Source organism: Dermacentor andersoni, chromosome 10, assembly GCF_023375885.2.
Source record: "Dermacentor andersoni chromosome 10, qqDerAnde1_hic_scaffold, whole genome shotgun sequence".
Lineage (NCBI taxonomy): Eukaryota > Metazoa > Arthropoda > Arachnida > Ixodida > Ixodidae > Dermacentor > Dermacentor andersoni.
Genome location: NC_092823.1, coordinates 64,997,739 through 65,112,467, shown reverse-complemented (window position 1 = coordinate 65,112,467; position 114,729 = coordinate 64,997,739). Strand labels below are relative to the sequence as shown.

The window sequence follows — 114,729 nt, the reverse complement described above, 5'->3', positions numbered from 1 at the left end:
AACATATTTATTGTCCTGGTCGGTGGTCAACGTGACGATAGGTATGCTCATACACTGTTGCATCATGCCTGTTATTAAATGCGTCCGTAACGTAAAACGATGAATGGCTCGTACCCCCTTAAGCCATGCTTCATAACACCGTATAAAGAAAAAAAGAACGCGGTTTCTTCCTTACGACGACAGAAGAGAAACGGAATTCAACGCTGGAATGATGAGCGGCAACGGAGCCAGCCGTGGAAGGAGATGACGACGACGAACGCCTGAGAAGTGGCGCCTACTATCTAGTTCGCGGGTTGTTCTGGGACGACGGTAATGTCGTCCCAATTTTTTAATGCGCTAGCAATATACATCTTCGTTGTAATAAACTCTGCCCTGCTGACCTCCAGTGTCATGCTTATTTGGTTCTTACAAGGCATCGCGATGAAAAATAAGAAAATGTCTTGTATAATACCAAGTCTCGTGCATAATCTTTTCTAAATTATTAGTATTTGTAATTCCTTCGCATTCCCTATCTATTAGCCTGCATGAAGGAATTTTTGTCATTGATATGTTAACTTCAAGGGAAAGTGTGAGTTCGTGAAATTCTGTAGGCCTACGAGTCCTTTCTGCGTCTGATTGAATGAGTCCGAGTGAATCCGGCCGAGTAGAATTTTGCTGACTTTGAGTTCAAACCATCCCTGAAGCGACGTGGAACCACCTGAAGAGTTGCGTCTCTTCAGGTGGATTCCACGTCGAGTCGCTGGCGTTTTGCCGCGCTCTCCCGGTTGCGAACCTCGGGATCAGCGCGGCCACGACGTCTGGCTTTCGTCTCGTTGATGCGCACGCTCGAATCGTATTGTCGACGGATACGCGTGGCTTCAACATGCCGTTGCCGATACACGCGATCGGCCTTACGGGCACGATCGCGCTCGCGCTTACTTTCGCCTACGGCAGCCTCTTCTTCTGCCGTGCGCTACACCCACGGCCTGCCTACCCACGGTGACGGCCGGGAATGCAATGGAGGTATATACAGTTCGCCTAGGTAGAGTGGCGCTTTCCCATTGGTCGAGAGCATGACGTTGTTACCATTGTTCTTATCGGTACAACTGCGAATGTCAACTGTATTGTTCTGCGCTGATGTGTAAGTTGGCTTTCCTGCAATGCGTTTTTGGCGCGCACGGACGAATCGGCGAGACATAGAAAGCTGCACTTTGAAACATCTGTACCATACTTGATTAAGCAGGCTAGGTGACTATCTTTCATCCCCCCGTTTCGAAGGGCATGTCAATAAATCATCATCAGCAGCAGCGTAAATGCATTTTTTAGAGCAAAAGCCAATATGGCCGCTTTTTACCGGTAGCGAACGCTGGTACGCGCAGTGCTCGCCCTGCTGGCTATGCGGCATGTCTCGGTGCCTTGGCTGCCACCTATAGCTGGCGCGTTCTAATTGGCAGGAGACCGAAGAGCCTCTACTGACGCCCATACAAACAACCCACAAGTGGGCGAACAGGACGTGCGACTTTATTGGCGCAAGACAAGCAGTGCAACTGGTCATACAAGAGTACGAATAAAATTTGCATGTCGAGACACGCGGAGAGCATTGATGTGGGCTCGTAAACTGCTCACATTCGTCGTTGCACATAGCGGCTTGGTAACGAGCGACAACCAGCAGCGACGCAAGCAGATTGGACAGAGTGTCCCCCCTGTTTGCACCGACAGACGCCGCTAAAGATGGGCAATTTGCATTGAGAAGCAATCGGGTGACGCCGGTATCTCTTGCAGCAGCCAACACAGCGACACGGACTACCCGGCATTTCAGCGTTAACTCCTTTCCAACCTGCCCGCACCTTTCTGTTCCTTTGGGGGCCGCTAATGTGTCGCTCACACTTGCTGCCCCACCTGCTCTCAATACGGACATGGTCGGTTTTGGGGGCATCACCTTAGGCAGCCACTTTTGCGGGCCTCTCCACCCACGTGGCTATCAACTTCATACACTTCTGACCGTGTAAGCACCTATGGTGCGTTGCGCCAAAATCGAGGCCGAGGAAGGCCACAGGCACATTTTGCCCACTATTGCAGCAGTAAAGGACGAACGGGGAGCACTAATTACGATGAATATATACAGGCATATTATGTCGCTGTGCGGACAGCAGGAGGGGGTGCTTACTTCGAGAAACTGCTTCTCAATGCAACTTGCCCCGCCGCCACATCCCAGAAATATAACACGGTGACCATGACCATGTGAGACAACATTTAGACGAGGCTCTGCAATCAAAACAATTCAGTGTACCTGGCAGAAGCCCCGGCTATCGATCAAGGAGATCAATCCTGAATGAGACTAGGTATTAAACATGGGAATGAGAAAGCTTTTTAATTCAATAAGAAGCCACTGCGATCTGCAGGCACTGAAGGCCAAGAACAAGGAAGTCAAATGCTACATAGCACATGGTGCAAAGGTCGATGCCCGAGACACATGTCGATGCCGAATCAGCTATTTTAGGGAAGGAATTGCACATGGCAACTTACACTAGAAAATACTGCTACATATATGTTGCCCTGCTACAAGACAGTCAATGGAATTAAGAAATATATGAAGCTATTCAGTCGCCAACGACCACGGCTACAATATGAAAAATGTGGCGCGCGTTCCGATATCTCCTTTTTTTTTTCAGGAATGTGTGCGTGTGTATAACGACGGGCTGCGGCGAATGTGCGGTGTTTCTCACAGTCACTGTCGTTCAGAATGTCCCTAATGGGGAGAAACAGCGCAAGAAGAAGGGAAGACAGGGATTAGAGGCAACTAAAGCCAACTTGCAGCTAAAGGGCTAAAGGTTCATTTCTACTCTCCGTGGTTGCTTACAGGCCATGGTGTTGGGCTGCTAAGTGCGAGATCGAAGCCCGCGCACGGCGGCCGCATTTCGATGAGTGCGAAATGCGAAAACACCCGTGTACTTAGATTTAGGTGCACGTTAAAGAACCGCAGGTGGTCTAAATTTCTGGTGTCCCCCACTACGGCGTGCCTCGTGATCAGAAAGTGGTTTTGGCACATAAAACCCCATATCTTAAAGGTTCGTTTTGGAAACAGCAAAGGAGGGTCCTAAGAGCTTGTATCGGCACGTGTAGTAGTTTATCGGGTGACCACGTTTCACTGCCTGACAAATGTTATCGCTCAGCGCAGGACACGCCTGCATGCATCGGAAGTTTCTCGAATGTTATGGATGGTTCTGTCCACTGTCTGTTGTCACCGAAGCCTGTGTAATCTGATTGCATGTATGCGCGACGCGAATTGTGTAGTACTTTCTAGAAGACACGCGGGCACCAGTGGCTACTCTGGAACCTTCGATGACTCATGCATAAAAGCCGGCGCGCTTGATCCGCTGAATAACTTTTCAGCGGCGACTGTGTTCGCCGCTGTGGTTGTGCCTTGAGTGTAGCCTGTTTTTCTGGGCACAGATTCGCCACAAAACGAGTTAGTTTCGCCATTCACAGTTTCGCTACTGTGTTCTTGACCGTCTCTAACACGCGACAATATGCAATTTCAGGATCTAGTTGTTAACTTGTCTCCGCCTGTAAGCTCACGAGATGAATATCATATAACGATTCAGGCAGCCATATTAAACAAATTACCGGTATTGCCGTCCTCAGTCGCAGTAGCACCCGGTTTCCGTTTCGATGCAGGCATGTTCCGCATGGTTGACAACCGAAACGTAGCTTTCGGGCTTACATCTCCACTCGTAAACACGTCACTTCACCCCAATTTAAGCAACGCAAGATAACGAAGTGCCACAAACTGGTTTTAGCACAAAATAGGCAACCAGCATAAGTTTATGAACCGATGAATCCGTGCCGCCATGCACGCGAAGATATCGGTGAAAATTTAAATCCAGGCCAGAGGCCACGTGGGTGGTCGATGATGGTGAACGCTATTTCGCGTTACCAATAAAAAAAAAAGTGGTGTACTATGCTTGTTTTATTAACAGCGCTTCGCGGTCGATTTTCTCGCGCTCCGTGGCAACTTTTTGAACTTGAGAGTGGGCGGGGCCTGAAGGTTACCAGCGAACGAGCGGCCCGCTCCATAAGAACGCTGGCCGACCCAGCGTACTGCACATACGCAGTAGCGTGTGCGCTTGCCCGTAACCCACCCAGCCATACTGTTCGTTTTAAGCATGTATGTGACCTTCAAGTGACCTTGAGCCACAGGTCACGGCCGTTGTGCTTAGAAAAAGTTTAATTCGACAAGAGACGATACTAACACTGAGTCACAATCACGGCACAATTCCATCAGGACGATAACATAACCAACGAAACACAGCACGTTTTCAAAGTAAGCAATGTCCATAAACAAATATAGCCACGGAATGACACAGTAGCGCAAACTAAATTCCAGAGCCGTTAGCCGGGCTGTCAAATAGAATATCCGCGAAAGTTGCGAGAACAAAACAAGATCATCCGGGCTGCCATTCAAGACCGCTTTACACACGCCAGTTACTTCCCAAACAAGTTACGAAAAATATTGCTTCAAAGTTTTTCCAAATGTTTGTTCACCAATGTCGATCAAGCTGCAACTTCTAGTACGTTGAAGTTTTATTTGTCATTTCCAATAGCGACGCTCAAAAGGCACATACAGGGCACTTGATTGTCATCTTTTTGGCGCTGAGACAGAGTTGCCTGCGCTCTTTTCAACGCCAACGGTCCATGAGGTCCACGGCGCGTCCGGCGCTCCGGCAGCGTCCGGCGCATCGCAGATGGCTGTTTGACCGAGACGAGACTTGCAATGAGGTTCTGTCCGTGACAGAAAATTACTGTGTCTATATGGACCACTATGGAGTATGACGTGGTGCGGTGTGATGGGACGTAACGTTGCGAACATGACTACACCTATTTTATGATTGTGGCTAGTATAATCTCGGGGAACCAGTCTGCTTTCATCATCATCATCATCATCAGCCTGGTTACGCCCACTGCAGGGCAAAGGCCTCTCCCATACTTCTCCAACTGCCCCGGTCATGTGCTAATTGTGGCCATGTTGACCCTCCAAACTTCCTAATCTCATCTGCCCACCTAACTTTCTGTCGCCCCCTGCTACGCTTCCCTTCCCTCGGAATCCAGTCCGTAACCCTTAATGACCATCGGTTATCTTCCCTCCTCATTACATGTCCTGCCCATGCCCATTTCTTTTTCTTGATTTCAACTAAGATGTCATTAACGCGCGTTTGTTCCCTCACCCAATCTGCTCTTTTCTTATCCCTTAATGTTACACCTATCATTCTTCTTTCCATAGCCCGTTGCGTCGTCCTCAATTTAAGTAGAACCCTTTTCGTAAGCCTCCAGGTTTCTGCCCCGTACGTGAGTACTGGTAAGACACAGCTGTTATAAACTTTTCTCTTGAGGGATAATGGCAACCTGCTGTTCATGATCTCAGAATGCCTGCCAAACGCGCCCCAGCCCATTCTTATTCTTCTGATTATTTCACTCTCATGATCCGGATCAGCAGTCACTACCTGTCCTAAGTAGATATATTCCCTTACCACTTCCAGTGCCTCGCTACCTATCGTAAACTGCTGTTCCCTTCCGAGACTGTTAAACATTACTTTAGTTTTCTGCAGATTAATTTTTAGTCCCACCCTTCTGCTCTGCCTCTCCAGGTCAGTGAGCATACATTGCAGTTGGTCCCCTGAGTTACTAAGCAAGGCAATATCATCAGCGAAGCGCAAGTTACTAAGGTATTCTCCATTTACTCTTATCCCCAATTCTTCCCAATCCAGGTCTCTGAATACCTCCTGTAAACATGCTGTGAATAGCATTGGAGAGATCGTATCTCCCTGCCTGACGCCTTTCTTTATAGGGATTTTGTTGCTTTCTTTATGGAGGACTACAGTGGCTGTGGAGCCGCTATAGATATCTTCCAGTATCTTTACATATGGCTCGTCTACACCCTGATTCCGCAATGCCTCCATGACTGCTGAGGTTTCGACTGAATCAAACGCTTTCTCATAATCAATGAAAGCTACATAAAGTGGTTGGTTATATTCCGCACATTTCTCTATCACCTGATTGATAGTGTGAATATGATCTATTGTTGAGTAGCCTTTACGGAATCCTGCCTGGTCCTTTGGTTGACGGAAGTCTAAGGTGTTCCTGATTCTATTTGCAATTACCTTAGTAAATACTTTGTAGGCAACGGACAGTAAGCTGATCGGTCTATAATTTTTCAAGTCTTTGGCGTCCCCTTTCTTATGGATTAGGATTATGTTAGCGTTCTTCCAAGATTCCGGTACGCTCGAGGTCATGAGGCATTGTGTATACAGGGTGGCCAGTTTTTCTAGAACAATCTGCCCACCGTCCTTCAACAAATCTGCTGTTACCTGATCCTCCCCAGCTGCCTTCCCCCTTTGCATAGCTCCCAAGGCTTTCCTTACTTCTTCCGGCGTTACTTGTGGGATTTCGAATTCCTCTAGACTATTCTCTCTGCTATTATCATCGTGGGTTCCACTCGTACTGTATAAATCTCTATAGAACTCCTCAGCCACCTGAACTATCTCATCCATATTAGTAATGATATTGCCGGCTTTGTCTCTTAACGCATACATCTGATTCTTGCCAATTCCTAGTTTCTTCTTCACTGCTTTTAGGCTTCCTCCGTTCCTGAGAGCATGTTCAATTCTATCCATATTATACTTCCTTATGTCAGCTGTCTTACGCTTGTTGATTAACTTCGAAAGTTCTGCCAGTTCTATTCTGGCTGTAGGGTTAGAGGCTTTCATACATTGGCGTTTCTTGATCAGATCTTTCGTCTCCTGCGACAGCTTACTGGTATCCTGTCTAACAGAGTTACCGCCGACTTCTATTGCACATTCCTTAATGATGCCCACAAGATTGTCGTTCATTGCTTCAACACTAATTTCCTCTTCCTGAGTTAAAGCCGAATACCTGTTCTGTAGCTTGATCTGGAAGTCCTCTATTTTCCCTCTTACCGCTAACTCATTGATCGGCTTCTTATGTACCAGTTTCTTCCGTTCCCTCCTCAAGTCTAGGCTAATTCGAGTTCTTACCATCCTGTGGTCACTGCAGCGCACCTTACCGAGCACGTCCACATCTTGTATGATGCCAGGGTTAGCGCAGAGTATGAAGTCTATTTCATTTCTAGTCTCGCCGTTCGGGCTCCTCCACGTCCACTTTCGGCTATCCCGCTTGCGGAAGAAGGTATTCATTATCCGCATATTATTCTGTTCCGCAAACTCTACTAGTAACTCTCCCCTGCTATTCCTAGTGCCTATGCCGTATTCCCCCACTGCCTTGTCTCCAGCCTGCTTCTTGCCTACTTTGGCATTGAAATCGCCCATCAGTATAGTGTATTTTGTTTTCACTCTACCCATCGCCGATTCCACGTCTTCATAGAAGCTTTCGACTTCCTGGTCATCATGACTGGATGTAGGGGCGTAGACCTGTACAACCTTCATTTTGTACCTCTTATTAAGTCTGCTTTGCCGGTAGCTATTTCATGCTTACATCTACTCTCGGTTACGGGAGAGGCATGGCATGACATGACAAGAACTTTATTTGAGTCCTGAGGGACTGAGACCTCGGGGAGCCAAAACCGAAGGCGCTCGAAGATCAAGTCGGTGGCTCCGCCCACGATGGAACCGGGAGATCAAGTCCCGCCGCAATGTCGTGGGCCCTCTGGACAGCGTGGAGTTGAATGTGGAGATTGCTGCTCTTGAGAGATTCCTGCCATTGTTCTCACTATATCACATCACATGGGAATGCGAGAGAAACAAGACATTCCACAAACATACAACACCAAGTGCGGAGCAATGGGAGAGCCGGCTCACCAGCTGCGAGCTAGGGGTCCAAAGGGCCCTCATAGCACACGCAAGCGAGGTGGCCCGACTCAGTGGTGCCCTGGACTAGGGGCCCACCCAAGGCTGAAGAGGACCCAAAGTTTTCAAGAATGAAGACTTCGTCCTCAACTCGCTAATATCTTAAAGAAACAATAAAGTTTTCCATTCCATTCCATTCATGATGGGTGGAGAGGCGTTAAGGGCTGGGCACAGCCAGAGCATGTGGTCAAAGGAGCATGAGTCATGACCACATTTGGGGCACGACTGTGAGCGTTCAGGATCTATCTTGTTGAGGGACCGAGGAGTGGGATACGAACGGGTTTGCAGGAGTCTGAGTCTGGTAGCCTGGGGTTTGTTCAATTTGGGGTGAGGGGGTGGAAATGCCCTCCTGCCTTGTCGATAATGGGAAACGATTTCGCGGAAAATACATAATGGACCTTTGTGGATGTTGACCTCGTTCCAAGCAGAATTTTTTTTATTGTAGAGTTAGGCCTACGGGTCGATTTCCTCGCCCAGTGTGGCGATTCGTTGACGTTGAGTGTGCGGGAGCGGGTCATAAGGTTGCCGCTTTAAGCCCACCTTTACGTTAAAAAAATAAGCATAGAACAGGAAAAAAGGCTACTTCATTAAAGGAATTGTGCTCCTTGTGAAGTGTACACATGCTTTAAGTATATTTAGCGGTACTTTGTTATATAACTGAGTAAATTTGTAGAAAATACGCTCGTTATATTGAACATCTACAAGGGCAGTAAATATCCTGGTGTAAGCATTTTTCACTTCAGTGCACGAAGCAAAATAGAAGTTTAGTCTTTGGAAGGTCTCTTCTGAAATCCACGTATTAATCTTTCGAAGAAGAACGGAGCAAGAGTTTCTGCTATGTCCCTGCGTGTTTCACGTCGGGGACGTCGACTTCTCACGCCACGGCGCCTAGAGCGTCGTGGACTCCCTCGAAGGCCCAAGTCTTCGATGTTGTTGTCCCTGCGGGGAATGGTGCCGAAACCGTCGTCGACGCGACGGCCTCAATAGCTGGCCTCTCTGAGGTCTACCATACTTTTTTCTTTCTCTATGGGTCTACTGCGTTCAACACATGGGAGACCTTAACTGCCAAGTCACCGTCAAGAGCATGGCTTCCATGACTTTGATCGTCGATGCTGGCTGTCTTGTCATCGGTGGCGAGCGTTGTCCTATCATTCCTGCCGGCCCGCAGGTCACCAACGTGGCCTGCCTCTTCCTGCCGTCATTCGTTCCGAACGACGTCCTCGTCCAGGCACTATCACCATGCGGCAAGCTTCGGTCTGTTAACGCTGCTCTTATGAGCAGACGACGTGGCGTGCTCATGAGCACCCGCTACGTTCGGATGGAAATGAGCGCCACAACCCCCGTCCCCATTTACATGCGAATCTCTGGTCATCGTGTGACGTCTGACTACCGCGGCTTGCAACGCGTACGTGTGTCGTCGACGCGGCTCCAGCGACCACTACCGTGCGCAGTTCACCGCAGCGTTCTGCGGCCGTCATAGAGTTTCTCACTACATTACCTAGAGAGAAATCTGGCGCTGCTGCGCTGTGGTATGCATGGGAATGCCGGTATATTGTGGATTCGGATTGGCATCGTTCTCGTAGAGGCAGGACACCTTGAAGACGCGCTTGGCAAGTACCGTTCCGTCTGTCACAATGATTCATTTTCTACTAGAACAGCACGTGAAAAGCTGTTTTAGCTTTATTATTACGCAAAAACATGTTTTGTTTAACTATGAGAACTTGTTATTGTGTGTACGACTACATGTTACGTAAAATGTATCAGCGGGCCGCTAAAGTTGGAGGACGTCCAGACGACAAGGTTCGCGCTCGCTTTGAAACAGTTGGTCGCCTGTTCTTGATTTTCTTCGCTTGGTCATGCATCGTGGGTGAGTAAAGATGTAATATGCGTGAATGGAAACATTTTATGAAGATTTTACTTTGAAAACGCGTTATTTGCGTAGCCATATCCACGTTTTAGACGAAGCCTCTTACAACACCAGCAACACGAGCCTCGCAGACACATATACTGTCATTCCCATGACGGCACGGTGCCCCCTTAGGAAACTCCCATAGACGGTGGCGCCAGATTACCCTCTAGGTGTTATAGTGAGAAACTCTATGGCGGCCGTTGTGGTATCCATGGCCACGAAAGCGACGGATGTGACCGTCCTTGTCGGCCTTGCGGGGATGGACACCCTACGCTCGCCTGCCCTGTGCGGCGTTCATACTCGGACGCTGCTGCTGAAGCCTATCGACGCTTACCGCCGGCGTCAGCTGCGGTTGCGACTGCGCGTGACGCCGTAACCAAAGCCTGACACCGCATCAACCAGCGTCGACAAATGAAAAAGAAGAGGTATGCAGCTCGGGGCAACGGGCCATGTTCGCCACCCTCTACTGAAGAAGAAGACCGTGACGTGACGGATCGCAACACGCCATTCTTTCTTTCTGCGTTCGATCTCCGCCCCGGTGTGCCCAAGCTGGAACTTACTTGGTGGTATGGCTGAGTTTTGGGTGGATTTGACCTAGTTATCTTACTTATCTTATTTTTGTAGGACTTATCCGTGATCGAAACAACGCTGATGTCTAAAAACTCTCCTGGGCAAGGGCACAGCCCTTGGTCAGCCTCCCTTTCCCCTGATGATTTGCCTTTGCAATCTTTCTTCCGCAGCGGTGTTAGCAGCATCCCTGTCGCGCTGGTGCCCTCGAACGGTGGATCCATCCGGCTGACCAACCCACAAGCTGTTCAGGCCGAGCTCCAGACCATGACGCGTCATTTCCAGATGATAAGCGATGTCCGACAATTTGGAAGAGGTGGGATAGTCTGAAGGTCATCAGATTCGACCTGTGTCGCAGACCTCCTAAAGTGTAAGACTTTCGCGTCTGTCCCGGTGAGTGCTTTTGTTCCTCCTCATCTAGCATGTACTAAAGGCATTGTCCGGGGCGTAGACTCTCGATTGAGCCCAACTGAGACTCTGGAGAAACTGTCTGATGCTGGCCTCATAGCTGTATACCGGTGTAACCGACTGGTAAACGGAGAAAAAGTTGCCACAGAATCGGTTATTGCTACGTTTGCTGGCATGTCCTACCCTTCTGAACTGAAAGGTGGCCACTTATTTTTAGAGTGGAACCTCTCGCTTCCCGTCCACTTCAGTGTCGGAACTGTTGGCGTTTTGGCCATAGTGCAGGAGGCTGCAAATCAAATGGACGCTGTCGCGCCTGTGGTGCCGATCATTCTCCCAATGAGTGCACAGCTGAAGCCGAAACTTGCTGCCTATTTGGAGGAAACCATGCGGCTGACTATGCAAACTGCTCGGCTAGAGCTAGCAAAATACAGGTACTCGAAGTAATTGACAGGCGACGATGTTCGCGGCGAGAAGCTATTGCAGTCGTCAAGGAAAGAGCATTTGGATACGCTGGCGTCACTGCGAGGCAATCTACTTTACAGGAAGACAACTTGTCGAAACTCATTGAATCGGCCGTAGAAAAAGCAATGACAAAGGCTATGCAACATATTGTCACAAGTGTTACCGACTGTCTTTCCCAAGTGTTTACTGCGCAGATGACACAGCTATTGCAAACAGCTGCAACACCAATCACCAAATCGATTGCTTGTGCTGCAGAACAGGTAGCCAGTTCAGTCCTAGCGCCGAGTACCACATCGGACCCAACATTTGTAGGATCCGATCCTTGTTCTTCGCGTCAGTCAGACTCGCAGGTCGACATGGAAACAGGTCATGATACCAGGCCACAAAAACGAACTGGGTCTCCAGTAACTGCTGCTTGTCCATATACCAAAAACAAAAAGGGTAATCCAATTTCTCATTCTGGCGTCCAAGAAAGTTCATTGCGACGGTAGTCGCTGAAGTAACTATATCAATTAGATCATCACCATAGCTTCTTTAAAAGTGCTACAGTGGAACTGTCGTTCCCTGTTTTCTGCTTCAACAGACTTACATTGCTTAACAACTCAGCTTAATCCTGAGGTCATAATCTTACAAGAAACCTGGCTTACTCCTGAGAAAAATTTTCTATTTAAAGAATTTCAATCTTTTCGATTAGATCGCCTTTAACAAGGAGGTGGCTTAATGATTTTGTTGTCATCTAAATTCTGTCATAAGGCGAAAATAGCTTTCAAGTTAATGTCTCCGGAATGTGAAATTTTGGCAGTGCACCTTAGCATCCCAGGCTACCGTACATTTTCAATTATAAATGCTTATTTCCCTACGGGCGTACACAGTACATACCAATTGGATAGTGCGCTTGCCAGCTGCAAAAATGAAGTCATTCTTACTGGTGACTTCAACTCTCATCGTGTCTTGGGGTTACAAAACAGATTCAGGTGGGACACGTCTGTGGAACTGGACCATAGATAAAAACCTTACATGCCTTAATACCAGTGGACCTACATTTGTCCGCGGACAATCTCGCTCAGTGTTAGATTTGACATTTTCTAGCACAAGTGTCACTGTGACATCTTGGACAACGATTGATTTCTGTACAAACAGTGATCATCTCCCGGTATACATTGAAATTGCATGCCCTTTAGCATCAGTTGAACGACAAGGCAGAATATTTGTGAATTGTAAAAAATTTAAAGACTGCTTGCGGTCCACCATTGCGTCACTAAGTAATAGTAATGACGAAGACATTGACTTGAATATTTGTTCAGCATTACAGACGTCCCGACAAAAGTCTGAATTTGTAATTCAGGCAGCTAAGCGTTCCTCATCTAGTCCCTGGTGGAACAGCGAGTGCACACGAGTTTATAGAAGAAGGAAAGCTGCTTGGAAAAAACTTCTACATAATCAGAGCCCACAAAATTGGAAAGATTACCAATTTATTTCGGCAACCTTCAAACGTACTATTAAACATGCAAAAGATGAGTACGATAAAAACCATTTTGATTATCTATCTAAATCCAAAAACAAACGTGCTTTATTTAATTACCTTCGTTTTAGAAACAAACTCCCAATGAGCATTAATGTAGACTCAATCGTCTATACCTCACAGGAAATGCAGGAGTCCTTAGAACTACTGGCTAAAGGACTGGAGAGTCGGTTCGCAACGCGCCTCCAAACTCCTGCTTTTTCTCCTGCATTCTCGGGCTACAAGGAGATATCCTATTCGGAAGTAGCAAAGGTTATGTTACAGTTGCCAACTACAGCGCCTGGCCCGGACGGCATAACAAATGCAATGTTAAAGATTTTCTTTCAAGAAGGTCCACGTGAGCTTCTGAAGTTGCTAAAATGCTCTGTTGGTAACGCATAGATTCCACAAGATTGGAAGATCGCCAAAATTATTCCGTTACTTAAAAAACAAGGGGCAGGGTATACTATCGACAACATCAGACCAATTGCGTTGACATCAACCATAGTGAAACTTATTTGTATGCGTGCCGCGAAGGACGTGACAACAGCAAGATAGCCAGAACAAGAAGAACGCAGGTTTATTGGGAAGTGTTGCTTTTATAGCCGACCGAGTGATAACGGGCCGACCGTAGCGCGCATGTCAGGAACAGGCGCACAGTCATGCACGCGCCTGATACACTTATTGAAAGAGTGCTTCTCGGACATATATTAAAGTTTATTGACGACAATCGATTGTTGAGTCCGTGTCAAATTGGATTTCGATCTGGCTATTCAATATGGCACGCGCATGTAGACCTTGAAAGTCGCATTAACATCGCCAGACAGAAAAAACAATATGCGGCTCTAGTTACCTTAGATATATGTAAAGCCTATGACAGCATTGAACATACAATTTTAACGAATCGGTTACAGAGCCATTGCTTTCCAGGCTATATTGTAGCATGGGTGCATGAATTTTTAAAAGACAGGGAGTTCTATTGTTTTCGAAGCGGCTATTCTTCCCGTACATATAAGCAAACAAGAGGTGTGCCTCAGGGATCGGTACTTTCACCAGTATTATTTAATATTTTACTGAAAAGAATCCCCGTTCACCCAGCTGTCAGTACATACGTTTATGCTGATGACATTGCCTTTTTTGGTATGGCTAGCGACATACACTCTCTTTACGAAATACTGCAGTCGTATCTAAGGGAACTGGAAAGCTGGCTGGATAGCTTACACTTAAACCTGAATGCTAATAAGTGTGCTATCCTTGTGTTTCCCGTTAAAGACCCAGTATACATATCGCTTAACTATCATCTCGAAGAGATCCCACAAGTAGAGTCACTAAAATACCTTGGAGTTATTTACAACAGAATTCTTAACTGGCGGCCGCATATTGAATATATTGCGACAAAAGGAGCTCGTTCAATGGGCATTTTGCGCAAGTTGAGCAACCGGAGAACAGGTATGCGAAGAAAATCCCTCTTGATGGTATATAAGATGTATGTTCGTCCAGTGTTAGAATTTGGATGCGTTTTATTCTCCGGTGATCCAGCATACAAGCTTCGGCCGCTAGTTTTGTTGGAACGAGAGGCGCTACGTCTGTGCTTAGGCCTCCCAAAATACGTTTCGAATGCCGTATTATACCTGGAGGCAAGAATCCCACCCATAATATGCCGATTTCGCCTTCTGACAGTTCAGACTTTCCTAAGGCTATATGAATCCCCATTAAACCGCCTTCAAATTATTTTCCTCTCTGATCCAGAATTATTGTTTCCTATTCATTGGCCCAGGTTTCATAGACCACAGATTATATTTGTGCAAACATTACTTGAACCACTAAATGTGCAAATTCGCGCGGTGCTTCATGATAATACGCATTCAAATTACCCAGAGATCAGGTTCGATGACATTTTCCCAAACCACGCGAAACTACTCCCTTACGGCATCTTAAACGCCATGTTGCAAGACCACCTAAGCAGCCTAGAAACAAACGTTATCATTGCAACAGATGCCTCACAGTGCGAGGAAAAAGCTGGCATTGGAATATTTTGTCCTGCACTCGACTGGTCTTTTTCTTTAAGGTTGCCTGATTTTGTGCCTATTTTTCTGGCCGAGTTGTTAGCAGTAATCCTAGCTTTACGTAAATTAGACCCAATTATTACAACGGCTGCCATTCTGGCTGACTCCCTTTCAGTATGCTCTTGCCTTACCGCTACTAATGAGTGACCCATGCTAAAACTATTCCACTTACTAGTTCCAGCCCATGTGCAATGTGCTCATTTGATTTGGGTGCCAGGGCATAAAGGTTTGTTTTTTAATGAAACTGCTGATTCACTGGCAAATGCATCGCTATCCGGCCCTGTTCTTCCTATTCTATCAGTGACAGCACAGATCACGGCGGCAAGATTTCGGATGCGGTCAATAAGATTAGCCTTATCAAACCCACATTTGACTGCTTCTCCAGAGTATAAGCACCTGGCATTTCCCTGGCATAGCGAATCCTGTGACACAAAGATGCTTGAGGTCTACCTCACCAAATTACGCTGCCGTGTACCCTCGCTGAATTTCTGTTTAAACAGGTCGGGTTTGGTTCCCTCCCCCCTCTGCTCTTTTTGTAATGAGGAAGAGACGATACACCACTTTCTTCTATCTTGTCGCCGCTTTACTGCGGTTAGAAAAAGATGGTTGGAAATACCTTTTCGAAGAATTGGCCTGGACTTGACAGAACCTGCAATTCTTTCGTTCGGAGCGTCCACTTTGGGATTCAGCCACACGGATGCATGCTTCGCTGTCCGAACATTTCTTACGGAATCTAAACGAATGCCCTGCTAAATTCCTTTCTTTTTGGTTTTACTTTTAAATTAATTATTACTCATTCAACATAACCTTCCTGATTTTATTTAACAGGTAATTAAGCGCTATTCAATGCTATTTCAATAGCTATTAGGAAATTTATGCTCCATAATAATTTCGAATAATCCACCCATTTCTTGGCCAATCCCCCATCGTGGGTAGGAGCCACACGCATCGCAGGCTACAACAACAAGAACAACAACAACTTTCTTTTGGGGCTCGTCCAATGCTTCGTCATCAGCCACGTCGCGTACGTTGCAGCCTACCACAGATGGCTGCAACACGAACGAAACAAAATCAACGTGCTCATCAGAAGAGTGTACAAGACGGCGCTGGGCCTGTTCGAGTCCACAAGCACGACCCGCTTGTTAGAACTCGGGCTACACAATACGCTCGAAGAAATAGCCGAAGCGCAACGTACCTCCCAACTGGAGCGGCTGTCCATGACCAAAGCCGGGAGGAAGATACTGGACGATCTGGGAATCAGACGCTCGAACGAGGTGGAGATGAAGCTCCCCGTCCCCGAAGAGGTCCGACGCCAGACCAGAATCGACCCCATACCGAAGAACATGAATCCCGAGTTCAACATGGGAAGAAGAGCGGCGAGGGCCAAGGCTCTCATCGACCACCATGCCAACGACGAACACGCGCGGTACGTGGACGCGGCCGAATGCCAACGGAACGCCTTCGCAGCGGTCGTCATAGAGGCGTCAATCGGCGCCACGAGGACGGCAGCGAGCGTGAGAAGCACCGAAGCGGAACAAGCGGAGGAGGTAGCCATCGCCCTGACCATCGCCGACGCAGACTGCCACACGGTGCTGAGTAACTCAAGACAGGCGGTGCGAAACTTCGCCAAAGGCCAAATCTGCAGGGAGGCTGAGCGCGTACTGCGAGCGGTCAAACTAGAAGAAAGACTCAAGTGGTTCCCGGCGCACGCGGGCGACGCGTCGGAACGCAATGAGAACCATAATGAGACGGCACACGCCGCGGCGCGAGCGCTAACCAACCGCGCCCCGGCGACAGACCATCCGACGTGGTTCGGAACCAAGGACCGCATGACGGATTACAATGAAATCACGAAGGCCTACCGCCTGGCTCGCAGAACTCTCCCACCCCCGCACCTGAGACTGAGTCGAGCGGAGGCGGTAGTGCTGAGACAGCTCCAGACCGGATCGCTACTGAGCCCGAAACTGATGAATCGCATGTACCCCGAGACATATCCGACAGATATGTGCAGAGTCTGCCGGAGGGAGACCGCAGACTACACGCACATATTACGGGACTGCATTAAATGTCCAGAAGACGCTAAATCAAGAACACTCCCACCGCGGCTCGAGGCAGCCGCGAAGAGCTACGACCGAGACGATCAGCTCTGGGCCGTCCAGCAGGTCCTCGAGGCGCTCGAAAGGCACGGACCCAGCGAGCCGGCAACGGCGAGCGGAGACCCGCGCCGAGTAACGGCAACTTCAAGGATGACATAGGCCCTCATCGGGGCGCGCGAGCGCCTAACTGCAGGCATAAATAAAATTTCTCCAATACAATCCAATCTTTCGGGGCGACTTCACTGGGATCCAGCCACAGGTGTGCTTTTCTTGCAGTTTGCAATTTTATTAGAGAGACAAAAAGAGTACCTTGCTGAATTTCTAAATTTATCAATAATTTCTATTATTTCATTTCTTTACGTTAACTTATTTTATCAAAATTCCTAACAACATTTTCATCACACTTCTAAATTACAGTTCTATTGCCCCACGCTCAACTATTCAAATCTAGTTTCGCTTTACTTCTAAGCGTACGGAAAACCGCCTGCTTCTTGGCCAATCCCCCACAGTGGGCATGCGCCACTGTTTAGGATACAAGACAACACAAGACAACACTCCATGTTCGCTGGCCGTCCGAGCAGCGAAGGACACGCATGCTGTGGCCGACAGCACCTCCACGAATTCGGCTGCTACCATCAGCCCTCCTCATCGCACCGAGAATTTAAACACAGATAAAACATTTGACCGTGTCATACAGACGAAGCGCGCTACTCAGGCGCCATATCGTATCCGTCGTCGCCGCAAAGCCCTGCTTGCGCGACACTACGCTTTTCTTCATACGCTTTCGCCATACCCTCCTCCTCCGCTTTCCTCCTCGCGCTCTCTTCGCTATCGCCGTCTTTCATCTGCCGCTGCACTCCGCGTTCGCTTTCATTTCTCGCTGTGTTCGTTCGCTCGGTTACGAGGGACAACGCCGACGCTCGCCGCAGGAACGGGAGCCTAAGAACTGCGCTCTACATATAGACCGTTTTTTCGTAGGCGCCGCCATATTGTGAACGCAGTGGCGCCGCCTATGAGCAGCGCCATACTGGCTTGGGTGAAAGCGGTCTTTTGCATGGCAGGTATACGCTCGGCGGCAGGTTCTGGCGTTTGTTTTCGCGGTCGTGCTTTCTGTTTAGTATGACGCGCGTCTTCTACATGGTAAACGGTTCTGTGAGACTTGCTGAAGTGGTTTAAGGCGTCATGGCCGGAATTTCTGCTGGCGTTGAGGCGGACGGAACACGCAGCGCGATGTGTGCGCGCATATTTGAGCCTACAATCAGCCTCGGAGATCAATTGTGTATTTCCGAATGTTCCAATCAGTAATGTGACCTTATTACAGTATCCTCTATTTCTAAGCTGCGGTTTAGGAGCCATGAAACATACGCGACGATCGTAACAGCGTAGGTACCGTTCTGCTACGATAGGAGCTGTGCTATTATACTTTGACAAGCGTTCAAACTATTCGCTGCAGGTTACATTGCGTGACTACTTGGTTGGATGGATGAGGTTTCCACCCATGAATAAAATAGTTCTGGCTAGTAATAGCAGCATACCTTATACAGTCTGAATTAAGCTTGTCCAGCAAAGCGACCGTTTACGAACTGCGCGAGCGTCCTAAGCAGTATTAGGTGCTGGATTACAGATATCTTTGTTCTATATAGCGCATGGTCCAAGCATACGGAATCAGCGGTTTTATATTTATAAACGTTGTGAGACGTTAGCCCGTTTTCTCTTGCTTTTTAGAGAAAGAGGATGATAACCGAATTTTTTTTTCGGTTGTGTTCGTTCAGTTCTCTACGACGTACTCACACGTATTACGGAAATTTTGCGCTCAAAAAATAGCCATCGCATTCTTTTTATGCGAACCCTCTCATATATTATGGCTGTATACAGGCCAAAAAGGCAATGCCGAAGCACACAGCTTATATATGTATCGTGCTGGCTCACCAACCGCAGTGATCGCTGTGTTGAGCAGCGCCACGGGCCTCATGCAGCAAGGCTAGCGTAGACATATGGTAATTTCAAGCATACTACACTTGAAATGCGTGAGAACGATGCCAGTGTATCACAAATATTTGATAGCGCCTGCCGCTTAGATGTTTCATGCGCTCTTATGTTTTATGTTTTACTCCCTACGCGATCGATCAGACAGTGAGCTGATTTACCATTTAATGCTGCTAATACAGATACGCCGGTTTTCTTTGTTGAATTAAAATCGATATAAGCAAAATAGTAAACAACACATACATGCACCGCGATTGATAATGCGCGTACACCGCGGCTGATTATGCGAGTCACATTTTTGCGCACCCAAGACATATTTCTGCCTAAAGTAGTTACCGATGCACCGAAAGGCTTCCCTGACGACCTTATATGAACGAACATGGCGTAAATTTCACAAAGTACGATCTAAAACATCTCGAAATCGTTCCGCAGCACGCGACAGCAATACTTTCAAGCAGCGCCGCGCCGGATCGCCCAAGCCAGAGAGGAGGAAAGGCTCTCCGCGCGCCCTATCCTCCTCGCCCGATGAAACGGTCTATAGCGCAGCAAGCTTTAGAAATGTCAGGCGGAAACTCCTCTGGAAGTTGTCTAATTATGCGTGAGCATTGTGCCACTTGCTCATTTCCATGCAGCTCGGTGTCGTTATCAGTGTTATGAAACTTGATCCTACCAGTATAACCCCTTATCAACTTTTATTGGTCGCTATCAACCTTATCGGAGTCGATGCGAGCCTTACCAACCATTAACCGTAGGCATCAACCTTATGGCCATCGATCTTATCCTAATGAACCCTCATCGGTCCTTATTAACCTTATCGGGACTCCTCCGACCATTAGAGGCCCTTATCACTCCTTAGCACCTTATCCAACCACGTCGAACCATTATCAACAGGGATGAGTACCATATAACTCCTAATCACTTATCAACTCATTGACTGCTTACCTGTGTCTGTTGCGCCACGTGAAGAGAATGAGCCCTCAGAGATCGGTTGCATTTCATTCATATTGGAAAGACAGAACGCCGACCAAAACGGTGTTGTTGAATGGGCTAAAAGGTTTGACTCCCGCCGGAAGGCTTCCGCTTGGAAGCCGAAACGTCTAACCCCTTCGACAGCACCATTTTGGCCGGCGTTCTCTTAACTGTCTGTCTAATGCATGTATGAAATCATTCCTTGATGTACGTGCCTACCTGCTTACGCACCATCACACGCACCTGGCTGTTCTCCAGTTTTGCAACCGCCATTGCTGTAAGGGTGCTGCCAACGTCCGGGTATAGTTGGACAAGGGGCGATGTAGCACTGTCACAGACAGCCGTCCCTGTCTAGATTAGGGGTCCTGTGAAAACTGAATGGTCAATAAAAAATAGTGAATTCAACCTGGCTTGCGATTTGTTCCTATCACCAAGATAGCTTAAATTGGCGCCCATGTTCGAAGCACCGGAAAGAAAAGCGAAGCAGACAAGCGCAGCCTGTGTGTTCACCCACTTCCATTGGGAAAATCAAAGTGCCTAAATATTTATTATAACACCGTCAGTGCCTTGCCGTGGGCACTGCGACAAGTCAGATTACTCCGCGTTGAAAACGCGCCGCGGGGCTGCTCAAATTGAGTTCATGCACTGATCGAAATTCCAGTGGTATCTGGAGATGTAGTCGTTCAGGCTGCTCAGCACCTTGAGTCGGGTGAAATTGCCGGCTTCGATCTGCAACGAGTTGCACGCCTCGTCTGCGACGTCGAGGTTGATGTCGAAGGTGGCGACGCCGAACGGCACGTTCGGGTAGGCCAGCATTGCCCTGCATACCTGAAAGCGACGAGAAGGAGAGGGCAGCATTTGTGGAAAGGGTGAGCCGCGAGCGAGTGACGGGCATTCGACTTGGCTTACGTCTCGAGGCGCAGGTCAATTAGAGCAACCGTAGTGGGCAGCAGTGACGCGTTACTAAACGCGACCGTACGTACCGAGTCACATCACAACGAAACCAACTATTGAAACGAGAAGCGTTACGTTTTGGGTGAGTTGGTTGTGCATGATTATTTAGAGACTTGTGCGCGCACAGAGGCAGGACAGGAATTGAAATTAAACTGTTGGGTTGATCCTCTCGAAGATTCACGGAGAGTGTAGAACTCCGTAATAGATTTGAGCGCCGAAGTTTTTTTTTTGTTTAGATTAACCTGCACCCAAAGCGTGGTACGCGAACGTTTTCGTACTAGGCATCCGTCGCAATGCGGCCGTCGCAGACGGGCATCGAACGCGCGACCTCGCGTTCAGAAGGACATCACCATAGCCACTCAACCGCCGCGGCGGGTCCACATCCCGCTATAGTTCTGTGAAATTTAATAAAAACTGAGGGAGTGCAGGCGCGTTGCTTTTCGCCGAGGATCGTGTATATCGGAGGAAGCCGATCCACATGTATGAGCTCACAGTTTCAGGCGCAGGGACCGTGAGTTATCTTAAAGGCGTCGACTTACTTCAATAGTAGTGTGCCAGTTAAAAAAAAAAGAAGTAGCTTTGACACGCGACAAAGAACGTCGTCAGTGTCGGGTACGTTTCCCCTTACAGCGCGCATCCGGTACGTTTAATGCGAAACCTTTCCTAATGCAAAAGCATTATACGCCCCATTCAGCAAAAATCTCTTGGTGTCGGCATGACCGAAAGATGGCACCAAAGTTGGCCTACGGCGCAAATAGTATAAACTCGGGAAAAGATATTCAGATTGGTGTGAAATTTCTCAGGGAGGTTCAAAACAACGTAAATTAATGGCTTTGAAGATAGGACGTGGTACATTTCGCTGTGGGTGGGAATCCAACCCGAACATCCGTGGTGGGAGACGGGTACGCCTCCCCGACGCCACGGCGGCTCCACGGTTCTGGTTGACTTAATATGAGCCTAGTGCGCGCGTCATTGGGCACGTGACGGCGCAGCCATTGGGGAGGAGGTGGTGCGACGTCATGACTGTATAAAACGGGGGCATTCATGACGTTCCGAGGTCTCCAAATGGTATGATGCTTTCGCATTCTCACACGTGTAGGCATATTCAAGTGCCTTTCGCGAGTTTTTTCTTTTTTTTTTTTAGCTTTTAACCCTGCAATTAATTTCCGGAACGTAAGTCGATAGCTGTAGGTTCGTGCCTGGACCTCCTTTGGGGACTCTGGGGAAAAAAATTACGCAACTAATGGCAGTATTGAATTCTGCTCCTCTAGTGCAACAACCAGATACTCTGCGCATTTGGCGACAGACGCATGCATGGAACAAGAGAATAAATATCTTAAGAATTCTCTTTGCTCGCGTAAGCAGTGCTATGACTCGGTCGGCCCGTGCATGACGTCACATGACCACAATTTCAAGCAGGCATGTGCGAATATTCGAAACTTTCGAATAGCGAATCCAATAGTGCCCTATTCCATTCGGTCTTCAAATCGAATAGTCTCTATTCGTTAATGCGTATATTTTTCGAATAGCTTGTAAATACTGCAAAACGTCAACTGCGCTCAAAACATAACAACTGGAGTAGTGGAGCAGGCCACGTAGCGTAAGTATCCATACTTTAATGAGTATACAGCGATCATTCACAATGTCTGAACAGCCCTGCGCATGCGAGGAAACTACTTGTATGCTCATAATGCTCCATTTATGCTTTTAATAAACAACGTTTCATAACCTACTATGTAATGACAGAAACTTGATAACTTTAAGGATACTGGAATGTGAACGTCGTTTTATATTATTTATGATATCGGCTGTTCATTATTCAAAAATTGTTTCGAAACGTATTCGATACTCCATCCGCTTCTCGCACTATTCGATTAGTATTCGATTCGGTCTCAGAAAATAGTGTAGCGCACCCCTAACAATTCGTTTATAAAAATCACAACGCTTCAATTGACCTTTGTTCTTGCCCATACTGACAGCTGTGGCATGAAAGTTACAAACAGGGTTCAGGTGATTCCGAAAGGCTGGCTTACGTTTCGATCGGTGAGGCTATTTTTGTTAAAATCCTACCTATCGATCTGAAAGGCTTTGACAAAAATAGGCCAACTCATCGAAACTACAGCTTTTGTGACGCACGTTATCCCTGTTTGTAACTTTTGCACCGCAGTGTGCTACTCCACCTGCCGGCTCCCTTCTTGACTAGTGACAGCTAGTGCTTTGCAGGCATTGTTTCACAATGCCTGCAAAGCATCACCTTTCACTAGTCCCCACCACTAGTCACAGCACCACCGGCCCAGCTCGTGACGGAACAGGTTGTAACGTTTCCAAGCCGGAGTACACCAAATAAATTCCCATTCTATCGTCGTCGTCGTGCCGTCGTGCTGCCGGTGTCGCACACACACGACACAAACACACAATTGCTTGCTTTACACAAATATGTTGCGCCAGCTCGTGTCCCTTTATGGAACTCCCGGCGATGCTAGAAGGCTGCAAGATGCTACGCGTAAAATTGATGCGCACAGTTCATGCGATCTGCATAATTTCTCTGTCACAAACAGGACTATGGGACACGCATGGCACTCCTAAGAAAAAAAGTGCCGGCTACGCCACGTGCACAGTGGATCTTCTTGAATTCAGCGTGTAGAAAAAAAAAAAAACTGATTTTTTGGAAGTTTAGAAATATAAAGCATCATAAATAAAGCCACAAAATGTCCGAGACACAAGCAGGAGTATTTATAAAGTTTATATGCTACCCATAATGCCTACGTAGCAATCGGATTTGCCTTTACCACTTTATCGAAGTAACTCAGAGTGTGGAAGAAACTGTGAATGCTACAGTTTTATCTTGTTCTCATTTTTTGGGATTTCCCCTTCTCCGATGCCTTTCCAGTGTCCCCAGAGATAACGCTCTTGTCAGACTCGGTTTACTAATTCACCAAGTAAAGTCACCTTTGTTCTGATCGTTAATTCCGTGTCGTACGTGACTGTTCGTTCTTGCTGTGTATCATAGGCAAAGGCGGACTCCCCGTCTCTGAAGTAGTTGAAGTTTGAGCCGTACTGACCCTTGCAAACCTGCGACAGAGAGAACAAGGTTAGGTTGTAGTCACAGAACGAGATTTTGTGATGTTGATCCGTTTTCCCGCACGCTAGAAATATGTGTTCAAAACATGACGGCCATGACGTCATTACGTCTCCTGTAATGTCTTACAGCTCTGGCGGTACAAAAAAGCATGACCCAGGAATTTAGCTTCCCCTGCTCTGAGAGTTCCGTCGTTGGGGCTGCGATTTGGACATTGTCTGTTAATCCCGATAGCCAAGTTGTTCTTTTACCAAGCGGATCTCATCGCCACTACCGGCCGTAAGGGCCGTGTCCTCGCATTCTTCACTTGGGACAGCTAGCATTTTCAGTCGCTGTCGTTTCACACGCCGAGATTGCAACCAGAGGCGTCCGCCGACACTGCATGTCCTAATGAGCAGTCCGCCCAGACTGGTCCTTCTGGAAGTGGCGCTCGAGGTACCAGTTTGCCCCCGCGTAATGGTGGTCATGGGGGAAGCGCCACCCATTACACATAGTGCAACATAGTGCCGCAAATAACCGCCTCGTAAACCATGCTAAACGCATTCTTGAATAGCAACCAAGCGTACGCGGTTCTTCACATTTCTTTAGAGAAAGTGAAGTCTGCGCATACGAAGCTACCGGCACTACGCGCACTCTGCAAACATTGCAGATCGCTTCGAAGATGAGGCCCGCGCGGGCGCGCCCTTTGGCCAGGTCGCAGATCGCTTTCAAGACACACGAGCGCCGGCAACGCGTTCCTGCGGCGTCCGTCAAAGGCGTCTACTACGGCGTCCGCGATTCGCGTGGCCAACGCCGCAGTAGACGCCGCGGTTGTGTCCATTCTGCGTGGAGCGGCGGGTGAGGAGGACATCGAGACACCCTAGCAGCCGCCGGAGATGAACGCCTACCCTCCCTCGCCTGCCCCCCCCCCCCCTCCTGCCTCGCGCTCCACAGGAGAGGGCACGTATCCGGGCCGCGTTTCTCACTAGCGCACACGATTGAGCCGCGTTCGCTGGCTCATCCTCACACGCTTTCATTCATACGGAACCTCACGGCGACGCCGACAGCAGAAATGCGCCAGGAGTGCCCATATATTTAATATCGCAATGAAACAGATTGAATATTGAGGAGCAATTCCACTCTGCTAAGGTGGATGACCAGCGAAGCTGTAGCATATCACAGATGGTAACTGTATTTATTTTCATCATTTCGTAATAGCAGTGACGATAGCTTTGTGATTACTGTGATATACACTGATTGGTTGTTAGAGTGCTGGTTAGAATGTTGGTCAAAGTTAAATGTATGCAAGGCCGTTTTGTTGAGTAGTTGAGTGACTTGGAGAGGTGTGTTGCTTCAAACTTTTCCAGCGCAAACTGAGTGAATCATTTCTTGTCTGGTTTTGAAATGTACACAGTGAAGTCTCCAACGATGATCAGAGGGGTAGTGTCATCACGGCTAGCCCATGCAAAGTGCGTGGTCATGAACTTCTCGATATCACACTTGGGCGTGCCTGGAGTATATGCAAAGCGGATATCACAATTCCGTCTTTCGTTTGTACGGCACAGACATCCATCTCCACAGTAGCTGGCATTGTCGACTTGCGAGTCAAGAGGACAAATGGACAGACGTTTTCACCTTTGCGTATATGGCAACGCCTCCTGCTCGTGAGTCTACGTGCTGTTCACAAACTACTTGAACCCTACGCGGCTATGAGCCATTGAATTTTTGCTTGCTTACGGGGGTACGAGCCATTGCTTCCGCGGGTATGAGCCATTGATGATCACAGTTTTCGATGCTGTTCTCTATGTTGCAGGCATGATTAGGAAGAATGCAGGCATTATATTCGCTTCACTTTTCTCAGTGCGTTTAGCCTCTGCCTTACGGGGCTATGAGCCATTACATTTTTGCTTGCTTAGGGGGCATGAGTCATTGCTGATGATGACAGTTTTGCTCACACGTGAAAATTTCACGGAATCCTAGCTATAAACAGCTCCTCTGTAATAGTCTTACGTTATTCCAGCCTATATACATCTTTCTGCGTTTCCTGTCGTTCGAAGCGTGAGCAAAATGGCTCCTCCGGCAATTGACACCTACTAGAGCACAGCGAAGACTCTCGGAAACCCGTTGGAACTTGGGGAAACCTGCCGGAAGCCTGTTTAAATGTGCCAGAACCTGTTGGAAAGTTCGTGGAACATGGGGCCGACACCGGGCGACGCTATGCCCTAACAGCGGTAAAAATGCGTCTCTTTGTGGTTGCCTCGGCGCCTTTTGGATATCGTGTAATGCGAATACACCCGTTGCTTTCGTGCCAGTGATCGGAAATGACAGCTTCGCGCACCTCCTCACGTCACAGATATCTAAAGGAAGAACCGAGGCAGATAGCTCTTCACATCGACTGAGTCCCAACTCAAATACCGCGAGAAGATGAAAGCCCTCGGACACTTATACCCCCCCCCCCCCCCCCTTACAACATGCCACATACGTCACCCAATCTTGTTTTAGGCGGCAACCATTTGAAGTGTATTACACGCACACCTCAAGCGTTCGCTTGTCACAGCCTCGGCGCGTGCATACGCGATGGCTATGGTGTATAGGCCGGAGTGTGTTCCGTGAATGTGCGAGAGCATAATTCAAGTTTGTACTTTGCGTATCCTACTTGAGCTAAGCTGTATGGCTAAGTAGGATTGAACAGGCAGCATTTTTCAATCGAAATTGTATACAGTATTAATGCGACTTTCGAATACCTAATATAATATCCAACATAATACTAAATAGCTTGAGCTGGTATGAGTATAAACGTAAACATGAAAAAAAATGAGCATGGTAGCAACACACGACTTATTTCCTGCAACGTAAGAAATGCTGTTCGAAAGCCCGTGAAAAATGGCAGCCTATGTTCGAGCGCAATGTGACAGGTCAGGCTATGTGACCGCGGGATTTTAAGGTGACCATGTCACATAAATTTAACAATATGCCTTGGCTCATGTAAATTACACGTTATGTCATGGCAGGCAGAGTCTATAATCGCAGCACGTAAACCTGCATATTCATGCACAATCAAACATTCGTATATTGGACTGGAATATAACATATATTTTCAAATCAAGTACGTCGATTCAAAACAGGGGTATTAGATTCGTACTGGAACGCACTTGTTATCGTGGTACCGAGGATGAATCGATGAATAAGCGCCTAAATGTACAACCGCGAGGCGTACATTGTGAATCGCAGCTGTTACAAATGACATTTATTAATTCACAGCGTACACGCACTACTGCTGTGCGCGAGGTCGCGGGTTCGATTGGTGCAGCTGCATCTTGGGGAGGGCGGAACGCAGAAGCTTCCACGAAGCGCGCTTTAGGTGCGCGTCAAGGAACACACGATGGTGGAAATTAAATCGCGGCCCCCCGGCCCCTACGACGTCAATGCATATAGCCGTGTTCCAGGTTTGGCACGTAAGCTTGAAAAAATCACAATGGGGAATGGGGAATGGTCACAATGGGGAATGGAAAGGAAATTAAAATTAAGTTTTAGGATTTCGTGCTTTAAACCAGGTTATGAGGTACGCCGTAGTTGCGGACTCCAAATTAATTTTGATCACGTGTTCTTTTTTTTTTAGAGTGCTCCTAAATCTAAGTGTAACAGCGTTATAGCATTTCGCCTGCACGGCCGGGATGAGGCCGCGCCCTTGAGCTCCGCATTGCAACGCGCCATAGATGCTAAGCTATACTGCGGTGGGTGGAATAAGAAGAAATGCGGGCACCCAAGTACGTTTTCGTATGGCAACATTGTCTTGCACTCTATTCCTGCCGGTTCCGAAAGGCTGGGCCACCCCCCTTCCCCGTACACATGTGTAGCTGTGTATGGCTCTTGATTGAGAGATACTATTTTAACGCGACAGCGTTAAGGAGCTCGTGTCGCAGAAAAGCCGGTGTCGTCGGTGTCGGCGTCCGCGGCGTTGGCCGTGAGCGATAAATCCCGGCAGGCACTTCATGAATAAAAAACAACCTGCAAGAGGGGCTGGGTGGGAATCGAACCAGGGTCTCCGGAGTGTGAGACGGAGACGTTACCACTCAGCCACGAGTCCGATGCTTCAAAGCGGTGCAAAAGCGCCTCTAGTGAATGCGGTGTTGCCTTAGAAACGAGCCGTAGAAAGATATACTGCGGTGTATATCGGTAATTATGAACATGTAACTTACAGAAGTCGCAGTTACACGAGTAGCGAAGTGCGTTTCCGCTACATTTTCTCAATGGCAGTGAGCGCGACGATGCTCTTAGGTCGAGTGTTCTCGTTTTTCTCATTCCACCTGTACATCATGCACAGCTGTATACGTCATCGTGAGAACATACCGACGCCGGAGAAACGTCGCTGTCGCCGCTGTAGTCCCGGCACTTTTGGAACGGCTCGTAGAAGGAGGTGCTATGCACGGACGCTGGCCTGTAGAAGCGGGCTCGCAGCGTGAACGAGATGGTCACCGGCAGGTGAAGCTCGTGGCTGTGCATGCGCTCGATGTGGTGCATCGCCTCCATCTGAAAACGTGAAGGCTCGATGACAGAGGCCTTATACAGGGCGTGGCCTCCGAGATCGCGTCGGGCTTCGCTCATTGCAGTCGGCGTTCTGCCCAGAGAAAGAGCGTGGTCGTGACCTCCAACATCGATCGCACCGCGTGCGATATCGTCAATGTAGCCTATCCTGCAGTGTTGCCCGCTCCTTGGAACATGCGATAACCATCCCGGCTGCTTGCTGCAGCTGCCGCGAGGCTGCGGCACAAGTTTATGCTAGCCACGTTTATGCCACGTTCGCAGCAGCTAGCTTATTTATGGAGAAAGGCAACTTTGCATATTTTTTTTTTTTTGCAGGTAACTGTGCTAAGTGTTATATTGAACGGTCTGGACCATAATACGGAATCTTTCTTTCTTTTTTCTTTATTGATTTATTTAAGACAATACACAGATTGTCTTAGGGGACACGGCTAATGGCAAACATTTGCCTGACTAGGCCGTGCCGCCGCAAAATGGCAGTGCCAGGCTTTAAGGAGGTCACACATGAAATTAAAGTGGTACACATTTTCGAACACTTGAGTACACAATTCCCGTAAAATGAAAGAGAAAAGGTTAAGGTTTACACAGTTTTCTAAGCACTTGAAGCCCAACAACAACAACAAAAGAAACATGTACGATAATGTTCCCGCAACATTTCAGTAAGAACAGAGCAGCGATAATAGCAAAGCCGTGATTTTCTAACGATTAGAAAGAAAACTCACTTTCCTGTACCACCCATCATTTTCATGATAGCTGAAAGATGCCAGTGCCAAAATTCCCTCTGGCGATTTCGGTAGGAAACTGCAGGGTGTCTCGTCTCTGGTAGTTCGTCGTAAGCCGTAGTTCTTGCACCAAAAAAACCCGTCTACGTTGTTCCTTTCGCGCCAAGCTCGCGATCGCGACCACTTCTCGACGGCGAGTTAGCGGACGCTCACCACAGACGGCTGGTTAGATGAGGTGGCTTCCGCCGGGTTCTCCAGCAGCGTCGGGGGCAGGATAAGGCACGTCGGGAGCTCCTTATCCAGGTAGGCGACGTGAATTACGACGACGTATATGAACGGCTTGAAGACCTTCCTGCGTGAGTAGGAGGATGGTATGCAGTGCGAATTGTATGCCGCGCTTAACAGGTTGCGGCGGGCTGGCGTTTATAGAGGAGCTTAAGTTAAGAAGGTTTAAGTTTGGAGGCTCCCAATTCAACACGCATGAAAGGAAAGAAAAACTGCGTTACCGGGCAACCAGTGCGCGGAACTTGAAGAAATTTGTCGCATTTAAAGGAAGAAAGGTAACTGCTACTAAATATAGGGCGCGGATGTTCTTTTGGGCTGTCGATATTCGAAAAAAAAAAAATGCTGAAAAAAGTATTCTCGCAAAAGCAATCTCAAGTTTACAATGACCCTGTTGTAGAACAGCTCAGAAAAAAAAAAGAGAGATAGAAAGAAATGGCTTATCAAATATCTATAAGCTACACCTAACGGGTTATCTAAAGCGGACAAACTTCATGCATTCTACACCACTATGATGTTTATCAGTATTTCGTCAGTACGACTTTTACTTTTCAAAACTCTCGAGAACATTGTTAACGATTTCACGCAAGCAGTAAACTCATATAACAACATTATCCACTTCAGACGCTGTGACAGGTAATAGTTAGGACAACTGTTAAATTAGTTTTTGTGCAATTAAACTCACAAAAGCTGCGATCCATAGTTTTATTGCACTAACTTTCGGCAGTTTTCTTTGGGTAAAATTTCGAGGCTCTAAATGCAAACTGTTTTTTTCATAGTCCGTAGAATTTATCACTCTTCTTTAAATGCAACAAACGCCATTCAAATCAGTTGAACCTCTGTCTAATGTGAGCATTTTTGCGTGGCCCGTGTTTGTTCGAATAGTAAAATCTGAGTTGCATGGGCCCTAGCTAAAGCCTTTCCTAAAGAGACGTGCGTAGCTCGTCGTGCTTACTTTAGCGACTGCTACATGATACAGAAAATGGGAAACTCACTTCATATGCTGTATAACCTTTTCGTAAGAAGCATCTGGACGGTAGCTCACGCCAATGACTGTGTAATAGGGACGGCTGCCAGTCATTGTCTCCTGGATCTTCTTTTCTACCGCCTGTGGTCGAGAGAAAGAAGGCCGAAGAAGAACCTCCACTTATTTGGTTCGATTCCCCGTGATGGTTGGTGATTGGCTATCACGGGTGTCAGCATCTCACCTATGGATTGGAGACATATGTTAAATCTTTGACAATAATGTAAAGAGTGGCGCGGCAGCATCTGCACACAATCATCATTTCGGCGATCGTTCATGAACAGCGATTTCAAAACCAATTGTACCGGTGGTTTCTACAAGCAGTTTCCCCTCTTTCACACCGTAAGAATTGATGAGATTAGGAAACTTACAGGCTCAAGACATGGGTAATTGGGTATTAAGACAGGCATAATTGGAGATCACTGGGAGAATCCTTCGTCTTTCGGTTTGGACGTAAATAGGGTGATGAGGATGATGAAACCGCGATAATTACACCGAACAAACTCGCACCTTAGAATTCGCAAACGGAGTGGCCGATCTCGGCCAGTACAAGCTACTGCTTCTCAGCAGGCGTCGGTTACCTGCAAGAAGTACAGAAATTTGATGACGTCATCCTCTCCGCTTCCGGTACCGTACACACGAAGTGCGCCGAAGTGGCTCACTCCTCTGTTCCACAGCTCGACGATGCCGGACGTGAAACTGGGCAATGTCACGTCGAAATTGCGAACGTCCATTCTGGGGAGGATGAAAGCGCACGAGAAGCAAATTACGCAGACTCGACTCGCGTCGTGGAATCTGTGTGAAGCGAAGCTAGAACCATGTGGTTAATAAAATCCTGTACGACTAAATTCCGCTGTGGGAGTTCGCACGCCTTGCGGCTGCGAGAGCAGTCAGCTAAGTCTCGTTTTTAACGCGAAAGCGTTAAGGAGTTCGTGTCGCAGAAAAGCCGGTGTCGTCGGCGTCGGCCGTGAGCGAAAAATCCCGGAAGGCAATTCATAAATAAAAACAACTTGCAAGATGGGCTGGGTGGGAATCGAACCAGGCTCTCCGGAGTGTGAGACGGAAACACTACCACTCAGCCATGAGTTCGATGGTTCAAAGCGGGACAAAAGCGCCTCTAGTGAATGCGGTGTTGCCTTAGAAACGTGCCGTAGAAAGTTTTACTGCGGTGTATATCGGTAATTATGAGCATGTAAATTACAGAAGTCGCAGTTAAACGAGTAGCGAAGTACGTTTCCGCTACATTTCTTCTGCGCTTGGCGCACACGCAGAGCCATCTTGCGGCAAACACAGAAGACCTCCTCCTCGCAATGTACGGCGCTGCCCCGACAGGTGGCGCGCCACTCGCCCGCTTTCGCGTTCCAATCTTGAAGGCGAAGCTTAAGCGTCCTACAATTTTTTTTTCAAGCGCTCGTGCGAAACTTTAATCGTCTGTACACTCCGTGCCCATAGACGGTCGGCACCAAGCGGTATTTGCGCATTCAGACACGGGAAGTTCGCGGACCACAGGTCGTAAACAAAAATGGCCAGGCTTAGCTCGATTAAGCCAAGAATGCGTTGCATATTGCGCGGTCCGTGAGGTCACGCGCCGGCGCAGCGCCCCTAGCGGGAGGAGCGGGAGTCAGGTGGTGGCTGCGGCCGCGCGCGACCGCGCGAGTTGGGGCCCAGCTTTTCCTCCGGCTGTCGTGACGTCACGTCACGTGGTTGCGCTAAAGGTCAATGGTGGCTGCCCGGCCGCGCCCAAGGGCTGAACTGAGTGATTGCAATATGCAACGCATAAAAACGGCACTCGGAGCGGCCTCTCGCGGTTCGAGCACTCACAGCACGTCGAAGGAGACGCCGAAACCCGTGTACCGCATTGCTCGGCCCAGGTCCAGGAAGCGTTCGAGGCCTCCGTCGTAGGGTCCGGGCAGCTTGTTGCGGTCGTCGCGGTAGAGCGAGTCGTAGAAGAGGGCGTCGCACACCCCGTCCGCCGGGAGTACGCCGTCGGCGCCGAACGCGTTGCTCACGGAGCACACCATGGGCACCCGCTTGTTCATTGCCAGAGACACGACTGCGCACGTGGTGGGCACACACGTTGGCACGTGATATAGTTTCGTGGACGAACAGTGGCATAGTTGCGTGGACCAACACCGATGTCTTGGAGTGTTGTAAGCGCACACGGACCATGATGCAAGAAGGCGCAAGAAAGGCACAGACGCGCATGCGTGCTCGTTCCTGCGTGCTCGTTTTGCATGCGGTGCAGTAGGGCTCCACAGTATTGTACCAACAAGCCAGTATGGCAACACTAGTTGAACATTGACGATTTAGGCTGCGCGTGAGAAACGTGTACCGCCGCGCCTGCAGACTGCCTGTTTTGTCGGCGTTTCCTGATTACTCAACCCCATTGTACACTTAGCAGGCCGATGCAGAGCATCCCTGTTTCAATACAGCTTCGTATCGTCATCATTAACTAAACGGGATTCGTCACGTCCGCCAAATAAGCTTACCCTCTCAGCCAGAGTTTCCGACGATAAGTGCCAGGGAGAACTCCGGCGCTGCAACCATTCGGTCACCACGGGAATGAAAGTTAGTACACGGGTTTATGCTGGTGGCTTCAGACATTCTTGTGGCTTTGTGTAGTGCGCTTTATTTTTCCTTAATTTCCGAGCAACTGTGTTTTCGTAGACCCTTGGAGGAAGTAAGTTTATAGCACATGCGTAATTATTGTGAATCGTTCCACGTGTAACGCACCATCTTCGTAAAGACGATCGATTTGCATTAGCCGAGAATGACAAAGCTTACACAAGATCGTGTACTGCCCGCTCAGTCCCGTTATAGAACACTATAGTCCCGTGCTGGCAGAACCGCCATATTTGCTACTCCCGTAGACACTAGCGCCGGTGTTGGCTTTAGCGGCGCTTGGTGGAAACTAACTTCAGTGCAGCGTGGCCTCCGCGATCAGCTCCTTCGGCGCTGCCGGAGCCGATCACGGAGGCCACGAGTAGAGTATAGGCGCGTTGAATAGGCTAGAGAGCGCCGCGACGCGCTTTATCACCACCGCGTTGCAGACACCGGCCGCCAGGGATGCCCTAGGGGATGCTTGATCGCTGACTAAGCATGCGGTGCGCTGAGCTTCGCCAAACTGAATTTCGAGAACCTGCGGACTTCGACATCTTTCAGGTCTGGGTCACTTTCGCTTGGGTAATCCTTTCTGGCGTAATGACTCCTGTAGGAATCGGTGCATTAAAAGAAATACCCGAAACTAAAAAAGAAAAAGTCGAGGCAAAGGAAATTGGAGGGCCAGCAGCTCTAATTAGGCGATTTATAAAGACTTAGCGCTGCAAATCATAGGTTATTTACCAAAACTTACAAAAGTACATACGTTGTCGTTTGCTGAGATTTAACAAGTCCGAGCTGCATCTTTGGGTTTCTTCACCAAAGGCGCATGCATTTCCGACAACTCGTAACACGTCCATTCGTACAAATTCTCGAAGGCGGCTTGGTTGCATGAAATGCTCACAAAAATGTGATAGCGACAGAATTGAAACAGTCCAGTAAAAAGGCCGCCCTTCTAATTTAATGTACTTGTCGCATAAATTTAACGCTAAGCTCTCGGCTGCTCAATTTGTACAGCTTGCTACTCCTTTTACCCGAGAACATGTCGAAACTCAAAGCTCTTTTAGGTACAAGTTACCTTTCTTAGATTTCTTCCATCACTAAAGAGAGAGCCACATTGGACTCTCTGGACCCTAGTCTTAATGAAACTATCTAGAACTTTACATACTTAAATACCCCCATGCCCCTTTTCACCTGAAGAGGAATCTCTAAATAAACATCTCATCCTCGCAGTGAATATCTATGAAACGAGCTTCCTGGTCACATCCGATCTCTATCGTATGATTTTATTTCGTTACTGGCATGATATTTTCCACTATACAATTTTGCTTTCTTTTGCTTTAGAGGTAGATCCGTGACATCGAAACCTTAGAAAGAAAATACGGTCAAACGTCAGAGTAATATAATATGCTAGCTTTTCTAGAGTCAGTTTTGTTTCCCCCAGGATGTGAGAAAGTGCTTGACGCGAGGCCCAGCAAAGGAGGCGGCGGCCGAACGAATCTCAGAGAGTGTCAAAACGTTGCGACGTCCTGCTCCTACGTGGCAACCTTCTGCGTCATCACGTCACGACACAGTCGCCTTCTGGGAAACACTGTCGAAACGAGCTGTAGAAAATCATGAATAATAAATGACTTGGGTTGCTCTGGAGGCTTGACAGTACTTGTCTATGGTTTATAGAGGTCGGGAACCTTCATTTATTGCGCACACACACAAAAGAATACAGTTGCAGATTTTGTGCCAGTGCTCCTTCAACTGCGATCTACTACAAAATGTATCTACGATATTGTTTTTAGCGATTGTATAACGTGTTTCGCATTGCATCTCGTACTGTCCACTTCTGTGATGTCGCTTTCGTGCAGCTGCATGATGAAATAGACTTCGTGCTGCCGGCGGATGGTTTTAGCCGAAATCTGACTCCTGTCAGCATGTGTACAGAGCAGCGTGAACTGAGTGATTAGAAAAAAAAAAGTCCAATACCTTCTTTCGTAACCGTGACGTCATCGTATGGTGGTGGCTCGAATGTTGGTTCGCGCGGCGCGGGACCCTCCCCTGGCGTCGGTTGGGGAGCGGGCGTTTGAAGCGGTCTCCAAACTCCGTGTGCTCTGCTGTCTGCAAGGGATTGCGGAATGTAAAGTGTGTGCGGGTGACTCGATAATTCGAACACGGATCAATTTGTCTTGGCCATTCGATCCACGATGTATTCGAAACTTTTAAATATTGGTCTCTTGCCGGATATCTACGGGATAAGAATGCTCACGAAGAAAGAAATTGGCGAGGCTGCTCAAACGTCCATTTTTACGTTCAACTTGAAGGGGCATTAAAGGCAAATATTAAGTAAAGCGTAAATATAAAGTAAATATTAAGTGACAGATTACTGCTCGGGCACGCCTAAGGGGTCAACATTATCGTGCTTTAGTAAACGGGAAATTGAGGTAAATGCAGCACACCAATTGAGATTCTCCCGGCACACTCAAGTACTAGTCTGATGACGTAGGCACTCCTCACTATAATAATAGTACTCCACCACTGATAAAAAAAAAAACCAATGCGCGCGTGGCGCGCCACCTGTCGGGGCAGCGCCGTACATTGAGAGGAGGGGGTCTTCTGTGTTTGCCGCAAAATGGCTCTGCGTGTGCGGAAAGCGCAGAAGAAATGTAGCGGAAACGCACTTCGCTACTCGTGTAAGTGCGACTTTTGTAAGTTACATGTTCATAATTACCGATATACACCGCAGTATAACTTTCTACGGCTCATTTCTAAGGCAACACCGCATGCACTAGAGGCGCTTTTGTACCGCTTTGAACCATCGAACTCGTGGCTGAGTGGTAGCGTCTCCGTCTCACACTCAGGAGACCCTGGCTCGATTCCCACCCAGCCTATCTTGCAAGTTGTTTTTTATTCATGAAGTGCCTGCCGGGATTTATCGCTCACGGCCAACGCCGCGGACGCCGACACCGACGCCGACGACACCGGCTTTTCTGCGACACGAGCTCCTTAACGCTGTCGCGTCAAAAAAGAGGTTATTGCATCGCATTATAAGACGGAAGCAAATGCTACTTGACCAGTTCTATTCGATGTTTAGCAAAAACAATTCATTGGTCTTCTTTGATTATCAGTCACTGACAGTCCCGGACTGCTGCCCCGCATTCGATTTTTTTTCGAACAGCTTCGAAACCTCCGCCCACCATTTCGTGAGCTGCCAGAATCGCGTGTTTTTTTTTTTTTTCGTGGACCGGAAGTCGCGGATTGCACGCGTGCTCGAAGCTGTCAGCAGATAGTTGCTCGGACAAGCGCAAGAGGCTAGCAGACGACGGCTGTCTTAAAAAGATGCGCGCGGCGTTTGACGCCATGTTGTGAAAGATGCCGGGTGCTTCTGCCTGCTTTGCGCGTTCCAGACGGCAAATATTGTGCACTCAGCCAATGACTCAGCTATCGCTTCTGTTACATCGGTGCTTTGTGCGCCATCGTGAGAGTTTTTCACGAGCGGTGTAAATACTGCAGCTTTAGTGTTCTGTTTTTAAGAGAGAAGCACAGGGATCAGGCGCACATACTTGCCTTTCTTGATGTGTTTCGCGAGATAGTTCATGCTCATTGCTATATATGAAGTAAGCAAGCAGATTTCGCTTTTAAGGTGATTGAAGCTGGCGTGCGAGGAAGCATGTCGTATTGCATGTGGCTATCTCGTACTGCTAGCTGGGGTGGTATACAATCAGAGCTTCGTCGATCACTGTTGACATACCTTCTGTTACCAAGTTCGAGCATTTGCTTTTGGACGTGCAGGATTAGCGGACGGTGTACACGCGCGCTGTCCTAGACACGTGTGGGTCCTTTAATTAGTAGAGGGTCTCACGAGCTTTGAGGTTATCGGCGGGTGCTTTCCGCGTGAACAGTGACGCGGCGCGACCGTGATTCTGCTTATGTCCGTGCGGGAATTCCGCTTAAACTTCGCAGGCAATGAGCTAGCTTCAATACAGTGGTTAAGGGGCACGAAGAGCGAGAGCGCGACGTAAACGGCGTTTTGCGAACACGTTCTATGCGCTCAGGCTGCGATTCCACTATGCAAACCTTATGGTTGTGCCGGCGAGGTGGCCTCTGAGACTGCACAATTTCGGAGGTCATGCTAATGAATTCACTGGGTAGGGGGCTGTCTTCGAGTAGCTTAGAGCAGACGACGGCATCAAGGAGAGTGACTTCCGGTCACGGTGCTTTCGAACGAAACCTGGGGCAGTGCCAGACAGCCGGATCACGTGACTCTTACGCGCTCTTCTGTCAGGGCTAGTCAGACCGGAAGCCGCAGATGGTTTGCGGACAGTCCGGGACTGCATAATCGAAGAGTTACCCTTGGCAACGGTGCGGGCGGTAGAACGGTCTCGTTTTCTCTCGACTCAGCTGCGCCCGCACTTTCGCGTTTCAGCCGTTTTGTTACCGCGTAGTACTGCGCTGGGTTTGCTGGTTTGCGAAATTCACACAAACTGCAAGTAGCAGAGACTGGCATCTCCACGTGATGTTACGGGATGCCCAAACGGTCCACCTTACTTGACCCAGAGCAGCTGCAGCGGCGAATCCATCGTTCTGTCATGACTCTATCTTTCCATGGCCGCGCGTTTGCGTTCTTTTTTCTTCTACAATAAAACCATACCGCCGTCTACTGGGTGCCGTTTCACTCACAGACGGCAGTAAAGGGCGGTGATGGGGGGTGATTTGAATTGCACTAAAGATGTGCGGACCCGACGTGATTTTCTCTTAAGCTAGGTCTTTTCCTAGCACGCAACAAGCACTTCGAGCTTTCTGTAATGGTTTTTTAACAGTCCACGTTGAAGTAGTATGTGCCTTTAGTGTCCCTTTAAGGAAACACTTAGTTACTGCTTGAACCATTGATGCCCTCCGGAAGTTATGTGATAATTTTGCACCGGCAAGTCGCTCCGCTACAAAGCATAAAAAAAAAACGAACGTAATCTTTCTCTATGCTTTTGGTTTCTTTAAACGGCCGCATTGTGCGGGTGGCGCAATTGCACGTTTTCGCACGTGCAAAGCATCTGCACAAACTCACCCGTCCGAGTCAGCCCGTACAATGCCACGCCCAGGACAAATACAGCAAGCACCATGCAGCTGGCGAACAAGTACCACAGCCAACGTGTCTCTCTGCGAACATGGCGGAACCAATACCGTTAAACGAACGCCAACGAGAAAGGCGAAGTGAGTTTACACTAATAAAGTATAATTTCAAATCTCTAAACTCATTATTTTGTTGTAAGACGTTTTTTTTTTAGTATAAAAGAAAGATTTCTAAACATCATTGCAGTTTCCCTTACCAAACTGCACACTACGCTGTGAGGGGGGTGGGGGTGGAAATGGGCGTGGTGGAAGGGCGCAGGATAATGGTTGCCGAAGATTAGAAACGACGCACGAAGGACAACGAAAGCGCCAGACGGGCGGTGTTTTCCCTCTCTCGCGCGCTGTGTTGTGGGCTTTCGAAAAACGTATCAACTCTCCCCAGCCTTCGATTCTTCCGTAATTTTTGATCGATTTCGGGCTCTCTTATACCGCGCACTCGAAGAGCGGCACACGAGCGCTCTTGCATTGTGCCCACGTAAGAATGAGACCGGGGTTCGAACCCGCGACGTTGTGCCCTGTAGCGCTACGCCGTAGCCATTGTGCCGCCGTGGGTAGAATAGAAGAGGAAGGTCTATTTTCCTTCTTGTGTTTATTTTTTTTAGTTTTACGCAGGAACTTCAGCGCCGGTGCGTCTGTGTGACGTCACCGTTTCAATCTGTGTTCTCGTATTTAGGTACTTAAGGCGCAGTAAGAGTTTCCGAAGCTTAACAAGCTCAGTTGCACCTTTACGATACTAAGTAGTAGTCCATCTTTACCAATGAAAAATTATCTAGATAGACCGGAGGCGATGGTTTTATAATCAATCAGGTTATGGCTGCAGCTGGCGCCAAAATTTCGAGGCAATTTTCGTTTTTCTAGCCTTTCAAGCCTCTTCTCATGGAATACGAGTGGCTTTTTAAAGCGTTAGCATTAAGAGTTTCAAATCGGAGAAAATCGTGTGTAAAATACATATCTATGTATACGAAGATGCGACACATTCGATAAGAATATATGCAACATACCTATCGTACGAAAGCACAAGTCTTGTGCGGCGCTTAACGTATTCTGCTGTTACCTTCCGTCTCTTAGCGCTGCATTTCCGTTCAAAGGAGATATCAGTGATTAGCTTTCCTTCGCACTGTGTGACGTTTACTGACGTTACTATATATCTTTCTTTTTTTCAAATTATTGGCAACCACTCTCAATCTCACGTACTGCTTGTTGCGTCGTTGTTAGCGTCGCCTAAAATTTCTCTGCCTGCAAATTTTTGACACAACACGCTGCTGATGGCTTATTACGTTGATCCTGCTCTTGCCACGAAAGCCGTTAACAAGAGTTTATTAGTCGATAGCGCCCCCCTGAAGCACTCCAACCAACGTTCATTCTCGAATGCCTAAATATATACAGTCGTAAAAAGAAATACACCAGGTATATAAGGTACGTTGGACCATTTCTTTCAAAACGTGATAAATAACACGAACGTTGCCTATTGCTGCATATCCTTTTTTTTCGAAATTAAGCCAGTTCTTTGGATGGCTTGATGTGGTGTCCACGCTGTTCGAAGTTACGTTAGAGAATATGTTGTACCATGCAGGCAGACCGCACATATGCTTTGACCTGATGTTTTTCTCTTTTTTTGGGGACAGTATACTGTGTCCATTCTTTCCATATATCTGCGGCAGTCGGTCACCGGTTGCTGAGCACGTGGTCGCGGGTGCGGTTCCCGGTCGCAGCGGTCGCATTTTTGAAGGAAACGAAATGCGAAAAACGCCCGCACGTGGAACATGTTTTTGATGCATGGAAAAGAGTCGCCAAATGGTCGAACGCAATCCGCAGCGCTCTGCAAGGACGTCATCCCATTTTCCTTTGTGGCTTCAAACCACGTGAAAAAAAAAAAAAAACACTGCGAGCGAGAGAGACAGACTCTATAAAGTAAAAGAGTAGCGAATTTCCAGTTCACGACCTGGGCGATTAGAAGGACCGCGCCTCGGGCGCCTGTTTTCTGCCCCTGTGTGCCGGAGGAGCCGGTTGTTCCTGCCCGCAATTAACGCACTTGAACATTTTGGGCAAGACTTGATTTGCGTGAACATACGTTCAGATCGCACGTGGAGAATGCGTGAAAAAAAAAAATTTTTTCTTTGTAAGTTTTTCGCGCGTTCGTATATTTCTGCGCACGGAAACACGCCGCGAATCGACGGGCGTTCTCACTCGTCCGTGTCCGTCGCCGCCGGTGCCGGCTGCTGGACGCGCACTGCTAGAGGCGATGTCGATGCCGCTCGACGGAGACCGCCGGGACGGTCGCCCTCCCCGTCACCCAGCTCGGCCGAGGGGAATTCCTGCGCCAAGCACCGCGAAACGCAGGGACCTTGTTTTACAAGGGGGGAGTATATTTTCTACTCGCCATTACTTCGCCAACACTTTGAACTGCGAGTATGCCGCGTCGCATTACGCCGTCATCATCAGCGCCATTGGCATCCAATGCACGCTGGCGTGGCAGAGACCTCCACAAGACGTCCCAATTCGAATTCAGGCTTAATGTACGTTGGGCCGGTGTGAGGTGCACGCAGGACGCGACGCTGAGCTTCATTGAATCTTTGCTTCGCTGAAACAGAATTCGATGGGATGCGCAGAACCTGGACGTCTAAATGCAACGCTCTCTCTCTCTCTCTCTCTCTATCTATCTATCTATCTATCTATCTATCTATCTATCTGTCTATCTATCTGTCTGTCTGTCTGTCTGTCTGTCTGTCTGTCTGTCTGTCTGTCTGTCTGTCTGTCTGTCTGTCTGTCTGCCTGTCTGTCTGTCTGTCTGTCTGTCTGTCTGTCTGTCTGTCTGTCTGTCTGTCTGTCTGTCTGTCTGTCTGTCTGTCTGTCTGTCTGTCTGTCTGTCTGTCTGTCTGTCTGTCTATCTGTCTATCTGTCTATCTATCTATCTATCTATCTATCTATCTATCTATCTATCTATCTATCTATCTATCTATCTATCTATCTATCTATCTATCTATCTATCTATCTATCTATCTATGTCTCTCTCTGTCTCTCGCGTTTTTACACAAATTCAGTCGAACAAGCCGATACGCAGGTTACTTTACCAATACGAACACTCTTGAGGCGAGAGACAGCGACTGAGATACACCCATCGACCACTTTTGAAGACAGTCTTCTGTGGCAACTTCGCGCAGGATTGAGGTACCCGGAACATGGGCATCTGTCCGGCCGCTAGGTCAAAAGCGACTCTTTCGCATCTTCAGAGCGTCGAAGCGAGTCCGAAAAAAGGTATCAATATGTAGGCGTCAACGATAGAGGAAACACGAATTAGCCACACAATAGGTAAATTTAACGGTATACGACAAAAGGCGAGAAGTAGTCGAAAATTAAGAAATATGGATAAAAATAATTAGCCGGAAAAGAGTCCGAGAAAAATCCATATGCGTTTAGGTAGCTTCGAGGGAGAAATAGCAACGTGATACAACATCCCGCATTCCCGAGTGTGAACAAAGAAGGGCATGTCAACGAAAGTCTACATGACAAAAGATAAGCCTATGTACATGCGGGCAAAGGCAAAAAAAAAAGAAAGCGAAATCCGAAAACTTGACATAAATATAAGAAATAAACCCTACGGAAGAAATGTAACGTGTGACAATGGAACGAAATAAATAATACAAAATATCGCGCAGTTATGCAACATTGCGTCGCTTTTAATGCACCCGCCCCCCTGGATTTCAGCACATATAAATGGCTATAGGCCGTCCCAGCTAAAGTTAACCATGCTGTCCAACGAAAAAAAAACAACAAAAAAAACAACAACAACAAAGGATTAAGATAACACGGTACACGATAGAATTGTAAAAGCTACGCTTTCGTTCGTCAGACTTATGATGACCGACCGCCATATGTCTCAATTTTTGCAGCGTGTCTTCTCATTTATTTTTTTCGTTGAACAGCTTGGCTAACGTTAGCTGGGACACACGGTATATGCCATGCACGTCGACCCCGTCTTCTTTCGCGTCAACTTTGGTTGACACGCCTTTTTTTTTGTACAAAAATATTCGTATACGTTTCTATCCGCCTGCCTCTGGATCCGTCTGAGTCCACAAGCGCTGTAGGGTCACGAGGTGCAGAGCATCTCCGGCAGTGGTCAGCCAAATGGGAATCAGCCGTTAGATTTCTCACTGCCTTCCCGGTGTTGCCTTAAGTGATCATTAAAAAAAAAACTCCACCTCCATTCCACCCTGTGAAAGTGGATGTACAGCGAAGCGGGTGTGGACGTTAAGACTACGTCACACAAGCACCACCACCACAAGCGAGGTACCTCACGCGCGCACGTACGATTGCCAAGCGCAAGTGCCTTATTGGTTTAAATGAATGTTTAAAAGTAAATTGGCGCCTGAAAAAAAAAATGCGCAAAGTACGGCTTGCACACAAGCTGCAGACATGATAGCATCGGGCTGTAGTACGAATATACGAGAAAACGTAATTGTGTTTGGAGGAAACTTAAATAGAAAACTTTTTTCCAGCTGCACTGTTTTGGGTGGACATGCCACGAAAAAATAGCGACCATCTAGAGGCTAACAACTTGGCTGTAAAAAAAATTACTCATTACCTTTTTAACTAATTACTTTAGGACCCATATTACAATTTACGAGTAAAAGCCAACCCTTTCTCAAACCGCATCCACTAAGAACCAATTTCAGCAATTTCAGGTCAGTTTAGAGATAAATGAGATCGCCAAACTTGCGGTAAACTGCACTGCTGTTTCACTTGCTTTATTTAGCTAAACGCTTTCTTAAGATTTGAAGGCCAAACTTATCTGCAAGATCAATACATTTCGTTCTGTAATTTGGGAACACTTATCGCGACAATTGCGTCATCCTCAGAATTCTTGTCGAGTGCCCACCTGTGGCTTGCAAACTCACCGGTCCCATTTCGTAAATTCCAATACGTTCCCTAACGAGATTAATTAGGAAGTTATTTAGTAGAACGCCGTTAAGAAGTCAATACTGCACTTCGATTTCCTCCTAGAAGTCGTGTCCGCCTCTTCGAGTAATTCAATTTCAAAGAGAATCGTTCAATCTTGAACATGCAATTTTTTTTATTCGTTTTCATCAAAATAAAGCACCCTGCTTATTCGTCATACTGTCAAAGAGAATGAGAAGTTTCAAAGCTAGATTGCGTTTCTCTAATAGCTAAAAACCACTCTAGGTGTAAGCGACTGTTTACGAATAAACAGAAAAGACGCAAAAACAGACGCACAACGCGACGCTTTTGGAGTCATCGAATCAGCTTCTCTTAGCGTCACGAATTTTAACAGCTCTTATTCGAGACTACTGAACTGTTTATTGGTCAAAGCAACCCATCATATAAGTGCCAATGACTCAAGCGAGCAAAACAGAACAACGCTTCCCGAGTGTCAGGTCTTCTCTATCAATAAAATTGCTGATTTTTAACTTCAGGGCTAGGTTTCCTTATCCCATTTTTTTTTAACTCAAAGATAGCAACGAACAAGAAAGCGCACATCAGACAGCCAAAGATTTAGTTTTCAACTGCAGGCGTATCTACCGAACGCACCTCTTGGTGACTTTGATGCCACAAAGCGTATGCTAGATTTGCTCTGAAGCTTTTAAAAACATCAGTAAGCACAGATGGCGAAAGAAAGAGCTATAACCACCCTTCTCTAAGAGTGCAGCGAAAGCCTGGAAAGTCCTCAAAGTGTTTAACCGGCTAAAGAAGTCACAGTTTCGCCCGAAAGGCAAAGCATCGATTGCGATAGCAAATTAGCATACCATACGAAGTAGGGATAGTACTTTAGTCGCCCGTATCAATTTGTAAACATTCGCTTGCTAACTAAATTAACGAGCATGCTGTCAGCGCGCACGGCAAACATGAACATATCACAACCAATGACCGCGGACACTAGCTGTCGAAACGCTTGCGTGAGGAAACGCGGCAGCAGCAGCGAGCGAAGCGATCTTCGCGCTGTATATCGCTTCGACGTAAAGTGGGCGCCGATAACACACATCACGCCCAATGCTTTGAGTCGCCGACACACGCAGACTCTGCCCCCAACGCAGATCGCTCTCAAGATACGGCCGCGTGATTGCACGCAGCCGCCACGTGCGCAGTTGCAGCCGAAGTAGAACCCCTTCCTCCCCTCCTCCGATGCATCACGCGCGACGGCAGACGGCGCGCTTCTTCGCTTTGCTCCCTTTCGCGCGGGCGAGATTGAGCCCCGATCGCCGGCTCCCCTCCCACGCTTTCTCTCGCACATACAGTGTAGGGTGCGCGACGACGGTGTCATCGCCCTTGGACTTTATACGGAATCTCACGGCGACGGCGACGCCAACGGCAGAAACGCGCTCGGAGTGTCTGTATAATTGCTATCGCAATAAAAAGCGGTGGCGCTGCCGTGGGGAGCACGAAGAATTGGGAAAGCGGCGCTCGTTCTGCCACCTATCTAATTTTACTACCCTGGACAATATGCCTACTAGACGGCGTTTCAGGACTGCGCACGAAATCGTTGCCTCCCTTGTTGCCGGCTGACTGTTCGCGGGGGCAGCCCGAACGGCGGTTCACTACCGTTTGGTTTGCACAGTGTTCCACTTTAAAATCTTTTCCTGATCATCGCTTTTTCATCCTCTGGCATTTGTTGTCCATGAGAAGTTGATCGAGCGATGCCGATCAATTGTAGCTTGCCAGGCTTAACTGGAACGGTTACCCCCCGGGCGAAGAGGAAGTCTTCCTAAGGATTATAGCACTCAGAGCGACTTGATCCGCGCCACTCACCTGAAGAATTATGTGCCTTTATCTCGTGAAGGTAAGAGTCATTCGGTAGGCGAAAATGTTTTTGCAAGCGCACTTTCTCGCTGCCCGTGTTATACGTTTTTAGCGAAGTAGCTGGGTACGCAAGAGTTATACTAAATACACAATGACGACAGCATAGGTCTGTTACCTATACTAACTTGTGCTCATATGTATTTGCATCAATTCGGGGTGCGCCGTTAATTTGAGACCTTCATGGTCTGAGCGAAAGACGTGGTTCATTGATTCGAGGGCATCGATGGTACACAGAGATATTGATTTTTATGCGTTTATGCCACATGTGTCTGTTTTTGCAGAATTTGGCATGTTTACGTTCATGCCGTTTTAAGGGTTCTGAAGGTTTGCAGAGAAACCTCGGTTAAGTCGTGGCCGTGTCACAAAATACAGCCACGCATGTTACAGGTCAGCCGAACTTCACACTGTAAAAGCAGTGAATGCGTTCTGTTAAAGTAACAATGTTCGCGTGACTTCTCTGTGAAACCAGTCACGGAGGTTGGAGTTATACGATTTAGCTAATCGTTCCTCTCGGATGGCACTGGTTGAAATTCGAGCGACAACCGTTCCACGTGTCTTACTGACACAGATGTCGTATGATAAAACGCAAGAAAATACTAAATTAACTCTAACAAAATGTGTTAGTCACTGCAGCGACGATTAAAGTTCTTATTTCTGAAGGCACCTTTGTTATTATGCACTTCTAACTTTCGCACAGATGAAACGTTCGAGTTACAAATTACGAATTACAAATTTCATAATGATGGCGCGTTATCCTGTAAGGTGCTGTACTAATGCATCTTTCTTCTGGGAGGGGGGGGGGGGAGGGAGGCTGGGCCCTATACTAAAGAAAAGTAACGTAATTCGTTGCAAATCTATTGCTCGCGATCTTACGAAAGTATTGCTAGAGTAAAGAAAAAAGGGAAAAAAAACTAAGACGCTTACCGCATTGTCGGTGGAGTCTGAAAGGAACGCATCATAAGTTCAGTATTTACGGAATATGGGCTGAGCTCACACATGAAATTTTGTATAAAAAGTCGAATGTTCAAACAAAGCATAGAACAGAGTTCAAAACGAAGCCGAAAGCTCAAATGACTCATCCCTCGCCTCCATCCCCAGATTAGAAAATAGAGGATGCAATGCTTACCCAATTCGGACATGGCTGTGGTAAATAACGATAATTGCGTGCAAAGTGAATTTCAAGTATGCCGTTGAAACACTACATAAAGTCGCCGTCTTAAAGATGTAAAGGAGCTCACAAGCGGTTCCACTAATGAAGAAAGTACGACAACGGTGCTCTCATCATAAGGCTTATAGTGTTTGATGTGCCAGGCCTGTGTTCGCAAAATATTCCGTGCCTCGATGGCATACACAACGACATTTTGTTGCTTCGTGGTTTCTCACGCTTGCCGATAAACAACACTGAAGCATCTAAAAGCATGCTCAGCGTTTGTCAAAAGAAACGGTGCCGAGTGACCACTGCCGATGCCGGAATATTCATTGAACTTCCTCTTGGCGCATTCGCACCGCTCAGAATCTCTGACGCGGTAGACGAGTTCTCGTTCTCACCCTATGTGCTTTCTTTAAGTATCAAGAATTCCAGGAGGGCGACAAGACGCGGAGTAAGAACTCTCGAACACTCGGAGTGCCCGGCTTCTTTGTCGATGAGGGCTGCATTTCGTGAAACAAGCGTCTCCTTTAAAAGTGCAATCGTTTCTCTGTCTTAACCGACCACGACAGGCTCTGATTTAACCACGCACAGGTTTAGCATCCGTTGTTGCGCCGACGACCGAATCGATCGATCGCTCTGTTCAGCTGTGGAAAGGATTTAGCTGAAGCTGCGAAGCTGAATTGGCTCGTTGGCTCCGCGCTAATGACTTTCTGCTGCTGTGCACGAGGTTGCGGGTTCGGCCGCTTGTAAACCCACCACGTAAATAATAGTCGCTTTGACGAATGTAGCGGGTCCCTCGGCACCTTGACACTGCTGCATCGTGTAAACAACTTTTATCAACGATTAATTCACTGTCAATCCTTTCTTTCGTCAAGTGGCTCTAGTGGAGCCTTCTCAGCATTAGCGCAGGCCTATACACACCGACGGGTATTATGGAGTGACAAGGATGTGCGTGTACTTACGTGCAATATTGAGACGCGAAGTCGTCGGCGAAAAACCAAGGCGCCGATGTCCACAGCGCCGATGAAAGGAAAGACCACTGAGACGTAAACAAACGACGTGTTGTGCGTGAGAGGCGTCCGGTCAGAACGTCGCACACTTCTTCTCCTGGTGATGTCAATGGTGATGGTGCTCCCATAATGTGGTACGCGCCCACAAAAACGGATTGGCCAAGAATCGGGCGACGAGAGGGCACGTAAGTAGCATACCTATAGAAATGGGGGGGGGGGGGGGGGCAGAATAAGCCGCAGCTTTGGTTGGAAGGCGAAGCACAATTCGGCAGTAAAGTTTCAGGCAACTACAAGAAGTACACGGTTCGTAGTCTTATAGGGCATATAAATGGCAGCAAACATTCGCTTACCAATTAAATTAACAAGCACGGCGCCGCGAGCCCCGCAGCAGGCGAACATGAAAAGGGGGGGGGGGGTATTCTGTAAGAGTCCACCTAGTGGACTGTCCATTTCGACCGCTGCTGATTGGATGCAGCTGTACGAGAGAGGAGGAGACGAGCGGCCCTAGCCAATCAGCAGCGGCCGAAATGGACAGTCCACTAGGTGGACTCTTACAGAATACTCCTCCCCTCCCCTCACATCTCCCTCGACGACTACGCACGCCCGCTGCCACAACGCTGGCGTGGTGAAGAGCGCCGGTAGCGGGCAGGGAACGCTTCGTGCTGCCTCTCGCTAGAACGCGTCTCCAAAACTTGAGAATGCGCGTCTTCCAACACAACGCCTGCGGGAGCATAGAGTGCACGGAGCCACTTCGGCTCGCCCTAAACTTTTGCACCCTCCATAAATTGCCTCCAAGGTAGGGCTCGTGGGCCGCGTATGCGCTCAGCCCCAAGCATGCACAGTCACGGCTGGGCTACAGGAGACGATGCGCTCTCCAGGCCCCCCGGCCTCCAGTGACATCACACTCTTCGGCGATTGCCACATAGGTCTTTTACATTGAAGGTGCTTGAGGCGGCTCTCGCTCTTTCCAAGCATTCGGCTTTCGTCACCCAAAGCTGGCAGCGTATCATACCGCGCCTTGTGCGACGCGGCTAAGTGCGCACGCAGAGAACTGTAACATCTCTGCAGCATATCCTGGAATTGGAGAATGGTTCCCGAAGATAGAAAGACAAGCCGCTTGATTCTGTTCCTGAAGCACGGCAAGTTGCCATTCGAACTCGTTTTCCACATCCCATGACTCTGTCCAGCAGTGTAGGAAAGGTAAGGAAAGCTTGATCCTTGCCCGCTTGGAGTGGTATTTATAAAACACCACAATGTTCATGACTTACCTGGCTGGTTTCTGACGAGGCCATTCATAAGTAGATAATGGTGTTGATCTAGTTACGTATGTCCAGCATCAAAAATCATGTAAACGATTACCTACCGCTTAGTTCTTAAGTTTCAAGGGGCATGCAATATCTCACGAGGCCATTCTCGATGCTCTTGAGACGCTTGGCCTTGGAGGTGCGGTTTTTAAATGAGTCTCAAGTTACTGTTGATGCCGTTTTTTTCTGTGTACCTAAGATGGCCCAACCGCACTATACCCTACACCTGCCAGGGTGCCACCCAAGGCGGGGTTCTCAACCTCAACTTCTTCAACCTAATTGTCCTCGCTTGAATACCTGGCAGCTGTGATCAAGGTATCAATGTACGCGCACGATATATGTGTCAAGTTGACTTCGGGCGTGACGCATCCTGAGATATGTACAAGACTCGAAGTGGCTGTCACTCTGACAACGGTGTACCTCAGCAACCGAGGCCTCGAGATCTAATCAGACAAGTTTGCACTGATGGCATTCACTCGCAAGCCAATGGCCCCGTGAGCAGACTCGATCAACGGTCATATAATTTCACGCGCAAGGTAGGGCTCACAGATAGAGATCTCTCGTGCAGCCTTCACGCTACCAACATCAAACAGCCCCTTAAAGCAATTTCTCAGCCGCTCACGTTTCTGGTGGAAAAACTTCGGAGATGTTTTTCGAAGCAATGTTGGCCCATGTACAGGACCCTCTTTCTGGACTTTTCGAGGTGGTACTTGCCCGTACTGGCGAACACTCGTAGTCCAAATCTTCGTGCTCTACAGGCTATTCAAGGTCAGACTCCCAAACTTTATTTTGGATTGCCAAAATGAGCATTGACAGCGGTGACTATTGCAATCGCCCAAGACCGATGAATACAAACGCACATAGCAGCGGAAGTGTTGCGACTGCGCATTGGGCACTCTGCCAGGGACCCTTTCCCACCACCTTGCCACACTACTGCTATAAAGGCCGCAGACATAATTTCGTGCTACGACCTTCGAATATTTCACTAGCCTTCCATCCGGCTTCACTCCTCTAACTAATTCATTGATTCCACCTTGGAGTGTAGTTCGACCTCGAGTACACCGCACCTTACCACGAATTAAAAAAAGCCTGAGCTATGATCTCCTGCTCTTAAGCAACATTCTCTGCTCATTTTTCACCAGATGTGCACCCAACATGTGCAAGTATGCATTTATACTGATCGTTCAGCAACTCTCCAGCGTTCGTCTAGAGCCATGGCTGTCCAAGCGAGCGCCACTACTGTAAGTTTCAAGACGTGCCACCCGAAGACATCGATAGTTGAACTTGAAGCTCTTCGAGGTGAAATTCGTATCATGACCCAACAACAACCACGAAGATGGTCGATATTCAGCGACACAAAGCCAGCGCTGCAGTCTATGCTGTAAGCGATGCGGCGCGGACCACAAGAATAACTGCTGTCCGAGGTTAGAGAACTTATCCGTACTTTGGTTGACAAGGAGCACCGCGTCGCATTTAAATGATTTCCACTAAAACTGCGGCCTCGTGGAGCGCACTCAAATGATGCTACTCGGTGAGCTCTTGAAGACAGCCAAGAGAAAACGATACCTTTATCCAGGCCAGATGACGCTAAAAAGCTCTAGTGCTTGTACAAGATATCAAGTTTTCCTTGTGCAACACTTAAAGTTGTCGACATAAACGACTGTAACACCTTGAACCTTCGCTTTGCCTTCTACTATGCCGATTAGAGGCCACTCTGATTTCTGCCATATGGCCAAGAGTGGCTTTTACGAAGTGTTTGCTTTAGCGTTCGTGGGACTTTCTTGGGAAAAGCCTTGAATTAATGGAGGCATTCTAGATTGAGGAAAGGGGAGTGCAATGTGTGAGCCTTGCGTAGGTATTCCTGTAGCGCAAAGAGCAGAGAAATCGCTCGTCATACCAATGCGGTCATACTAGCATCGTAACCGTCTTGGGTTTTGTTGTCCTATGTACACACACTTGAGGTCACACACAGTTGGGCTAGTTGGCCTTGCATTATAATTATGGTTGATTAGTGCAAGCTCATAAGGGACAGAAAGAACAAAGTGGACAAGGATGGGCGCCCGTCCTTGCACACATCGTCCTTTGTGTCCATTATTAATTTGCGCGAATCTGACGTACTTGTAACACAATTGCTCACTTTACCCAAACGCATTAGTCCATCCGGTAATAATACGTAGAACATCCAACCGACGCTATTTGCAAGTTACCTGCAAAATGCTTGCCATAACATCGATTCCACAGTGCGTGATGTGGTGATGACAATCGAAATTTCTTAATAGCAGACGAAACTGTTTGGTCGTCTTCCTTACTGGCCGTCTTCCTTCTTCAGTCCAGGAAGCCATGTGACCTGGCTGCAAGCATTACCAGCTGACGCTGGTCATCAGCGTTGAAGCTGGTGAGCTGAGTCTTCCACGGCTACGCTGTCGTTTGGGGGGATTGGAGGTTAGAGGGAGGGGGGGGGGGGAGGTGTTTCGGTCACATTGCCATACGCGATCTGGTAGAGGGTGTTTGGCGTGTGGCAGAATTTGCAGCCGTATCCCTTAAGTGTGGGGGTAAATAAAATCTACACGAGTTCTTTTTTATACATTTAAGCTGCGTCTGCCGAATATTAAGAATCGACGCTTAAGCACTTTCAACAAAGTGGATTGTGGTCGTCATCAGCCGAATCAGTTCGTCTACAGGACATGTATGCTTCCATTAACGCACTCCAGTTACCCGGCTCCTTTCCGCTCGTGTTCACCGTTCTCCTGCAGGGAGCCTTCGTGCAAGCGCTCGGATGTAGGCTGCCTAATGCGTACCGTCGCAGAGATTCGTCGTTATTTCTATGCGGCGTCGCTCGTGCGCGGCAAACATCGCGCTTTGTTCTGAGAGAAGTCCTCGAAAGCTGCTGGAGAAACCTGTTTGACGCGGTGCAGAGACAGTGGAGCCTAGCTGACATACAATCGCCGCACAGAAGTCCCGCCACTCCTCTTCTCGCAGGTTCACATAAGCTATACTGAGTCATCTACCCGTTATTTCGTCTGCTAGCCATAGGCGCGCAAGCAGACGACAAACAGCCTGTCACAAACGAACGCACATGCAAACAGGGTAGAAAGCGAAAATAATATTTCCAAGGGATCGGCGGCACTCGCTCTTCGGGTGGCCCTATTTGACCCGCCGTTGTAGGATGGCTCGAGAAAATGTATGCGCGCGGTCTTCCACCCGGTCGTTTCTCAATGACGCCGGCTGGTCTCTTGGTCGAGAGGTCGAGTGGGCACTTTCGTGTGCGCGAAGACGCCGATATAAGCGCGCCGTCCTTCTTACCGAAGTCGCCAAAATAAAACTTGACGTGCGCCGAGAGAAGCTCGGGGGTGCACAAAGCGAGGACCATGCACCGTAGGAATTTCACAGCGTTCCTCGTAGCCGCCGTGCTGTTCTACTGTGGATGTGTCGTTGGCGCCCACGGTAAGTCGAGCGTACGGTCTTTATTTGGAGCTGAATTCTCCTAGGATATCGTGAACACTCCTTTTTTCAAACGTATCGGGGCCGCGTTGACCAGGCAATCTGCAAGCTATTGAAGGGTATGCCTTAAGTTCCATTGTCCTGGGGAATGAAAACAACTCTCGTATTTTCCCTGCGGAGGGCTGGAGAGTTAAGAGCGCCACGGGATCTGCATCACACAGCCGAACAATATATATGGGAAAGGCATGTCTGTATATTTTTAACAGATATGTTTATTTTTCTGAAATGCTGCACACCGCGTTGCACATTTCCTGAAATCCGTTTCAAAATTAAAGCATACCAGCTTGTCTTAAATATATTCATCTCATACATAGAAATAATCAAGAGACGTGCATAAGTGCGTGGAAGCGGTTTAATTGTGTTCTTGATTTGTTGCCTACTTTCGTGAAAATTGGCACCAACTTTATTTATATTGTGCCATATTTATACTGTGCCATCGCAGAACTCGACGCGGTATGGCTGAGTAGCAACGGGGTTCCGCTGCTGAGCTTGAGGTCTCGAGTTCGAATACCGGCCGCACTTCGATGCAGGTAAAGCGTAAGAACGATCGCGTACTAATCTCTTAGTGCTCGTTACAGAACCCCGGGTGGTCCAAATTAATCCAAACCATTCACCACTGCTTCTCTTAGCTCCAGTGTTTTTGCTTTGGGACGTTAAACCCCACGAGTGAATGAATCGATCGTTGCAGACGACGAAAACCATTTTCGATTTACGTTTCTAGTATCCCGAGGTGGCATTGAACTCTCGGAGGTCCACTGCTTCTCTTAGCTCCAGTGTTTTTGCTTTGGGACGTTAAACCCCACGAGTGAATGAATCGATCGTTGCAGACGACGAAAACCATTTTCGATTTACGTTTCTAGTATCCCGAGGTGGCATTGAACTCTCGGAGGTATCAACATGCTAATTTACTAAGCATTGTTACGCCTTCATATCTGTGATAAGGAAAAGAAAAGCGTTTATCACAAATAAATATGGTTATTTTCTCTGTGTACATGGGTATGCTGCTATCTCAGCGTCTAATAGGGGCTGATGATGATGATGATGATGAGTGGTATTCCTTTTGAAGCGGGGCGGTGCCATATAGCCATCTAGCCTGCTTAGACTAATCAGGTTCTACTACACCTATCCCCGTCTAGCATTTTGCTTGTCTAATCTCAAGCTTTACTTTTAAAAATGTACTAAAAATTCATTAAAACATATTCAAAATGTCAAGCGCCATCTATCCAACTGCAGCGAAGAGCTGTGGCAAATGGCCCTCGACTCTAGCTCCTGACTCTCGACTTGCAGACCACGTTAGTCCGACGTTTTTACCGAATAAGTACGTGTGACCTGACTCGCACAGCCTAACCTTCAAAGAAATGACTTGCACCTCGGAACGTCGGCAAGAGTGACTATACCGCTCGTTATAGAGTGACGAAGGGAGTAGCGCCACATCCTGGCACAGTAAGTATCTCGCCCGTTGTTTCCACACGTTCTCTCTCTCTCTCTTCCCCCCCCCCCCCCCCCCCCCGAAATCACGCAAACTTAGGCCCACCTTATGGCCAGCGTATCCAAGAATAGGTGAATGGGCGCAGTGTTGACTCGATGCGCCAAAAGATGGGAGATAGACTACGCTAACAGCACACGAATGTTCGAAGCTGAACGTTTCGTGACGATCTACAGAGCAAGCGAGCGACTTGCGATGTCTTCGCTACAAGCTATTACAAAGTATATTCTTAAAACAGTTGCACCTTTTGGGGCGATTATTTGTCCCACAGCGATAATCGTCATCTGTCTCGCTTGCGTTGCTTTTCTTGAAAACGCTGCACTCGCTACTTTGCTGTCGAGGATGCTATGTCACGCTGATAACGCGCACGCCGCTCCTGACTTGGATGTACCGGGCTCGTTGCGTTAAAGAAAGGAAACGCGGGCAAGACAGATGATTATCGTTGCGGAACAAGGTACGACCCAAAGGGTGCAGACTTTTTTAAGACTGTACGTTCCGAGCTTTGTCTGCAGCAAGAACAAAACTATTGCGAATGAGCGCACCCGTGAGCATTCAGGCAGAAAATTACCAATCTGATAAGGACCGAAAGGAGGAACCATAGAGTTTCTAAATAAACCCTAGAGGGAAATGTGGCGCTAGTGTCTACGGGGGTTCTCATGAGCGTTGCCTCAACCTACATGGGAATGATGGGAAGTACAGGCTTCGGATTGACTTCGGTCTTCAGACTAGTGACGTTTGCTTCTGGCGCAGTAAACAAAGCTATACTCAAATATTATCTCGTAAAATCTAATTCTATTTCTGCAGTATGTTATATAATGTACAACACGCTACATAAACTTTGTATGATTTTGAGATGGAAGCACGGTTTACTATGGTTTGTCACCAGGACACACCAGGGTATGCATACTTGTGCGATTCTGTTCTCAATTTAACGCCAAAGAATAATTATTTATTCATTTTTGCAACAGCAAAACAACCGTGCATGTACTTATATAAAAATACTCATCAAGTATTTCTAGAAATAAAAATGTTGTATTGTGGCAAAGCGTTGCGCCCTTGAGCGGACTGCTACAAGTGTCGTCTGCTACGACGCCTGCTCGCTGCAAACGCGAGACTTTTCTCGCAGACGACAGGCACTTGCGAACTCTCTCGCTCTTTCGAAAGGTTGCGTCGGCTGTCACGATTGCTGAACGTCTTCAAGTACTTTTAAGCACATCTGCTGCAGTGCTAGCTAGGACGCTAGTGGTCTCCTACGAGTATGCTTCATCATATTTTATATTGGCGTACCGCTTCCGAAGCGTTACAGCGTGGCTTTGCGGGTACACATTGTGCGACACTAGACTAGAGCTAGGAAGCAGCTATCTTTCCTACCACAAGTAAGTTTGTGTTCTCAAAGTCCTAAAACACGCATTTCAATGAGCACATAAACGAGCACATAATGAAGCCCTCAATAAAATTTGATTGTCAAGCCACTAGAAGTACAACTGTATATATCTTGTATCAGTAGCGCCTTCTTTGTCCTATTCTGAAGTTTCATGAAGCACGTAACGCTACAGTGCCAACCTAACGCACTTAACAAACCAAGGTCCAAGCGCTCAAAACATGTTCTTTCAACGTTTACGATGCCGCCGCTTTCTCGTCACGGCTTCGACGCCACACTGCGACACAAGCATCGTCCCAGTCGCTGGCCCAGCGCGCTATCATCACTCCGAGCAACATAACAAAGGCAGGGAGCTTTGCGTTGCACTGTCCCACTGCAGGTTATAGCAACTGTGCTTGGAGCGAAACCAAAACTGCCAAAAAAAGTCTTGTAGACTAGTTTGCCAGTCAATAGAATGCCAATCCGAAGCCTGTACTTCCCATCATTCCCATGATGGTTGAACGATCGCAGCGCCACATTTGCCTCTAGGTATACTAACATGAAACTCTATGGGAGGAACATTCCCGAGTCAAAAACATGACAAGCTGCTGCTTCAAAGGGGTTGGCAAATGAAGAATAGCAAAATACATTTGATTTAATTTAGGCGCGGAAAGTGTGGACGGCTTGGAATAAATTTCTATAGTGCTGCTTTTAGCACAAACATCGCATACGGTGTTCTCTCTGTTTGGACAGGATGTTATGAGCTCCGAAAGCGCTTACATGTCGTCTGTAGCTGTGGCCAGAGCTTCGCGTTGCTCACTCAGTCAGCATGTACGATATCCACCAAACAGAAGTTTGCTGAGCCGCTCATGGGCGTCATTCACATCCACTGTGAACACGGAGGCATCGGAGGCAGCCGAGGAAATCAACGGACACGTCATCGCGTGCGATCAAACATGGCGGTGGGATCCGGTGGGTACCGGATTCCCGTGAAAATGGACTATAGTCTGTTTTCAATCACTATTTCTGACGATAAAACTCATGCCGATCCGGTGGGCCAAGTTGTCTGCTAATTTGGGTCACTGATTATACGCTCGTGTTCATGATCATGTGATGGTCACTGCACCCTCATCTCAGCTTCGTACTCCGACACTCGCCTCTGATTCTCACGTGCTACCTGTGTTCGAGGCAGGTCGCACGCGTCAGAAGATTCCGGCATATCGGCAGCAGAACACCAGGTGGTTGCTGCATCCGTTCACTCAGCGATTGAAAAGCAAGCTTCCCTCGAGCGTCTGCGCAATTATTTTATTACTACATTACAATTCAAGAGGAACATTTAATTTCACCTTCACTTTTCCTGCTTCTACTTTCTGTCCTGTTGATGTGATTGTAACTGTGAAAAAAATGAGCAAAGTCGACTCCAGTTGACATCTATGTAATGCGGAGCAATCTTGTTTTCTTAGGGAATGGTTTTTGTGAATCATAGAACTGTTCTGCAGCGAGCCGTTGAGGATATTGCAACGTGTTGCGAACTGGTGCAGAGTGCAGCGCATGTTCTTCTTTGTTGTTTTCGTGATACCAAGCGACCCAAGTCGGCGCCCAAGATGTTCACTGAAGAGCGACATACATATTCATCCAGTGGCCCATGGCGGTCATACCCAGTGGCCCATGCATGGTAGCACATATACTGAACCTAGTGGAACACACCCACGGGAGAGGCTTACGTACGTTTCCGAACTGCGCCATCTTAGGGATCGGTCCAGGAGAACGGCCAGATGCTTACTACAGAAAAATGCATTGAACGCGTCAAGAATGGTTCCTATTAAAAGAATCGGTCTCCTAGGTCCCCTTTACACATTTCGCTCTTTGTTGTTATTGGGCACGGCGGGCTGTGGCAAATGCTATTCCAGTATACGGGCACTGGGAACAGTTCACGATGAACGCCTCCGCTCCTCGCAGCTGAACGTGACCTCCACGGTAGTGGCTGGCGCTCTCCCAGGGCTGCGGCTCCTGCCACCACGGACCAGAGGCTAGCCGCATTGAAGGCCGCCATCGAGACGGCGCTCGCCTCACCTTTGTCACCTTCCCCAGCCGGCGGCAAGCGGCCCCACGTCTCCGTTCTGAGGGCCGGCGACGCCAATGGACTCAAGATAATTCGCAAAGGTATAATCTGCAGATCAGTGAGTGAGTGAGTGAATGAATGAATGACTCGATTAACGAATGATTCGATCAATTAATCGATGATTGAAGCAATGCTTGATTTCATAAAGCTATGATTGATTTAATGAATCTATCGATGAATCAATCAACGAATGAATAAATCACTATTGTTTTCGTAGTGATAAAGAGGTCGATAAAGGTGGTCGGAAAAAAAGTTGCTCTTTTTGCAGACTGACCAAGCTCCAGCTGCCATTCAGTGATATACTGGGCAAGTGCGCCTCCCGAAATTTATGCGTATCGGAGTACCTGACATAGAACAACTTGCGACAACTCCCTCCGTCCCTGTCCCCCTTCCCTCATTGGAGAAGATCACCTCAATGGAGAAGCACTTGCTTCTCCATTGAGGTGATCTTCTCCAATGAGGTCTTGGATTAAATCCAGGCCGCGGCGGCTGCATTTCGATGGGAGAGGAATGGCGAAACGCTCGTGTACTTATACACTTAGGTGCAGGTTAAAGAATTTCAGGTGGTCAAAATTATTCCCGAGTTCTCCACTGCAATGTGCCCCATTATCATATCGTATTTATCGCACGTAATTCGCCAGAACATTTTTCCTTTAAATCTGCTTATTCTTTAAAAGGATTAATCACGCATTCACCACCACGTGAATGATAGAATATAAATTTCAAAGGATACTCGATCACCGTGAATTGATCTACTGCTGGTCTTCAGTGTCCATTCAACGATACACTGCAACTAGTTCTGCTCAGGGGACGTTCTTGTCACGTGTGCCGTGTTATGTTTCACTCGCCATCACTAGCAGTCGTTTCAGTAGCACCACAGGCTTGAGGACAGGCAATTGTCCATCCTTTGTTTCTATTCTGCGGCGATGCCTACCACCTAGGCTACTGAACAGTGCTTGCGCGCCGGGCCGGATTATGAACACTCTGTCGAAGTGTTAGTACACAGGCGAAACATGTTTAAAAAAATATTTTGTTAAAGGCGAAGCGTTCTTGGCTTACCATCTCATGGTTTCGCCTAAGTTGGTCGGTCGGTCGGTCGGTAGCACCGTGTGTATTCAACATTCTTAAAAAAAAGAAAAATAAGTGCATCCTGTGGCCAGACTCAAAGCTCGGCCCGCCAGCAGCCCGATGCTGTAACCATCAGGCCACAACTCGGCCCGCCAGCAGCCCGATACTGTAACCATCAGGCCACAAACCCTTTTCATATTGTGTTTCTTTCATGGCATTTATTACGAATATAAAAAGCAAATGCGTAAGGTATTTACATAGCTACCAAAAGAGTCATAGCGTCTACAAAGACAAAACAAACACTTCACACTACGATTACTACAGTAAACAGTTATTTAGCAGGGAGGCAAAAGGATACACTTCATCAGCAATAGATACCAGTTTGGTTGGAAGTGTCTTTGATCATAAAAGTCCTTCAGTTGTGAAATCATCTGAATGAAATGTTACTGTGCAGATTCGATTGGCTCTGCATTCTGATCTAACGTACGAGTTTTCCATAAACTGCGCAACGCCATAAGTAGCAGCATCTCAAAAGGCACATCTTCACATTTAGGTAGCATACGATATCGTATCGTATGAGGATTTACATCAAGATCCCTTTTAAAAGTCCCTTGGAGAAGGTCCCAAAAGAAGATGGTGTCCTCGCATTCAATAAATCGGTGTTCTATAGTTTCCCGTACATTACAGAGACGACAGCTAATCGAAGATACAAAAATAACTTTCCTGCCTAAACAGGCTTTAACAGGTAGCGTTGCAGTACGCACTTTGTACAATCATGTTTTGGAATGGGGAGAAATAGGCATTTTACAGACTCGTGAAAGCACCTCATGTACAGGTAAGCAGATTTTCAACTTTCGTTTTATCGATCCATTGGGCCACAAACGCTTCTTTATTTGTATATTACATGGGAGCAGAACTCAGAAAAACAAAACGCTACGGAAATGTAAGGTGAATGATAACACATTTAAAAGTCAGGCGAGCACGCGCAAGCGTCCAACAAAGACACCCAGTCTGGCGGTGTTTCTTGAGCAGCGTACGCACTGCGAATGTAAGCAGAAGATTCCCAAAAGAACGGCCAGGTGCTTCGCGGTGGTTCAGCGTGCCTATCAATTCTACTGCGCCAAAGGCTATGCAACATGAACTTGTCATATAGTGGGTCACAGGGATTCTTAAACGGTAGGAAACGAATTATGTGTGCTGTGACATCTAGATATTATTTAAGTGTTCTTTGTAGAATGTCCGACAAGAACATGGTACGCCTACATTCTACAAAACAGTGAGCAGTAATTTCAGCATGTGAACACAAACGGAACTTTGTCGACCACGGCACGAAACTTCCCCTTTTCTCCAACCAGGTTTTGACACGAAGGGCTCCCGAAAATGAATTGAAGAAAATTGTTTTGATCCCTGGAGGAATGATTATTCGAGGGGTACGTTTATGTACATCTAGGTAATAGCATTCCAAATAAGGCGCACGATAATGGGGAACAGGAAGCAATGTGTCTGAGTGCAGCAGAAATTTTTTTTGCAGGAGGCAGTGAAAGTATATTCCATACTAAAGCGAGCCTTTAGTATGTGAAATCGTTCAACAAGCTCCTTCATGAAGCCACAAAAAGCCTAAAGTTGGTGCATCTCTGACAAGTGACCACACAACTAGTTTTGGAAGGTACTTGATTAATCGAAGTTGTACGATCTACCTTAGAAATGAGCCGGTTACATCACGAGATAAAAATAACCGCCAGACAAGTAGCCTAACAAAAGGATGAATCAGGCCAAGACTCCCATAGCAAGAGGAAGAAAAAATTGCGGCGGTTGAACGCAGGGAAACCAAGTTTCTCGAACGATAGCACGGTTTTTCTTGCTGTGGGAAAGGACACAGACGCTGCTCGGCGCCGTCAGCAACTACCGCATCTACAATTGCACCGCAAGACAACACACAGGCACTGCTCGGCGCGACAGCAGCGGTGAGCGAATTGACCTTCATGCTGCGTCTCGCTTCAACGTGAACAAAGTGCCGAAAATACAGTGCATACCAAACTACCAGCACTCAGCGCGCCCTGTGCACATCGTAGATTGCTTTCAAGATATGGACGCCCACGCGGCGTACGCAGCAGCCGGCGGCAGTAGCAGGCTAAATCCCATTTTGACCTTGGCTGAGCTTGAAGGTCCGATTTACGGAACCAGGCGTTTTCTGCGTTTGTACCTGGAGTATTAAAGTTATCGCTGCAAAAGGTTAACGCGCCGCATGACATCGACACGTGAGCTTCATACATAAGTAGCAAAGACACGATGGAAAGGTTGCAACTTAAGCCGCGAGCAATGTAATACCTGCAGGACATACATAAGTCGAGCTGCCAGAAACAATTGCAAGTTTCAGCTGGGCTAAGTAACTGCCGCCCCTGCCAGTTGTTATAACCTTACGTTGTACTTCTGCAACTTTTGCTGACCAGTGTGGATTACCATTGCGATATTAAGAGAGGGGTATACCTAAGCACTTTCAGTCCTGCCTCCGCCGAATACCTGCGAAGTGAGTTGGCATGGTACGCCATAGGCCAAACCAAAACCCTGAACTCTTCGCAATGTTAACTGCTGCACAGGAAGCTACACTGCTGCGTTGTGGCAAGGGCAGTCTCCTCACTTTCCTTTTCAGCACAAGAGGAGGCTATGTCATCTGCATAGGCAAGTAGACTGATCTAATTGGATGATGATGTGAACCAGTGAAAGGTATGATCCTACAGAAATCGGGCGAAAAGCGGTTCCAAGTACAAAGCGAGTAATAGAGGGGACAAGGGACATCCTTGCCTTACCGACGCCCTGAAGTAAATAGATTCGGATAGACAACCATCAACTAGTAGCCTTGTGGTGTGATTAGCATAACATATCGTGACACCTCTAAAAATACGAGACCCAGTCTCTATGTGCTCTAACACACGAAACAAGAAGTAGTAATTAAATTTATCGTATCCTTTTGCCAAATCAACCAGAACTATTGCAACCTGACCTACACTTTCTGCTGCACACTCTAGCATAGACCGGGTAACGTGGATATTGGTCTGGATCAATCTTCCTCTAATGCCACATGTTCGATGTTCTGTCATCACTGATCCAACTGCATTTTGAAGGCGACTAGCTTATATCTTCGCAAATATTTTATTATCCACGTTGCAATGTGATATGGGGTGATATCCCTCAACTTCCTGCAATTTAGTTGCATCACTACTTTTTGAAATAAGTGCTGTGGGCTCTTGATAGAGCGTGGCGGGTAGGTATTCAATCCGGTAAGCTCCTTCGTACACGTTAAGCAAGAAGGGAACTAATATAGAGCAACAGCAGTGATAAAATTCCTCACTCAAGCCAGGAGTTTTGCCTTTAGCTAGCGAAGCAATGGTTGCTTCAACTTCTGTGATGCATATGTCTCTGCCAACATCACCACATCCTTCTTGACTGACCTGTGGCAGCAACGAAATAATTTTTCCGTTACAGCTTCACTATTAATAACTTTATGACACTGAAAAATATTTTCATAATGATCCGTGAAAGCTTTCGCTATTCTAGCCTGCTCATTAGCAATCGTTCCGACATACTCTATCTCGGAGACTTGCTTCGACAGAGCATGCCGACGCTAATCACGAAGCGAACGACTACAGAGCTCTTGCTTCAAATACCGACAAGTAGGCGCTCGGACTAGTGCACCTCTGTATCTCTCAGTGTCCATTGTTCGCATTTGTTCCTTAATGTTTTAAATGCCTTTAATGTACTTGCCAGGATGCAGTCATTCAAGTTCGTGTAGCTGGTCTAGCAACTTGCGCAACTCTTTGTTTTCCCTTTTTTTTCAAAAGACAATATGGAAGCTTCTTCAATGGCTATCATTCTAACTTCTTGCTTGAATATCTGCCACTGCGCAAAGAGAGATAAAGAACGGTGACTTGATGCTTCCATAAAAACTTCGGCACATGTGAAAGTAACATGTTATTAATTTTCCATAAATCCCAGCTCATCCGCGAACGTTGAAATTCCTGGTTGCCAAAACAAACCAGTAACAAACAATTATCACCGAAGAACACATGGTGCACATTGTAGCCGTATAGTCTAGGCAGAATAGGTAATGGTACATAAATCCGTTAGAGTCTTGCATGAGATGTACCTTGAAGTGTGTGTAGCGAAATGGGACTTTTCCGTGTTCCCGTACATCAACAAGTTCACCGTCACATGTCATGGCATTCAGAACGTCAACATTAGTATCATGGCGTTGCCTTGTAGGCGACCGATCCTGTGCAGCCAGAATTAAGTTCACCTGAGACAACCAATGCACGATCAGTGTGTAAGTGCTGCGCCAAAAACACTTCTTTTATTGCATGGAAATATGAGTAATGCCACGCGAACATTATTTACATTACATTTAGACACACCGATGAAAAACAAAGGCACACAGCCACACACCCCAATGAATGTTCAAAAATCGGGCAAACAATGACAAGCGCCCAGATGTAAAATCCACGCGGGGACGGGAGCAAAGGTTCCAGCCACACTACGCATTTGAGCAGCCACTTCTCGAAAGACAGCTATTTGTTGCATCATGTGTAACACTATACGGGGAAAACATGCAAGTACTAGCCAGCGCATTACATATTGATGGTCTGAAAAGGCCCGATAAATGACGATGTGCGTATCATACACCTCAGAAAAGAAACAAGATGGTTTTGCACCTAAAAGAGTGGCAACGACAAAGAACTTATCAAGACGTGGTACCAGCCTAATTGAAACTATGAAGTATGTCCTTCAAGTGACCGATCATTTGAGCATAGTGAAATTTTGACGAAACAATGGGCTCAGCATTGCGTTCCAACGTGCGTGTCCCCCAGAAGCTACGCAGTCCAATTAGGAAAAAAAAAACATTCCAGACGGCACGTCGTCTTCGCGGGTTACGATCAAGTAATGGATGGTGTGCTGATTCAAAAATACAGTCCGTCTTAAGAGTCCGTTGACGTACATTCGAAAACAACATTGCAGCTTTACAACTCATGAAGCAATGCTCTAAAGCTTCAGTTACATCCCAAAGCCGGCAATTCACAGGAGATGCAAAAAATACATTTTTTTTATGCAGCTAAGTTTTCACAGCTAGCGTTTCCCGTTTGCGGAAGTACTTCTGCCATGGCAACTACCTGTTTCAGATGGTCGACACGTGTTGACTATGATGGCCCATACTTACGACGGGGGATCGGTCATGAAGTGCGTCCGCATATTTATAATACTAGTGGTCATTTCCTTACAATGGCACATACACAACTTATACAGCTGGTATCACGGCGTTGCCTTGCAGGCAACTAATGCTATGCACTACACATACAATTAAGGCCACCTATTGGCCAAGAAGCGAGTGGTACATATCCTACCATCGCCTACTATTTCCTTGAGCTGATGCAAGCCCATGCAATATTTGTCGCAGTGCATAGCACGGGCGTGCAAATGCGCATGCGCGCGACAGTTTCCTTTGCGCCAAAGACGCAGTAACGAAAGGAGTAGCGTGCAGCTTAAGCAACCAAAACTGTCGGTTTTCGCACAGAACCGGGAATGTCGAGCGTCCATATTCCTCCATTAATACAACGTTTCACCGCTTGGTGACGGTGTGACGTTGATGGTTAAAAATGATGGTCTCTTGATGGTTAAAAAGACGTCGAGAAAGGTTGTTGCCCATGGTGTAGTATTCCAATGAAATAAATTGCTTTTATGCATACGAATTTATTACAGTATCATCCTATTACACCGACACCTTTCTCGGGTCCCTTGTCAATGCTGCGCAGGGGGAAGTTTATTGTTGAATGCACTGATACACAGTCAATCCACTGTACACAGATTTGAACAGATTAATTCTCCGAATAGTTTTTTTACCAAACAGCTTTCTTGCAACACAATCATAGAGAAATCTCTATGACACAATGCTGTGCGCACTACAGCCCACAAAACCTCCGCGATAACCATGGTGTACCACAAAGGTGTATTAACTTTCTTTGCTGTAGTGGTCGCGGCTGCACTACAGGTCATGTACTCATGAAATGAATTTCGTCCAGAGCGTGTACCTTTTAGCCGGGTAGTTTGGTACTTACCGACATGACGCGTGATATTTTAATATGCTACAAAAGTTACATTTTGCAGAAAATGAAAAAGGGCACATTTAGCAGTTTCTTTATTTGTGCTTAGTTTTAAAGCGAAAGCTTTACTGGCCGCGAACTTGCGATTTCGCCGTGGCCGTGCTCTGAGGAGGCACATGACGTCACACCGCGTTCCTCGTCCCACGCGTTCCTCATCGTTGCATTCGCCTCCGCTCGCTTCGCCAGCTGCGTCGCATGCCTGATAACATGTCGGAGGATTGAAAAGGAGAGCTCGTGTGCGCCGCAACCACAGTTGAGGCGGCAGTATGGACGGCGACAATACTGATAAGCAGGAGGAGGCCTGCAATCGACACCGGAACGAGATGAAGAGGAAACGAATCGCCCAGGAAACAGACGAACAGCGTGCCGAACGACTGGCTAAACGCCGCAACATAGCTAGACAACCAGACTAACCTGGACTTGCAATCAAGATTAACCAAGGCTAACCATGCTATGCCTTAGCTTTCGCTACGTATATCCTGGCATAGCCGAGCTAAGCCACTACGAATTTTCTTGTAGGACCCCGCGGGGGTGTCTGCGTCAGCAAGCGTTTGGTACGTTGCGACACCACAGACACCCGACACCACGACACCCATCGCCTCCACCAGTTTGTCGCGAGAGGAAAAGGCAAGCAGTCAGTTCTAAGCAAACGGCCGTTTACGGTTCGTTTCTGCAGCAGCAGCTGATGATGATGATGATGATGATGATGATGATGATGGTGATGATGATGATGATGGCCTCATATCATGGCTCGTACCCACACTGGTGGATTGGCCAAGAATTGCGTGCTGTAGCGATCACATATTCTTTTGTAGTGTTACTTATTCCACGAATTTTTTTTTTCTGCAGCAGCTACCACGCACACTCCTTCCTCCTCGGCTTTTAGCGTAACTAGCGCGTGCCAATACTTATGGACAGTGCTTTCCCTAAACTCCCTGATCGCCAGCTGAAACAAGGGCGCACTGAAGATGTCTTCCACATTTTCGGACGCCAAACCCAGAATTTTCCTAGATTCCACATCATTCACTCGGAAAAACCAGACAAACCAGTGCGAAGAATTTCACCTTTCCTTGTGTGGAAGTCTCTGACTGAATTTTTTGTTCCAGGTTATAAGGCGTCGAGGATGGCTCCGCGATCAGAAGCATGAAAAACTACCCGAACTAGTGTCAGTTGGGCACGCCCAAGTAATAAAGTCCCTCAATAATTTTAAAGTACCGAAAAGCTTTGATCCAGCCGACGAAGCCAGCGATAGGCTGATCGGTGACATGTGACCTTGCTCCGCCCCTTTGCCGTCATGAAAGTTCCCGCGCGCCGGGCGAAGTGCGCGCGTTTCGCCTGTTGTGCTATGCACATTGCTGCGATAATTTCGTTCCGGGAGGACCGAAACGCCTGTTGCTGTGCGGTTGGGTGCCGAAACCGGACGAAGGATGGCAAGAAGTTATTTTGCATCCCACGCGGCAACCAGAACCTAACCAGAAGAAAAGTATGGTTGCACAGAATTGGACGGACACACATTGAACCGTCGGTAACTGCACGACTATGCGAGGAAAGTAACGTAGAGCGATACGAAGGTGCCAGAGAAAGTATACACGTGTGTGTACAGAGCTGCGATAGTATTTCATTCGCGCGCATGAATGTTGACGGCCGAAGTTTGTGGAGATTATTGATTTTAGCGCATTATAAGCCCGTTGATTTAGCAAGTGCAGTATGACCTAGCATGCAAGGAGTGGGGCAGAAGCGCATTAACTCGCTGACAAATATCCGCATTGCATTACGTGCGATAATAATGAACAAATTTCAGCAGCGAATTCTACACTTTCTTGTGCTTGTGCGCGCTTTGTTAACTGTGCTTTACAATATGTCCAAAAAGTCATTTCCAACTGTCATTTCCAACTCTCATTACGTCCAAACAGTCATTTCCAATATCTTAATCGTATTTTGTGCATAGCATATGTGAATATATATATTCCTAAGTGCCTGCATTACCCTGATTTTAAAAAGAAATACTGCATAGCCACTGCTACTGGCCATCAAATAATATAGTATAATACAATATATCAAAGTATAACACTCGAAGATGTTTCAGTAATCGGCGATGCCATTTCACTGATGAAAAACACACAACTGCAAATTAACATAAGAAAAACGCTAGAACCGATACGCGGATTGCCAGCAAAACACAGTGCAGTAATAGCTAGGCCAATCCGCGTGCGTTTCGTATAAGGGCCCTCTAATTCTTACGGGGCTTTAGCGGTGCACGGAGGCGAAAAGGCATAAACACAACAATGTGCGTCATGATTCAAGTTTACATGCCGACGTCGCACGGTTGACGAGAACAGTCAACCGCATTCACACACACGCACACACTACGTTCGATGTTGGTGTGCCGCGAGATTAGATCACCCTGGCAGCCCGAACACGATCGAGGAGACTCGCTGACACGATCCATACCGCCGCTTCAGAATGTCACGACAGTTGCACTGGCTCGTAGCACTGAACCGGTCCACACACAGCGAGCCGGCGGTGACGCCATCCGCCCCCTTGGCGGCTTCAGCTAACGCTGCTCCGCCGTCCCAGAACAAAGGAACATCGACTGCTGGGTTGGTGGCTTCCAGGGTCTCGTCTCCTGAGGGGATGCCTTCAAGGAGTACAAACCGCTCCATTGAGCGGGTATCCAACGCCCCAGAAAAGACGAAGGGCAGATCTTTCTGCTAGATGGCGCCACCAACACCTAAGGCTCGGGAGGAAACTCTCGACTACTCTAAAAATAGAGACACCTCGCATTACAAGGGCGGCAAAGGGTCCTGTAAGCTAACTTTTCTTTTGCCAGACACAGAGCACCAGCGTCTTTCTCATGATGGATACTCAAAAAAGATTGCAATGTAACGTGGGAGCACTTCTCCACAATCTGAACGATGCTAAAAAATTCATCGGCAAAATCAGTCCGAAGGTGCTGTGTGTCCAAGAAACATACCTAAAATTACCACAGACCGACTTTCTAAGGCAATATGCCACTTCCCGCAAAGACCGCGACGACGCTCTCGCCTATTCGGGGGATGTAGCCGAAATAGTCGATAAGGGTGTTGCACGTCAGCGAATAAACCTCCGAACTTCCCTCGAGGCAGTTGCAGTCCGAGCAGTGTTTGTTTGATAAGCTAGTCATGATTAGTCCCATTCACATCCCCCCCCCCCCCCCCCTTGGTATCAGCTTTCCAGAACACAGTTTCAGAGCTACATTGATGAACTTCCTCCGCCATACATAGTCGTTGGTGATCTAAACACTCATAGCCCTGTATGGGACGACACTTGTTGCGATACTCGAGGGCGCTTGATAGAAAGTTTTCTGTTTTCTTCAGGTGTGTGTTTAATGAAGAATAAAGAATCAAGCGTCACAGCGTACTACAGCGTACACATAACACATAGTCGTCCATAGACTTAAGCGTCGATTGTCGAGGCCATTAACCCCGTACTTGGAGTGGTCCTTTCTCAAAAACTCCTTGGGGAGTGACCACTCCTCAATTATGCTAAACTCAACGAAACCAGAAGGATGCTCGCCACATTTCCCTCGATGGAACGTGGACTCGGCAAACTGGGAACTGCTCCGAGAGCTGACGCATTTAGGCCGAGATGACATTGTTGCTTTTAGTGTGCCCCGTTATCCAACGCCTTCCTGGAGCCCTGTAAAGGGTTCATAAATAAAATATAATGTAATCAATAAATGCGGATAACATTCTTGCAGCCAACTTTACATTAAAACAAGAGATACATTCGACAGTCTAGCGTGACTCCTAAATGGAGCACGCAAGACGAAGCATACAGCACACCAGCACGCAGCACAGAGCACACTGCTCACGAGCACGAGCACACTCTAGCAGCCGACAAACTGCTGCTTAAAAAGCCTCTGCCCTCCCTAGATCCCTAGGGGAGGGTAAACTGCTGTCCAACCTTCTTCCAATCGGACCGTCCACCGTCGTTGGGGTGTAGTCAACCCGCCTTTGAGGGAAAAGGCTCACACGCACACATACACACTTTGGATTCCCAGAACACGATTTGAGCGGATCCTCGTAGCCAGGCGGCCACGCTTGACCCCAGCCGGCGCCTCTTAATTCCAGAGCTGACTTTCTCTGGTAGTCGCCACGAGCGTCAGCAGACTGACGAATCCTGGGGCCCGAAAAAAAAAAACGTTACTCCTAAAGAGACAGGTCTTCAACGTTAAAACAAGAGACGTTCGAGGCATCCTCGCCCTCAATCTCACGAAAGCATTCGACACCGTCTCGCACCGCTTCATATTAGAGTCTGTGGCAGGCCTCGGCCTCGGCTAGAGATTTCAGGAGTACGTGCGCTCCTTCCTAAAAGACAGAGGAGCCCGACTGCGAGCCTCACAACTTAAGTCGGACTGCTACACGCTGGGCTCCGTCGGAACACCGGAAGGCTCAGTCATCTCTCCATTACTATTTAACATAGTGATGAAGGGACTCGCAGACAAACTACGAGACATCCCGAATGTAAACTGTGCTCTATATGCAGATGACATCACCATCTGGAGCCCGGGAGGCTCCCTGGCAGACATGTAGCAGGCATTACAGTCTGCCCTAGATGCCACGGAGGAGTACCTACTAGACACAGGAATGAAACTATCCTCCAAAAAATCGGAACTCGTAAGTCGAACTCGAATCGAACTTCGTAAGTCTTGCCAAGGAGTCCGCTACCTAACTCCTCTAGACGAACTTCCGATCGCACTACACACAAGAGACGGACAACAGATTCCGCGAGTCAACCACATACGCATTCTTGGGCTCCTAATCGAAGCCACCGGATGCCACGGACACACGATCAAACACTTAACCGCCAAAACCGAAAACATGATCAGACTCATCCAGAGAGTCTCAGGGCGCAGGAAGAGTCTCTGCGAAGATAACCTTCTGCGCTTATACCACGCGTTCCTGATGAGCCACATTAATTACGTCGCCTCTGCCCACAATTGGACGAAAATAGAAAAGACGAAACTAAACACACTCATGCGCAAGAGCATCAAACAGGTCTTGGGCATTCCGGAAAGAGCAAGTACAGCAAAGGTTGATCAGCTAGGATTGCACAACAACATCGACGAAGTGATCGAGGCTCAGACTATGGCGCAAATACTCCGCCTATCCTTGTCCAAAGCCAGTCGACTAATTCTAAGCGAAGCTAATGTCTCCCCATCTCCCTATCTCGAGCACGCTGTTACCCTACTGAGTGAAATTAGAGACAACTACAGAGTCTCACCGTTTCTCAGAAACGTCCACCCACTATACAACGTGGGTAGGCGCCGGGCCCGCGCCCGCGCGATTCTAGACCGCACTGACGCGGATCGCGAAGCCACCGCATTTGTGGACGCGGCCCAGTACGGCAATACATCAACTTTCGCGATAGCAGTTGTGGACGGCAACGGAACGTTACGATCATCCGCATCGGTTAAATCGACCACCAGCGCTAAAGCAGAACGATAGCCGTAGCCATCGCCATGGCAGACCCCACATTTACCCATGTCCTCACGGATTCGCTTGCTGCAATTCGGGCTTACGAAAGCGGCAACGTGTCGAAAGAGGTAGCGCATATACTACTAGCGAGCTCAAAAGAGTGCAAACGATGCCTCTCCTGGTTCCCCGCTCACATGGGGAAAGACATTCACCCGCAAAAACCCAACCTCAATGAAACGGCCCATGACCGTGCGCGAGAACTTGCCCGCCGCGACGGTCCCACGGCCTACGAGGGGCTGGACATTCAGTTTAATGATCCGTTACTCACTTACCGAGAAATCAACTCACACTATCGAAAAGGCAGAATGAAATACCCGCTCCCGCACGCCAAACTCGAACGCGCGCAGGCGGCCGCGTTTCGAATGCTGCAAACGGACTCGTATCCGTCACGAGGCCTACTAAGCCACTACAACTCAGAAATCCCGGCAAATTGCCCAGATTGCCCAGAACTCTATTGCTCACTTTCGCACATGCTTTGGCAATGTACCGCGTTACCAGAGGGCCCTCTTTCCAGTGAGCCCAAATGGGAAGAAGCCCTCAAAAGCTCGGACCTCAAACTCCAACTCAAGGCCGTCCAGAGGGCCCAAGAACTGGCGGAGCGTAACCACGTTCCCGTCTCGACTTGGGCGTCGCCTACGGTTTCGGCCCAAGGAGCTCCCCGCGTGCGATCTCCAACGGCTTAAACCTCCTCAGGGCCTCAATAAAGTTCTTGACTGACTGACCGCAAAGCACCCTTTTGTTAGAGTAGCTCTTCTTGCTACAAAGAGACCATGAAGGCCACGGCACATCAACCAACAATACACGGTCCGCCAAACGTGGACAGCCCTGCTGCCGTCGCCGACTCTCCGAAGAAGGCGCATGGTGGATTAACGTTGCCGTAGTCTCCAGTTCTCCGAAGGAAGTTCATGGTCGGTTAACGCTGTCGTCTTCGCCGGTTCTCTGAAGGGCGCCACCACCACGGGTCGATCGAAGCACCTGCAGCGGGCTGAGATAGATTTGCAGAGCAGTACCAACGCAGGCCGATCGTAACAACACACACACACATTCACTCACTCACTCACACGCACACACACACACACACACACACACACACACACACACACACACACACACACACACACACACACACACACACACACACACACACACACACACACACACACACACACACACACACACACACACGCACACACACACGCACGCACGCACGCACGCACGCACACACACACACACGCACGCACGCACGCACGCACACACACACACACACACACACACACACACACACACACACACACGCACGCACGCACGCACACACACACACACGTTTCCAGAAGAAACTAGTGGTGGCAGACGAGGTTCACTAGACTACAAGTAACAATGAGATTAAGAGCCAATAAGAACGCCTAATAACGCCGACGCGCATGCGCACAGCAGCCAGTGGTGGTGGTCCAAGGCGGAGCTGCCGTGGCGCGAGCGAGGCGTACTCCGACTGTGGCGCTGACTGCGAGCTCGTGTGCGGACGACCCATGCCCGAGGGCGGCTGCAGCGGACACTGCAAGCCAGGCTGCATCTGCAGGCACGGATACATCAGGTGAGTTTGGTAACGTCGAAGGTTGAGCTGATGGGTTCTGCATGACGCAAGGTTAACAAAACAACAGTGTGGGAAATGGAAATGGTATGGCGTATAAGCAGTGTTGGTTTGCTGCTCTGATTTTCACAGAAGACACCAAGCGATAAAGAACGGGAACACAGAGCTGTTTGACTCTGAATTGTTTATTATTCTCATGTGCATGTCAAATATGTAAGGCATAATAAGGTGAAATGGAAAAAAAAGGAATGCGTTCTCCAAGGAGGGCAGCATCTTTGGAACATAAACATTCAGTGATCGGTGTTACTGTATGAGCACACCTTTCTGTGGCACCGGGAGAAGCGGCTTGAAAAGTTTTCCATGGTCACTCTAAATAATTGTGCCCTACCTAGTAATACAAAGAGCACGGATATTTATTTTGATTTACTATGTGACATTCGTCAAGTCCCTGGTCACAAGTGTGTGATACTCATAACCGTATTTCCAGGCGCGTTATATAAGAATTTTGGAATGCTACAGGACATCTAGCAAAGTCATGGGTTATTCATGCCATCTATGATACTACGATTAAACGTGGCCGCGTGGCATATACAGGGCGTCCCACATAACTTAAGCCAAGAATTTAAAAATGAAAGGCGCGTCGGAAGCAAATTGAACCGAACGATACTATTCGCAATAGCCTATAGTAACTCATACAATCTATTCTTTTTGTTTTCCCCATAACTCATTAATTAATTGACTTTAATTACGCAACTGTTTCATTATTGGCTGAGCACCCCAAGTATGATACGCAGATTTGTAGAGCCCCTTCTGAAACCACCGATCGAGTTGCTTCCTTTACGATACGTCTAACGTAGTCCATTTTTCCTGGTTGCAAAGAAAGCCCGTGAAATATAATAAAGCCACGTGACGGAGCGCTTGAGCAGTGGTATCGTGCTGCTCTCAAGCGTGCGTTTGGTGAGCAAGGTCGGCTCCCGTCCGATGACGGCGAAAATGCATGCTGCTGGCCGAGTGCTGTCGATGAGATAAAGAACGTCCTGCCGCTTCCTAGTCGCCAGTCACGATGCAGCCGACCTTGTTCCCTGAACGCACGCTTGAGAGCCGCACAACACCACGGCGCAGACGCTCCATCACGTAGCTTTTTTCCTATTTCGCGGGCTTTCTTTGCAACTAGGAAAAAAAGGACTACGTGAGACGTATCGTAAAGAAAACAACTTGATCGGTGGTTTGTGAAGGTGCTCTACAAATCTGTGTATCATACTTGCGGTCCTCAGTGAATAATTAAGAAGTTTGGTAATTAAACTTAATTAATTAGCGAGTTATGGGGTAAACAAATATATTGTATGAGTTACTGTAGGCTATTGCGAATAGTATGCGTTAGGTTCAATTCGCTTACGACGCGCCTTTCCTTTTTGAATTCTTGGCTCAAGTTATGAGGGACACCCTGTAGAAAACAACATGCACACATTTCTCCACCTGCCACATCTCCAAACCGAGATAGTTGTGACACACCCGAAAGAGCTCAGCATGTCCTTTGTGTTCTTCCTCCCAACAAGCGGGCGGACGTGGGATGTTTGGCGTCTATTTGTGCAAGATTGGAAATGGGCCACTGACTGAAGGCGTCTTACTGGAACCTTGGCCGTACTATAAATTTAGGTGGTTCGTGGTTTCAAAGAAGAGCGCAAGGAACGCATTGACTCCGCGCGGTGGTTTAGCGGCTGCTGTGTTGCCGCTGAGCTCAAGGTGGCGGGCTTGATTGTTGGGCACGGCGACCACATTTGGCCGGGGCAGGATGCGAACGCGTTCGTGTTCCAACCTCTGGGTACATGTTGAAAGGCCCCTCACCAGGCCCCATGGCCAATATACTATATTGTCACGTGGTGGTGACGTTGAATAACACAGTAGCAATACTGTGAATGACAAAACTAACTTTTATTGGGCGAACCTGTGCCCACAAAACAGGCTACACTTATAGCACAACGATAGCGGCAAACACGCTCGGCGATCGTCGAAAATCTGATCAGCGGGTCAAGTGCGTCGGCTTTTATACAGCAGTCATCGAATGTTCCAGACTAATCGTTGGGACCCGCATGCCTTCCACAAAGTTCTACAGCATTCGAGTCACGCGATGAAATCAGATAACACAAGGTTCGGCGACAACAGACAGCGGATAGAAGCATCGATAACTTTCTAGAAACTTCGGATAGATGCAGGCGCTTCCCGCGCTGTGCGATAACATTTGTTAGGCGGTGAAACGTGTCGCTCGATAAATACAAACAAGTACACGTGTCAATACCCCCCTCTTAAACAGCATCGACCCGATGCTGCAAACAAACGAAAATAATAAATGAAAAGCACTCCTAGCAACAAAATAAGGAAGTTCGTCAACGTCCGTAAAAGGGTTTAAGACGCACCACGTGGACCACTTCAGATCGTGCGCGGCGTCGCTGTGAATGCGAAATGCCGTCGGGCACGACCTCATAGTCCAGTGCGCCAATAAGTCGGATGACCTTGTAGGGTCCGAAATATCGTCGCAGTAGTTTTTCACTGAGTCCTCGTCGGCGTATCGGGGTCCACACCCAAACACGGTCGCCGGGCTGGTACTCGACGAAGCGTCGTCGGAGGTTGTAGTGTCGGCTGTCGGCATTCTGCTGGTTCTTGATCCGCAGGCGGGCGAGCTGTCGGGATTCTTCGGCGCGCTGGAGGTAGGTAGCGACGTCAAGGTTCTCCTCGTCAGTGACGTGCGGCAGCATGGCGTCGAGCGTCGTCGTCGGTTTCCTGCCGTAGACCAGCTTGAACGGCGTGATTTGTGTTGTTTCTTGCACCGCCGTGTTGTAAGCGAATGTTACGTACGGCAGGACGGCATCCCAGGTCTTGTGTTCGACGTCGACGTATATTGCTAGCATGTCGGCGAGGGTCTTATTCAGCCGCTCCGTAAGACCATTCGTCTGCGAGTGGTAGGCCGTTGTCCTCCTGTGCCTTGTCTGACTGTATTTCAGAATGGCTTGGGTGAGCTCCGCTGTAAAGCCCGTTCCTCTGTCGGTGATGAGGACTTCTGGGGCGCCATGTCGCAGCAGGATGTTTTCGACAAAGAATTTCGCTACTTCGGCTGCGCTACCTTTCGGCAGTGCTTTTGTTTCAGCGAAGCGGGTGAGGTAGTCCGTCGCCACGACGATCCACTTATTTCAGGTTATTGACGTCGGAAAGGGTCCCAGCAAGTCCATCCCGATCTGCTGAAATGGTCGGCAAGGAGGCTCGATTGGCTGTAGTAATCCGGCTGGCCTTGTCGGCGGTGCCTTGCGTCGCTGACAGTCTCGGCATGTTCTGACATAACGGGCGACGTCGGCGGTCAGGCACGGCCAATAATACTTTTCTTGTATCCTCGATAGTGTCCGGGAAAATCCGAGGTGTCCAGCGGTCGGATCGTCATGTAGGGCATGCAATACTTCTGGACGAAGTCCTGACGGGACAACAAGAAGGTAATTGGCGCGGACTGTTGAGAAGTTCTTCTTCACGAGTAGATTGTTTTGCGAGAGGTACTGGGATCGATACCCAGCACCTCCACCAGATGTCACGTGGTGGTGACGTTGAATAACACAGTAGCAATACTGTGAACGACAAAACTAACTTTTATTGGGCGAACCTGTGCCCACAAAACAGGCTACACTTATAGCACAACGATAGCGGCGAACACGCTCGGCGATCGTCGAAAATCTGATCAGCGGGTCAAGTGCGTCGGCTTTTATACAGCAGTCATCGAATGTTCCAGACTAATCGTTGGGACCCGCATGCCTTCCACAAAGTTCTACAACATTCGAGTCACGCGATGAAATCAGATAACACAAGGTTCGGCGACAACAGACAGCGGATAGAAGCATCGATAACTTTCCAGAAACTTCGGATAGATGCAGGCGCTTCCTGCGCTGTGCGATAACATTTGTTAGGCGGTGAAACGTGTCGCGCGATAAATACAAACAAGTACACGTGTCAATATAATGAAAGTTGTAATGTGTATTTTCGCTTTGCGAAAATAAATTTTCAAACTGATTCCTTACAAGAAGATATAGAATAATTCAAATATGGTGTTGCCATGATACCAGGAGGCGAGCATCGCCGCTAACAGGTGCCCAACAGAAACTCTTTCTTTGCTTCGACTAGCGTCCGAAAGCGGCCTTCCTTCCCTGCCATCTCCTATACCGAAACCGAAGGATGCGTCACAGTTCGCGTGATGACTCCTACCTCCTTTTTTAAAGACAACGTATTCTTGGCTGACTTCCCACTGGTTTGGCATATATAGGATCCCGGTATCTTGTAACCACTGCCAAAAAAGAAAACGGCCTTTTCACTTCGCTAAAGCGTTGAAGGGAGTCGTAAACAGTATCACAACATAGGTATAAACGAGACAAGAAGCGATAATTAGTGGCAGAATAGGAAAATGAACGGTACGGGCGCAATTAGTGCAAACGTGGTAAAAAATTAACCACATTGGCCTGTTTCCCTGTAAAGGGTGCACCGCCGTAGATATAGACTTGTTGAGGGAAAGCCATCGTACGGTATGCTTTTAAGAAATGTAGTGAGCTCGCTTGGACTAAGCAGGGTTCGCGCGAAGCATTGGTGTCTGGAAGGTGGTTTCGCTAGTGCGCACAAAATTAGTCGCGGAAAAGTCAAAATTAATGTTGCGGACGTAGTTTGAACCAATATAGTCGAAAAGTGTCACTTAGCACCATAGCTTGCAGTATCTTGGGGATTGGTCCACCTGGCCTGTCATTCAAAAAGAGAAAAACAAAAAAGGGGGTCAAGCCAAATGTCGACCACACAGAAGGTAAATTCGACGTAACTGCGCTTGAAATACGATACGAATAGGATACGAAATGAGTGAATAATGAACACGAAAAAGAGCCAGAAAGAAACAGAATACATAGGTATAGTCAGCATTTATTCGTAGAATCATTTGAATCATTATGTACTTCACCTTTGGCTTCATAAGCGTCGACAGTTGGTTGAGCCTTTAATTTTCTTCTTCTCTTCCTTCTTTGCTGTGCGGCGCACTTACATTGGCCGCATTGCACGTTCCGCATTGGATGATTTACCAGAGTCAAGTGCCCTATTTGGTGACGTTGCAGGCAGTGCGTCTTGCGTAGAGGCATTTGTGCGTGCGACCTTGACTCTGGCTGTTAGCGGGGCTCCCTCGAGAGAAAGGGCGCACTGGTTTTTGTTTGAACTTGCACTTGTTCTCGCGCCGTTACTTGCTCTGATATTCTGCAGACAGGATCGTCAGCGCGTGATCTACGCGCCGCGTTTGACTGTTTACAATGTATAAACCTGGTGAGGGGCTGGAACGCCAGGTGGCCGAAATTAATACGGACGCATCCACTGCGGCATCCCCTAAAGTGGTATTCACTCGAGGGAGAGAGGTGCACAACGTTACCGTTACATCACTCTTTCGTCAAGCGGCTCGGGTCCTTCGGAGCCCCCTCCCTCCCCCCCTGCGAGGGGCTTTGAGGGGGAGTGATTGCCTTTGTATCTGCCATACATACCATGATCATATATTTTCTTGCCGTTATTTTCCCGCCCTCGCCCTCCTAGGGCCTTTCTCTCCCCGTTCCCCGACCCCATGCAGAGCAGCATACGCCGGTAGAATTGTCTGCATTTCATTGAAGAGCTTTCTCTCTCTTATACTTGCACTAGCGCTGGATAACAACTTGTCTCTGTCGCAGAGATGCTGTGAATTGCAAAGTAACTCCTTGGAGATGGACTTCAGTATGCACGAATCCGCAAAGAATAGCCTAATTTTGAAAGTAAGCAATCCATTTATCTAGCGGATCTACCGTAGGAAGGCCGACGCCTAATGACACCGGACCCATAAGGACGCGAACGTTTTCAACTGGCACACAAGGCCTCTGAGCGCGTTCACTGCCACATAGAAAGCGACCACTCTCCATCGTCTTCCACACCCGGCCATGATCAATAGCTCAGCCGAAAGCCATTGTCAAGGATCATGTGTTTGAATTTTGTGATTCCAATTTTTGCGAGAATTATTACTAAGCCATAAAAATTGCAATGGTAGCACTGTGGGCAGCGACAATACTGCTAAGCAGAATATGCACAGCGGTACATAAGTCAGCGGGAATTCTTCTTGGAGTGTGGAGATTATGGTAAGTTACTTTGCAGTAGTAGGAACGGGAGTTCGGCGGGAATTGAATTCTGTTAGTAGAGGTTAAACAGCGACACATGCGAGCAGCACAGCGCACGTCATTTTAAATCGAACAACTTTATTTGGCTCCTACAGCCGTTCTTGTGGTTGGTCGGTGGTAGGCAGGTCGATGGTCAGTGGTCAGATTCGGTAAGAAAATGTTCGTTCGTTCATTCTTTGTCGCCCACTCTATCTTGCTCGCTCGCTCATTCATTCGTTCGTTCACTCGTTCGTTAATTCGGTCTTGGGTTAGTTCTGGACTCCTTAGTTCGTTCATTTGTTCGTTCTGGCTGTTGGCTTACATTGACAACCACAGTCGATGGCTTCTTTGAATTTTTTATGTGGTACGCTCTCTGTCGCGCTGTTCTTTAATTATCTTGATAATTTAGTACGTTGTTTTTCAAAAGTCACCTTTCCTATTTAATTGTTTATTTTGCCTTTTCTTTCATCTTCTGGTATGAATGTTGTTCGGAGCAGCCCCAATCATATTGGTGGCATAATGATGATTACGGTGGGGCTACTTTTTTTGGCGCCTTCAGTGTTAAAAAAAAAGTACGCTGCACCACTGCTTTCCAAGTGCTCGAGGAACGCCGTCCGAAATTGACAGGATTATGGGACATTGCAGTTGGCGAACTCTTGCAACTTATTAAACAGTGTGTGCTCTCTCGCGCTGGTGTTGGTATCGGCGGAATATAGGATCACGCTCGCGAGAACTTCGGTTTCATTTAAAGTGCTCGTGTTCGAAAAACCGGAAAGCACCTTCCACTTTGTTGTAGCGCAGGCCCTACACAGGCACGGAAGGACACAACACACAGCGCTAGCTAGCACGTTTCATTATCGACGAGTACAGATTAGATGATGACCTACCAAGAAGCACATAAGCTACCCTCGTGGAAAAGACCATACTCTGCAGCAGTTGACCGGTGAAAATGCCTAGTACCGTCTTTAATTGCGACTCAAATTAAAGACGGTCATCATGATGATGATGATGACCGTCTTTAATTTGAGTCGCGGTCGCTCCAACCCCATTGACGCGCAATTACGCGTCGCTGATATCAGCGCTGGTCTCTTGCCAGCTTCCTGGTCCGCGCGATGTATGGCGCGTCCACTTGAGACGGCAGTATATTATGGTTGACTTGCGCTACCCACAGCCAATTATACTTTTCCGGCCACTAAGTTTGTTGCGCATTCGTACGGGAAATTGAAGGAAAGTTGCTCGAGGGTATGTTATGCCTCGGTGCGGTGGACGCATCACCATACGAAGACCATGCAAACGTGATGTCATCCTTATTGGCAGTCGGCTCTTTCCTTCACGCGTTGGGGTGAGAATCATCGTAGCATGAAAGGTGCTTCTTGTTTCAGGAGTTCTTCTTTCGCTATGCGCTAGAATGATTTCTTTAGCGAGCGAGAATAACGCGAGAGTGATGCAGTGATGGGGAAAACGTCGCTAGTGGCACCATATAGTGATGTCGTCAGGCGTTGCCTTCTCGGAAATGGCCCGCAGAATTACTTGGAGTTACGGTTACCCCACGTGCCCATGGAAATCCGACAGCACGAGCATTGTATGACCTTCTGCGGACCCGCCCGAGTAATAGAAAGGGAGAAATTAGCTGTGCGCTTTTCTTCTTCTCTCCCCTCTCTCTCTCTCTCCCTGCTATTTTTTAGGGGGGGGGGGGGGGGGGCTTGCCTAGTGCATGCACCGGTATGATGCTGTCGGTGGGCGGACGGACGGACGGATGCACGAATGGACGGATGGCTGAATCGATGGATGGAAATAACTTCCGGCACACCTCTCTCCGAGATTCAGCTCAAAGCCGAATCAGTCAAAGGTCAAAGCCTGGTCATAACCACTCTAAGATATTTTCTCGCCCCTGCGCAGGTCATCGGTGGGCGGTCCTTGCGTGCCGGTTTCCAAGTGTCAGCCGGACTGCGGCCCCAACCGCAAGTTCGAGGTGTGCGCCTCACTGTGCCCCGCCTACTGCGACGCGCGGCCGCGGCGATGTCTGAGGCTCTGCCGCATGAACGCCTGCGTCTGCGCCGACGGGTATCTGCTCGCCAGGAACGGCACCTCGTGCATACACCGGGACCAGTGCAAGCGCTTTTGACGATGTCACGCCGCGCGCCACGTTTCCGCGGTGCGGAGCACGTCCCTGTTGCCTTAGCAGGCGGTACCGCACAAACTGACAACGTCTCAGCTGCTTTCTCTGTGGCGCACGCTTAGGACGCGTTTACTGCTGCCGAAACCGACTCGTGCCAGCTGTACTTGCAGCATCGCTATAAGATAAGGTCCTGCCAGGTCAACACCACCAGGTTGACAAAGAAAGCTCGCGCTTGATTTGCAGATTGCGCCTTCGAATAGGCCAACGCGTTACTTTTAGCAGGCGTGCTCGCCGAGGAAGCGATTTTGAATTACCGAAGTAGATCTCTGTCGCATTAAAAAAAAAAAAAAAAAAAACGTGACAACTGTCTCTCGTCATAGTAGATTGAACGGTGCTCGAAAGAAAGAAATGCATCTCGCTTCAATCATTTAAAAAAAATTGTTAGCAAATTTTGCAACGGACAGCTGTCCATTGGCCAGAATCGGTGCCAGTCGTGCGTTTTTTCTGTCCATGCCTTGAAACCTCTCGCACCTTCGCCTTCTTTACCGAAGGCAGATAACTGCGTCACAGCTATAGACCGCTGGATTTAGACTCTCGCAGCGCCATGGTGCAAGGGCCAGCCGCGCACCTGCATCGAGGTGGTATTTTATAATTAAGTGGTAATTGCAGCTCTTCGCTGCCTGCGATTTCCAGATGCCGACGGCATGCGCAGATTTCCCCGAACGTTTGCATGCTTCTCGAACCACAAAAAGAGGACTCCAATTCCTGAAATTACCCCTATACCTCTTATGTATTTAATTAAATAGGTATTTAATCGGCAGCTTTTATTTACTTGTCTTTTTTTCAAATCACTTGCCAAAATAAGGCAAGATGGGAACTGGGTGACGGTTTGAAATGAGCGTGTAATTGAATAGAAATCATCTTTCGTTTCTTCCAAGTAATATCACCTTAACGATAAGTTCGGTTATCATGGGCCCAAGAGGTAAGAGAGGGGCCTTGTACTCCTTGAGAAAATACGTCACTCTAGCCTTCACATTACATGTATTTGCGTACGTGAACAACGCGTAAATGTTTGATCAAGAAGCGGGCTCGGCGCATAATGTATTCAACAAAAAGGCACGTGTTGGAAGCTAGAGCGAAACAAATGTTTATTGCAGCATAATAAAAGCACATCAACATTTGGCAACATCTTCGGTGAATACGCGCAACAACGTCACCGCACGTTTCGAGAGAGCATTTGCACCCTACCGGCGTTAACCTGCTTTTCTTTAGGACAGCGCTGGACTAACGTAGGCCAAGAGAGCATGGACATAGACAGGGTGCCTTCTTTCCCACTGTACGGTTTGAATCAGGGCGTAGTGTTCTTAAAGGAGTACTGACATGATTGATGCTCTTCCGACTCTTCATTTCTTGCGTGAAATGAATGCCCGGGAGCTCGAAACCCCAGAAGTGGTACAGTCTCTTCCGTAACACGAAGCTGTGTTACGAAAGTTTCGGAGCGCGTACATACGTAATTAAATTGCAAAGACCGTAATTACTCCTCCACAGACTTTTAATTTTGCGTGCGCATTGTTCAATACTTACCGCTTAGTTCCCTCGAATGTGAAGTAGATGGCTTGCACAGTTCATCGATTACGCCGGAGAAACAAAGTGCAGTGCTTAACGATTCAAATGCAATTATCGATGATGCACATGGCTCCCTGCACTTTTCTCGCCACCAGTGGACACTGGGGGATCCGAGCTTATTCATTGTAGTACACGTCGAAAGCGAGAGCCTTTGTCACGCATTGTGGCTGCATTTGATCCCCCAGCGATCACCTGAGCAGCAAAACGTACCGATGGTCATGCGGACCGATTATCACGTTTGCATGGCTGAACACTGTGGATTTCTCGTATCGCTCATAAAAGAAAGACACAAAATAAACGAGGGTTTAATAATTGTTCGTAACGTATCTGCTTAATTTAAATCAGGAATGCAAAAATCTCACGACACAGTGGAGTTAACAGAACGCATGCTCCTAGAAAACATAACTTTTTTTTGTCTGACACAGAGTTCTCTCGGGACATTGGTAAACGTAGTTGAAAACGGCAGCCTGACACTTTCAAGCACTTGCTAAAGGAATATTGTTTTACTAGGACAGTAAGTGATAAACAGGTGTTTAAGTTGGCACACAAATTTGCGATATCAATTCCTCCCAAGTTAGCTGAGCTCAGTCTTGCTGGCATTTGCAGTTGCATCAAAGGAGCTGGCAAAATTTTGCGCTGTTCGTAAAGCATGTCAATACAGCTCCGGAGCACTTGCGTACGTAATTTATTTTAAAGGCTGTAATTAACCCACCCACTTTGAATTTTACGCACACATTGCCCGAAATTTTCTCCTTAGTTTAGTCGATTTTAGACAAGGTAGCTTGTATAGTTCATTGAGGTCACCGTATAAACCAAGTAAATTTCTCATATCAAGCATAGGACAAACGAGAGGAACGAGGGTTCAAAAATTATTTGAAATTATTGTATTCAAGCCAGCAACATGCAATTTTCACCACAGAGAGAGAGAGAGACGAAAAGGAAAAGGTAGGGAGGTTAACCAAGGACGTGTCCGGTTGGCTACCCTACACTTCGGAAGAGGGAAAGGGAAAGAATAGACAAGGAGAGAGGATAAATATAATAAAGAGTCAGTCATTCGCACAGTCAGTCGCAGAGGAATGTCCACTGTCACAAGCGCTCGTACAGTCCAGTAGCCTTCAAGAAGTGCAGAAGGGATATTGTGGCCTTTCTCATGCAAGAATGCATAGGCCATCGTCCCAGGATGTTTTTCTCCGAGAGCGCTCCATTACCTAATATGCCGAGTTTAGCTTCTAGAGTACGTCGTTGAGCGTCAAAGGATGGACAATGACACAGACGATGTTCTAGTCTCACCGCACCTGCACAGACTGCACGCCGCACTGTTGGTCATTTATATTAGGAACGATTAGGAATTTGTAAAGCACTTGACATTTCCCTTATATTCATTGAATATGAGGTTGCTGTTATTTGGCTTTGTTTCTATGACCCTGGGAAACATCGCGGATAATGGCAGCGTGACACTGCCGAACGCTTGAATAGGTAACTTCCTGCAAAGGCTGTAAATCACCTACACAGATTAAACATTTATCGTTCGTCACTCACAACATTCATTCTACTTTAACGAAATGTAAGCTCTGTGCATCAAATGCCTTGGACAACTATTGAAATATGGGCGAAGACGAGTATTGAGTAATTATTTTCCAAGCATGTAATTAACCTACATAATTCAAACGTTCCGTAGGCGTTACCCATACAGTGGTACCCATAGGAAAGCACTGCTGTTTTCAGTCCTCTCAGGCTAGCGGATAAACTTTTTAGGGGCTTCATAAAACCACTATAAACGGGCAGAAATTGAGGGGTTAGCAATTTTAATCTAACGTCCGGGTGAAACACAAAATTCGCAATTTGCCTACGCATTGCCAGCATCGTTCACCACATTTTCTCAAGATATAAGCTTTGTGAGCTACGTAGTTCTCTCAGAAAATACTGAAAACTGACATAAAACGTTTTCGAGCCCTCTTAAAGCCGCATCAACAGCTTTGTTGCAAAAAATGATCCCAATGCCCCTTAAACATCGTCATCAGTGATAATTATGCATGAAACATATGATGGATGTAATTCTCTGGATGTAATTTCTAGAGTTCTGGAGACCTGATTTTCGACATCTCTTCGCTCTTCCTCAGCGGCAGGGCTACAAAGAAGATTTCGAAGAGCATTCTTTTCCAAAGCTGTCCTCCACACTTCGTTGTATCATGTTTACCAGCTGTAGTTTCAAGCGGCTAGGGACTTTCTACAACGATGCTCGTAAACTGAGTTAGCCACGAGAATTTTTGTTCGGCTACGTCTTGTTGCAGGTGGAGCTACTCGTGGCAAAACGAAGAACAAGTTATAATAAGCCCCAATAGGTTGGAACTGCAAAGATGTGATTTGAAGGCAGCAATGATCGCCCTTCACAATTGTCCTTTCAGCATTGAAGAGTTTCTTGGGCCATTGGATAATTAACGCCTCTATATAGTGGTCAGCTCTAAAAGCTTTAGTAAACGTTTTTAGCGAAACTGACACTGTATCTGTATGAACACTATGTGTGTCCTTGTGTGTTATTGTCATGTCGCTACGTTCCGTGTCAGTTATAGATTATTTTGTGTTTAATTCTAGAAAGTGCAGAATATGTTTTTTTTTTGTTTCTGTACTGTCTGTAGTTGTTTAAGCATGTTTACAAAACATGCTTTATTGCCGGACCGTTTATTTTTCATATCATCTCGTGTTATCACCTTTGCCCATTATCGAATCTATTGGTTGTGGAGAAGCCGGCGACAAGAAAGATGCCCACATTTCCTGTTTCATCGGAGTAAACAGCTTACATTCACACGAATCTGCTTTAAATTCTACTTGACATCCCTCCTAACGTTTTATTAAATCCTGCTAATTATTTTATAGTGCAGGGATCGCTTCTGTGTGAAGAATCGCGAAGGTTATCCCACTACTCAAAGACGAAAACAGAGGGTACGTACTAGACAGTATTCTGCCTATTTGTTTAGCGACAAATCTCGGAAATTAACAGAAATATTATTACGTGCACGTATGAGAAAGTCTGTGATAAGCAGACAATTAATGAGCCCCTGCCAAACTATAGTTAAGCCAGAAGTGCCGACCTGGTGCGCACACGTCGGTCTGAAGAGCAGAATTCATTTGGCACTTCCCCACAAACAGAATGCCGGCTCTAGTTACACTACACATTTCGAAAGCGTAGGATAGTTAACAATAACCTATTTTACTTAATAGAGAGGATGCATGATATTGGCTTGCCAGAATACATTGTGGCGTGGACGACTTGGTTTTTGCGCGGCAGGGAGGTTTACTGCACACTGCAAAGCAGTGATTTGGACTTGTTGGTAAGACATCGTGAGGCTTATAGCGCGTCAAAAAGACAAGGATGAAAGTGAGACGTGACACACACAGCGGGTTTTAATTGGGAAAACTCAAACAAACATGCGGTGTTTCCCAAGGTGCAGTTTTATCTCCGCTTTTCTTTAATATCTTGCTCGGCTACATTTCCTGTCATCAGAATATAAGCACGCACGTTTCCGCTGATGATATAGGGTTCTTTGCTTCGGCAGGTTATATTTAGTCACTGTATGAGTGCTTACAGGAATACTTATGCGCTTTAGAAGGATGACTAGAGGATATCCACTTGTCCCGTAACGTAAACAATACCGCTCTTCTTGTCTTTTCTCTACAAGAGCCAGTGAATATGTCCTTTCCATACCATCATACTGCTATTCCGCACATAATAAAGAGTAAAATATCTTGAAATTATTTATAGTGAAAACCTTAACTCGTGTTTGAAAAGCCAAACTATTTTTTGCATACTGAACATGTAACATCTATTCAATGAAATGGGTATATTGAGAATAGTCAGCAATAATCCACAATAAGAGACACACTGATAATGATTTACTGCACGTACATCCGTCCTATGCTAGAATTTGGATGTGTCTTGTTCTCCGGAGGCGCTGCTTATAAACGGTGTCGTCTAGCTCTGCTTGAACGGGAAGCGCTCCCTTTATGCTTCGGGCTACCGAAGTTTGTATATAGCAAACGCTGTGATTCAAACGAATCTTGACTTTTTTTCCCTAGAAATGATGTCTGAAATATTCACTGTTCCAACATTTAAAGGCTCTATGGCTATGCGCTAAGACGATTGCACTCGATCTTTATTATTCACCCAGCTCTATATCTTGGAGTTCCAAGAGCTTGTTTTTGCGCTCCACAGGCGATTGTCACCGTATCATTATTTGATCCGTTAAATGTATGCCCGTTAGCATTTCAAATTAATAGGTAATTACTCATGATGACATATTCCCCAACAATGAGAGACAGAAGAACTTCAGTTTGGCCCGGTTGGTATTTCCTGCCCTCCCCCTTCATATCATAATGACCGCAAATAAAGTTCCGGTGTCCCCGTCTTTATTTGCGGTCAATATGATATACAATGCGAAACAGTTTCCCTGGCATATCCTTAACGACCTACTTCAATATCACCTGAAGCCGCTTCACTAAAAAATAATTATAACGATTAATGCTTCACAGTGTGAGCAAAAGGCCGGAGTTGGCTTCTTTTTTTTTCATCGTCCAGTCCTAGCTGTCACACTAGACTTGCGTGTACGTCACCCTCTCCTATGACAACCGTGGTAATTGCATGTTGTTTATCGCTGTGCTCCTCTCTTACGGCTCGTGCTGAGTCGCGTATACTAAGGAGGTTATTGACCCTTTTCGCGGAGCAGTTTGTTCTAGGGAAACGAGATGGCGCTTTCGGCGGCACGCCACTCGTCGCCTCAGCGACAGCGCACGAATACCAAACCATCACCGCTCCCAGCTTGCTTCTGCGCGATCAGCTCTCGAAAATGCAATTGAGTTTTCGCTAACGCACTTTGCTCCAATCATGCTGGATTGAATCGTGTGGATTGAAGACGTGTGCAGTGCTGAAAAAATAGTGACTGGCATATTAAGGAGTGAAATGAATCTGCGTGGCCGAGTTAACGGACCGCTGCTGCAACTGTCCGCACGTGTTACCGGCGCTTCGAGACCTACGGCTTTCCTCGAGAATGCAGAAATTTGCTCATCCGACGGCGTTGTATCGCTAACTCTCAAAGAAAGTGCTTCAGCCCAGGAACGTCAGCAAGAGTGAGTACCGCTCGTTAAACAAGGACAAAGGGAGTAGCGCCGCTTCCAGTTGTAGTAAGTTTCGCACACGGTATCCAAGCACATACACCCAAACTGGCACGGAGACCTACGTCCACTCTATCGCTAACGTGTCAAAAAGTAAATGGGCGCACACTCGAATATGTGCACACCATATACGCACAATAAATGACGGACTACACCGATAGCGCACGAATGGTCGAAGCTGAATGTTTCATGACCGTCCACGAGAGTAAGCGAGTTACTAGCGATAATACATATTTGCTACGAGGTGTAGCAAGGTACAAAACAGCTACGTTTCAAGCCGTGAACCCAGCAAGAATAAATCTATCGGCAGTGAGCACACCCACGACCGAGTAGGCAGAAAATAACCAGATAGTGACCGCACCAAGAAAATTTACTGGGTCAGAAATGTGACAAGCCGCTGCTTCTAAATATTTGCCAAATATAGAACTAATTAGCAAAACACACTAATCATGATTCAATTCATGTGCGGAAAGTTTGGATAGCTTGGAATAAATATTTGGCCCCGTTTTCAGAACAAGCACGATATACGCTGCTCGCGCCGTTTAAACATTGCCTAATCAGCTCCGAAAGCTCCTTTGCATGTTCTCGAAAGCTGTGGCCAAAACTTCGTTTAGTCCACCCAGTCGCCGTCTACGATATCTCCCGAAACAGTGCTTTGCTAAGCCGTACCGGCGTCATACAAACGCATTATAAACACGGAGGCAACAGAGGCAGTTGTGGCAAGCAATAGAGGCGTCACCACGTGATCAAACATGGAAGCGTCCCCGAGATCACCGCCAAAAAGGTCAATACTTGTTCCTAGTCATAAGCAGAGTTTACGTTTAGCGTTAGTACCCAGACAAGGAGGTCGATTGAACGAAGTGGCAGACAGTTTGGCTTCGCTTGCAGGCTCTGTGTTTCCTCTCCTTCCAACGACGGGTTTCATCGCGATCGCGCTTTCCAGGGTCAGTACTCCCCACAGCTCTAGCATCGGTAGAGTGGCTAAGGCGTAGAGTCCGGGATTGTCAGTCTGTTGGTTTTAAGTTCCACACCTCGCGGCACGATGAGAATTTTTTTCTTTGTAATGTTTTCGCAAGGAATCTTAGGATTCAAGCGGCGACAACGGCGGGAATCAAAAGAAACAAGGGAGTTGGCCCATGACAGCTGACGCTGTAAATAAAAAAAAATATTAAGTCAGGAACAATACTTGATGATTACCTGCGCCATGCGAAGCGTCACTGAAATGTATAGACTACGCAAATATGTGCAAATGTGCAAATAGTGGGCACGAAAGCGGCGTGACGACCATGGAATGACACCGATTTTGTGACGACGCTGACGTGACGACGATGGTGTGACGACGACGCCGTGACGACAACGTGATGCCGATGCTGGAGCAATGCTTATAGGATGACGCTGTTGAATTGATTGCGAGGATGTGGTGACAAAGGCATGACAAAAAATGTATGATGAAGGTCGAATTACAACGGCGGTCTGACGACAAAAGTACAACGACCTTGATTTGGCGACATTGCGATTGCTAAGACAAAGTGACGACGACCACGACGGGATGATAGCGACTTGCAGATGACAACGCAATGTCGACAATGGCGTGACAACAATGGAATAATGACGACGAAGTGACAATGTAGTGACAGCAACAGAGGAAAAACGGCGGAAAGATGACAATGACGTGGCAATGAAAGGCGGGTCACAGTGTCATGAAGTCAACGTAATGATGACGACTTAATCAGTACTATTAAGTTAATGATGACGTAATGATGACGACTTAATTGGTACTTATTAAGCCGCCTTAATTGGCACTATACGCGTTGCTTGTTCGCAGCATGCCCAATACTGACCAATCGGGACGGCTCAATTCGCACTATATATATACCTGGCGTTTGTTTGCACTGTGTCCGGTGACTTTTCGAGCTGCACAAATTCTGGGATCGGCCCGCACTCACCGGATAAAAAATTGGAGCGTCCTTGCGCGTGACCTTTCTATGAAATTGATTCCTAGTAAGCAAAGAAATGCGTTGCGTTTAAAGGTACCTTTGCATTCTCGAAACACTTTACACGTAGCTGGAAAAACAGGCACGAGTTTCACATTGCATGCACGGGAGCAGTTTCTCAACGGCCACTTGTCCCTCTTGATTAGCATGCACCAATCCCATACGCTAATACATTTTAAACAGCGAAAAAAAAAAAACATGAACAAGGAAGAGCACAGGACCAGCGCTGTCCTGTGCTCTTCCTTGTCCGTGTGTTTCTTTTCTTTTTGGTGCTGTTTAAAATGTATGACCCGTGCCAACTAGCTCGCACCCACACCCTTCTATCCCATGAGCCTTCTTTTCGTATCTTTTCAAAGCAGAAACAATCTACAGCTATTTTGCTAGAGTTGTCCGTGCATCCGGTGCAAGCAGTAGCCAGGCATCTTTACCGAAGAGCCAAGGGCACCTGAATGTGAGATCCTATTGTGCTACGTTCCAGTACGGCCGTGATAAGCCGTGGGGCTGAGGGCAGCTCGATAGAGGACGCGCGAACAATTGACGGTGGACGCTAGCACCGACCCATGCAAAGCCACCTCCCGCGTAGCGGCAGGCGAGCAGGACATCGAGGCATTCTATAGCCGGAGCGAGCGTCAAATCGTCGCAGTGTCCTGTTCCAACGAGACTAACGTCTGCGTCATCACGCCAAGAGACGTAAACCTATTAGGAAACGAAACTCCAATTTTCTGAGCTAATAAATTAAATTACTTAAGGCGCCCTAAGCGCTGCCAGTATGTTTTCTAAGATTTCGAGATCAGGGGCTTTCGCTTTAGATGTGACGGCAGAGGTGCTCGGCCTGTCTGTACCCACGTGGGATCGGCCCGCATCAGTCCCAGACTGATCCCTCAGTACCTAAATTAAGTTCTTCGTACCACACGGGCCTTCATCTAACGCAATTAAACGAAATCAGAAATATCACGCCAGCACTGCTTTAGAGTCACAATACCATTAACTAGCCCTTAAGTCTACCTTTTTTCCTGCTTGGTTCTGGCATAACCCTCTTTGTCCTTCGAACGCGCACTCCTCGCGAAACGAGTTGACGCCACATTTGCGGTCCCTGCGTCATTTTTACGGAGGCATCTCCGACAGCAACCCCGCCTACTATTTCCAATGCGTGCAGTGGGCGCCTGCTCGTCGCAACGCAGCCTCGCAGGCCTCGTATTTCAAGTGCGTCATGGCACTGCAACGGGCTTGCAAGTAAATCGTCTGCTATGGAGAAACCGTCGTCGACCGCGCTGCGAATTCGTAATGTCGTCTGCTACGGAAGATGCCGTATTCACCCGTGTATAAGCCGATCCGAGCGAATATTGATCGCGCAACGTACGTTGGCAACGCGAGGACAAAAGAAGGTGAAGAAAGAAAAAAAATCAAGAACTGCAGCTTCTGTATCGTAATTTTCTTTTTTCGGGGACTATTTGCGAACTCAAGGAAAGTATTAGGCTCAGCTGAATCTTTAGGTTATGCTGGTGTTCCACCGGCGAGATATGAACTAATACAGAGTGAGCGTAATGCATTAGAAAGCGATATGCGAAATACTATAGCGCACGTCATTTTTCAATGTTTTTTTTTTTTTTGTACGCGCTTTCATCTGCTTCGCAAAATTTTAGCAACGCTCGGTCGTGGGGTTCTATATTTTTAAAAATCCTGCATTGGAAGGTCAATGGGAGCCCAACGTATATAACCCATTTTTATTTATTTCTGGCACAAAGAGCGCGAAATTCCGCTATGATACTGCAAACTCGTGACGTTTCGCTGACGTCAGCAGTGTGTTCAATGGAGCTCGTTGGTTCATCTTTAGAATAAAATGGCACGATTCGGCCTCTGGGGCCCCAACCCACGGGCCGCCCTGCTTCCAGCTTTGATCCCCCCGCTACCGCTTGGCTGCCCCGGAGATCCTGCGCCGCCTGCTTTAATATAACCTCAGGTGCTCTCCTGAGGCCTCCGTTTGCCGGTTACATGTGCCCTCCTGGAGCAGTGCTTGTAAAAAACCGATCTATCGTCGCGAGGAAAAAAGCGACCCGCGACTTATACAACACCAGTCAGAACAGTGTCCCTTCAGACACAGCTATCACCAAGCGGCGTCCGCGCCCACTGCCTCACCGCCCGGGCAGCCAGCGGCGGAGCGTATAAACCAACTCGACTGCACTCCGCAATGCCGGCATGTCTAGGGGACAAACGAATACAACGCGCTCTAAGAAACCTCCTCCCCAGTGCCTAGGCAGAGTAATATATTCAAGGAGCAAAAGCCCCCAGATTTTCTCTCTCGCGCCCGCTCTTACTCGCGCCTGCGCAGAAACGTCGAGCTCCGTCAAAAGTGCCACGCCCCGCTCTACCTACTAGCAATTCTAAAAACGCGGCCCGGGCGGCCGCACGCGCCCGCCTGGGCCGCTGTGTCTTGAAACCCCTCTACGACGAGGACAGAGTCCGCCGCGCGCTGGGTTTTCATGGCTTAGTTCGCGTTGATGCGAGACGCAGCACGAAGGTCAATTCGCTCGCAAGCTGTTGCCACGCTTCCTCACTCCAGCGTTTTGACAGCGAGTTTCCGCGGTCATCGAGAGAGATGTGTTCATGTTTGCTTGGGCGTGCGTGACACTATGCTTGTTAACTTAGTATGCCTATGTATACAAGTTTATACAACCGATAACACTACCATCCTTACTTCGTATAGCTAGCTGTCCACTAATGGCATGTCTCTTCAGGGGGCACAGCCACCGCCGCTAGATAGTACAGCATGGCCAGCGGCCACGTGCTGTTTCGCAAACCGTGACAGTGTCGTGCGGGGCAGCACTTGCAAGGGAAGAACATAACATTTCTTGTCAGAGCAAGGAGTCAAACGAGCCTGCGGTAGCCTGCAGAGGTAGGAAGAAGCGTGGCCCCACGAAGCCAGGAGGTGCTCGGGTGGCTAGTCCCCCTGTGATCTCTGCCGTCCAAATTCCGAAACTCGAAGCCCGATCGAGGCACGATGAGCAAAGATTGGTTGTTGTAGGTGCTGTCTAGGGCGACTAGGGCGCAGCAATGCGCACTTCCTCTCCGTTGTGCTCAGGGTGGCGACAACCACTTCGAAACCGGCTTTTTTTTTCGGCGTGCTCCGCCATTTTCTGTCTCGCTTCAGACTGCCGCTGTACACATGCGTGGTCAGCAGTCGTCGCACTCCTCGCCGGCCTTGCTGTGACAACTGAAAGTTGACTGCTTCCTGCGTCCCGCAGTTCCTGCGTCCTGCGTCCTTGCTGTGACAACTGAAAACTGACTGCTTCCTGCGTCCCGCAGTTCCTGCGTCCTACGTCCTTCCTGCGTCCCGCCATTGGCAAAACCGCTAGCGAGTGGTGTCATTTCCGAGCGATGAAAAAAGTTCAGGAGCCATTGCACTCTGTGAAGGTGGATGACCAGTGAAGCTGTCGCACATCACACAGGGTACACGTATTCATATTCATACTTTGGTAACGGTACTGACAACAGCTCTTTCATTGCTGTGATATACACTGATTGGTTCAATTATAACTTTAGATACTATCTTGGCAAAGTTAAATCTATACACAACCGTTGTTGAGTAGCAAGTGACTTGGATTGGCGTGGCACTTCAAACCAAGCTCTTCTAGCAGAAACTGAGTGAACCATTTCTTGTCTGATTTTCAAATGTCCACGTTGAAATCTCCAACGATCATCACAGGGGCAGCCATCACGGCTAACCCATGCAAAGTGCGTGCTCATGAACTTCTCGCTATCACACTTGGACGTGCCTGGAGATATACACACGGCGGATATCATAATTACGACTTTCGTTTGTACGGCACAGACATCCATCTCCACAGTCGCTGGTATTGTCCTCTTGCGAGTCGAGGGTGTATGGTTGTACGTACAATATATATATATATATATATATATATATATATATATATATATATATATATATATATATATATATATATATATATATATATATATATATATATATATATATATATACGCAGTATGTTTCAGCGAACACTCAAAATTTTTTAAAGGTTGCCTGTGGCAGATAGCTCAATTCTAGTTTATGAGCCGGTCTATTCGACGCGGCGGACACTACTTGCACAAAAAAGTTGAAATTCAAAATCAACTAATTGACAAGAATTCATTAATTAACTTCTTAACTAATTATCTCATTACCCTTGTGGCAATTTACACATTCTAGCAGTGGAATTCGCAAGGCGGATCCCCTTGGAGCGAATTCTCATGGACGACACCAGTTTCGAGATATGAATTCCCGAACTTTGCGGAGAAATTAATGCATTGGCGTTCCAGTTACTTGTGTGCTTCAATGCATGAAAGACGTTTTGTTAACAAATTAAGCGGAACGCCAATGCATTTCTCCGCAATGTTCGGGAATTTATATCTTGAAACTGGTGTCATCTTGAAAATTCGTTCCCAGTGGATCCGCCTTGCGAACTCCACCGATAGAATTTTTAAATTGCAATATGGGCTACAATGTACTTAGCTAAAAACTTAATTAGGGAATGTTAATTCATTAGTTGATTTTGTATCTCATTTTTTGTGCAAGTTTTGTCCTCCGCTTCGAGTAGACCAGCTCATGAACTAGAATTGCGACATCTGCCACAGGCAACCTGTAAAGATTTTTGAAAGTGTTCGCCGAAACACCCTGTATATATATATATATATATATATATATATATATATATATATATATATATGTATATATATTCTATAAGCACGTGCAGACAAGCTAGAAAAATTCACTTTGCCTCAAGTTTATCGCCCCCACATTGCGTACAATTTCCAGCCCGATGCGACATTTGTTTCTTGATATAAGTTCCAGTTCGAGCTTATGCGTCGGTGTACACGCACTTGTTTTACTTGTATGTTTTTTTAAAATCTGGTGCATGTGAGCTTACTTTTTCGAGAGCTTCTAAGCGCAATAACAGACAGATCCGCGGCGAAATGTGAACGCTAGGGTAATCGTGGCTACCTCCACCGCACTCACAGCCAGTCTTACTCTAGAACTCGAGATTTACACTATAGTCAGGTAGGTTTGTCGACGCTCGAGAGCGCGTTACTACAAATAAAGCACGAGAAGCGCACGCTCGTAATCCGAGACCTTCGAGCCCTGTTCCGAATGCACTGCAGATATTTCGCTTAGCTTTTCCTTGCGTGCATCCTTTGCGAAATTAGTCGTACGCGATGGCATCTGTTGCCTCGGCCGTGTTTATCGCCTTTAAGTTTCGAAATGTGTGAAGCGATTCAAGGTGCTTTGATGCCTCTTGCTACATCTTTGGTGCATGTGCTTTGCGGCGTGCCCACCGAATTTATTTAAATAATAAAAAGGTTCAAAGTGCCCTATATTCACTTTCGACCAATGATTACTTTTTAATGAAAATATGCGCAGAAATCCAGGGCGGTTGTGGTGTTGTAAACTGAATCTGTGCACTCAGTGCACAAATGTAAAAAAAAAATGTGGGGGCAAGAAAAAAAAGAAGTTTCGAGGCCCGACGATGTTCGATGCATCGAGAAAACGAATGCTTCAGGGACGAAATTGTTTGAGCTGCTTTTGAGTTACAGAAAAAAAAAAAAGGATAGAAAGATAACTTGAAACGTAGCACGTCACGCAATGTATCTTCTGGGAGCGCTTTGACGCAGTTATTCTTTGCACGGAGTTCTGTGTTCACAGAAAGACCGCTTCACGGCATCGCGCTAGGCGCACGCTACCACGAAGTGAGATTTAACATGGCGCCCACCATAGCAGACGACGCGGTTGTCGCCACCCTACATGTGACGTGTGGCAGGCGAGGACGACATCGAGGCACCCTAGACGAGACGTATACAGTGTACGAAAAAGTGCATCCTTGGCAGCTCTTGAAAACACATCAATTTGTTTCTCTCGAGGAGTAGCCGGTGCAACCTATACCTGAGGCAATCTGTCAGGTAAAACTGTTTATTTAAAAAAAAAGTTACACGTGTGATGCGCTGTGCTTTCATCTGTATCCTTTGTCCCGGTTTTGTGGAGCTACACCAGAGTTTGAGCTTATGAGTACGTAAACGTTGTTACCGTTGGCGGGATACCGGGCTACCGGGCAGGGGAAACGACAGCAGCAATTGCGGTAGCGACACCTTGTGACCCAGAGCTTAACCAGAGAGCACACAAAGATAGTACCGCAGTGACCTACCACATTATACTTAACTATTTAACTACCTATCTACTAAACTACCGAAATACTTACCATTCATTTACTGCTGGCGTATTTAGCACTGGCAATTCAGCATAATCGTTAACGCGCAGTCCCTTCATTTACGATTTTCCTTCGATGAGAACACTCGCGCAGCGCAATATTTTTTTTTTGTCAAACTTATTTTACTTGGGCACATGCATTGTCACTAGATGTTACTACCGGCTTTGCTAATGAAATCCACGGGCCCGGTAACCCGGTAATTCTTAAACGACAAGAAGCTTTCCGTGTTTGCTTGTGGGACGTACAGCTGAGTTATCAGCGGTGATTCTCAGTATGTATCTGGCACGCGCTTCCGTCGCCGCGTTGTCCGCTTTATGATCCCGCACTTCTGCGGGGCACTCTGGCACAACCGCTTCACAGCCGGCCTTGACTCCTGGCCCTGCGCTGGTGCGCTAAGGAGTACACACGTCAAGCCACACGTGGGTTTCCGTGTAAACGGAATGGCCATAAAGGCGTTGGACTAATGAATCGCGGATTAAAAAAAAGAAAAGAAGAAAACGTTTTTCCTTATTGTCTCGGACACGGCACGACGCAACGTGTCATGTCGCCGTCTCGGATTCCACGAACGAAAAACCGTTTGCAAACAATCGATCGGTTACGCAGCAGCGATGAACGCCACGGGGACAAAGGAACAGCCACCGAACGCGCTTTTGTTTTTATGCCAGATGCAATCGGTTGGCGTGTACATGTGCTCCTTTGGCGGAAGCGGAAGCGCTTGAAGACCGGCGGTGGTGAGAATTATCACGACTAATTGCGTCGCTACGTGTCAGATTTGAGGCTGCCGTAACAGCGTCATTCGTTATCGATATCGCTAAGTGATGCGGGACGATGACCTCGCTGCGGAAGGCACACACGCATAGTGCTTAAGCGCATCCCACTGGGCTGCGTAATCACGAATAATGAGTAAAAAGCCCTTCCCATGACCAGACCGCTGTTATTGTTGCGCAAGAACTTGCATTTACAAACGTTTACGAGATGGGTGAGCGGCACTGGCATAACGGCGGACAAGACGGAAGAACTTTTTCATCATCTCTGTCGGCAGTGGCTGACGAAACGCTTCGAGCTTCTTTAGTCTAGCGGCAAATGTCCAAGGACACTGAAACGGGGCTGGTCAGCGTGCGGCACCGCCTAGGTCGAGTTATACACCTTAACCGGAGGACGTGAGCGGTATCACTCTACGGTGACGCAGACGGTGACTTAAACGTAACCGGGACAGTCCCACGAGTCCAGAGGCGTAAGAGGTGAAACCGCGCACTTCCCCCACCCTGTTATTTCTGTGTACCAGGATGTCTTTAATAAACGACATGCAACAACACCCGCCTTCCCTGCTCTCCTCTCTCCCCCTCTCCTCGACTAAGAGCATGACTATTTCCCTCCCCCTCCCCCAAGGTCTGACCATATCTACAGAAAAATGTGCACTAGTGGCATTTACACGAAAACCGCTGTGCATCGGGGGCCTGTCAGTTACGCTCAAGAAAACTCACAGGTTCCTAGGCGTTATTATGGATCGTGACCTCACCTGTACCCATGTCTCCTACATGAAGAAAAAACTCATTTGTATGGAGAATATGTTAAAATTCGTAGCTGGAAAATCGTGAGGACCATTCGTGCTCTCAGTGTTACAGCTGTTCATGACATTTTTTCTAGGATTTTTTCGATACAGTCTTCCAGTCATGTCCAACACATGCAAGACTAATCTCCTTGCACTACAAAGCATACAAGCACAAGCACTTCGGACATCTCTTGGCTTCCCCATATGTTCTTCGGCAGCTGCAACGATTGTCATTGCACAGGAGCATCCGATCACCACTCATTTCGTCGTTGAGACGCTAAGAGCGCACGTTCGACATCTTTCACGGCTACCATGCAACCATTAAGCCGGTTCCCCAGCGCGAAGGCCACAGGCTACATTCTGTGGTATTGTGACGCGACATCATGATTCGATACCATCTGGCTGCAAGCCTGCAAAACGCCAAACATCGGCATTGTGGTGTCTCCGGCAAATTCACGTGTGCCTCTCAGTTCCTGGGATTGCTAAGAAGGTACACTTGTCACTGCTTGCCCTAAAGCAGTCGTCTCTGCTTCTCCCACACGAGTCTTATTTTGACCAGATACACATTTACACGGACGGCTCCTCCAATTCCAACAGCTCTATACCGGAACAGTGGTTGTTCCATCGGATGCCGTCTCTTTGCAGTTTAAATACTATTACAATACCACGTCGACAGCAGCAGTATTTGCGGCTCTTCGAGGAGCACTCAATTACGTGCTCCAGCAGCCGCGAAATCGTTGGGTCATTTTAAAGGAGCGCTAGAAACTCTGCCGTTTGCCCTACGTCATGGGCTGCACGAGCAGCTAGTGTACGAAATAAGGCACGCTCATCGCCACGCGCTCGAGAAAGAACATGGCATTGTATTTCAGTGGTTGCCGAGCCACTGCGGAATTATCGGCAACGACAGCACATACTAACTTGCTCTCTCAGCTCATCAAAAACATCAGCGGGTTCATATACCACTTTCAAGAACTGATGCTGCGCGGCAACTTCAATCCTTTGCTCGCCCCATCACACTTCGATGGAATTCACAGGGTTTCACCAACTCACGCTTGCACTCTCTCGACCCCAACTTGCGACTTCGCCTGCCACCTGTACTTGCCCGCCGCGAAACAACTTTAAAGGGTCACGTGTGGTTGGGAGTCGCATTTACAAATTCCTGTTCACTCCTAATAGGAATGACGAACACTGACGCGTGCAATTTGTGCGGGTGCGATAAGACTCCAGAGCACTTTCTGTGTCATTGCCCATCCTTTGACGCTCACCGACATACTGTACAAGCTAAAAGCCTATTAGATATTACAGTGTTCTCGGAGGAATAGATCCTGTGACGATGGTCTCTGCATTCTTGCATGAGAAAGGCCACAAAAGCCCCGCTGCACTTCTTGAAGGTTACTGTGACTGGACTGTACGAGTGCTTGTGACAGTGGACATTCCTCTGCGACTTACTCTGTGAATGACTGTCTCTTCGTTATTTTTCTTCTCTCTCCTTCTTGTCCATTCTTCTCCTTTCCCCTACCCAGTGTAGGGTAGCCAACCGGGAACGTCCTTGGTTAACTTCCCTACATTTCTCTTTTTGTTTCTCTCTCTCTCTCTCTCCCTAAGAAAGGAAAACCATCCTACAATATATCCAATTTCAAGCCCATATTATTAACCTCCTGTGTAAGAAAATTAAAGGAGAAGAGAGTTTTAGAATATCTTCAGTGGCACCTTAAAGGCCTTCAACTTTAAAACGAGACTTTGATGAGCTTCAGAAAACATGTTAGTACCCAGGACGCTATGCTGGGCATCGAAAACCAGGTGTTCGATTTACTAAGTACAGCTCAGCTAAGGACAATCGTAGGGCTCAATATGCTTTTGGTAGTGTCACCCACCACGCAATTCTAGAGAATCTAATGGCAACTGTACCGGGGCGTATGGTATAGTACTGTGTTAAAGACTTCCTGAGGGAAAGGACGGTCAAAGTGGAACTTGATGAATATGTGTCACCTAGTCATCCAATCACGCGCGGAGCACCTGAAGGTTACTTTCTCTCATCGACTTTATTTAACATTGCTGTGATGAAGCTACCCACATTACTAGAAGAAATACCAGACCTAGAACATAATCTGTACGCCGATAACGTTACTATTTGGTGCCGTCGAGGATTGCCCAGATGGCAAGAACACCCCGCAGGGGCGTCTGCGTCAGCAGGCGTTTGGTGTGCTGCGACACCACGTACCCGAGCACGTGAGGATTGGACCCTCCCACGCGTAGCCGTGCGAGTCTTAGCCGTGTCTGGGGAAAGGGATATCTTGGGGGTTGAGCCGATGCTGGGAGTTCGGACCTTTGAGGCCCCCTGGTGGAGGCAACACACCTCTTTGGTCTCTGATTCACGTAGACGCCACCTCCACACTGATCCACCTGGAGGAAACCGGCAGTCTCTTTTTCCTGTCTCTGTCTCACTTTTTGGCCTTTCCTGTCTTCTTCACTCTTCCATTTACTTTATTTCTCCTTGGCGGCAAGGGTTAACCATGTGTGGCTATCCTACCTTGGGTACACTATATTTGGTTATAGTGACGGCGTACGACTGGCGTCGTGCAGACTTGTATGCAAGCTCTGCCGCGTCCCCCTGTTGGGCTCCATGGTGGGTGGTCGGCGCTATTGCCGAAGTTTTTATGTTTATTCATGAAACTTTCTCCCCCCCCCCTAACTTCCTGATTGCACTCAGGAACGAGGGCGCACCGAAGATGTCCAAGTTTTTTGGCAATTGAACACAGAACTTTCCCCGCTTTCATGTAACCCATTCTGATAAACCTGAAAAGACGGTGAGAATGGTCTCACCCTTCGTCGTCTCGAAATCTCTGACGGAAGTTTTCGGTCCCGGTTACAAAGTATCGAAAAGGGCAAGCGGTAATCTACTTCTAGAGCTCCGGGATCAGAAACAACATAAGAACTGCCCAATCTTGTAGCTTTTGGGGGTGTTCCAATAAGAGTGACCCCTCACAGTACCGTGAATACTACCCGCGGCGTTGTCTCCGATGCTCATCTGTTAGAAGTGCCTGAAGCCGAAGTTCTAAAGGGTTGGAGCGATCAGAACCTGATCAATGTCAAAAGAATTGAAATGAGGCTTGAGGGAAAAGAAATCGGTACCAAGTAGCTAATACTTACATTTGGCTCAAGCAACCTGCCCGACACTATCGAGACAAGGTATATGAAAATCTGAGTCAGACCGCACATCCCAAATCCACTATGATGCTTTGTGTGCCAGCGATTTGGCCACAGTTCACAGAATTGCCGAGGCCGTCAGACTTGTGAGAAATGTAGTGTTAACGAACACCTACCTCTCTGAATCATGTCGAAACTATCTCTACTATGTGAACCGTGATGGGGAGCACGCCGTGTACTCGCCGTCCTGTCCTTCATGGAAGAAAGAAAAAGAAATAGTAACACTGAAAGTAAAAGAGAATAGTTCATTCGAGGAGGCACGCAGGCGGGTTTAATACCTGCCCAAGAACAGCTTTGCCGATGTGGCGCGTCAGGGGACAGCGCCACAACGGTCCCCGGCGGCTTTCCGGCTGAGGCGGCAGTGGGGCGGCTGCAGCTTGCGCTGCTCCACCGCCCCAGCTGAATGGACCATCGACCTCCGGGCCGGTGGCCTCACTGGTCTCGTCTACCGAGACGAGGCCTTCACGTCAAACACAGCACTCGTAAGAGCGCGTGTCCAGCGCCTCGCAAAATTAAGGCGATGGACACAACCACCAGCCAGAGGCGCCACCAGCGCCTAAGGGGCGGCGAGATTCTCGCAATCGCTCCAAGAAAGCCAAAGCTCGCGTCACGGCGCCTAGAAAAGGCCCGTGAGCTAATCTTCGTCTCTTAAACACACAGCGCAAAACACTTTTATCATAATGGAGACACAAATATGGTAATGGAATGTTGAAGGACGTACTCGTTCATACCCTCGACGACATTAAAGAGCTACTACACAAACAATCAAAAGTTGCTGTGTGTTCGAGACACACCTGAAACCTACGAACACAAATTTTCTTCGTAATTACAGCATTTTCCGAAAAGATCAGGACAAGGCTAACGCCTCCGGCGGTGTAGCCATAGTAGCCGACAAGTCTGTAGCTTGCCGTGACGTCACCTTTCAGGCGCCCCTTGAGGCAGTGTGAGTTAAGGCTATTCTTTTTAATAACTTGGTCACGGTATGTTCCATTTATATACCTCCGGACCATCATTTCAAAAAAGAACAGACTTTTCTAACTTCATTTATGAGCTTCCCGAGCCTTGTGGGAGATTTTAGCACTCATAACACGCTGTGGGGAGACTCACAATGCCACGCCAGAGGTCGACTCATTGGAAATTTTCTTTTAACCTGAGGTGCGTGCCTCTTCAATAATAAAGAACTGACGTATTATATTCCACATAATAATTCATACTCTTCAATACACATATCGATCGGCTCTGCTTCTATCATCCCTGATTTAGAATGGTGTGTAAATAAAAATCCATCCGGAAGTGGTCACTTTCCAGTAACTCTAAACCTAGTAACACAACATGACTCCCCTCCGCATTTCCCTCGCTGGAAACTAGCCGAGGCTAATTGGAAATGCTTTAAGGAAACCACCTACATATCACCAATCTTTATAAATAATTTTAGTATAGATCATGCCCTATCATATTTTACCGCTTTTATCATTGACGGAACAGAAAAGTGCATCCCTAAAACAAGTGGCACTTCATAGAAAAGACGGTTCCCCTGGCGGAATGACGATTGTAGAGAGGCACGGAGGAGACAAAATAAAGCTTGGTGCAATCTAGGTGAATGTCCTACGGCCGAAAATTTATTAGAATTTAAGCAGGTTAAATCACAGGGAAGAAGAACGCGAGGACAGGCAAAGAAGGCAAGCTGGCAGAGGTTTCTTTCAGCTATCAATTCATATACTCAAGAGGCTAAAGTATGGAACGGGCTGAGAAGGCTAAAATGACAAGAAATTCATCCATTGCCTATGAACGGAACAGCTTGGAAGATCAGGCTGACGCTCTTGAGGAACATTTCGAGCGCGTCTCCAGTTCTACTCATTATTCCGAGGCATTCCTAAAGCACAAACAAATAAAAGAAGGCAAGGCTATCGACCGCAAATGCAGACAGAACGAATCTTATAACCTGCCCTTTAACACAGCCAAATTGACAGCTTCCTTGGCTGCATGTCAGAACTCTGTACCTGGACCTGACAGGATCATGTACAACACGCTTAAAGATCTCCACAGTGATACTTAAATAACGCTACTCGCACTTCTCAATGCTGTATGGGCTGCCGGGTACCTTCCTACTGCATGGAAAGAATCCCTTCTCGTTCCCATTCTGAAACAAGGCAAAGACCCCACAAGTTACCGCCCAATCGTCCTCACAAGTTGCATACGTAAACTTTTTGGAAAAACGATAAACCGTCGCCTTTTGCACTTTTTTGAGTCAAACAAACTTCTTGATCCATATCAGTGCGGTTTTGTGAACCACACTGTAAAAATGTGAAACAATATACATGGGCGTTGCAGTTACTTTTGTACTTCAATGCACAAAAGAGCGTTTTGTTAAACAAGTAAGCGGAACAAGAGTGCATTTTTACGGCAAGTCTGATGGCACATATCTCCAAACTGGCGGCATTCTGGAAATTCATTCCAAGCGGACACGCCTTTCAAACTCACCTGTACAATTCTTAAATTGCAATATGTGTCGTAAAGTAAATAATTCAAAGGAGATTTAGTGGATTTTTGTAAATTATTTGGGCATATGTTTCGATTTCTCGTGCAAATAATGTCCACCTTTATGAATAATCTAGATCAAGGACTATAATTATGCATGTGTAACAGGCTATCTCTTTAAATATTCTCTAAGATATAAAACTGATCACCATGCATAAGGACCACCACATCAACGGCGACAACAATGACGAAAACTACCAGGAATGTCCATGTAGTTGCTATCGCAATAAAATAAGTATTGAAGTGCCTTGTGGTATAGGGGTTCAAACTACGACACGGTAGTTCAGTTCTATAATTATTCTCGCGGCAGTCATCATGAGAAGGGTTCTGCCGTAATTCTTTACAGCGAAGCTGCTAGCCTCTCGGTGGTCGGCATTTGAACGCGATAACGTTAATCGCCTCGTGCCGCAGGAAATCCGGTGTCGGCGGAGTTTTCCGTGAGCGAGAATTTCCGTATGTATTCAGGTATGTGTATATGCCGCGCCTTGCTATGTGACATGAGGTATATGCGGGGGATATTTGCCACATGATTTTATCACTAATGTTGCTCAAACCTTAATTGTCCTACAATATTGACAAAGTTGTTCCTTGGAATTTCGAGAATGACAGCCGACAAACAAATGTCGTGAAACAAGACACCTGCAGCGGACGCCTCTTATGTTAGATTTTCTCAGACTTAAACATTAGAAGTGCGAAACAATAAAGAAACTTGAAAATGATGTAACTTTTTTGGCACGGCTGGACACTACCTCCGGGATCGGCCGACGCAAGAGGCCGCGTTTCATTGCGTTCGCCGCCAGCGTTTCCCGGTATACATTATAATTACACAAGCTGCAGTTGCCGGGAAGCGTGAGAAGCAGTCAGGGATCTTTGAATGCCATCGCGTACAATTCTTAAAGGTGAAGCTTGAACGTCCTCCAAGTTTTTTCTTGTCCGTCAATGAACAAAAATTATCATCATCACGCAGCAATGGTTCATAACCCCCTAACTCAGAGAAAACGCAATGGTATCCACCTCGTAACGCACAAGCTACAAGCACTCAGCAAAGTGAAGCGAACAGTGCAAGCAAATATTGGGATCACGCATACAGCGTACAGAACAGCGTACGTTTCAATGAAGAACAAACCCACCGTGGTTGCTCAGTGGCTATGGTGTTGGGCTACTGAGCACGAGGTCGCGGGATCGAATCCCGGCCACGGCGGCCGCATGTCGATGGGGGCGAAATGCGAAAACACCCGTGTACTTAGATTTAGGTGCACGTTAAAGAACCCCAGGTGGTCTAAATTTCCGGAGCCCTCCACTACGGCGTGCCTCATAATCAGAAAGTGGTTTTGGCACGTAAAACCCCATAATTTAATTTTAAGGAAGAACAAGCTCGAAACGAGCATCCGAACTACCAATGAAGCATTTTATACCCCCTTCAGCAGTTCCAGTGGTGCTTTTGCAACAGCTTCGTTGGACATTCACTTTCGCTGAAGACGGGATGGCGAGTCAGTTTTTTTATTGAAGAGGTGATACAGAAATCTGCCTACTTACCACCAAGGGTCTGGAATGAGGCCAGGAGTGCTTCGCCGTAATGGAGCAGCATATTTGGATCAAAAACCTTGGGTCCAGTCCTGTCTCCTGCGGAAATCGCATCACGTCCCAAACTGTCAGTGTAACGCATCTCGGGTGAGGTCAAGTACCCAGAATAAAGTCCTTTGAGGGTCACCTTACGTTGATGGCTGCCAGTAAAGCAGCTAAAACCTGTCACTCAGCCGTGTATGCTGGGCAGACGCAGAATATGTACGTTAGTGTCTCTGCTACGTGGTTGAAGGACCAAGCTCTGCGCGACGCTACCTCCCAAACACTCAATCTCCCTGCACGAGAAAGCAAAAAAAAGCAAGAAAAAAAGCCGCAGCAGCGCTAATCGCTTCTGCATTATCCTTGACGGACATTGCGAACGTGTTCCTATTACAAGGCTAGAGGTGCTAACGCTAGTATGACGAGTAACAACGTGATTATTTTTTAAAGTTATTCATTCGCGCATTGATTACATGTGAATAATCAAGAAAGAAAAAAGCTGCATAGGTTGTTTGACGAGCACAGTGGCCTCCTGGTAAAAAATTATGGCGAGAAATCGCTTTTTGACATTCTGCATCACGAACAAAGAATAACTGCAACACGAAACCAATCTGCACCGTCGGCGTTAGTTATGTATGCAGGATTAACTCACACGGGCAAAAGGGCATGTCGTGAGCAATTGGAGAGAGGACACCGAATTCGTTTTCGACGAACTATTACTCGTGATATCTGCATTTGAATCTGACGCTTGAATGTGTAGCGGGTAGCTGTACGTCTAACGTTAACTGGCATTGGGAATATTTATGCGTGGCATCAGTGCTTTGTGTTCCGGGCCATTTGAAAGCGATTTCACAGTTCCTTTTCGTATTGCTCAAGGAGGTACATGTGTAATGGTGAGTTGAGGAAACAAAATTTCACCCACTTTCCGAGGCATTGCTTATAATACAAAAGTGAAACGTGTAGCAACTAGCGGCACCTTCGTCACATAATCACAGCTCCGTAAATGTCAACAGTCTTTCATTTAGGTTTCAGCCGAAGGGCGAAGCAGTGACAGTGATATCAAGCACGTGGATCCTGCGCTGGTGCACATCGTAAGCCCCCCCCCCCCCCCTGCCCCCCCTCCCCCTTCCCCCCGAGGCTATCAAACGAAGGCACGAGTTAACTGCGTGAGTCTGATTGGGAGCTGTTCGCAGTGATAATTTATTGCCTCCTATGGTCTTCAACGTGGAGCGGGTAAAGCACGACTTGTGAAACAAAAATTACAAATTGCTGGCTAATAAAACCGCGCTAGGAAGGTCTTGTCTACCAGCGTGACGGGTACGCAAGGGAACTTTTGTGTTATGATCATCGACAAATAGGTTTCAAAGCAAAAGGGTATAGGATTCTTTGCGTGTTGGTAATGACCTGGTGGCATGCGTAGATGAGACAGATTTTTCGCTGGAGCTCAGCACAGAACCCGTTTGTGTTAAAGAAACTGACAACTGATTTTTGAGGACCTGTTTTTTTATGGCGTAACGCAAAGCTCACAGCTCGGTAGTGTTTACATCTGCAGCGGTTACTTCCCAAGGCGTGTGGATATTTAGTAGGCGGAATTGCTCTAAAAAAGTAAGACTCCTTCCTCCAGCAGCGCTTAAAAGTGAGAGCGATGTCGATAGCCCGCCTGGCAAATTGTGAAAGTCGCCCATGGTTCTGCTTTCACAGGAGTGAGGTAACTGTGGTTAACCGCCTTCATTTCGACCTTTTCAGCAACTTTTGAAAATAAAAAGCTGGTGCAATAAGTTCGCGTTGTTGTACAGACATTTCTTATATTTGTACCACGTTCCCCCCCCCCCCCCCCCCCCCCCCAAGTACAAGCCTACGTCATGGCTGGGTGGCTCCCGTCGTCGTTGTTCTGTCGATAGACGAGCCAAGCCAACTTATCGAAAACGAAGGCGAAGGCAGCGCAACTTTTCTGCTCACTGCAAACGAAGGCTTATCTGCACATTCTAAGTCACGAAAAACTTATAATAATAAAAAGTATTTTGCATTTCAATACTGATAAAGAGACCAGGAACCGCGTACACTTGTAGAAGGTCACGTGGTGGACCTCTTATGCAGCTTCATGTTTTTGCCGCATGAGGCGCCAGGGGTCGTGTTTCGCCACGTTTAGTGATGAATCAAAAATATAAGTCGACGTTTAATGAGAAAAACGTGGCTCGTTTTAGCCACTAAGATAGGGAATCATTCTCTCAGCGGGGTTATTTCGATTCATGTTCTAAGCGGTTGTCTGTCCCTTTAAAGAAAGGGCAGGAAGAGCTAAGTAAATTAGCCAGACCACGTTTAACACACACAATTAACAATTTATAATCACGCGTGGGCAAAGTGCGGAAGAGCGTATCGATTTCGAACAATACCCCCGTATTCAGAAATGCGTCTTAACTGGAATCCCACGCTTGACTCGATCTAAATGACGCCTGGCGTGAACATGCCCAAGACGCTCATTGCGTTTCCTTTGGCGCGTTCACGACAGGCGTCGTTTAAATCAAGTCAAGCGTGGGCTTCAAGTTACGATGCATTTCTGAACAAGGGGGTTAGTGACTCATTATAAAACATGCAACTTCTGTCATTTAGACAGGGATATATCTTACACAGCTAAGTGTATAGCCAGGTATCGCCCTGTCTAATGAGCCTGGCATCACCAGATGGCGACAACTGGCAGCTCATTCAGGTGGTGCCAGTAGTAAAGAAAAAAATAGGTCGTCACCTTTTTGCGTTACCTAATCTCCTAGCCACTCCGTCGGTTGCATTCTCTGATCTCTGTTGCAACGTGGGAAGACACCGCTTGCACCTCCGTGTCACGCTTAGCAACGCTGTCACGCGTATCCGGGAGTTGCGGTGCCACGCCTCAGCAACTTTTAAGCGGCATTTCGCAACGCGTGTAAGCAGATGTTGGGCACCTTGGACATCGCGAACCTGTTCCGTGTTCAGACCAGCGTCACCCATAAGCACGAAATGCTCGCGTGTGGGCGGCCTTTAACAGGGCCCGCTTTGGAGGAGCCTTGGCAATCCATCACTGCCTCAACAAAAGAAAAACCTCCGTCGTATTATTTTGTTTATTAACCTTGGAGACCCCACGATGAGGCATTAACAAAGTGCGGGTGCGGAGAAGAAAAATTTAAAAAAGAATCGAAACAATAAGTGCCTTGCGAGATTACGTCAACAGGTGCTCGGTGAGGCTTCCAGAAAATGTCTATGGGCAGGTGACGGCAAGGATATTGCGAGGAAGGCCGTTCCAGTGTTTGTCAGTGCTGGGAAACAATAATGCTTTAAGATTAACCCTTCTCCAATCGGTATGTAAGGTGCCCCACTTAACTTTATCCAAGCTGTTCAAGGACCAAAAAAAATATTTAAGGTGCGCGGTGGCAGATACGATTTTAAGACCACGGTGTTCGGTCGTCACACCTCCGGCGATCGAACACCGTAGATCTTACAATTGTATCTCGCAACGTGTTTTAACACGAACGTGTTTTACGCCGGGCTCCACCATCAGCTTCCTGTAACGGATGTGACGTCGGCGCGGACGCGTGAAATATGGCCTCTCTTTACATAAAACCCCATGATAACTTGAGAGTAGTGACACTCTCCTCCCCGCGGCACTTTCCTCCTCGATTCTCCTCGCTCGCAGGCTGCGCTCGCGCTGCGCACGGCCCGCTCTTTCTCCTTGGCTCCCGCGGACGGGCCGCAGTACACGATGAAGGCGCATGATTTTGGACCAGTTGCGCGCCCCAGTGGTATAGAGGATCGGTAATGCCGAAGGTGACGTTTGTTAGGAGGTTGGTTTCTCCTTTAAGCGTATGAATGGGGCATACGGATGTAAAAGGAGCTTTTTTCTTTGAGGCGAGTTCTATACTAAAGACATTTGTCTCTGCCGCGTGATAATACGATGCTTTACTTTGTGCATCCGATGTTGTATTGCTTGTGGCACATCCCTCCGTGCTTGGATTTTTTTCCTTGCCTGTATGCGCATGGGAACCGCAGGTATTGTATACAGCGTGTCTTCTTATAATGAGTTAGTCGCGAATGCATCGTCCGTCTATGTGTTTGTCTTGTCAATGTGTAAGTAGCCTTTGCGCTTTGGTCTATCAACTGAATAGGATGGTTACGCGATTTCAGCGCAAGGAAGCGTGCGCGATCTTGTGGACCCCGCCTGTAAGTTGCCTGTATCCGTGAAAAAAAACTAAATAATAATCGTTACCCCCCTCATGCGTGCGTGACAGCACAGTTCAAAAGGAATTCAAGGCCTGAAAAATAATGCAGAAAGTAAACTGAAGTTGTCTGTGTAAGCATACCCCCAAAGTTCAGTTGGCTCAGCCCCAAATTTCAAGTTGGTCCACCCCCAAACTTCAGTTACCCCAAACACAAATTTCAGTTGGCCCACCCTTAGATTTCAACTTGGCATATCCCCAAGTTTAAGTTGGCCAACCTCCAAATTTAAGTTGGCCCACCTTCACATTTGAGTTGATCCGACCCCGAATTTCATGTTGACCCAGCCCTACTATAAACTTGCCCATGCGTTTTCTGAGGAATCCTATGTATCTCTATCGGTATTCTCCTTTCATAAATATTTTGGGGTGGTTTATGTTACTTATCGCTTATAATTAAAGCTACCAATCATCTACTTTGACATCATTATAACGAATAAATGACTTAAGTGTACAAATCACACATTTTTGTGCAGATACAGGGCATTACACCTTTCGCATGACGGGGCTGGTGTACTCACCAAAGAATGCTTACGCATTAAAAACGCAGCGATAATAGCTAGAGTTCATCACCCGCAATGCCACGAGTATACTTGCCGTGAATTTTTTTCAGGGCTTGCATTCATTATATCTAAGTGAATGACGCACACATCAAAGTAAGCTGGAAATAACGCTCCTCTACAAGCCATTATTTCGATTTTCAGTGAAACAGGCAATGTATGCAAACAATCACAAAAAGTGCGATCGAGAGGCTGCATCTTCTTACATAATTGTTCACAGCGGAAAGAACCTATAGTGCTGCATTTCCGACTGAATAACAGTTGACGACATGTGAGGTGATGGAACCCCAGCACAATATGCAGCATACCGAGGACAACCCCATTTTTATGCCTACAGTTGCGAGTGAGAATTCAGAGAGCTGCCACCCAAACTGCTATCTACCTCTGTAACCGAGGCCTGGAAATTTCCTCCGAGAAATGCGCACTAGTGCCATTTACGCGCAAACCCACGACGAACTACAGCGTAATGATAAATGGCCAAAGAATACCACACCTTCGATCTTACCAGTTTCCAGGTTTCATAATCGACAGGGACTTGTCACGGAGCCCTCACGTGTCATACGTGAAAAAACGGTTGACAGGCGTCTGCCACCTGTTAGTTTTTCACTTTCTCACTTTCATATATATATGAAAGGTGAGCCTGTTAGGAAAGCCCGCGCTGTCATCTTTACGTGTGCCGTAGTACGAACCATCCGTCTGGAGCTCGTTACACGTGGCAACACTGGATGCTTTCGAGAAGCTTTTCGCCGATTCACTTCTCGCTGCGGCTACCGTCGTGTTGTTTACTATGACGATGCTTTATGTTTTAGGCGTGCTTCGCGTGAGCTTCGCGCCTTACGACTGTTACGACTCTTCGGCTCTTGCGAGGCAGTTCGAGACTATTTTTGTTTGCATGACCTATTGCGGAATTTTGCGCCAGAACGCACTCCTTGGTGTGTTGGGTTCTTAGAGCGCATGGTTCAAGCTGTCAAGGACAGTGTCAGAAAGGCTCTTGGCCCATCGTTTATCAATTACGAGCAGGTAGTGAATGTTTTAGCGCAAGTCCAAGCCACCATCAACCGTCGCCCGTTAACTTGTCAGTAAACTACACCGGATGAACCAGAAGTGTTAACTCCCGCTCATTTCTTGCATGGTCGGAGGCTCACTGTCCTTCCCAATTTGAGAATACTCGAGGTTGAACTCACGACGCATACTACTGAGCTGCTTGAAACGTGGATTCAACGGCAACAAATTAAAGAAAACTTCAGGAAGCGTTGGTATAAAAAGCATCTGGTTTTGCTCAGAAACGCCCATAATGTGCCCGTCCCGACTCCAACACAAATAAGAACAAGTGACGTGGTTATTATAGAGGATCAAAGTGTGCCAAGAGTTCGCCGAAGCGGGGGAAAGTACTGGAGACCTTTACTCGTGCCGACGGGGCGTTTCGTGACCGTCGCTCGATGTTCTCGTACGGCCATGGGTGTTCTCGCCGCCAGTGCAGCGTTTGTACCCTCTGGAAATACGCCCCTAGCACGTATGGCCCCGGCCGGACTGTTGAAACGCCTGCTTCTCAAGTATTGTAGTAGCGCCGTCTGCTAGGCTGGGCGGCGCATGGACCGGAGGAAAAAAAAGGAAAAGAGATCCTGAAGACTTGCCATCGTTAAAGCAAAACCAAACCAAACGCGCTGGCGGATTGTGTCTGTCTCAAGGTTTGTCCGTCCCCGACGACGAAGCCTGCTCTTTCCTCTGAAGTAGCTCTCGCCTTTACGCGTACATCCTACTGGCCAACTAAACAAAAACTATTCAATGAAAGATTTAGCGCGGCCTCAGTTTTTTATTGATCTAACGCAGGAATTTGGTAGCATAAATCATAATATCATGTTCGCTAAGCTCGAGGCAATTGGGATTTGTGGTTCTGCCCTTTCACTCCTAAAAAAGAAGTGTATTAACACTGTTAAAGTTCTTTCTATTTCCAATGTTTGTTTTCGACAGCGAACTACTAACATTGGTGTGCCCCCCAGGGTTCTATCAATTCTGTTTTCAGTTTATATTAATGATTTACTGAATTCTCTTTCTTCCACAAAATGCGTTCTGTACGCTAATAATACCGCTGTATTCGCCTTTCACAAGGATATATCATCTCTCGTAAATACACTAAACGCTGATTTAGAAAATATCCTAAGGTGGTGTACTATCAATATTGTTATCAATTAATGCAACTAAGACTAAATTTGTTATATCCTCTGTACACCGGCGAAATATAGCATTCATTCCACCTATCTCTTTTGGTCCCTCCTTGGCATTCTACTTGATTGTAATTTGAAATATCAAAATCATATTGCTCACATAAAAAAGAAAATGCCTTATGGTATACGCATCTTAATTAAGACACACCCTTACTTCACAGGTACCACATTACTCTCACTTTATCACTCTTTTGTCCACTCTCGTGTTACGTTTGGTATACTTTGGTGGGGAAACACCTATAGCACTCAGAAGAAAACGTATCATCAGTACAATTACTTGCGGTTCACGCTTTTCTAATGCCTAGTCCCTACTACACGATAATAACGTTCTTAGCATTTGTGTACTCACTAAATATAACCTGAGTATCTTTTTTTCTGCAGATTTGTGAATGATGAACTGCCACCGATCGCATTTTCACCTGATAATTTCTAGTACCACCAGTCTCGCGTTAAATAACAATTTTCTTTTGCTAAGGGCCCACACCAACTATGGTAAACAGACTGTAGAATTAACTTCCATACCAATATGGAACACTTTTCCACTCATAATGAAAAACGCAAGGTCTTTACACCAAGTTAAAAGAGAACTAAACATGCATTCATTAGGGACAGACTGACAAGGTTTATTGTATCCGTTTGTTTTTGTTCGTTTTCTTCTGCTCTTATAACAAGGCCAATAAACTTTCTTTTTTCATACAATTTTTGTTGCTATCATGGGATATGCTAAGCCTTGTTACTCTTCGTAATCAGTCCTGTATTTCGTTCTCTCAACGTTCTTTTCTTATTTACTTGTGTACTACTTTATTGTGTACCACTGTAGCTTTGAGTTGTTCGTTCTTGTACAGGAGGTCCCGATACATTCTTTGACCTGTAACGTGACCGAACATTTAGTAATAAATTCTCATTCTGATTCCGCTTTTTAAGCATTTCGTTTCCCCCCCTTCGCTCGTCGAGGGAATTCAGTGTCCTTCGTAACTGTCGCACAGTCTGCAAACTCCCACCGACAGTGTCGCACCCCTCAGCCGTACTCCGCTCCTCTGGTGTCTAACCTTCGACCTGCACTCGAAGCAGTGAAGGCGCAGCAATTTCACGTGAAGCCGTGGTCGACGTTGCTCCCCACGAAGTCGTCACCGTAGGCTCCTTGCGGTAATTAGTGTAGGCTCTCCGTAACGACCCGCTTGTAGCGATTCTTTTCGTCTCGACTGTCACCACCGCTTCCAAAGAATGCGGCGGTTGTGGTCACCTCGAATGGGAGTTCTGTGCTGGCCGTCAACACTCGGCGCCGGACGCTGGAGCTTCGCGGGAAACGCACAAAAGAACGACGCATGCCGTTTAGAGACGCACAGGGCCGGCGACCCACAGCAGTTCGGGACCCCAGAGCTCGTCTCGTTTGTCAGCCCTGGGTCGTCGAACAGACGAAGATACGACACGTGATCGCTTGTCAGTTAGCGTCAGGCGACGCTTTCGTCGCCAGCTCTTTGGCGTCGAAAGGACGACGAAGCGATGGTGGCATGCCGTAGCTGCAGGCTCGCCGGTGAAGCACCTTTTGTCCAGAAGGACCGTCAGGCACAACAGCCCCCATGTAAATGCAGCCGCCCCGGTCGGAATCGAATCCGCGACCTCGAGCTCAACAGCACAAACGCCATTGTCACTGAGCTATGCCGTGGAGAGCACCATTTTGGGCACGTGACACTGAGCAAGTTTACTTAGTAAACGAATGTATGCTGTAATTGATACTGCCCATATAAGTACAAGCTTTACTTCGTGTAATATTAACACTTATCTATCTGTGTAAATATTTCGCCCTACGGGAAGAAACTGAGACAACTTTTCTTCCCCTCAACGTTTTTTTTTTTTTTTTTGAGAAACTCAGCTAGCTCTCCAAACATGTACAAAAATGCGATGCACGATGTGTGCTTTTTATTGCAGAGTGCGTATACAGACACTTCCCACCCAGGAGGTGCATCAGCACCTTTGAAAAGTGGGCGTCGCTGACTGGACGACAACGCAGCAGGCGGGGAAACCATATCAGACCCCCACTCAGACTTTCTACGCGGGATGCAGACTTTGTGACTCATTTCTGAGTGGGCACTCTGCCTCTTACTACCATTACACCTGCTGCCCCGTTCTGCCACACGTGACAGTAGTTAACGCTGGTGGTCGAAACGTGAATAAAAGCATTGCAGTTGATCCAAATCAGCCGGGCTTTCCAAGCCGGTTCTTCTGGACGAAAGATTTTGCTGCTTCTAGGCTGGTTTTGTATATATTCCAAGCCTCTGAACAACTAATATAGCCCATACACACTCCTTATCCGTAATGCGGACTTATCATATTGGGCCTCGTATAAAAACAATATGTGCCAATACAAACGCATTACTGGGCTATTCAATTCATTATGGCAAGAGGGCACGGAGGCACCGACAGGATGGCAGGCTCACTCTTGTGTTTTTTTTTTTTTCTCGCGCTGCCGTTACACGCTACCTTGATCCCTGGTTTCCGGTGCGCTGTTCCACTGGATTCCCGTGGCGAGCCTATCCTCCATGCTCCCGTGGCCGGCAAATTCGGTGGATCTGTTCTCGCCACACTTTGCCCGGATCGAAGCAGGCACCAAATCTACATCTGGAACGACACCTCATCGCTATCTTCGGTTCACCACTGCGCAACCGCGACAGCATCGACAGCGCCAGCAGCAGGAAGCCTAAAGCCAAGCAATACGCTCTGGGCCGTCAGAGGGCACGGAGGTACCGACAGGACGACAGGCTCACACTTCTCTTTTATCACGCGGCAGGTTAGTGGCATTTCCAAACTGCCACTTCTTTGCTTTAAATCTAGTAATCGCTTCATTGTCGTGCTTCCGTGCCCAAAAGCCTTGAGTGACCCGTTAACTTCTTTGTTTCTTTTACTGTGTAGTGATGTGGAACGCAATGCTGTCCCATCCAAGGACGAAGTACTTGCTGAAGAACTCAAAACCATAGGGGATTTAAGTGAAAGATCTATTAGAATGGAATCTGTACAAAATTCTATGTCGGAGACAATCCATGAGGTGAAACAACAGCAAGAAACCGTTTCAGATGCTATATCCGACATCGATCAGAGACTGCAGCACGTAGGAAGCCAGACGACCGTCCTTAATGAGTGAAAGCAGGATGTCAACTTATTGCGCAAGAAGTTTGAAGGTGTAGTAAATGATACGAGCACGCTTCGTGCGCCATTCGATGACGTGGAAGATCGCTTACGTCGCGACAATCTGTTCTTTTTTTCGGTGTACCGGATACTCCAACAAAAAAATTAAATGCAGACAGAATAGAAAGCCCTATATTTGATAAATAACACTTTAAAAATCAGTTTAACATGCGACCACTTAGCAAGCGCACATAGGGTTGGTCACTTCACTCAACAAAAATCGCAGCCGATAATAGTAAAGTTTTCATCTTGCGAAACCAAAGAACAAGTTCTCTCTGAGCGTTCTCTTCTAAATGGGAGGGCCCTGACTGAGCGAAGGCTTCCATGAGGCAACGCGAAATATAAAAAAATAAATTAACGGAATATGGCAAAGGACTAAATACACCCTACAGGCTTCGTTACAAAAGACTATTTGTGGGAGAAAAGTGTTACGGCTACAACCTAGGTAACGATGTCGTCTACGAAATAACGCCCCACAACAGAAATTCCGACTCTCGAATTCTTCGCTCTGGTCGTGTCTTACAGGTCTCGCGACAGCGAAAGGCGAGGGGAGATGCTGCCTCGAAACATGCTATCTCCGTTGCATTCACTAATATTCGCAGTATATTTAATAAAAGGGACGCATTGTGTTCTCTGATTGATGACACTGATGCTGACATAATTGCGATAGCTGAAACTTGGCTAGCTAGCAAAATAACAAAAGAGGAATAGTTTCATTGCCATAAAAAATACCTTGTGTATCGGGATGACCGTACTGACAGAACTGGGGGCGGTGTATTGCTGGCTGTTAGTAAATACGTTGAGTGCTTTACTACACTGATTATCCCTGAAATTGAATCCGTCTGGTGCTCTTCAACCATTATATTTCAAAAAAAAATATTATCTTAGACGTCTGCTACCGGCCACCCTCGAATAGTTCATTTTGTGATCACTACATGACTGCCTAAATCAATTAACGGTAAGATTCCCTGGAAGAAAGAAAATTATTATGGGCGACTTTAACTTTGCTACCATAAACTGGTCGAGCACGTCTTTTCTCTAGCGCATCATGTAGTGACGCCAATCAATTTATCGCTATTTGTTCTGACTTTACCCTAATACAAACGGTCGCTCTTCCAAGACGTGTACTACGTCATC

General features: G+C 47.4%; 2 protein-coding genes and 1 long non-coding RNA gene across 3 annotated transcripts; 1 reads left to right on the top strand and 2 right to left on the bottom strand.

Annotated features, from left to right (window-relative positions):
• Positions 1–20,319: 20,319 nt before the first annotated feature.
• On the bottom strand, positions 20,320–32,444 carry LOC126543920 (uncharacterized). Its single transcript, XM_050191059.3, has 7 exons — positions 32,227–32,444; positions 30,987–31,140; positions 30,377–30,489; positions 29,313–29,451; positions 28,186–28,365; positions 23,727–23,849; positions 20,320–20,651 (listed from the first exon to the last, which is right to left on the bottom strand). The coding sequence occupies exons 1-7, from the start codon at positions 32,442–32,444 to the stop codon at positions 20,451–20,453; spliced, it is 1,128 nt and encodes a 375-aa protein (XP_050047016.3). The 3' UTR covers positions 20,320–20,450.
• A 2,523-nt stretch (positions 32,445–34,967) lies between these two features.
• On the bottom strand, positions 34,968–47,280 carry LOC140213505 (uncharacterized). The gene is made up of 3 exons (XR_011890358.1): positions 47,044–47,280; positions 38,054–38,145; positions 34,968–35,112 (listed from the first exon to the last, which is right to left on the bottom strand). It is a non-coding gene; the product is annotated as an uncharacterized lncRNA (long non-coding RNA).
• An 8,418-nt stretch (positions 47,281–55,698) lies between these two features.
• On the top strand, positions 55,699–80,276 carry LOC140213459 (uncharacterized). The gene is made up of 4 exons (XM_072284696.1): positions 55,699–55,714; positions 56,702–56,905; positions 71,035–71,191; positions 79,261–80,276. Exons 1-4 carry the CDS (start codon positions 55,699–55,701, stop codon positions 79,484–79,486), a joined length of 603 nt encoding a protein of 200 aa, XP_072140797.1. The 3' UTR covers positions 79,487–80,276.
• Positions 80,277–114,729: the final 34,453 nt, after the last annotated feature.

Bases quoted from the DNA above. Each gene is read 5' to 3' on its own strand.
- LOC126543920 (XM_050191059.3), bottom strand. From the start codon at position 32,444: ATGAACAAGCGGGTGCCCATGGTGTGCTCCGTGAGCAACGCGTTCGGC. The intron at 30,490-30,986 runs GTAACCGACGCC...TCTCGACCACAG, and splicing joins AATTTCTGTACTTCTTGCAG to GCGGTAGAAAAGAAGATCCA. The intron at 28,366-29,312 runs GTGAGCGTCCGC...TCACGTTTTCAG, and splicing joins CATCTAACCAGCCGTCTGTG to ATGGAGGCGATGCACCACAT.
- LOC140213459 (XM_072284696.1), top strand. The intron at 56,906-71,034 runs GTATAATCTGCA...TGCGCACAGCAG, and splicing joins ACTCAAGATAATTCGCAAAG to CCAGTGGTGGTGGTCCAAGG. The intron at 71,192-79,260 runs GTGAGTTTGGTA...GCCCCTGCGCAG, and splicing joins TGCAGGCACGGATACATCAG to GTCATCGGTGGGCGGTCCTT.